Below are 144179 nucleotides of genomic sequence, written 5' to 3'. Positions count from 1 at the left end.
TTTATGCCACTGAAGGAATACAATTATATAAATACTTCCCACAAAATTACTGGAAATATCACAAAGGAAATGGCAATTTCCATGTGAATCAGCAAATCCACAATAAAACCCAATTTGAAGCTCCTTCACTTGGCCACCGCTTGGCATGGTTTTATGTGTCTGCTGATCCAATTTGAATTGCTTTTTCGGGATACATTTTTCGGGATACATTCTTCTTCACCTAATAGAGTACTTTCACTTTTCTGAAATAAGCGTATCCTTATTTAAGAGGCAAGAAGACCTGTCATTTATAAAAAAGTTAAAAGTACCTTTGCTTCTCCTTCACCCCCTATTCCCACTCCTCTCCCAGCAGCTCTACTGCATTAAACTGTGAGCTGCCAAGAGGTGTTACAAAGATAATTTGGGACCCAGTGTATTGGGTTGAACAACAGGCATCAGAAAAAGTTCATTTTTAATAAGCATAGATTTGACTGCATGAGAAAATAAATTCAAGCTTACTCTACCACACATACAAAAAAGAGCTTGACAAAAATTAAACATGACATTTTATTTAGGCAGAGAGAAGATATTTAAACTCTGAAGTAAATATTAGACTCTCAAAACTGGGATAAGTATTTATATTATATCTGTAACAGTTGGCGTTTATAGACGGTTTACAGTCCTTTTGGGGGTTAGTCACTGTTGTCTTTACTGCAAAGACAAGCAGCCAAGGCACAAAGAGATTAATTAGTTTGCCTCTAGTTGTAGGGTCAGCTCCGCCAAGATCAGACAGTGGAAAAGTCAGATCCCAGAGCGGAACTCTCCCTGCCTCCCACCAGTACACTCGCTGCTAATCAACAGCTTAACTTTCTGAACTGATCTCTCTTTCTAGCATTTATTTCAGTATATTTTATTTTTTGTAACAACCAGGATGATAGGTAGTTTTTCAAAGGACTGGAGTGGAAGCCATAACTAACATTTTTCAGGACACATTCTTCTTCACCTAACAGAGTACTTTCACTTTTCTGAAGTATGAAAATGCAGACATTTCAGTTACCCGGAAAATGGATCATATCTTAAACACACGAAACTCCTGGACATGGCTTGTCTGTTACCGCAGAGCGCAGTTCCTTCCCCTTCTTCCTATGTCTCTGCTCCAGTCACACCAGTCCCATTTCAGACTCTTGGACTCATGAACTGATTATTCTCTGGAATGTTCGATTATTCATTTTGCAATATGGGCTTCCTAGGTGACTTAGACAGTAAACAATTTACCTGCAATGCCGAAGACCTGGGTTCAATCCCTGGGTCAGGAAGATGCCCTGGAGAAGGGAAGGGCAACCCACTCCAGTCTTCTCGCCTGAAGAATCCCATGGGCAGAGGACCCTGGCGGGCTACATTCCACAGGGTCACAAGGAGTCAGACACGACTGAGTGACTAACACTTTCACTTTGCAATATAAGCAGCAAAATCTCTTGAGAATTACTGACAGACTGAGTAGACCCATGTTAGTTTAAAGCTCTGGCTTTATAGCCAACCACACTTTTCCTCAGGATGGAGGGAGAGCCAGTTACATTGAAGGAGCAGCTTAAAAGGATGACTGGAAATTCCAGCGTCACTTTTGACTAATATGACTAGAAATCCTAATTTTAAATCCCGTGGAGGACTTACCAAAGCCTTCCTCTTTTGATTTCACAGGCATCAAGGGTACCACATCTTGAGTCCTAGAGAGCAGAGGTTTTGTACATAACTAGAAAATATCAATGGTAAAATAAATTTCTATTAAAAGTATTATTTCACAACACTCTCAATGAATAGTAATGATTTTGATATCTTCAGTTAGTAAAAATCAGCAACTTTAAACCTGGGCAAAACCAGGTTTTAAAACTAGGTTTTAAAAAGCTCCTTCTCCTTGAAAAACATTAAGGATTTGATTGATTGCAGGTGCTAAATATAGAAGCTGTGTGAATGACATTCTCACCTTAACTTTTTGAACTTAAAAAAGTTAGATTATTAATAAATAAAACTTAAAGTCAGGTTTTTTATTGTAAGTGCATATATTTTATCCTCTGACCTAAGCCGTGGGTTGAATAGGAATTATGTGTCCAAGCTGATCGATTAGTATTGGGGAGAATGCTTGTTGTAGATATTTTCTGTCTTTGTGTGTAAAGTGCACTGTGATATTATTGATTATGCCTTTAGTTTCTGTCACACTTAGCAAAAGATGTGCCAGAAGTAGATAACAAGAGAATCAACAGGATATAGATATAAATATATTTTTAACAACAAGATTGTTGTTGTTCAGTCACTCAGTCATGCCCATCTCTTTGTGACCCCATGGACTGCAGCATGCCAGGCTTCCCTGTCCTTCGTCATCTCCTGGAGCTTGCTCAAACTCATGTCCATTGAGTTGGGGATGCCATCCAGCCATCTCGTTCTCTGTCATCCCCTTCTCCTCCTGCCTTCAATCTTTCCCAGCATCAGGGGCTTTTCCAGTCAGTCAGTTCTTCGCATCAGGAGGCCAAAGTATTGGAGCTTCAGCTTCAGTATCAGTCCTTCCAATGTATGTTTAGGACTGATTTCCTTTAGGATGGACTGGTTGGATCTCCTTGCAGTCCAAGGGACTCTCAAGAGTCTTCTCCAACACCACAGTTCAAAAGCATCAGTTCTTCAATGCTCAGCCTTCTTTATAGTCCAACTCTCACATCCATACATGACTACTGGAAAAACCATAACTTTGATTAGACGGATCTTTGTTGGCAAAATAATGTCTCTGCTTTTTAATATGCCATCCAGTTTTGTCATAGCTTTTCTTCCAAGGAGCAAGTGTCTTTTAATCTCATGACTGCAGTCACCATCTGCAGCGATTTTGGAGTCAAAGAAAAGAAAGTCAGTCACTGTTTCCCCATCTATTTGTCATGAAGTGACGGGCCCTGATGTCATGATGTTCGTTTTCTGAATGTTGAGTTTTAAACCAACTTTTTCACTCTCCTCTTTTACCTTCATCAAAAAGCTCTTTAGTTCCTCTTTGCTTTCTGCCATAAGGGTGATGTCATCTGCATATCTGAGGTTATTGCTATTTCTCCCAGCAATCTTGATTCCAGTTTGTGCTTCATCCAGCCCAGCACTTCGCATGATGTACTCTGCATATAAGTTAAATAAGCAGGGTGACAATATACAGCCTTGACGTATTCCTTTCCCAATTTGGAATCAGTCTGTTGTTCCATGTCTAATTCTAACTGTTGCTTCTTAACCTGCATTCAGGTTTCACAGGAAGCAGTTAAGGTGGTCTGATATTACCGTCTCTTTAAGAATTGTCCAGTTTGTTGTGATCCACACAGTCAAAGGCTTTAGCATAGTCAATGAAGCAGAAGTAGATGTTTTCTGGAATTCTCTTGCTTTGTCTATGATCCAATGGACACTGGCGATTTGATCTCTGGTTCCTCTGCCCTTTCTAAATTCAGCTTATATATCTGGAAGTTCATGTTCACATACTGTTGAAGCCTGACATGGAGAATTTTCAACATTACTTTGCTAGCATGTGAAATGAGTGCAATAGTGTGGTAGTTTGAACATTCTTTAGCACTGCCCTTCTTTGGGATTAGAATGAAAACAGACCTTTTACAGTCCTGTGTATAAACAAGACTTTATGTATATAAAGAGATTTATTATAAGGAATTGTCTCTGATGATAATGGAGGCTGGGAAGTCCCAACATTGCCAGTCAGTGAGCTAGAGACCCAGGAGAGCCAATGACATAGTTAGGTCTAAATCTGAAAGTCTCAGGATTGATGGTACAATTCCAGTTCGAACGCTAGCAAGCTCAAGACCCCAGAAAGCACAAAGAGTCTGAGTGCAGGAAGAGCTCTTGTCCCTGCCAGGAGGAGTCCCTCTCACTCATAGGAGGGTCCGCCTGTTTGTTCTGCTCATGCAGGCCCTCAGCTGATCGGACACACAGCTGTGTACTCTGGCTGTGGCTGTCAGGGTGCTTTGAATGACTTTAACATTTGAATGTGTAGACTAAGTAAAGCAGAGTGCCCTCTCTAATGTAAGTGGCCCTCATCAGATCAGTTGAGGGCCTGCATGAGTAGAACAAAACGGCTGACCCTCCTGTGAATGAGAGACTCTTCCTGGCAGGGACAGGAGCTCTTCTTGCCTTCAGACTCTGTGCCTCCTGGGGTCTTGAGCTTGCCAGCTTTCAAACTGGAATTATGCCATCAATCCTGAGACTTTCAGATTTAGACCTGAACTATGTCATTGGCTCTCCTGGGTCTCTAGGTGGTTCTGGTGGTACAGAACCCACCTCCCAATGCAGGAGACATAAGAGGTGCGGATTCGATCCCTGAGACGATCCTCTGGAGGAGGACTTAGCAATCCACTCCAGTATTCTTGCCTGGAGAATCTTATGGACAGAGGAGCCTGGCAGGACATGGTCCATAGAATTGCAAAGAGTTGGCCTTGACTGTCGTGACCTGGCTTGCTTGCACAAATACCTGGGACCCTGTGGCTCAGGGTAGGTGACACATACTATTAATTATCACACCATCTCCATTACTCACATAAAGCAGTTGACACTATACAAGTCCTTGTTTTTCTGATGCTAAAATATGGTCTTTTCTCACCATTTCACAGCCCTCTCCTCTTACCTGCAATGGACTGAATGTTTGTGCTCCTTCAAAATTCATGTGCTTAAACTCTAACCCCCAATGTGATAGGGTTAGAAGATTGGGTCTTTAGGAGGTGGACTCCATCATAAATGAAATTCTTGCCCTTATAAAGAGGCCCTTGAGAGCCCTCTTGTCCTCTTTCCACCATGAGAGAATACAAGAATCCTATAAAACAGAAGAGAGCTCTCACCAGGACCCAACTATGCTGGCACAGTGATAGACTTCCAACCTCCAGAATTGTGAGAAATGAATTTCGGTTGTTTATATGCTACCAGTCCATTGTATTTGTTATAGCAACCTAAACTGAGCAAGACATCACCCAACTCCTTAACTTACAGCCTCAGTATGCTTAGACACACACAACAGTGACCTTCTTCATTATGCCACAGAAGAGAAACTCTAATGTTAACTATTTACAAAGTTACACCACATGTTTAAAAAATATTCTCTTTTCTCAAATACAGTTTTGTGAGGATAGAGGAGTATGAATATATGCCAAAGTGAAACTGACATATTATTTACGTCTATTAGCTCTTTATACAAACACAAAAAGGTGAGTAAAGTTTATATTATTATTATAAAGATGTGAATTCATAAAATAAAATCACTACTGTGATCCTGTGGTTTTTTTCCATCCAACTCCCAAGAAGTTTCTAAATACAGTCTAAAATTAATTTTCTAGCCATAATAATAATAATTATCTCAGATACATGTCAGCCCAGGAGGAGATTTCTTTTCAAGATATCCAAGTATTACATGTCTACCTTTCTGACTCCATTCTGAATCCGTTTGTGGTAAACTAGTTTATTTCTTTTTATATTTATTATTTTTTATATCACTTCAGAATTTTTGTAAGCTGTTTAGCCAAGGGGAGAATGTTCTTTGCAAATATTCCCAGAAAAAAAGCAACCAACTCATTATCTTGTCAGATGAATCATTTAGCTTCTAAAAGACATGGGGTTCACCCCTGGAAAGTCCCAGTGATGCTGTTTGTCCATTACTAAGAAAAACAGCTTGTTTCTGGCATTCCATCTCAGGACAGTCTTATTTTTTAATATAAAAAAGTGTATTTTGATGGACGCTAATGAATAGCAAGCAAAAGAAGATGTGTTTTGCCTGGAAATGTCAAATAGCTATGTCTGAAAAGGAGACAAAGTTGAATGCCTGATAGGTTAAGTGGTTAAATGATGAACAAGCAAGTGAGTGAAAAGTTCAATGCCGTGACTAGAGTGCACTGCAAGACTGACTTTTACCGTCTAGTGTATGGCTTTTCATCACCACCGCTACCCATCATGCCAGGAAGGAAGGTTATTTCTTTGAATAGTCTTCTGTGTTCATAATAGCAATCAGTCTCTATTTGGGTGGTTTTCAAATAGGCAGTACTTCACAGCAGGAACAATGAATACAGAATAGAATTCAGAGTCTTATCAGCACTCATAAACACTGATGTTTATTGTCTTGTAGCTGGAAAAGGCAAGAATCACTGCCAGAAAGATACTTAAAAATCCATATGTGGCTTTATAATTGCAGTAGAAAAGGAATGTCAGCTATCAAGTTTATAAAATAAAATACAATTTATACTGTAAAAATTTATAAAATTGTAGAAACCATAAAATCAGCTACCCATTTGCTGATTTTATGAGATGAATAATAAAGAATGATGCACTATTACACTTAGCCCCAATTAAAATTTGCCTCTATGGTAAGCAATACTTTTATAATTAGGCATTGCAAACACTTTTAACAACAGATTGGCAACTCATATTAATAATGATTGCTAACTGTATTTCTAGCAATATGGCAGACTAAATATTTATATTAATAAAAAACTCTTTGAGGAGAATTTAATCAAATCTACTAGGTAAAATGCAAAACCTACATTTGAAAGCATTCCCCAGCTAGTGAAAAATAAATTCTTCTGATAGAAAGTTTTAGAAACTGGGTGTTTGCCTTGAGGATTTTTCGAAACTCTACAACCTAGATCTGAGTTGAAATATATCACTAGTGAAATAAAACCTGGGATTAAACTGGATGCAAAAACAGATTGGAAATTCTTTCATAAAACTAGAATTCCACCAGGTAGCCCACCAAAGGGTAAACTATTTCTCAGAGAGAAAAAGCTTGAGAAATAGTTGGTCTTTGTCCTGATTTTGAGTGGGAAAAACGGAAGAAATTTAAAACTGGGGAGGGAGGCAGGGAAAGGGGAAGAAAAGAGGAAAGAACATGGGAGGAGATGAAAGGGAAAGGAAGAAAAGGAAAAGGGAGAAAATAAAATATTAGCTACAAGTCAGTATTCATATAGGCCTGGAACCAAGATTCTTATACGATCTGTATCCTAAAAAAAATTGAAGCTAAAAAATATTTAAAATAATTAAGTTTAAAAGCCCAGATATCTTCAAAAATCCAACAAAATTTGGAAGATAGTAAACCTTAAAACCACATCTCAAAATATCCTTATTGATAAAAGTCCAATTTTAGTCCAATTTAGTCAAAAATTACTAAACATATGAGGAAATAAATAACTATGAACAACACTGCAGAAGCAACAAACTGCAGAATCAGACTCTTAAAACCTACAGAGGATGAAATTATCCAAAATAGTATTTTGCATAAAATAAGTATGCTATATATATATATATATATAAAGAAAGAAAAGATTGAAAATAAGACAAGAAACATCAAACAAGAATTTGTCAGAACTGACAAGGTATTTTTGCAAATTAACTGAGAAAAACATCTAGAAAAAATATATATAACCTCTAAAATTAGAAAGTTTGTGAGCTAGACCACAGATTAGAGAGTTGAAGAGCTAGCAAAGTGGATGATAAATCAGAAGAAATCACCCAAACTTCCACCAGAAAGAAAAAGGATAAAAGCTATGAGAGCCAGATTAAAATTAACTGTGGAGGCAAGCATGAAAAGATAAAAAATGCATATAATCAGAATTCCAAAAAAAAAAGATAATAAATAGAATGGTAGAGAATAAATATTCAAAGAGTTTTTATTCCAATCCCAAAGAAAGTGAAAGAAAGTGAAGTCACTCAGTCGTGTCCAACTCTTTGTGATCCCATGGACTGTAGTCTACCAGGCTTCTCTGTCCATGGGATTTTCCAGGCAAGAGTACTGGAGTGGGTTGCCATTTCCTTGAAAGGCAATGCCAAAGAATGTTCAAATTACCATACAATTCCACTCATTTCACATTCTAACAATATGATGCTCAAAATCCTTCAAGCTAGGCTTCAGTATACATGAACCAAGAACTTCCAGATGTACAAGCTGGATTTAGAAAAGGCAGAGGAACCAGAGATCAAATTGCCAACATCCACTGGATCACAGAAAAAAACAAGGGAATTCCAAAATAAATCTACCTCTGCTTCATTGACTATGCTAGCCTTTGACTGTATGAATCACAACAAATGTGGAAAATTCTTAAAGATATGGAAATACCAGACCACCTTACCTGTCGTCTGAGAAACCTATATGTGGGTCAAGAAACGACAGTTAGAACTGGATATGGAAGTGACTAGTTCCCAGTTGGTAATGGAGTACAACAAAGCTGTATATTGTCACCCTCCTTTGTCCATGGGATTCTCCAAGTAAGAGTACTGGAACGGGTTGCCATTCCCTTCTCCAGGGGATCTTCCAGACCCAGAGATCAAATTCCAGTCTCCTGCATTGGAGACAGATTCTTTACTGTCTGAGCCACCAGGGAAGTCAGAATGTACATGCAGAGTACATCATGTGAAATGCCATGCTTGATGACTCACGAGCTAGAATCAAGATTCCCGGAAGTAATATCAACAACCTCAGATATGCAGATGATACCACTTTAATGGTAGAAAGTTAGGAGGAACTAAAGAGCCTCTTGATGAAGGTGAAAGAGGAGAGTGGAAAAGCTGGCTTAAAACTTAACATTCAAAAAGCAAAGATTATGGCGTCTGGTCCCATCACTTCATGGCAAATAGATGCAGAAAAAGTGGAAGCAGTTACAGATTTTATCTTTTTGGCCTCCAAAGTCATTGTGGATGGCGACTGCAGTTATGGAATTAAAAGACACTTGCTCCCTTGGAAGAAAAGCTATAACAAACCTAGACAACATATTAAAAAGCAGAGACATCACTTTGCCAACAAAGATCCATGTAAGCTATCATTTTTCCAGTGGTCAGGTACAGATGTGAGAGTTGGACTTTAAAGAAGGTTGAGCACTGAAGAATTGATGCTTTTGAACTGTGGTTCTGGAGAAGCCTGTTGAGAGTCCCTTGTACTGCAAGGAGATCAAACCAGTCCATCCTAAAGGAAATCAGCCCTGAATATTCACTGGAAGGACTGATGCTGAAGCTGAAGCTCCAATGCTCTGGCCACCTGATGCCAACAGCTGACTCACTGGAAAAGACCCTGATGCTGGGAAAGTTTGAGGGCAGGAGGAGAAGGGGACGACAGAGGATGAGATGGTTGGATGGCATCACTGACTCAAAGAACATGAGACTGAGCAAATTCAGGGTATAGTGAAGGACAGGGATGCCTGGCGTGCTGCAGTTCATGGGGTCACAAAGAGTCAGACACGACTTAGATACTGAACAGCAACAAACCCTAAATATATTCTAGTAAAACTTAAAAGTACAAAAGACCAAAAAAAAAAAGGTGTTTTAATTAAAAAATACAGGGCACATAAAATAGGAAAAATAAACTAATATCTGACTTAACTGTAACAGTGGAAACTAGTAGACAGGAGAATAACATTATCATGATTCTAAAAGTAATAGTCTAGGGTTGTCTACATGGTGAAATTATTGTTCAAAAATTAGCATAAAACTGAGATACTTTCAGTGAAGCAAAAAGAAGAGAGCTTAGAAATGTTTTAATGTATACTTTAGAAAAAAAAAAACTATCTGAGGAGGAAATATTCACACTGGCGTAGTCAGGGATCAGACAAGAAAAAGAATTTATTGTAAATATTGCAATAAAAATACCAATTATTCATTTAATTAATAAATAGTTAATTTAAAATTAATTTATTATACTTAATTCTACATTATTATTCTAAATATTATACAAAGAATTCTGCAGTTTGAGAATTGTTGTAAGAGGTAGGAGAGCTGCCTGTAAGTTCAAGGGTGGAAATTGCAATCCAGAAATTAGCTGCCAAAGCCACAGCTGCCCCTTAATTTCAAAGCTGGATACTGGCAGTAGAATATAGATTCTGAAGAAGGCTTAAGAAGATCTGCTGATTCTGAGGAAATATGCTCTGGTCTTCTGCCAGATGACAACTTCCTTTTAACTTTCAAATTGCCTACAAAAAGTCTCTCATTGGCGGAATGTAAATCAGAACCCTTCCGGCAGAGGAGTCTTAAAAATAAGGTTCCCAGGCCTTCAGACACTGCAATAACAAGGAAGAGTCAGAAATGCTGCTGACTGCAAACAGACAATTCAGCACAGAGATTCGATAACACATGAATGAAGGAAAACATGTGGACAAACAGAGACCAACACTGACACCATGAAATAATTACGGAAGTGAAAGTGTTAGTTGCTCAGCCGTGTCCAACGCTTTGCGACCCCATGGACGGTAGCCCGCCAGGCTCCTCCATCCATGGGGTCGCAAAGCGTTGGAATTCTCCAGGCAAGAATACTGGAGTGGGTTGCCATGCCCTTCTCCAGGGGATCTTCCCAACCCAGGGATCGAACCTGGGTATCCTGCCCTGCAGGCGCATTCTTTACCATCTGAAGCACCAGCAAAATAATTATAATAATGCCTAAACTGAAGGTAAAAAATGAGATAGAACTGAACTATTGCCTCTATAGTAAGGTGATTACATACAAAGAATTAAGAATTCAATCAATTTTAGAACTTCCTAATGAAACACACATGTTAAAATATATTTGAAAAACACTAATTTAATTAAAACATACACTAAATCTATATGATTTTAATATTATAAGATGATAGACAAGAGACAGAGGGAACACTGAGTAATTACATCAATTACAAATGAAATTAATGATTCAGCTCCTTGATGGCTGAGTTTAAAATATAAATTTTTGTTTATTAATAGTTTTTAAAAATTCATTAAGTATATAGTATAGTTGAACAACACAACTGACAAACATAAAAGAAATTTAGAGAACCCTTATATCCAGTAACTGAAGGATAAACGGTTAATTCAAGCTTAAATAGAACATTACAAAAATTCACAATATACTGCCGAGGTACACCATCCTTAAAAATACAAATATCTGTGTGCTACTCCCAATGATACTGATTTTACTGGTCTGGAGTGGGTCTTTAACATGTCTAAAAACCTCCTCAGGTAATTCCACCATCCATCCAGAGCAAAGAACCATTTCACTAGGAGTGACCACTTCTCAAGTCTAGACTTAACATGAGTCTTAAATTTTAAAGATTTCACATTGAATATATTCCTAACTACTATGCAGTAAAGTTAGAAGTTAATTTTTAAGAAACTAAAATTTTGAAAAAATGTCATAAAAAAGAAATTTAAAACAAACTTTTAAGTGACCCTTGGGTCAACAAATACATCATGAGTGAAACTAGAAAACATGTAGAAAGGAACAACAATGAAAATATCCCACACCAAACTTACGGAATAATAAAGACGCTGTCCCCAATGGATCAGATCGTAAAGAATCAACCTGCAGTGCAGGAGACACCGGAGACACAAGTTTCATCCCTGAGTCAGGAAGATCTCCTGGAGAAGGAAATGGAAACCCACTCCAGTATTCTTGCCTGAAAAATCCCATGGACAGAGAAGCCTGGAGGACTATAGTCCAAAGGATCACAAAGAGTTGAATACAACTGAGCAACAAACACACACAGACACACACTCCACAAGTTGTTATTTAGTTGCTAAATCATGTCCAACTATTTTATGACCACCAGGCTTCCCTGTCTGTGAGATTATCCTGGCAAGACGAGTAGAGTGGGTTGCCGTTTCCTTCTCCAGTGGATCTTCCTGACTCAGGGATCCAACCAACATCTGCTTGGCAGGTGAATTCGTTACCACAGAGCCACCAGGTAATTAGCATAGAGTAAAACCATTATGTCATGTAATCCCAGAAGTAAAACAATAATTCTGACACTCAATATGGTGCAATTTAAAACTCCATCTTGACCTCAAATAAAGTAATTATTAGTGTGTGTGTATATATATATATGTAATATAATATACATATATTATGTATACATTATTCATATGAACATTCAGAAAACCAAGATCATGGCATACGGTCCCATCACTTCATGGCAAATAGATGGGGAAACAGTGGTTGACTTTACTTTTCTGGGCCCCAAAATCACTACAGATGGTGACTGCAGCCATGAAATTAAAAGACACTTACTCCTTGGAAGGAAAGTTATGACCAACCTAGACAGCATATTCAAAAGCAGAGACATTACTTTGCCAACAAAGGTCCATTTAGTCAAGGCTATGGTTTTTCCAGTAGTCATGTATGGATGTGAGCGTTGGAATATAAAGAAAGCTGAGCGCCGAAGAATTGATGCTTTTGAACTGTGGTATTGGAGAAGACTCTTGAGAGTCCCTTGGACTGCAAGGAGATCCAACCAGTCCATCCTAAAAGAAATCAGTCCTGAATATTCATTGGAAGGACTGATGCTGAAGCTGAAACTCCAATACTTTGGCCATCTGATGTGAAGAGCTAACTCACTTGAAAAGACCCTGATGCTGTGAAAGACTGAAGGCAGGAAGAGAAGGGGATGACAGAGGGTGAGATGGTTGGATGGCATCACCGACTTGATGAACAGGAGTGTGGGTAAACTCCAGGAGTTGGTGATGGACGGGAGGCCTGGCGTGCTGCAGTCCATGGGGTTGCAAAGAGTCAGACACGACTGAGCGACTGAACTGAACTGATTCATATACATATAATAAATGTGTATGTGTGTACTAAGTCGCTTCAGTCATGTCCAACTCTTTGCAGCCCTATGGACTGTAGCCCACTAGGCTTCTCTGTCCATGGGATTCTCAGGCAAGAATACTGAAGTGGGTTGCCATTTCCTTCTCCAAACAAATGTGTGTATTTGGTGACATATTACCTGCTAGAGTCTACATCTGTGCTTTCTACTCTTAAAAGACATTAATACTGCTGCCAGAAATTAGATGCGGCATGTGAAGATGGAACAGACCAGTGTCAGAAACAGCAAGAGCGAGGTACTGGTAGGCAGTCAGACATGAGTTAGCACACGAAAGACAAATTTAAGAACATTCATAGTTGTCTTGAGAGAGGTACAAGCCTACAGACATGGTTTGTGGTCCTATTTAAATCACTTCAGTCTTTATCGTGGATTAATATCACTCATTATCAGGCAAATCAGCTGCCTGTTGCCATAGAAAACCAGAGCAGACAGAACTTGTGTCTACCTTCTTTTTTTTAATTTGCCTTAAAACTAAGGAAATTAGACAAATTTTGTAATAATTTTTTCACCAAAATTATGATTTAAAAAAAAAATGAGTCTTCTTACTTACTTGGTACAGTGAAGGAAAACATAGGATAATTAATGGATTGATTGAAAGCTTTTTAAAAATTATGCAAGTGGACAAATTCAGATTACTACGAGGCAGGAGAATAGTACCCATGAATGAAGCAGAGAATATGGAAACAAAGGCGTGAGCAGGGTGGTAAGAGACAAGAGGAGGGCACACTGAAGTGAACTTGAGTGTACCCAAGGGCTCTTCCTTTCCACAAAGAGACAATCAAGCTGAGTGCTGCCATATGGAAAAGTGAGGCCAGTGTTGTGAATATCATCTGACTTTTTCAAAAAGAGCCCAGAATGAATACTACCAAAATAAATTGAAATTATGTTCAACTACCGGCCAAACAGAACACAGCTACCATCTCTGCTTTAAAAGGGTAGGCAAGTTCTAAACAAGTTCACTGTTAAAAAATATAATTCCACTGTAAAGTTAGAGATGTGGTCCACAGGGAAAACATTCATTAAGGCTGTTCCCAGTGTGAAGCCCATAGAGAAGACAGAATCAAAGTGGTAAGAACATTTTGTGGATTATAATTAATAAATTTGTGTGTTTCCTTTCAGTATTCTTTTGCTATTTTTAGGATTTGGACTTATATAGTAGTATTTTTAGATACTGTATTTCAGATATTTTGGATATCTTTTGTTTGACATTATTTAATAAGCAGTCTTCCATGTGAATAGCATGTTTTTGTAGCCAAACACATTCTCTTAAATGCATTTGTAATAGTCCAAATGTGCATCAATAGCAATAGTCTAGAAAAAAGGTTTTGTTGATTTATTTGAAAGTTCATTGACTGATGGAAGTTGGAAGACCTGGTAAAAACAGGTAAAATGGAAGCTCCCTAATGTGAGAGAGTAACTAGATGGCTCATCGAGTTTTTTTAAATCTTTATGTCCTTGGGAAGAAGAAAAGGATGGATCTGCCAAGGACTGGCATTAGTAGGAGACAAGAAAATGCTGAGACCAAGGACTAGAGATGGGAAGGGAGTGCCTCCCTACCTGGTCACAGCAGCAGACAAAAGAGAGGAATGAACTGAGAAAGAGAAAACAGAGATTTCAGTTACGGGGAGCAGAAAAATGGGCAGTGACTTGCAGCATCCAAAAAGCAGCAAAAATGCCATACAGATAAGCCGAGGGAGCAACCCCATAAGCAACCTAAAAGATAAGTAAGTTAGCCTGTGGGGGTCAGGATGGGAAATAGAGGCTATCAGAGACTCCTATACTTTTTTCCTACCTTTTTGAGCAAGGAAGGGACTTGAATGTTTCAGCAAGTCAGCAAAGGTGAGCAGAATTACTTAGCTGTTAGAGTGGGGCAGTTATCAGAAGGGCTGATGATTTTATCTCAGATATTTAGCCCAGGATCTGGCACCTAACTATATGCAGAGGAGCTTGACGGGCTACAGTCCAGGAGATCGCAAAGAGTTGGACATGACTGAGCGACTAACACTTTCATAGGCACTTAGAGATAATTGCTTTTTGAATAAGACATCAAGTATTTAGTCTACTTCAAGTAGATTTCCAGAAATTTAAATCTAAAAAAAGAAAGAAAAGAAAGTGCAAGTGTTAGTTGCTCAGTCGTATCTGACTCTTTGTAACCCTTGAACCGCACCTTTGTCCATGGTGTTCTCCAGGCCTAGAGAGGGTAGCCATTCCCTTCTCCAGCAGATCTTCCCAGCCTAGGGATCAAACCTGGGTCTCCTGCAATACAGGCAGATAGATTCCTTACCGTCTGAGCCACCAGGGAAGCCCAGAAATCACAAAGTGAACCATGTGCATGGTGTGCGAAGTTGTTTCAGTCGTGTCCCACTCTTGGTGACCCCGTGGACCATAACCCGCGAGACTGCACTGTCCATGGGATTCTCCAGGCAAGAATACTGGAGTGGGTTGCCATGCTCTCCTCCAGTGGATCTTCCCAACCCAGGGATTAAACCTGTGTCTCTTACCCGCCTGCATTGGCAGGTGGGCTCTTTACCACTAGTGCCACCTGGGAAACCCGAAATGAACCATAAAACATGTATTTTTAAAGTTTCTGATGGAAATTTTATGAATACATATCATGTGAAACAGTGTCAGACTTTATTTTGGGGGGCTCCAAAATCACTGCAGATGGTGACTGCAGCCATGAAATTAAAAGACACTTACTCCTTGGAAGAAAAGTTATGACCAACCTAGATAGCATATTCAAAAGCAGAGACATTACTTTGCCAACAAAGGTCCATCTAGTCAAGGCTATGGGTTTTCCAGTGGTCATGTATGGATGTGAGAGTTGGACTGTGAAGAAAGCTGAGCACCGAAGAATTGATGCTTTTGAACTGTGGTGTTGGAGAAGACTCTTGAGATTCCCTTGCACTGCAAGGAGGTCCAGCCAGTCCATTCTGAAGGAGATCAGCCCTGGGTGTTCTTTGGAAGGAATGATGCTAAAGCTGAAACTCCAATACTTTGGCCACCTCATATGAAGAGTTGACTCACTGGAAAAGACTCTGATGCTGGGAGGGATTGGGGGCAGGAGGAGAAGGGGACGACAGAGGATGAGACGGCTGGATGGCATCACCGACTCGATGGACATGAGATTGGGTGATCTCCAGGAGTTGGTGATGGACAGGGAGGCCTGGCGTGCTGGGATTCATGCGGTCACAGAGAGTCGGACACGACTGAGTGACTGAACTGAACTGAACTGAAGGCTTAAATACTGTTGTCATTTTAAGTATAGGAATCTTTCCAACTATGGCTATTTTCACCAGTCATGATATGTCTCAACAGTTTTTCTTTTATGCAGCAGGTAATGTTTTCATTTATTGTTACTGTCTTCCAGCATCCCATTGTATCTGGTCAATTTATTATGTAATGTGGTGAGACAAATCTGAAAGCTTAAATCTCTAATAATCTTACACCAATAAAAGTGTGCCAGGGTTAGTAGTTCAGTCACGTCTAGCTCTTTGCAACCCCATGGACTGTAGCCTGCCAGACTCCTCTGTCCATGGAGTTCTTCAGGCCAGAATACTGAAGTGGGTAGCCATTCCCTTCTCCAGGGATCTTCCCAACCCAGGGATCGAACCCAGGTCTCCTGCACTGCAGGCAGATTCTTTACCAGCTGAGCCACAAGGGAAGCCCATACCAATAAACGTTCACCTATTTCTGTCGAGGTAAGAGATCGTCTCTCAACCAGTTTATGTGCCAACCACCAGCTAGGTAATTCACTTCCACCTAGCCTGCTGGTTTATTTCATTCTAAGTGTCCACAAGCAGTTGTTCACCAGAGGTCTTATCTAGCTCACAGGAAGCATGTCTGAGCCCAGCCAAGCCCTGGGCATGCAAGACATTGATAGACAGTAGAGAAACAGCTACACGAAAAGGAAAAGCAGCACAGGGACAAGTGAACAGCACAGGAGCAATCAGGAGAGACGTTGCACACGCATCCATCATCCAGGGTAACACATGTCTGGGTCTGGACCCTTTTAATCAGTCTTTGCTCCTATTACAGTGGATGGGCTGAGCACACCATGTCTCAAGGTGACTCCCTCAGGAGTGCTCCCCCCCCCCCCACCTACTCAGGACATCATGCTGGCAGTGTTCCCTTTCTCTCCTGCAACATCTAATCTCTCCTTTCCCTGCTGGATTACTTCTGTACATTTCTATAAGCATGTAATCATGTTGCAGCATTTCTCACATTTAAACAACAGCAACGGAATGCCTCCTTTAATTCCAAATGACCATCAGCTATTGTCCTATTTGTCTGCTCCTCCTTAAAGTCAGTCTCCTCAAACCAATGACCTATATTCACGTTTTCTACTTCTCATCCTCTCCTGTCTTCCTGAATCTGTTTCAACCAGGATTTTATTCATTCATTCCACTAGGGTTTTTTTCTACTTTTAGGGATGTTTTTACTGGTTTTGTCCATTTTTATCAAAGTCAAAAATGCCCCCTGCATTCCCGGAGCCAATGGGCAGGCTCACTTTTGTTCCTTTCTGCTCATCAACAGCAGCCCAGGGTTGACCTCTCTCTTTTCCTTGAAACACTCTCTTCATCCCAGATGCCTCGCTCTGACTGATGCCCGACCTCCTTGGACATTCGCACCACTGTCCATTGGTGATTAGGGTCTCCCTAAACTTGGAAGTCCCCAAGCATGATCTGCAGACCCCTCCTCTGCCCTTACTAAATTCTTTGAGTGTATTATTTTATCTGGTTCTATGGTTTTAACCAACACTGATACCCTGATGAGTCCTGAATTTGTATCTCCAATCTGTCTCTCTCCCTGAGACCTCGATTTCACATACCAATTACCTACTTAATATCTCCACTATGGTGTCTATTAGACATGTCCAAAACCAACTCTTAATTTCCCTGTCTTCCTGCAAATCTTTTCCTCTTACAGTCTTCCCCTTCTCGGTACAAGGCACCTTCATTCTTCCCTTTTCTCAAGCCAAAAAATCACCCTATTTTTTCTCTCATAAAGTCCAGCTGAGGCAATAACAACTTCTGTTGCCTATTCCTTTGGGACCTGGTCAGAATCTTGCCACATCTCAGCATCCCACCTATAGCTGTTGCAATATCATCCTAACCATCACCTGACTTGCACTATTCGTCTCTGTAATCTATGTTCAACAGAAAGCCTGACCGATCGAGTTGAAATGCAAATCACCCCTTTCTCCTCCAGACTCTCAAGCGGCTTCTCGTTTCATTCAGAGTGAAAGCCGTCCTCACGACGGGCCAGAGGGCCCTCCATTCCCTGTCCCCCAACCTCACCCCTGCTTCTCTGCCCTTAGCCCCCAGCATGTTCACTGCCTCACTCTGACCCAGCCATGCTGGAACAGGCTTCCCTCACGTCTCTATAATTCCTCCCTCACTGTTTTCCAAGTCTCAGCTCAAATGTCACCTCATTCCTTGAAGGGACCTTCCCTGGCCACCTGATGGGACACGGCAGTCCCTTTCACTCCTCCCGTGCCCTTACCCTGACTTGCTTTGCTCTGTAGCATTTACCATCACCTCACATAGTCTGTATTTTTTAAATGTCTATATTGTCAGTCTCTCCCTTCTAGAAAGTAGGATACCTGACAGAAGGATTTCATTAAGCTTATTTCCAAATTCCTGTATTCTCAATGTCCAGAAGACTCCTGGCATATAGTAGGCCTACAATAAACCAATGAATGACTAATTGAATGATTGAATGAGATCCCCAAATTATATGATTCTGGAGGGATAATAATGTTTTCCCCATAAATATTTACTTCATTCTGAAATCTAAACCATTGCCAAGTTAATTTCTCTTAAGCGACTGAACATTTTCCTCCATTAATATATTTGATCAAGCTCCGTGTCTGATTTCACAACATTTTTATCACAAAATACCACCAAGTCTTTTCCAATGGCTCAGAGCAAATTCACAGTTTAATGTGCTTTTAAGCTATTTGGGGTCAAAAACAAAATTGGACTCATGCTTTAACTGCTTCCACAAGTATAAGCAGGAGCTATGCATTTGATTTCCTCTCTACAATTGCTGGTTTCAACTACAATCGTTATAATGACTCATGTGACTCAGATTTGGAGAGAGCACTGTAATCAGGAGGTGACTGCTTTCGATATTCACCTCCAGAGTCTAGGATATGAGTTAAGACTCCAGTGAAAGGAAAACAGTGATTACAGTCTGGACTTTAGTAGGCATCTGCCCACGTAACAAAGTACCAAGCTATCGGACAGAGGAGGTTTCCTGCTCAGGGCAAAGCTAATTAGAGAAAGGCAAAGCGAACCGGAGAGAAGCATGGTGGCCACTTGCTTGAAGAGCTCTCAAGGCTGTTGCACTTTTCCCCACTTGGAGCTCAACATGGTGTTTTCCCCCACTAATGAGCAATGCATTTACTTGCATGTTTTTAAAATTAGATTCAGAGGGTTTTTTTTTTTTAAGTAATGAATGTTTTGCTTAAACCGTACCAACATGTGTTTTGAAAGGAACTGGAAATGTAACATATGGTTCACATAGACGGAAACAGGCCTTGTTGGGACATTAATCTGAGGGGAAGAGGGGCTGTTTGCCTAGCCGTCCCCCCTGGCACAGCAATCTCTACTCAATCATCAACGATTCTCCTTAGATCAGATATTTGGTTTTAATGGAACCTGACAAAATACTTCACCCTCAACTTTTAAAGACAATTTTGAAAAGACTTACTGAGGAATGTAAACTACAATATGGAAGAAACTGTGTTCTGATTAACAGGCAATTTATACAAGCAACTACCATTAAATTACCATACTTAGCTCACTCCTGGTAGAGGAGTTCAGTAAAGAAAGTTCTGAAATCAACAACTCTTGCTCATCAATAACCCGGTGTAAAATTTAACCAGGTGTAATAAGTTTCTGTCTTGGTCTCTTCAGATCAGCATCCGGTTCTGCTCATCCCTGTTCCTATTCTACACCTCCCTACGTCTACAGCGTCTGGGCCAACACCACTGTTATTATTGTTCAGTTGCTCAGATGTGTCTAACTCTTTGCGACTCCATGGACTGTAGCATGCCAGGCCTCCCTGTCCTTCACCAGTTTCCGGAGCTTACTCAAACTCATGTCCATCCAGTCAGTGATGCCATCCAGCCATCTCATCCTCTGTTGTCCCCTTCTCCTCTCGCCTTCAACCCTTCCCAACATCAGGGTCTTTTTCAATGAGTCAGCTCTTCACATCAGGTGGTCAAAGTATTGGAGTTTCAGCTTCAGCATCAGTCCTTCCAATGAATATTCAGGACTGATTTCCTTTAGGATGGACTGGTTGGATCTCCTTGCAGTCCAAGGGACTCTCAAGAGTCTTCTCCAACACCACAATTCAAAAGCATCAATTCTTCAGTGCTCAGCTTTCTTTATAGTCCAACTATCACATCCATACATGACCACTGGAAAAACCATAGCCTTGACTAGACAGACGTTTGTTGACCAAGTAATGTCTCTGCTTTTGAATATGCTGTCTAGATTTGTCATAGCTTTTCTTCCAAGGACCAAGCGTCTTTTAATTTCATGGCTACAGTCACCATCTGCAGTGACTTTGGAGCCCAAGAAAAGAAAGTCTCTCACTGCTTCCATTGTTTCCCCATCTATTTGCCATAAAGTGATGGGACTGGACGTCATGATCTTAGTTTTTTGAATGTTGAGTTTTAAGCCAGCTTTTTCCCTCTCCTCTTTCACCTTCATCAAGAGGCCCTTTAGTTTCTTGGGATCAGCTCCCTGAACTGGGGCAAACATTAATCCAGCAGGCCTAGTAACGAAGCATCTCACTGTCCACTGCAGGCTAAGCCTCTGGTGCCATTTATAAACCAGCAGCAGCAGCATCCCAGAAACTCAGGTTGTAGGTTTTCTCTGGATCCACATATGCTCATGTCAGGTATGCCCTTGTATTTGGATTTGATGCTCTCTTCTGCTTGCAACCAGAGGAGGTTTTCCACTTTTAAGGGCTCATGTGATTAGACTGGGCCCACCCAAATAATCCCCCATTTTAAAGTCTATAAACTGCAAAGTTCCTTTTGCCACTAACATAAGAATTTCCCAGGTTCCAGAGATGAGAGTGTGGACATCTTTGGAAGGGTCACCTTTTCTTTTATTCAAGTTTACAGGCCCAAGCATAATTTTGACAGGTAAATACAGTAAAAGACTGAGCAAAAATTAAACAATGACAATGAAAAGTTTCCAAGACTTGAGTTTTAATTGGCCAAAGAAAAAAGCTGCCTACTCACTGACAGAAATACATATGAGAATTCCACTCAAAGTGAAATACTGGCAAACAGCTTCAGAAGATAATTAGAATTCCTAGGCAATTTCCTTCTTCCAAGATGCTTTTTGAGAGGTGTGGGGAGGGGTTTATCATCTCTGGATAGCTTTAAATACTTAGACATGGGCTAATTTAAATTACAGATCTAATTTTAACTCTATTCTGTCCTTAAATGTAGCTGCTGATACATTTCCAGTCCCTGGTATGCTAGTGACCCCTGAATGAAGGAGATCAACTACCCTCTGTCATTTGCTCATATAGATGATCCCCCAGGTTTAAAAAAAAAAATAGATGGTGCTTTGGAAGTCCTAATGCATTTTTTCATTGTAACAATGTTAAAAGCAACAGATGCCAAGGTAGATCTATAGAATTCAATTTAGATTATAATTTCCTTAAGACCAGTGCTATTTGAAAGGACTATAGAGCTAATTGTGAGAAACTGTATTCCAAGTTTCAGCTTGGAACCCATCACTGCTACAGTGCCCTTCACACAGAGCTCCTGTCTCAACTCCCGAGGTGGATCAAGCCACTGAGAGCAGAGGTCCCCAGCCCCCAGGCCTCAGACTGGTACCGGTCCATGGTCCGTTAGGCAAGGGGCTGCACAGCAGGAGGTGAGCAAAGCTTCCTTCGTCTGTATTGACAGCCGCTCCCTGTCGCTCGCATTATGGCCTGAGCTCTCTGCCTCTTATCAGAGCAGCGGTTGCATTAGATTCTTGCAGGAGCAAGAACCCTGACTCTAAAGATGTAATATCTGAGATGGCCACAAAATAATGTGCACAATAAATATAATCCACTTGAATCACCCCCAAACCATCCTCCCCCCTGGTCCATGGAAAAACTCTCCTCCATGAAACCGATCCCTGGCGCCAGAAAGACTGGGGACCTCTGACCTAGAAAGTAGCCTCTGATGTGGTTCCAAAGCCCAGGCAGAAAGTCCTTCAGAGCACCGTCTGCAAGAAAATGGCAAAAGCAGCAAGGGTTTTGGCTTTTGGGAGTGAGGCAGAACTTCCCACCCAGGCAGCCTCAAGAGTGAGGCAGAACTTCCCCCAGGCAGCCGCGAATGTCTAATTCTAGGGACTCACACGTTCCTTGTTCCATCAGTGCTTGATGGCGACGTTTTCAGCATCCCTGGTTTACAATATAGGAAAATGTAACTCGACGGGTCTCTCTTCCCCTCTATCTCCATCATTAAAGCACAGTCTTTTAGTAAATTTACAGTCAGTTTTGACTGCTAGGAACAGTGGCTGTGTGACTCTGGGCGACCCCATGGACTGTAACCCACCAGGCTCTTCTGTCCATGGGCTTTTCCAGGCAAGAGTACTAGAGTGGGTCACCATACCCTCCTCCAGAGGATCTTCCTGACCCAGGGATCAAAACAGGGTCTCTGGCATTGCAGGCAGATTCTTTACCCTCTGATCCACCAGGGAAGTCCCTGGGGACAATAAGAAGTATTAGTTTGTACGGCATATATTCTTTTATATAATAATTTTACACATTGCCACTAGGAAATCTGATAAATAGCACATATTGAAAGTAAAAACCATTCATGATCTCAATAGTTGTATATAATACCCGTTATAATAGTCCTTGTTGAAAAGTGCAAACGAAAGAATGATTGGATGAACAAGTTCACAGTGTAAGACCAAAAGGAGGTTTGACTCGCTTGTACAAGCTCCGTGGCAGTCTGCAATAGTCTGCCTAGCCCTGGCTCCTACTGTGCGGTGGACTGCTGAACCAAATCATGGATTAAGTTAAGAAAAAGAGGCGCAGCGCCAATCAGTCACAACAAAGCTTGAACTTTCCTCGGAACTGCCTTTGAGCAGCGTCAGGGCTTGCGCCCGTAACGTGCGTCTACACTGCCCCCTAGAGCTCACCCATCGGATGCGACGCAGCGACCGGCGTTATCGTTCTAACCACGAAGCTGAACGCAGATCAAAGGAAAGCAGTGGCTACCGGGTAGAAGGAAATGATTAGAAAAGAAATCAGATCGCGTGCACTCAGCGAACTTCTATTATGGAAAAGTAAATTATCAAAAAGCTCTGCTTTTCTCCTCCTCCCCACCCCAGCCCCACCCCCCTCTCTCTTTACCAATGCAATACACGTGTTGTTTTTCATTCTGGCCATGTCTGTGGGTGGAATGAAAAGGATCCTGTGATAAAGCTGTGAATTAAAACTTAAATATTATTTATTAATATTTGGATGTATCTGAAGGATTAAGTAGCCTTGTTTAAAACAGAAATCTGATTGATAGAAAAAGAACAGTGTATTAATGGAGAATGAAGATGACATCATAAATCACAAAAAAAAATGAAAGACTATTCAAAGAATAATGTTGGGTGGTGAGCTAGTTTTAAGAAAGGGGGTTGTAGTTAGGTCTTCACATAAGTCCAAAGAGCCAAGTAGATTTCAGATGCTTAAAATTTAAACCAAAAAGTGATTTTCAAAAAAAATAAGAATATTGAAGTGAACATTTGGTACATATATAGAGAACTTTCTAAGCTGGAAGAAATGACAAAGGGAAATGTGGATAATTTATATCAAAATAAAAACTTCATTATTTAAAAAACTGAGCAGGAACACAATAAGCTGAGAAAATGTCTACGCTTATATAGCCTATGAAAAACTGATACAAATAAATAAGAAACAATACAATTTCTAAACCAGCAGTTAACAAGTAAAAAATGGCTTAAAAGAAAATGTGAAAGCATTTACCTTGAGAGTAACAAAAAAATGCTAATGAAAATTATAAGCTAATTATAAGCTAATGAAAATTTTTCAACCTAACATTAACAGAAATGCTTTTATAAGAACATCCAGTGCTGAAGAAGAGGAGGTAAAAGAAACATTCTCAAATACTGGTTGCATACCTTTAGAAAAATAATTTGCATGTATCAGAAATATTCATGCTCAAAAAATATTCAACCCTACTATTTTGGATAATTTATTTTAAGGAAATATTTAAGATTCTTAAATGTGTAAGAAGCTTTATGGTCAAAGATGATATTGCAACATTATCTATAATGATTCAAACTTACAGGCATATTACATGTCCAGCGATAGAACAATAGAGAAGAGCCTTAAGAATTGCTCACTGGTGGCTCCTGTCACACTGCAAAATGGATCACACAATCACTTACCCTCTGTGTTCTCAAAGATGATCACAGGGTCTGTCTCTGACCCTCCAGCCACCTTCATCTATTCACCTTACAGGGTCGTAAAAATAGTCATTTTCTAGGTGTGCCATGATATGAAAAAGATTAGGAAGCATTTTATAGTGTAAACATTAAATGTGGTTATTACTAACCATTAAAAAGTTTACAAATTGTAATGTAAAAACTCAGATTACTAATAACAAAAAAGAGAGCACAAAGTCATACATATCATATAACCTCAAATACATTTTTCAAATCTATACAGAATATACACCAAAATGTTAATAATAATTTTCCTTGACTACTAAACCTAAAATTCATATTATTTTTCTTCCTTCATGTTTTTGTATTTTCCAAGTTCTCAAAGATGATTACTCATTTTTAAGCATTGAAAAAAATGTTTAAGTCTTAAATTGTAAAATCCATAACAAGATTACAAGAGTACAAATATACTACAGCGGAAGTAGCCATTTCCAAGGGTTACCTATTGAATTTTTTTTTTTTTTTTTTTGGTTATATCATGAGATGGCATGGTAGAGTTTGTCCATAAGAGAGTTGTTTTAGATAACACACTACTACAGTGTAATTGTCCTGTTTTTCTAATCTTTTAAATTACTTCCTCAAGTTAGCTGTGGACACACCTAGAAAGAGTGGGTAATTAACTCTCTAGATATAATGTGGAAAGGATTCTTGCTTCAGAAGAATCAGATCAAAGGTCTTCTGATGTCCTTCAATTTAAGTCTGAATTTGGCAATAAGGAGTTCATGATCTGAGCCACAGTCAGCTCCCAGTCTTGTTGAAGAAAGTAGGGAAAACCACTAGACTATTTAGGTATGACCTAAATCAAATCCCCTATGATTATACAGTGAAAGTAAGAAATAGATTTAAGGACCTAGATCTGATAGATAGAGTGCCTGATGAACTATGGAATGAGGTTTGTGACATTGTACAGGAGACAGGGATCAAGACCATCCCCATGGAAAAGAAATGCAAAAAAGCAAAACGGCTGTCTGGGGAGGCTTTACAAACAGCTGTGAAAAGAAGAGAAGCAAAAAGCAAAGGAGAAAAGGAAAGATATAAGCATCTGAATGCAGAGTTCCAAAGAATAGCAAGAAGAGATAAGAAAACATTCTTCAGCAATCAATGCAAAGAAATAGAGGAAAACAACAGAATAGGAAAGACTAGGGATCTCTTCAAGAAAATTGGAGATACCAAGGGAACATTTCATGCAAAGATGGGCTCGATAAAGGACAGAAATGGTATGGACCTAACAGAAGCAGAAGATATTAAGAAGAGGTGGCAAGAATACACAGAAGAACTGTACAAAAAAGATCTTCATAACCCAGATAATCACGATGGTGTGATCACTGACCTATAGCCAGACATCCTGGAATGTGAAGTCAAGTGGGCCTTAGAAAGCATCACTATGAACAAAGCTAGTGGAGGTGATGGCATTCCAGTGGAGCTATTCCAAATCCCGAAAGATGATGCTGTGAAAGTGCTGCACTCAATCTGCCAGCAAATTTGGAAAACTCAGCAATGGCCACAGGACTGGAAAAGGTCAGTTTTCATTCCAATCCCAAAGAAAGGCAATGCCAAAGAATGCTCAAACTACCACACAATTGCACTCATCTCACACGTTAGTAAAGTAATGCTCAAAATTCTCCAAGCCAGGCTTCAGTAATACGTGAACCGTGAACTTGCTGATATTCAAGCTGGTTTTAGAAAAGGCAGAGGAACCAGAGATCAAATTGCCAACATCCACTGGATCATCGAAAAAGCAAGAGAGTTCCGGAAAAACATCTATTTCTGCTTTATTGACTATGCCAAAGCCTTTGACTGTGTGGATCACAAGAAACTGTGGAAATTCTGAAAGAGATGGGAATACCAGACCACCTGACCTGCCTCTTGAGAAATCTGTATGCAGGTCAGGAAGCAACAGTTAGAACTGGACATGGAACAACAGACTGGTTCCAAATAGTTTTAAAAGGAGTATGTCAAGGCTGTATATTGTCCCCCTGCTTATTTAACTTATATGCAGAGTACATCATGAAAAATGCTGAGCTGGAAGAAGCACAAGCTGGAATCAAGATTGCCAGGAGAAATATCAATAACCTCAGATATGCAGATGACACCACCCTTATGCCAGACAGTGAAGAGGAAGTAAAAAGCCTCTTGGTAAAAGAGGAGTGTGAAAAAGTTGGCTTAAAGCTCAACATTCAGAAAACTAAGATCATGGCATCTGGTCCCATCACTTCATGGGAAATAGATGGGGAAACAGTGTCAGACTTTATTTTGGGGGGCTCCAAAATCACTGCAGATGGTGACTGCAGCCATGAAATTAAAAGACACTTACTCCTTGGAGGGAAAGTTATGACCAACCTAGATAGCATAATCAAAGGCAGAGACATTACTTTGCCAACAAAGGTCTGTCTAGTCAAGGCTATGGTTTATCCAGTGGTCATGTATGGATGTGACAGTTGGACTGTGAAGAAAGCTGAACGCCAAAGAATTGATGCTTTTGAACTGTGATATTGGAGAAGACTCTTGAGCATCCCATGGACTGCAAGGAGATCCAGCCAGTCCATTCTAAAGGAGATCAGTCCTGGGATTTCTTTGGAAGGAATGATGCTAAAGCTGAAACTCCAGTACTTTGGCCACCTCATGCGAAGAGCTAACTCATTGGAAAAGACCCTGATGCTGGGAGGGATTGGGGGCAGGAGGAAAAGGGGACGACGGAGGGTGAGATGGCTGGATGGCATAACCAACTCGATGGACATGAGTTTGAGTGAACTCTGGGAGTTGGTGATGGACAGGGAGGCCTGGCGTGCTGCAATTCAAGAGTCAGACACGACTGAGCGACTGAACTGAGATGTCCTTCAAAGCTTGCCTTCTGCACCCCAGTCCACCAATAGTATGGATCATTAGTGGGTGCTAGAGGCCCACATTTCAGGGAACGTGGGCCTCTTTCAATACTGAAAGAAACTAAATCCCAAGAAATCTGTAATATTACTAATGTTAACATATTTTACCATCTTAGACTTGAAAATTTGAAGTTCCAGCTCATAATATGTTTTCTTTTGCTTGCCAAAGAGATTTTTTACAACTAAGGAACATCTGAACCTAAAAGAAAAGAGCAATGAATGCTATGTGCATAAATTGTGATTTGGAAAATTATCAAAGTGTTGACGGTGTTAGTCACTTAATCATGTCCAACCCTTTGTGACCCCATGGACTGTAACCCACCAGGCTCCTCTGTCCGTGGGATTCTCCAGGCTTTCTCCAGTGGTCGAACCCAGGGGTCGAACCTAGGTCTCCACATTGCAGGCAAATTCTTTGCTGTCTGAGCCACCAGGGAAGTCTATGAGCTCATAGCTATTAAAATATAAAAATAATTTATTTTCATAGACTATCAAAGTGTATAAAAATAAGGCATTCTTTTCAGGCTAAGGAGGTAAAGGTTTTAGTAGAGTTAGGATTCAATATTGGTAATATTGTTTATATTTTAAATTATATTGAAATGATAATTACCCAGAAGCTAGAAAACATGATTTAGAAATATCTAAAACATTCTTTCCCTTTGCTCTACCAGTTCATCTGCTTTGGGGCTGTTCTGTTTTTGATTCATATTATAACCAGAAGGCATTGGAGGTAAGGAGTTAGAATTTAAACAGTTTAATCTTATTCACTGTAACTGGAAGACATTTTGCAAATAGAAAATAACATTAAAGAGATGTATATTCTTTATCAAGAAAATTTTCCAGAATGTTTACCATAGGTCCCATTTTTAATCATTTCTTTGTTTATCTGGCTGCCTCAGGACTTCCCTGCGCCACGTGGCTCTTTCACTGAGGCGTGTGGACTCTGGTTGTGGGGCACAGGCTCAGCAGTTGTGGGTTTGGACTTAGCTGCCTTCTGGCCTGTGGGATCCCAGTTTCCCAACCAGGAGTTGAACCTGTATCCCTTCATTGCAAGATGGATTCTTAACCATTGGACCATTAGAAAAGTCTCTTTAGCTACCTTTTAAATACAACTAGGTGAAAATATCTACTCATGGAAATTTCCTGGTGGTAAATTTCCATGTGATCAACTAAATGATGCTGAGTATACAAGTGCTTGGAAATGGTAGGCAAGATATTGCAATAATCTCTAAGATGTATGCAAAAGCCCTTGTCAGAGCTGAGTTAATCACTGACTAGGTGTTTTTTTTTTTTTTTTAATATCACAAGAAGTTTCAGATATTTATGTTAAAGTGAAATATCCCTATTAAAATATTGCTTCTCATAGTATGTGGCTCTTACTCTATAGTAATTCGTTTGGAAATTCTTAAGCGTCCTTTTGTCGAAATAAAAATCTACAGCAATGAAGCGCTTTTGTAAACACAAAAAAGAAATTGAGCATGTTAAAATTTTGTGGGGGTCTTGCTATTTTATTTGACTTGATTTGGATTGAAAGAGAAACAGAGAAGGAAGGAAGGAAAGAGGGTAGGAACAAAGAAAGGAGGGAGGGAGGGAAGGAGGCAGGGAAAAGGGGGAGAGGAAGTGGGGGAAAGATGGGGTGGTGAGGAAGGGGGAAAAAAGGAGAAACTATATCTCGATTCTAATTGAGTCTCCTCTCAGAGAGCCTGAGAGGAAAGATTAAAGGATTTACCACCTGCTAAGGTTGGAAGATTATGAGCATTGTGCAAAAAAAAAATATTCTGACAACCCTATAAATTTAGCAAAAAGGATCTAACACAATGAGATTGATATAGGGGAAATTTAACTATCCAAACTGCAATTTTTCAAGGATAGAAGACTTGAAAGCTTCAGGAGTTTTTTTTTCTTTTTATTAGTTATTGTAGATGTCAGGACATTATTTTTCTTAGGCCAGAATCATACACAGTATTTAACAAGGAACCACGAGTGCTAAAAAATGGTCTATTGGAAATGGTACACGTATGCTATATTTTGACATGCAATAGTCTGAATTCTGTTATTTTTTAAATAAGAGCCAATTAATTTATAATTGAGCTATTAACACAATAACATCTTAATGAAGAGGATTTTTAAGTTCTGTTGTATTTTCTAACATGACACTAATGTGCAATATTTGGAATAGGAAAAGAGGTTCAACTTGAGAGGACTTTTAAATATATGTTGTCAGTTGAAAAATAAATTATGGGAGTATTCTACTTCACTAACTTTCAAAATGCAAAGCTATAACTAGATGATTACTTGCCTTGTCATTGATCACTAATTTGAAGAAGATAATATTAGCTGAGAAAACTGAGGAAATAAACCCAGCACCCAGGACAGTAGATTGCACGCTGAAGTAGAAGAGGGGACAATAAATAAGAACTGTGTGGCAGGGTCAGAGAACAGAGAAGAGTCCAGAATGAGAAAGGTGAGCGAAGAGAGAAATACTTTCAATGACAGACTATCTTCATCCTGTTACTTGTAAACTTGCCGTGGTCCAGTGTGATCCAGCTTTAAATCGCGAAGCAGCTACAATGCATCACTGTGACCCAGGGAGCCCTGACTTCATCCTAGCAGCGCTTTTCAACTTACGCTTGCCCTCTACACCGCAGTGAGGATCCCTGACTCTTCATAGAACTCTTTCCACCTAACACCCGACCCTTGGCACCGCCACTACCACTCACCTCATCATCTACACCCCACTCCTAAGGCTCCTTCTGAAATAAAACAATCTTGGTCATTTGTATCTTAACATAAATTATGCCTCTCTCAAAAGCAAGTTGAGCCTAATTCTAATTACGGAATGGAAAGCTTTTCCCCTATTAAGAAATCTTACATATCATCAAAAATGTGGGACAGTTCTAGGAAGGGAGCAGAGCAAAGGAATCAAACACTAGGCAACTTTTTCCTCTCTTTCTATAAAGGTGTTCTTGACTCAGTCAAAGCCTCCACCCAGTACAAGCTTGAAATACCATTTCTATTCCATTCATTAAAGATAATTACTTCTCCTTGACTATAAGGTCATAATAATGCTCACACACAGGTAGATTCAGAAGCATTATTTTGTCCTGATGAAAATTTTATTTAATTTCCAAGGGACATCTAAATAACAAATAACATTTAGAAGAATCTTCAACTACAACTGATTTGAATATACTATATAAAAATATTCCCATGTATTAATTTTCAAAGAATAGCATGATATAAAATCTAGGAACTATAGACCACACAGTTCTATGCTTGATCCCATGCAGAACTCTAAAATGGATTGTTAAATATGACTTTTGAACACTTAGAAAACAAAATGGTATTCCTTAAATAGCAAGTGGGAGTTGCTAGAATTCGTCCCATTAACCTCATTTTAGGAAAGAATTTCACAGTTTTTTATCGTATATTCTCAAACAAGATGGGGAAATGTGTTCAGTAAATCCACAGTTCTCTGAAAACATAGACCTACTAAATTTTAATAAATGAACCAGTGTAAACCTGATCATCTGTAATATTATATTGTGCAGCTCAACATATTTTTCAATGACTAGGAGAAAGTCACAGATGATACAAGTCCCAAGTCTAAAATTAAAACAAAATAAGATAAGATAGCAAATATATTTGTGGTGGATAAAAAAATAACAGATTGAAATAATAGATTAAAATAAATGAAACTAAAGAACTTGATTCTTCTCTTCAAACTTTCACTTACTGTTCTTACAGACTGGGACAAACCTTTTAATTTGGTAGAACCTCATTTCCTCATTTAAAAAGGAGACTAATCTCAAGTAGTTTTATTCATGGGGCTGTTGAGAGAGTCAAATAAGGCAAGAATGGTAAAAACCCTTTTAAAATCATGAGTGCCATTAAAAAAAATTTTTTTTTAATGTGCAAGAAACAAATGTAGAGTTCCTAGTAGAAGTTTTAAATATTCAACCACTTGAATACAGACTGAGGGAGAGCCACTTAGGGTGAGAGGAGAGGCAAGACAGGTAAAGAAGATTAAGAATCTGCAGGCTATTAGGCAGAAAAAAAATAAGATACAAGGATGTAATGTTTAGCACAGAAAATATAGTCAACAGTTTATAATATTTTTATATGGAGTATAATCTATAAAAATATTATATCACTATTAAGTACACCTGAAGCTAATATTATATTGTGAATCAAATATGCTTTAATTGAAAAAGAAAATAACAGAACAAACAACCCAATTATCCAAAAAAAAAAAAAATGAGCAAAAGGTCTGAACAGACATCTCATCAAAGATAGACAAATGGAAAGTAATATGTGAAAATACACTCAACATCATTTGTCTTTAGGAAATTGCAAATTAAAGCAAGGAGGTATCACAACACACCTGTGAGAATGTCTAGAATTCAAAATATTGAAACCCCAAATGCTGATAATGTCATGGAGCAACTGGAACTCTCATCCACTGCAAGCAGGAAAGAAAAGCAGTGGGGTCACCCTGGAAGCCAGCGCAGTAGTTTCTAACAAAGATAATCTTGGTCTGAATACATAACCCAGCAAGCGCACTTCTTACCCAAATCTACCCAAGTGAGCTAAAGACTTTTGTCCACACAAAACCTGCATATGGGGCTAATGGCAATTTTACTCATAATTGCCAAAACTGAGAAGCAAACAAGATGCCTTTCAGTAGGTTAATGGATAAAAAAAAACAAAAACTCTTTATTCCACACAGTAGAATATCACTCAGTGATAAAAACAAATAAGTATCAAGCCACTAAAATTTATAGAGGACTCTTTAATGCATAATGCTAAGTAAAAGAAGCCAATCTGAAAAGCTATGTACTATGTAATTCCAACTATACAACATTCTGCAAGGCAAACTGTAGAAACATAAGACCGGTGCTTTCCAAGGATTTGGGGGAGGGAGGGATTTTATATGGATAAATAGGTGGAATACAGGGAAGTTTTAGGACATTGAAGCTATCCTGTATGATACTGTAATGGATTCATATCATTATGCACTTGTCAAAATCCACATAACTGTGTAGCACAAAGAGTAAATCCCAATGCAAACTATAGGCTTTAGTTCATAACCATATTTTTCATGATTGCAACAAAGTAGTCGTGTTAGTCACTCAGTCATGTTCCACTCTTTGCTATCCCATAGACTGTAGCCCACCAGGCTCCTCTGTCCATGGGATTCTCCAGGCAAGAATACTGGAGTGGGTTGCCATGCCCTCCTCTAGGGGATCTTCCCAAACCAGGGATCTAAACCTGGTCTTCTGCATTGCAGGCAAATTCTTTACTGTCTGAGCCACCAGAGAAGTCCCATAAACCACATGAATGCAAGAGGTTAATAATAGGGGAAATGGAGGTTGAGGAGAGGCATATGAGGCAGGAGCTCTCTATGCTTCCTGCTCAAATGTAAACCTACAACTTCTCTAAAATATAAAGTCTTTGTTTAAAAAGTAATGATAACAAAGTCTATTAATTAAAAAAATCTTGCCAGTAATGACGGCTATTTACACATGGAATGCACAACTTTCAGAGACAGGCAGTTGCTATCATCAAGAAAGTTCACAGAGAGATCAAACGGCCATCTGTCCCAAGTAGGGGAGAGAGGATTCTCCCTTTGAAAGGAAGGTTAAACTGCTTGATCCCAAAGAGCCCTATCACTCCCCCTTTAATCCATTAGAAATGATCAAGGTGCTGCTGCTGCTAAGTCGCTTCAATCGTGTCTGACTCTGTGGGACCCCACGGACTGCAGCCCACCAGGCTCCCCCGTCCCTGGGATTCTCCAAGCAAGAACACTGGAGTGGGTTGCCATTTCCTTCTCCAATGCATGAGAGTGAAAAGTGAAAGTGAAGTCGCTCAGTCATGTCCGACTCTTCTCGACCCCATGGACTGCAGCCTAGCAGGCTCCTCTGTCCATGGGAGTTTCCAGGCAAGAGTACTGGAGTGGGGTGCCATTGCCTTCTCCGGATCAAGGTGTAGCTCTCGTCAAATACTCCCTTTGCTTCTCGCTGCTTCTGAGGCCACCAGGAATGCCTGTATTTCGACCACAATCTAACCGTAGTGGGAGGGAGATGTGGCAGTGTGTCTATAATGTCAAAACTAAGCTCCCTTCCAGGCATACTGCAAACTGCCATTGTCAGCTGCCACAAGTGTGAGACCGGTCATATTCCACTGAGATTGATCAATTTCATTAGGATACCACGCCTCTTTACTGCAGGGAAAGACTACTTTAAGAGTTGACTCCTAAATTAGACATTTCTTTGCTATTTCAGACCCAAGGTTAACGTTCTGGCTCTGTGAACAACAAGAGTTCCTAAAACGTGAAAAGAAGAATAGTGTTTGCTAGCAATTTTTAGCAATATGTGAGCTTTGCTAAATCCTAACAGTTGAGGTGCTACCCTTTCAAATCTACTGAAAATATATAGATTTTTTCCGCAGAGAAAAAATATGCATGAACAGTTTTAAAGGGTATGCAATTTCAGGATTTCAAAGAATTTCTGAAACCAAAAGAACCTTTAAATAATCAATGAAGCCTAAGTTAAGAACTCCTGCAGCAGCAAACTGAGTACTTGGTGGTTCCCACGCGTATATTCTGCTCATGTTATTTCTTGCACTAACATGCCCTCCCACCCACCTCCTGCTGGGTCATTAATTCTGTTATCTAGCCTCACAATAACTAACCCGTTTTACCCAAAACATATCTCTGCTGGTCCTCTCTAGCTCCCAGGAGTTCTGTGCTCATTCATATCTCCACACTTCTGCTCACTCTCTTACCCCCTCAGTTTCCTCCATTACTTGAACTCACATGAGATGATTTACACAATCATCTCAAAGCTATCTACTTTTTGAAGATTTGTCTGATAATTCCTTGCTGTGCTGTGCTTAGTCACTCAGTCGTGTCCGACTCTGTGACACCATGGACTGCACCCCACCAGGCTCCTCACCATGGGGATTCTCCAGGCAAGAGTGTTGGAATGGGTTGCCAGCCCTCCTCCAGGGGGATCTTCCTGACCCAGGGATTGAACCCAGGTCTCCCTCATTGCAGGCGGATTCTTTCCCTTTATCAAGGATGGTGGAAATCACACAATTCTGGAAATATATTGACAATTACAGGGTTTTTTTTTTTCATTTTTATACTAAATTATTTAAGAACAAGTCATGTGACTTACCTTTTTAGCATATCAAGATACCTATGAGTCCTCTGTAAACACTTGATTACTTCTCCTTGAAGCTTAGCACACTGTAATATAAGGTGACGTTATAATGTTACAACACTAGTAGCAATTAGCTTCTGAGTGAATGACTGGATTGTGGATTTAAAAAAAAAAATGACTGTGGTGAGATTCATACAACATAAAATTAACCATCTTAAAATGAGCTACTGAGTAGTGGTTAGTACATTCAGTGCTGTTCGACCACATCTAGTTTCAAAACATTTCCATTATGTTAAAGTAAATCTTCTATCCGTTAAACAGTTTCTCTCCATATTTTTCCCCCTCCAATGCCTAACATCCGCCAATCTGTGTTCTGCCTCCATGTATCTATCCATTCTGGATATTTTGTCTAAATGCAGTCAGGTAATACGTGACATCGTGTTCCTGGCTTCTCTCACCTAGTGTAATGGTCTCAAGGTTCATCCTTGCCGTGGCATGCATCCCTACTTCATTCTTTCTCGTGGCCAAATTCCATTCCATTATACGTGGATACCAGGATTTGTTTATCCACTCGCGCACTGGTGGCCGTTCGGGCTGCTTCCGTCTCTTGGCTGTTGTGAATAAGCCTGTTATACAGGCTTGTATCCGTGTTTGTCTACCTGCCTGTTTTCCACTATTTGGAGCATAAACCCAAGAGTGGAGGTGTGAGCTCATGTAATAATCATGTGGTTAACTTTTTGAGGAACTGTCAAATTATTTTCCACAGCAGCTGAACCATTTATTTTCCCAATGATATACGAGGTACAAGGGTTCCAATTTCTCTAAAACCTTGTCAACACTAATTTTTCGTTTTTCATTTTGCTGGGTTTGAGGTGGTACTTCTGGATGATGACTTTAAAACAGTGCACTGTTTTGAATACATCTCTAACATCTGTAGGGGTGAATTTACTGTAAAGCTAATAAGTTTTATGTTTTAGAGCCCCTCACTAAAGATTCGGCATTGAAATTAGGACTCAATTTTCTATTCTTTTTAATTAAAAGAGCCCTATAAATTATATAGTTTCCAGCTCCCAAAATTTGAAGTTTCCCTGCACACAACCAAATGAAAATATCTAGTGTTCAAGAATATAACAAAAATATCCCTATCTCCAGCTGTGGTGGTGCATTCTTTCGCTTGCAGAGTCACCATATTTGACTCAAAGCCTTTATGACAAATAATCTTACCTCCTGAGTAAGATGTTTAAGAACCTAGTATTACAGATGGCATGACAGGAATCTTAATAATCCCAGTCACTTATCAATTGCAGGACAACCTGAATCCAGCTTATGGTTAGAAAGCCAAGCATAAATTTTTGTTTCCAAAAGGATACATACGCAGTTCTGCTGACAATTACCTCTTCTTCTCCAATATCAAATTAAAAAGAACAGAGCCATAGGGTGTCTACAATATTTTAAAGCTGCAATCTCTTTTACATTATTTCTGCATTTTGCTTGTAGCCAATAAGATGATTCTGTCACATTCACTGAGAGGAATCAAGTTGCAGATGCAAATTTATATGACTATTGATGTCCCTGATTTACATAAAAATCTGTGGTGCGCATCCAAGATCTGTACTGCCTACAAATAGATCAAATGGCAAGCTCCCTCAACCATGCTTATATGATTTATGGCTAAGCTTTACTCTACGTACTGTTATGCCCTTCAGAAACTGGGTTATTTGAACCGAATGTTCAGTGTAATACAGTATGTGACAGACAATGCAAATTACTTGCACAAGACACGGTAAGCAATTTTGACTGTAAAGCTTGATTACAGTGTTCATCAGGAGGGTGCCCTGCCGTTCCAAAAAGCCCTGGCGATTTATGTTATCATCCCATATGCTGTTCTTTGCTTTCCACATTTTCCTCTTAAAGATTCAAGCGCATTCCCATAGTTCGTCATGTTATTCTCCCCTGTAAAATATTCACTTTACCTTACATATGAGCAAACTAAGTTTAAGTTAGTGTCATTCAATTTTAACAAGTTCACCTTCCAGTTCATATTGCTAAAATGGGACTAAATGACTAGATTCTTGCTCAGTTGTGTTCCGTGTACTCAGAATATTCTCCATTTTTTAAGAGAAGTAACTCACTATAAACCTAGCTTGGCCTCTTAAAATCAAAATACTCACCTTTCACAGATCTCAAAATATTGAGTTCTAAGTATTTGCATTTTCCCTTCTATAGTTCCGTCATAATCTGTTAATAACCTTCCATCACCAATTTTCATACATACATGGTTTTTCATCATGTAGGCTGTCTCAGTCCATCAGAAAAGGGATACAGTGAAGCCCATCTCATTGAGCTTTGTGGGAAACGTGTGCTATTGACACAGCCAGCATTCAATAAAAGTTATAGCGTTCCCCCTGCCCCCTTACTTAATGGGTGCTTAAGTCAATGAAAAAGTATGAATTCTGCCAACATTTACAGACTTAAGCTTGTAAAACCACTCTTACAGAACAATATTTCTCAAACTACTGTGCAAACTATCTGAGGAGCTAGTCGAAATGCAGATTCTGTTTCAATAGGTCTGGGGTGGAACCTGATATTCTGGGTTTCTGAAAAGTTCTCAGGCGATGCCAATATGGGTCCACAGACCACTCTTTGAGTGGCAAGGTTACAGATCCATGCTTCTAACCTGACTATGCTAAAGGTAACTAAGCAGGTAGCTCACTGTTTTTTTGTTTAATGAAACTTTCAATTTGGGTAACAGTAAATTTATATACTGTTATAAGAAATAATATAGAAATTTCCCATATACCTTTCATCCAATGATAACACCTTGCAAACTACAGAACAATAGCACAACTGGTATATTAAGATAGATAATCGACTGATCTTACGCAGATTTTCCCTGTACGCGTGTGTGTGTTTGTGTTTTATGTAATTTTATCCCATGTAAGTTCATGTATCCATCACCAGTCAAAATACAAAACAGTTCCATCAAAGGTCTCTCCTGTTGCTTTTTATAGCCGCATGCATTTTCTCCCTACCCAACACCCTGTCCCTTCCCTGGCCCTGACAATCACTAATCTGTTGTCCAACTCTAAAAATTTCCCATGTTTAAAAAGGTTATACAAATGGAGAAGGCTTCTAACCTTTGGAGATTGGTTTTAATCATTATAATTCCCTGGAGATTCATGCAAAGTATAATGTGCATCAATAATGCATTCCTTTTATTCCCCATGATATGGCTGTACCATAGTCTAATCATTCAATCACTGAAGAGCATCTAAGTTGTTTCCTGTTTGGGTTTATGAAGAAAAAAAATCTGCTTTTGCACATCTGTGTACAGGCTTTTGTGTGAACACAAGTTTTTAGTTCTTGGGGATAAATGTGCAAATGTGAAATTGTTGGGTCATACAGTAATCACTTTTAGATTTATAAGAAATGATGCAATTTCTCCACATTCTTGCCAGCATTTGGTAATGTCACTTTTTTTATTTTAGCCATTCTGATAGATGTGTAGTGACACATCACTGCAGCTTTCATTTGTAATGGTCACTGATATTCTAAGCCTTTTCATATGCTTATTTGCCACTTTTATATCTTATTTTTTGAAATGTCTGTTCAAGTCTTTTGTTCAATTTATATTCACTTCAGTTAAGTCGCTGAGTCATGTCCGACTCCACGACCCCATGAATCGCAGCACACCAGGCCTCCCTGTCCATCACCAACTCCCGGCGTTCACCCAGACTCACGTCCATTGAGTCAGTGATGCCATCCAGCCATCTCATCCTCTGTTGTCCCCTTCTCTTCTTGCCCCCAATCGCTCCCAGCAGCAGAGTCTTTTCCAATGAGTCAACTCTTCGCATGAGGTGGCCAAAGTACTGGAGTTTCAGCTTTAGCATCATTCCTTCCAAAGAAATCCCAGGGCTGATCTCCTTCTGAATGGACTGGTTGGATCTCCTTGCAGTCCAAGGGACTCTCAAGAGTCTTCTCCAACACCACAGTTCAAAAGCATCAGTTCTCCGGCACTCAGCCTTCTTCACAGTGAACTCTCACATCCACACATGACCACAGAAAAAACAATAGCCTTGACTAGATGAACCTTTGTTGGCAAGGTAATGTCTTTGCTTTTGAATATGCAAACGCTACTAAAGTAATGCTCAAAATTCTCCAAGCCAGGCTTCAGCAATATGTGAAATGTGAATTTCCTGATGTTCAAGCTGGTTTTAGAAAAGGCAGAGGAACCAGAGATCAAATTGCCAATATCCACTGGATCATGGAAAAAGCAAGAGAGTTCCAGAAAAACATCTATTTCTGCTTTATTGACTATGCCAAAGCCTTTGACTGTGTGGATCACAATAAACTGTGGAAAATTCTGAAAGAGATGGGAATACCAGACCACCTGATCTGCCTCTTGAGAAATGTGTATGCAGGTCAGGAAGCAACAGTTAGAACTGGACATGGAACAACAGACTGGTTTAAATAGGAAAAGGAGTTCGTCAAGGCTGTATATTGTCACCCTGTTTATTTAACTTATATGCAGAGTACATCATGAGAAACGCTGGACTGGAAGAAACACAAACTGGAATCAAGATTGCCAGGAGAAATATCAATAACCTCAGATATGCAGATGACACCACCCTTATGGCAGAAAGTGAAGAGGAACTCAAAAGCTTCTTGATGAAAGTGAAAGTGGAGAGTGAAAAAGTTGGCTTAAAGCTCAACATTCAGAAAACGAAGATCATGGCATCCGGTCCCATCACTTCATGGGAAATAGATGGGGAAACAGTGGAAACAGTGTCAGACTTTATTTTTCTGGGCTCCAAAATTACTACAGATGGTGACTGTAGCCATGAAATTAAAAGACGCTTACTCCTTGGAAGGAAAGTTATGACCAACCTAGTAGCATATTCAAAAGCAGAGACATTACTTTGCCAACAAAGGTCCATCTAGTCAAGGCTATGGTTTTTCCTGTGGTCATGTATGGATGTGAGAGTTGGACTATGAAGAAGGCTGAGCGCCAAAGAATTGATGCTTTTGAAGTGTGGTGTTGGAGAAGACTCTTGAGAGTCCCTTGGACTGCAAGGAGATCCAACCAGTCCATTCTGAAGGAGATCAGCCCTGGGATTTCTTTGGAAGGAATGATGCTAAAGCTGAAACTCCAGTACTTTGGCCACCTGATGCGAAGAGTTGACTCATTGGAAAAGACTCTGACGCTGGGAGGGATTGGGGGCAGGAGGAGAAGGGGACGACAGAGGATGAGATGGCTGGATGGCATCACTGACTCAATGGACGTGAGTCTCAGTGAACTCCAGGAGTTGGTGATGGACAGGGAGGCCTGGGATGCTGCAATTCATGGGGTCGAAAAGAATCAGACACGACTTGAGCGACTGATCTGATCTAGGTTGGACATAACTTTCCTTCCAAGGAGTAAGCGTCTTTTAATTTGATGGCTGCAGTCACCATCTGCAGTGATTTTGGAGCCCCCCAAAATAAAGTCTGACACTGTTTCCACTGTTTCCCATCTATTTCCCATGAAGTGATGGGACCAGATGACATGACATCTTCGTTTTCTGAATGTTGAGCTTTAAGCCAACTTTTTCACTCTCCCCTTTCACTTTCATCAAGAGGCTCTTGAGTTCCTCTTCACTTTCTGACATAAGGGTGGTATCATCTGCATATCTGAGGTTATTGATATTTTTCCCGGCAATCTTGATTCCAGCTTGTGCTTCTTCCAGCCCAGCGTTTCTCATAATGTACTTTGCATATAAGTTAAATAATCAGGGTGACAATATACAGCCTTAACATACTTCTTTTCCTATTTAAACCAGTCTGTTGTTCCATGTCCAGTTCTAACTGTTGCTTCCTGACCTGCATACAGATTTTTCAAGAGGCAGGTCAGGTGTTCTGGTATTCCCATCTCTTTCAGAATTTTCCACAGTTCATTGTGATCCACACAGTCAAAGGCTTTGGCATAGTCAATAAAGCAGAAATAGATGTTTTTCTGGAACTCTCTTGCTTTTTCCATGATCCAGTGGATGTTGGCAATTTGATCTCTGGTTCCTCTGCCTTTTCTAAAACCAGCTTGAACATCAGGAAATTCACAGTTCACATATTGCTGAAGCCTGGCTTGGAGAATTTTGAGCATTACTTTACTAGGGTGAAAGATGAGTGCCATTGTGTGGTAGTTTGAGCATTCTTTGGCATTGCCTTTCTTTGGGATTGGAATGAAAACTGACCTTTTCCAGTCCTGTGGCCACTGCTGAGTTTTCCAAATTTGCTGGCAGATTGAGTGCAGCACTTTCACAGCATCATCTTTCAGGATTTGGAATAGCTCCACTGGAATGCCATCACTTCCACTAGCTTTGTTCATAGTGATGCTTTCTAAGGCCCACTTGACTTCACATTCTAGGATGTCTGGCTCTAGGTCAGTGATCACATCATCATGATTGTCTGGGTCATGAAGATCTTTTTTGTACAGTTCTTCTGTGTATTCTTGCCACCTCTTCTTAGTATCTTCTGCTTCGTTTAGGTCCATACCATTTCTGTCCTTTATCGAGCCCATCTTTGCATGAAATGTCCCCTTGGTATCTCTAATTTTCTTGAAGAGATCTCTAGTCTTTCCCATTCTGTTGTTTTCCTCTATTTCTTTGCATTGATCGCTGAAGAAGGCTTTCTTATCTCTTCTTGCTATTCTTTGGAACTCTGCATTCAGATACTTATCTTTCCTTTTCTCCTTTGCTTTTCACTGCTCTTCTTTTCACAGCTATTTGTAAGGCCTCCCCAGACAGCCATTTTGCTTTTTTGCATTTCTTTTCCATGGGGATGGTCTTGATCCCTGTCTCCTGTACAATGTCACGAACCTCATTCCATAGTTCATCAGGCACTCTATCTATCAGATCTAGGCCCTTAAATCTATTTCTCACTTTTACTGTATAATCATAAGGGATTTGATTTAGGTCACACCTGAATGGTCTAGTGGTTTTCTCTACTTTCTTCAATTTAAGTCTGAATTTGGCAATAAGGAGTTCATGATCTGAGCCACAGTCAGCTCTTGGTCTTGTTTTTGTTGACTGTATAGAGCTTCTCCATCTTTGGCTGCAAAGAATATAATCAATCTGATTTCGGTGTTGACCATCTGGTGATGTCCATGTATAGAGTCTTCTCTTATGTTGTTGGAAGAGGGTGTTTGTTATGACCAGTGCATTTTCTTGGAAAAACTCTATTAGTCTTTGCCCTGCTTCATTCCGTATTCCAAGGCCAAATTTGCCTGTTACTCCAGGTGTTTCTTGACTTCCTACTTTTGCATTCCAGTCCCCTATAATGAAAAGGACATCTTTTTTGGGTGTTAGTTCTAAAAGGTCTTGTAGGTCTTCATAGAACCGTTCAACTTCAGCTTCTTCAGCATTACTGGTTGGGGCATAGACTTGGATTACTGTGATATTGAATGGTTTGCCTTGGAAATGAACAGAGATCATTCTGTCGTTTTTGAGATTGCATCCAAGTACTGCATTTCGGACTCTTTTGTTGACCATGATGGCTACTCCATTTCTTCTGAGGGATTCCTGCCCGCAGTAGTAGGTATAATGATCATCTGAGTTAAATTCACCCATTCCAGTCCATTTTAGTTCATTGATTCCTAGAATGTCTACATTCACTCTTGCCATCTCTTGTTTAACCACTTCCAATTTGCCTTGATTCATGGACCTGACATTCCAGGTTCCTATGCAATATTGCTCTTTACAGCATCGGACCTTGCTTCTATCACCAGTCACATCCACAGCTGGGTATTGGTTTGCTTTGGCTCCATCCCTTCATTCTTTCTGGAGTTATTTCTCCACTGATCTCCAGTAGCCTATTGGGCCCCTACTGACCTGGGGAGTTCCTCTTTCAGTATCCTGTGATTTTGACTTTTCATACTGTTCATGGGGTTCTCAAGGGAAGAATACTGAAGTAGTTTGCCATTCCCTTCTCCAGTGGACCACATTCTGTCAGATCTCTCCACCATGACCCGCCCATCTTGGGTTGCCCCATGGGCATGGCTTAGTTTCATTGAGTTAGACAAGGCTGTAGCCTTAGTGTGATTAGATTGACTAGTTTTCTGTGAGTATGGTTTCAGTGTGTCTGCCCTCTAATGCCCTCTTGCAACACCTACCGTCTTACTTGGGTTTATGCTTGGAGTCTTTTAATTTTTACTAATAAGTTTTGAGAGTTTTCTATATACTCTAGATGTTAGACTTTGGTCAGATATGTAGCTTGCAAATATTTTCTCCCGTTCTGTTGCCTGTTTTCATCCTTCTAACAGAATCTTTCACAGAACAAAAGTATTTGGTTTTAACCTGGCACAATTTATCCATTTGTTTCTTTTATGGACTATGCTTTTGGTGTCAAAGTTAAGAATTCTTTGCCTATTCCTAGGCATAGAGGAGTTTTCCCTTTTTTTCTAAGAGTTTTATAGTTTTATACTCAACACATAAGTTTATGATCCATTTTGAGTTAGTTTTCTATGAAGCATGAGGTTTAGGATTGAGTTCATATCTTTGCCTCGAATGTCCCGTTGTGCCAGCGTGATTTGTTAAAACGGCTTCTTCCTCCTCTGAATTGCTTTTGTACCTTTGTCAAAAGTCAAGTGGTGCCTTTTTAATGGTGGTGTTAATGTTTTGTCCTCAGACATGAAGGTCTGTCCCCTGCAATCACTGACTATAGCAGTGAGAATTCCCTGGAGGTCCAGTGGTTAGGACTCAAAGTTTTCACTGCCATGAGATCAGATTCTATCGCTGGTGAGGAAATTAAGTTGCCACAAGCCATGCGGTGCAAGCAAACAAAGAGAGAGAGACTGTGTTAGTGAAGCAGTCAGTACAAAGCTCCTCATGAAAATACAATTACTAGAAGAGAAAGAAAATTATTATAGTCTGCTTTCATCCTAAGGAAAGCTTCAATACAGAGCCAGACTACTAGCACAATTCACTCGCTAACTTTCAGCAGTTATCAGAAACTTGTTTAGTTTCATCTTGCTCTTTATTTATCTAATTCTAATAGTTTATCTTTTCATTTAGTGGTTTAAAGGTCAGAAATTATTCAAACTTTATCTACACGCCCAGATGCCTGCTTTAACATGTTTAGTTTGGCTCCTTAGTGCTTCATTTCAACTTGATGTCTGTTGAACTGAAGCATTTAGAAGAAGTGGGGGAGAAAAACATGAATTGGGCATTCAGAGGATCTCTTAAATATATGCCCTGTTTTCTCATTTATTTCAACATTAAGCTGAATATTATTTTCTTATACTATTATTTATATGCCTGAGATATGATTGATATATCTGTACTTTCAGAGAAAAGAAGTTGGGCAAATATTTTCAAATCAAATATATGTATCTCTGATAACCATTCACTGCTCACTCACTCTTAAGGCAAACTCTACCTGAGCACTTTGCCCAATCAGACACTGAACTGCCAAATTTCTAAATGGGCAGGGAAGGGCATCCTGGTGCTCCTGGGCTTTAAAAGCTGACTACCAGACAAGGATCAAGATACTGGAGTAAAAAGATCCTTCATTCCCCTCCATAAATGGACACACCAAAACTACAATTAGATGTAGAAATACTATCCTACGAGAAGGACCTTAACACTAGCAGAACAGCTCTTCTACAACTATGGATATAAAGAAAAAAACACACAGAGATAGGTAGGAGCAGGACCCACAAGAAGGAGAGGAATCACAAATGCAAAGGCTTTCCTTCAGAAGAAGGGGTTTGAGCCCCACAGTGGGCACGCCAGCTCTGGGGACCCTCACCAGGGAGACAAGCTTCCATAGAATCTGGCTTTGAAAACCAGCAGGGCTTTCATCTAGAAGAGCCAGACGGCCATGGAAAATGAAAACTTTACTCTAAAAGGGCTCACATGAAAACTCACTCCAAGTCCAAGCAGAGAGGCAGCAGTTTGAGAAGCACCTGAACCCTAAGTGAAGGAGGTGCACTGACTAACTTTAAGAGAAGTACCAAAAAGGCACTGAAACTTTCTCTGGGGTTCAAAGTGCTGGTGGATGCCATTTTTTTTCTCCTGGTTGGCCGGACACCGGCATGCTCCATTTGTGACATTCACTGTCTGTATTGCTAACACCCTCTGCCCATGTGGCAATCCTCTCTAGCACTTCCTTGCACAATCAGCCTGCCCTAGTAAGCACCCCTCAATACAGCTCCCACCTTGCCACATCTTTTTGGTGGCCTAGGACCAGACTTCCCTGTAGCTCAGAAAGTAAAGAACCTGCCTGCAATGCAGGAGACCTGGGTTCAGCCCCTGGATTGGGAAGATCTCCTGAAGAAAGGAATGGCAACCCACTCCTTGCTGGGAGAATGCCATGGACAGAGGGAGGAGCTTGGCAGGCTGTAGTCCGTGGGGTCACAGAGAGTTGGATACAATTGACCAACTAACACTACTCCTAGGGCCAGACTAGCACCCCACAAATTAGCTACTGCTGCTCTACAGTGAGTGGGTGGCCTGCACCAGGACAGGTATCCCCCACCCGCAGAGTGGCTCCCTACTTACCACACCCAGTTGGCAGCCCTGGACCAGACAGGCACCTCTCCAAAGTGGCTTCCACACCAGGAGCATACTCCACCCACCAGTGCACCAACTGCAGCACCACAAAATAAAGGGCACACAGCCCACATGGGGGACACATCTGGAGCACCAGGAGCTAGTAACCAGGAGGGACTGCTTTTCCAGGCCCCAACTTTTTACATAAGGCCACTCCTTCAAGACCAGGAGACATAGCTGGTCTACCCGACACCTAGAAACAAACACATAACCTTAGGATAAACAAGGAGATAGGGGAATATGGTCAAAACAAAAAGACAAGACAAAACTTCAGAAAAAGGATGAGACCAAATATGCATAAGTTATCCACTAAAGAATTAAAAGTTATGGTTATAAAGATGCTCACAAAAACCAGGAGAAACTAGATGAATATAATGAGAACCTTGACACTGAGACAGAAAATATAAAAACCACTCAGAGCTGAAGAATACAATAACCGGAATGAAAAATACACCAGATGGGATCAGCAGCAGGTGAACTTCCAGATCAATGAACTGGAAGACCGAGTAGTGGATATCCCCTAATCAGAACTGAAAATTGATTAATTAATTTAAAAAGTATAGTTTAAGACATATCTGGGACACCTTAAAGCATACTATCATCCACATTATATGGGTCCCAAAAGGCGTAAAGAGACAGAAAGGGACAAAAAACTTATATGAAGAAATAATGGCTGAAAACTTTCCTAATCTGAAGAAAGAAACAGATGTCCAGATACAGGAAGCACAGAGAGTCCCAAATAAGATGAACCAAAGAGATACGCTCCAAGACACACTATAACGACAAAGTCACAAATTAAAGACAGAATCTTAAAGGTGGAAAGAGAAAAACAACGAGTAATGTGTAAGGAAATTTTCTCCAGAAACATTACAGGCCACTAAGAACTGGAACAATATGTGTAACGCATTAAAAGGAAAAAACAAGAATACCCTGACAGCAATGTTATTATTCAGATTTGGAGATATAAAGAGTTTTCCAGAGAGACAACAGCTAAAGAAGTTCATCACCTCTAACTTGCATGTAGACAAAAGGTTAAAAGAACTTATTTAAGTGGAAAAAAAAAAAAAGGCCATAGCTGCAGATAAGAAAATACATGAAATAATCTCACTTACAAACATGAAAATAAAGAAAAGGTACTGGATCAATACTTACAAATCTAGTATGAATGTTAAAAACCAAGGTAGTAAAATAAACTATCAGATCAGATCAGTCGCTCAGTCGTGTCCGACTCTTTGTGACCCCATGAATCACAGCACACCAGGCCTCCCTGTCCATCACCAACTCCCGGAGTTCACTGAGACTCACATCCATCGAGTCAGTGATGCCATCCTGCCATCTCATCCTGTGTCATCCCCTTCTCCTCCTGCCCCCAATCACTCCCAGCAGCAGAGTCTTTTCCAATGAGTCAACTCTTCGCATGAGGTGGCCAAAGTACTGGAGTTTCAGCTTTAGCATCATTCCTTCCAAAGAAATCCCAGGGCTGATCTCCTTCAGAATGGACTGGTTGGATCTCCTTGCAGTCCAAGGGACTCTCAAGAGTCTTCTCCAACACCACACTTCAAAAGCATCAATTCTTTGGCGCTCAGCCTTCTTCACAGTCCAACTCTCACACCCATACATGACCACAGGAAAAACCATAGCCTTGACGAGACGAACCTTTGTTGGCAAAGTAATGTCTCTGCTTTTGAATATGCTAGCTAGGTTGGTCATAACTTTCCTTCCAAGGAGTAAGTGTCTTTTAATTTCATGGCTACAGTCACCATCTGTAGTGATTTTGGAGCCCAGAAAAATAAAGTCTGACACTGTTTCCACTGTTTCCCCATCTATTTCCCATGAAGTGATGGGACCGGATGCCATGATCTTTGTTTTCTGAATGTTGAGCTTTAAGCCAACTTTTTCACTCTCCACTTTCACTTTCATCAAGAAGCTTTTGAGTTCCTCTTCACTGTCTGCCATAAGGGTGGTGTCATCTGCATATCTGAGGTTATTGATATTTCTCCCGGCAATCTTGATTCCAGCTTGTGTTTCTTCCAGTCCAGCGTTTCTCATGATGTACTCTGCATATAAGTTAAATAAACAGGGTGACAATATACAGCCGTGACGAACTCCTTTTCCTATTTGGAACCAGTCTGTTGTTCCATGTCCAGTTCTAACTGTTGCTTCCTGACCTGCATACAAATTTCTCAAGAGGCAGATCAGGTGGTCTGGTATTCCCATCTCTTTCAGAATTTTCCACAGTTTATTGTGATCCACACAGTCAAAGGCTTTGGCATAGTCAATAAAGCAGAAATATAGCTACAATAATTAGCAAAGGATGCACAAATTAAAAAGATGCAAAATATGCCATGAAATCTCAAAAACTTATGAGATACACAAAATTAAAGGAAAACGAATCCAAGCATAACACTAAAGACAGTCATCAAATCACAGAAGGACAGAACAAGATAAGAAGAAAGGAACAGAGAATTACAAAAACCAGCAGAAAACGATCAACAAAATGACAATAAGTATATACCTGTCATTGCTTTAAGTGTAAATCAACTAACTGCTGCAATCAAAAGACATAGAGTGGCTGAATGAATAAAAAACAAGACCATCTATATAATGTCTACAGGAGACACACTTCATATCTAAAGATACACAAAGACTGAAATGAAGAGATACAAAAAAAGTATTACACATAAACGGAAACAAAAAGAAAGCTAGGGTGGCAGTACTTATATCCACAAAATAGACATAAAAACAAAGGTTTTAAAAGAGATTTTTAAAGTATCTTTTAATACTTTAAATATCTTGTATAATGATACAGGGATCAATCCAACAAGAGGAAATACTAATGAATTCAAAATAGAAGCACCTAAATATATAAAAAATACTAACAGACATAAAAAGAGAAATTGACATTAATACTATATAGTAAGGGACTCTAATACACCACTTACAGCAAAGGATAAATCATTCAGACAGAAAATCAACAAAGAAGCACTGGTCTTAAAAGATATATTAGACAAATAGATTTAATAGATGTATATAGAACACTCCATCAAAATAATAAAGTATGCATTCTTTTCAAGTGCATATGGAACTTTCTCCAGAATAGAACACACGTTAGGCTGCAAAACAAGTTTGAAGAAGACTGGACTCGTGTGCAGCCAAAGATGGAGAAGCTCGATACAGTCAGCAAAAACAAGACCGGGAGCTGACTGTGGCTCAGACCATGAACTCCTTATTGCCAAATTCAGATTGAAATTGAAGAAAGTAGGGAAAACCACTAGACCGTTCAGGTATGACCTAAATCAAATCCCTTATGATTATACAGTAGAAGTGACAAATAGATTTAAGGGCCTAGATCTGATAGATAGAGTGCCTGATGAACTATGGAATGAGGTTTGTGACATTGTACAGGAGACAGGGATCAAGACCATCCCCATGGAAAAGAAATGCAAAAAAGCAAAATGGCTGTCTGGGGAGGCCTTACGAATAGCTGTGAAAAGAAGAGAAGTGAAAAGCAAAAGAGAAAAGGAAAGATATAAGCATCTGAATGCAGAGTTCCAAAGAATAGCAAGAAGAGATAAGAAAGCCTTCTTCAGTGATCAATGCAAAGAAATAGAGGAAAACAACAGAATGGGAAAGACTAGGGATCTCTTCAAGAAAATCAGAGATACCAAAGGAACATTTCATGCAAAGATGAGCTCAATAAAGGACAGAAATGGTATGGACCTAACAGAAGCAGATGATGGCAAGAATACACAGAAGAACTGTACAAAAAAGATCTTCATGACCCAGATAATCACGATGGTGTGATCACTGACCTAGATCCAGACATCCTGGAATGTGAAGTCAAGTGGGCCTTAGAAAGCATCACTACAAACAAAGCAAGTGGAGGTGATGGCATTCCAGTGGAGCTATTCCAAATCCTGAAAGGTGATGCTGTGAAAGTGCTGCACTCAATATGCCAGCAAATTTGGAAAACTCAGCAGTGGCCACAGGACTGGAAAAGGTCAGTTTTCATTCCAATCCCAAAGAAAGGCAATGCCAAAGAATGCTCAAACTTCTGCACAATTGCACTCATCTCACACGCTAGTGAAGTAATGCTCAAAATTCTCCAAGCCAGGCTTCAGCAATACGTGAACCGTGAACTTCCTGATGTTCAAGCTGATTTTAGAAAAGGCAGAGGAACCAGAGATCAAATTGCCAACATCCACTGGATCATCGAAAAAGCAAGAGAGTTGCAGGAAAACATCTATTTCTGCTTTATTGACTATGCCAAAGCCTTTGACTGTGTGGATCACAATAAACTGTAGAAAATTCTGAAAAAGATGGGAATACCAGACCACCTGACCTGCCTCTTGAGAAATGTGTATGCAGGTCAGGAAGCAACAGTTAGAACTGAACATGGAACAACAGACTGGTTCCAAATAGGAAAAGGAGTTCATCAAGGCTGTATATTGTCACCCTGTTTATTTAACTTATATGCAGAGTACATCATGAGAAACGCTGGACTGGAAGAAACACAAGCTGGAATCAAGATTGCCGGGAGAAATATCAATAACCTCAGATATGCAGATGACACCACCCTTATGGCAGACAGTGAAGAGGAACTCAAAAGCTTCTTGATGAAAGTGAAAGTGGAGAGTGAAAAAGTTGGCTTAAAGCTCAACATTCAGAAAACGAAGATCATGGCATCTGGTCCCATCACTTCATGGGAAATAGATGAGGAAACAGTGGAAACAGTGTCAGACTTTATTTTTCTGGGCTCCAAAATCACTACAGATGGTGACTGTAGCCATGAAATTAAAAGACGCTTACTCCTTGAAAGGAAAGTTATGACCAACCTAGATAGCATATTCAGAAGCAGAGACATTACTTTGCCAACAAAGGTTCGTCTCGTCAAGGCTATGGTTTTTCCTGTGGTCATGTATGGATGTGAGAGTTGGACTGTGAAGAAGGCTGAGCGCCAAAGAATTGATGCTTTTGAAGTGTGGTGTTGGAGAAGACTCTTGAGAGTCCCTTGGACTGCAAGGAGATCCAACCAGTCCATTCTGAAGGAGATCAGCCCTGGGATTTCTTTGGAAGGAATGATGCTAAAGCTGAAACTCCAGTACTTTGGCCACCTTATGTGAAGAGTTGACTCATTGGAAAAGACTCTGCTGCTGGGAGTGATTGGGGGCAGGAGGAGAAGGGGACGACAGAGGATGAGATGGCTGGATGGCATCACTGACTCGATGGATGTGAGTCTCAGTGAACTCCGGGAGTTGGTGATGGACAGGGAGGCCTGGTGTGCTGCGATTCATGGGGTCAAAAAGAGTCGGACACGACTGAGCGACTGACCTGATCTGATCTGATCTGGACTCGTGTGAAACATAATTTCTGACCACATAGTGTGAGACTAGAAATCAACTACAATTTTTAAAAGCTGTAAAAAAAAAAAAAAAAAAACACATGCAGTATAAACAGTGTGCTCTAAAATGACCAATGAGTTACCTAAATATCAAAAAGGAAATAAAAAACTATCTGGGGAAAAATGAAAATTGAAACACCACATTCCAAAATCAGTGGGAGGCAGCAAAAGCAATTCTAAGAGGTAAGTTAATTGTGGTACACACCTACTTTAAGAAGCAAGAAAAATCTCATTCTATTCTTAACCTAGTGTGAAAGTCACTCATTCGTGTCCAACTCTTTGGGACCCCATGAACTATACAGTCCATGGAATTCTCTAGGCCAGAATACTGGAGAAGGTAGCCTATCCCTTCTCCAGCAGTTCTTCCCTACCCAGGAATCGAACCTGGGTCTCCTGCATTGCAGGTGGATTCTTTACCATCTGAGCTATCAGGGAGGCCCCAATTAAACCTGAAGGAATTACAAAAAAGAACAAACAAAGCTCAAAGTTAAAAGAAAGGAAATAAAAAAGATAAAAGCAGAAATAAATGAAACAGAGACCAAAAAAGAAAAAAAGAAATCAATGAAACTAAGAGCTAGTCCTTTGAAAAGATAAACAAAATTGATTAAAGAACCCAAATAAATAAAATCAGAAATGACATAGGAGAAGTTGCCTCTGTCACCAAGGAAATGCAAAGTATCATAAGAAACTACCAAAATGGACAATCTAGATGAAATGAATAAATTCCTAGGGATTTATTATATTATTTAATTTATTCTATTAATTTATTTCTATTAATTCCTGCAATCCCCCAGGACTGAATCAAGAAGTAGATAAGATAAACTAATTATCAATAGCGAATTGAATCAGTACTAAAAGGGAAAAAAAAAGCTCAACAAATAATAGTCCAGAACAAGACAGCTGCACAAATGAATTTTACCAATTATTCAAAGAAAAGTGAACACCTGAACTTCTCAAACTATTACCAAAAAGCTGAAGAAGAAGGAACACTTCCAAACTCTTTCAGGAAGATCAGCATCATCCTTATACCAAAACTAGATAAAAATATCACACAAAAAAGAAAATTACAGCTAGTATTCTTGATGAAGATAGATGCAAAAGTCCTCAATGAAATATTAGCAAACCAAAGTCAATACGTTAAAAGAATCATACACTGTAATCAGGTGAGATTTACTGCAGGGAAGCAATGATGGTTCAGAAAGGCTTTCATCAAAAAGACAAAATATAACAAGTGTTGATGAGGATGTGGAGAAAGAGAACCCCTTACTCACTCTTGCTGGGAGTGTAAATTGGTTCAGTTGCTATGTAAAACAATATAGAGGTTTCTCAAAACATTAAAAAAAATAGAACTACCAGATGATCCAGCAACTCCACTTGTGGATATTTACCCAATGAAAACAAAACCTCTAATTGAAAAAGATAGATGCACCCCGGTGTGTATTGAAGCAGCATTTACAGTAGCCAAGATGTGGCAGAAACCTCAGTGTCTATTGATATTAGTAGATGACTAGTAAAGAAGATGTAGTATATATGGTGGAATATTGTTCAACCATAAAAAAGAAAGAAGTCTTGGCATTTGGGGCAAACCGGAGAAGGTGATGGCACCCCACTCCAGTACTCTTGCCTGGAAAATCCCATGGATGGAGGAGCCTGGTAGGCTGCAGTCCATGGGGTCGCTAAGAGTCGGACACGACTGAGCGACTTCACTTTCACTTTTCACTTTCATGCATTGGAGAAGGAAATGGCAACCCACTCCAGTGTTCTTGCCTGGAGAATCCCAGGGATGGGGGAGCCTGGTGGGCTGCTGTCTATGGGGTCGCACAGAGTCGGACATGACTGAAGCGACTTAGCAGCAGCAGCAGCAGCAGGTGAACCTAGAGGGTAATATGCTTAAGTGAAGTAAGTCAGATAGAGAAAGACAACTATCTTATGATTGCAATTATATATGAAATTTAAAAACTGAACTAAAGCAGACTCATAGATATAAAGAACAAAGATGGTTTACAGGCTAGAGGCAGGTAAGCAGATGGCAAAATAAGTGAAGGAGATCACGAGGTAGAAACTTTCAGTTATAAAATAAGTCGTGGAGATGCAATACACAGAGCAAGGAACATATTGTATTAATAATATGCAGTAAAGTGAAAGTGAAGTCGCTCAGTCATGTCCGACTCTTTGCGACCCCATGGACTGTAGCCTACCAGGCTCCTCCATCCATGGGATTCTCCAGGCAAGAGTACTAGAATGAGTTGCCATTACCTTCTCCAGGGGATCTTCCTGTCCCAGGGATCAAACCCAGGTCTCTAGCATTGTAGGCAGAAGCTTTACCATCTGAGCCACCATCCTTAATTATAATAAACAATAATATGGTATTAATTTTAAATGGTCACATCTGGTTACTAGACTTATCATGATGATCATCTAAAAATATATATAAATGTTGAATCACTGTGCTGTATGACCGAAACTAATATAATACTGTATGTCAGTTGCACTTCAATTTTTAAAAAGCTGATCACAACTACACACAAACCACCTGAGTTTAGACTTCTGTTCAGCAGTCCCGTACACAGGGTGCAGAATCATGACATAAATTCACTTGTCTGATTACAAGCACCCTGAATCCTCCTCCATTCCCTAGTCTGATTTATTTCTGTGCTATTTCCAGTTTCTCTGAGGCTTTCTTATGATTTTGCCTCATTGATTCAGACAGTATTGGTTTCTGTTTTTCTACAAATTGCCTTTCTTTGCATTTAAATTACTAAATTGCTTCAAGAGGAATCTCTTCCTGGCAGGAACTCTCCATTGGCATTCTTATGAGGGAAGTCGATCTCTGCTTTATGAGCTTCTGCTCCATCCTCAGGCCCCAGCAACACATACTGCTGCTAAGACAATTACAAATCTGCCTCGGGGTAATTGACATTCGGTCGTGGGGGGAGCGGAGCTGAAATATTTCTACTCTACCTTTGTCACATCAGCCTTTTGCTCTCCACCGTCTCATTCCCAATTTCTCCTGGTAGGAGAAGTTGGAACCCAAAACATTCTTCTTCCATGGTTTAGCAATGAATGGGATTACTGTGCCTTAAAGAAAGGAGATCAAGTCTTGTCCTTTTTCTTGACTTTTTCCTTTATGATGCAGTAAAACTACCTAGGTACAGACTTCTACTTAGAGAAGATTTTCACTTAAGGTTAGTAGGTGGGTAAGTAGACCCACCTATGCCAAAGCCTTTGACTGTATGGATCACAATAAACTGTAGAAAATTCTGAAAGAGATGGGAATACCAGACCACCTGACCTGCATCTTGAGAAACCTGTATGCAGGTCAGGAAGCAAGAGTTAGAACTGGACATGGAACAACAGACTGGTTCCAAATAGGAAAAGGAGTACATCAAGGCTGTATATCGTCACCCTGCTTGTTTAACTTACACACAGAGTACATCATGAGAAACGCTGGGCTGGAAGAAGCACAAGCTGGAATCAAGATTGCCAGGAGAAATATCAATAACCTCAGATATGCAGATGACACCACCCTTATGGCAGAAAGTGAAAAAGAACTAAAAAGCCTCTTGATGAAAGTGAAAGAGGAGAGTGAAAAAGTTAGCTTAAAGCTCAAGATTCAGAAAACTAAGATCATGGCATCCAGTCCCATCACTTCATGGCAAATAGATGGAGAAACGGTGGAAACAGTGGCAGACTTTATTTTGGGGGGCTCCAAAATCACTGCAGATGGTGACTGCAGCCATGAAATAAGAAAAAACACTTGCACCTTTAAGAAAAGTTATGACCAACCTAGACAGCATATTAAAAAGCAGAGACATTACCTTGCCAACAAAGGTCCGTCTAGTCAAGGCTATGGTTTTTCCAGTAGTCAGATATGGATGTGAGAGTTGGACTATAAAGAAAGCTGAGCACTGAAGAATTGATGCTTTTGAACTGTGATGTTGGAGAAGACTCTTGAGAGTCCCTTGGACTACAAGGAGATCCAACCAGTCCATCCTAAAGGAGATCATTCCTGGGTGTTCATTGGAAGGACTGATGTTGAAGCGGAAACTCCAATACTTTGGCCACCTGATGCGAAGAGCTAACTCATTGGAAAAGACCCTGATGCTGGGAAAGATTGAAGGCAGGAGGAGAAGGGGACGACAGAGGATGAGATGGTTGGATGACATCACTGACTTGATGGACATGGGTTTGAGCAAGCTCTGGGAGTTGGTGATGGACAGGGAGGCCTGGCGTGCTGCAGTCTATGGGGTCTCAAAGAGTCGGACACGACCGAGTGATTGAACTGAACTGTACTAGTAGACCCAACAGTCAGGCCTGCAGAACTAGCATATTTCTCTTCAGTAAGATGTTTCAAAATTTAGATTCAGAGAGAAGTTGGAGAATCTACTTTGGCCTCAAGGTTTAGACTGAATTTCTCAACACAGGTTTTATCAGAGCCCTTCATTCTCCACTCACAGAAATCCCAAACCCTTCATCTGCTTCCTTTTTCAAAACTGTTTTACCTTTTAAATTGTGTTCCTAGTGTCGAAGGAAGAGGCCACCATACAATAGTTGATATGAATATTGAATTACTGCTTTGTAATCAAGTCAGAGCTTGCTTAGAAAGTTGTCTTCCTGAGCAAAGCCAAGAGGTGGTCTTACAGAAGATTTGACACCAGGGAGTTCAAGAAAAATATTATTTTCCCTTAGAAATGTCTAAGGGCTTCCCTGGTGGCTCAGATGGTAAAGAATCCACATGTAATTCAGGAGAGCCAAGTTCAGTTTCTAGGTTGAGAAGATTCACTGGAGAAGGCAATGTCTATCCCCTCTGGTATTTTCGCCTGGAGAATCCCATGGACAGAGGAACCTGCGAGCTACAGTCCATGGGGTCACAGAGAGTTGGACTGAGTGACTAAGCAGCAGCAGACTAAGGAGAAGGCAGTGGCACCCCACTCCAGTACTCTTGCTTGGAAAATCCCATGGACGGAGGAGCCTGGTAGGCTGCAATCCATGAGGTTGTGAAGAGTCGGACACAACTGAGTGACTTCACTTTCACTTTTCAAGCAGCAGCAGCAGCAGAAATGTCTAAGTCTTCTAGTAATTTCTAGAAATTTCCAGCATCCAGCAGTATCAGTGAGAAATCTCATGCCAATCTTATGTTTATTTATAGACATTTTTTCCATCTCTGGAAACTTTTAGGACTTTTATCTTAATGTTTTGAGATTTAAAACAGTTTGCTATGTTTGAATTTTACTCCTCACTCACATTTGGTGACCTTTTTAAATCTAAAGATTTGTGCATTTCTTCTGTTCTCTCTAAAAAAAGTTTCTCTATAGTTTATTAATTTTTCTCTATATCCTCTCCTTCAGGGACTTACCTAACTTATGTCAGAACTTCTAGTTGTATCTTTCATGTCTATTTCACCTCTCTTGCCATCAGTTCTCTCTTACCTTGTCTTGCATGTTTTTACATCTCCTGTGTTATAACATCTTTCTGTGTTATATTCTGGGAGAATTATTCAACTTATTGAATCTCTCTTCAGTTGTGTCCATTCTGAAATTTAATCAATCTCATATCTGTTTTTGTTTTTATTGTTATTGCTTTTTTGCTTTCTGGATGGTTAAAATTTCTTATCCCCAAGTCTCTAATTGATTCTTTCACAATAAAGATTCTGATTAACATAAAATAGATACCCTCTCTTATTTCCATGAGGACATTAATCTTTTACAAAAATTGTTGTCTGTTTTGTTCATTTTAGTTCCTCAGGTGTTTGTTTTCTTTAATGCTTCTCATAGTGTTCATTTTGCGCAATTGTTTGACAGTCTTTGTCTTGTATGATTATCTTTGTACTGAAATTCTTTGTAATTTAGGTAGATTTGTAGTATACAAAGAGGGATAATACGCATGGTCTACCTTAGCGGTGGAAGTATTTTATCATCAGAATAATTTGTTATCAGCACACAGTGACAATATAAGGACTGACTTTGAGTTATTTATAGTTTTTTTTTTTTTAATTTCCCTGCAGACATTACTCTCCTTTATTGCCATCACCTGGGAAAGATTGGTCCCACTACACCCTCACTTAATCCACCTTCTCAATTCATCCCACCACATGATAAGCCATTGCTATAGATTCTGTTCCATTAAATGTCTTCTTTCTACAGTGATTGTGGAGAAAACATTGCTAAGAAAAAATAAGTAAGCAACAGGGCTTTATGGTAAAGCACAGCTAATTACACCTAATATATTATAATGACCTATAATGGAATATCTGAAATTTTATCAGCCAGAAAGCTGAATCACTATTCTGTATACCTGAAACTAACACAATATTATAAATAAGCTATACTGAATTGTTGTTGTTGAGTCACTAAGTCTATCTGGCTCTTTGTGATCCCAAGGACTGTAACCCACCAGGCTCCTCTGTCCATGAGATTTCCCAGCCAAGAATATTGGGGTGGGTTGCCATTTCCTACTCCAAGTGATCTACATTAATTTGAAAAATTCCTAAGAAGGGTATAACACTAACTCATTGTCTGGCCATAGAGTCCCCAACTCCCTCTGATTTTTGCCATCCACCTGGGATACAGCTCTGCTTCTCCAGCTCAAATTCCCAATCTTACCCGATCTTACTCCCCACCCTGGAGACAATTGCTTCTGCTTTCATCCATTCCATGAAGATTTGGTGAGAAAGAAGTCACTTTACTTCACTTACTAACCCCATGTAATCACCTTAATGGTTGACCATGGCACTTGAATCTACCCTCTTCAAGGATAGAGCATTTCCAGAATCCTTCTCACTTTGCAAGAAATGTTTCCTATGAGTGTTTTGGATATTGGTTTTCTTCATTAATAGTAACAACAGTAGCCTATTCTAAGCACTTCACAATTTGTGCAAATTAAATGATATGAACCCATGTGACTTCTCATTAAGAAACTTCTCAAATTTCCTATTTTCCAGCTAGAAATTTCCTGTTTTTCAGCCTTGTAGATTTTCTTAACCATCATTTTTGTCATTTCTAGAGATTTATGGCATTCAGTCTATTATCTTGATCTAATTTTTTTATCTGCTTCTTAAAATAGCTCTGCCCTTTTTTTTTCTAGACATTCATTCATTCTGGAGTAGTCTGCTCAGAGTGTCATAGCAAAATACCACAGACTGGGCAGCTTAAACTTTTCTCATGGTTCTGGAAGATAGGAGTCCAGATCAGAGGGCTGTCATGGTTGATTTGTTAAGACCATTTTCCTGGCATGTAGGCAGCTACCTTCTCATAATCTCCTCCCATGTTCTTTCTTCTGTAAACAATCAGAGAGTTCTCCAGTGTCTCTTCCTCTTCTTAGAAGAACACAAATCCTGTTGGATTAGGATCTCACTCTTATGACTATTTAACTTCAGCTACCTTTCTAAAATCTTATCTCCCAAATAGTCACATTAAGGATGATCATATCAACATATGAATTTGGAGGAACAGCATTCAATCAATAGCAATTTTAATAGACTGATTCTTAAAGAAAACAGCAATTTACTCAGAAGAAGCTGATAAGCAAGAACAAATGTGAGGGCACATGTAAAGTGAAAGAGGGATATTAACTAAAGAATCTTCGAAGTGAATATAGAACATGCTGTCTTTCCTGATGAAAAGTAGGATGCAAAAATATCTGTAGAATAAATGAATGAGACACTCAAAATGCACTTCAGCTTCCCCAAGACACCAATTTTCAGGAACATTTGTGAATGTATACTTTGATTCATTTAGGTTGGATTTGTATAAAACAAATAATAAAAACATGACTGTTCCTTACTTTACTCTCAAACATGAAATTCACTAGGGAATTTAATATGTTTATTCAATGGAATATATTAGTATTAAAGACTAATAAATTTTGATATTGATATGCTATTAAAAAATTCTCTTTCCAACTGGGCTAAGATTTGGAAAGGGTTGCTGTTCTTATGTCTAGTGATGTGTTTGTGGATATCTGCGCATATTAGTATACATATGGGATTTACAAATTTTAAATCTCTGTGGCAATATTTCTGTAACACTTTTGTGACTTTAGTCTTAACTAGTCACTTAAGTTCTAACAAAGTTAGGCACCACCATATTTATAGACTATTAGAACATGATTCACTAAAAATAAAAGTAAGTGCTATGTACACAGTCTCTAGCACTTACAGGTAAACAGAAGAATAGATCTAGAGAGCAGACTGTTGGAATAGGTTTGCAAACAAGATTTGGAGCCACAAATGCATCATAGGCTGTTCTACACAGATCAAAAATAATTTAGGTTAGGAAGTTGTGGATCATAATATCCATATGTACACTACCATATGTACAAATTAATGTGTACAAACAATACCATATGTAGACGTGAAATGTGACAAGCAACTCAAACTTTTCTCAGTATGTAGAGGTAAATGTGAGAAGACAGCAAAGTGAGAATTGGTTAAGCTTTATTTTAATGACCCAACTTTGCTTACAACTTGTTTTTAGGATAGAGCAAAAGATACATTGCTTAAAATCAGAATTGTGTGTAAATTTCAAATATTTTTATTTAGAAATTTAATCCTACAAAAATGTTCACTTATTCAAATCAGATTTCTTTTCTGCAGATGTAAAATTCACAGAGGACAGCTCTATGAATTTATCATTAATTAATATCTTTCAGTTGCTAAGTCATGTCCAACTCCTTGAGACCCCATGGACTGCAGCATGCTAGGCTTCCCTATCTTTCACTATGTCCAAAAGTTGGCTCAAATTCATATCCATTGAGTCGGTGATGCCATCCAACCATCTCATCCTCTGTCACCCTCTTCCCCTTTTTCTTTCACTCTTTCCCAGCATCAGGGTCTTTTCCATTGAGTCGCCTCTTCATATCAGTTGGCCAGAGTGTTGGAGCTTCAGCTTCAGCATCAATCCTTCCAATAAATATTCGAGGTTGATTTCTTTTATGATTGACTGGTTTGATGTAGGATGTAGTGCAAGTGCTCTCAAGAGTCTTCTCCAGCACCACAATACAGAAGCATCAATTATTCCGCATTCAGCCTTTTTTACTATCCAATTCTCACATCTGCACGTGACTACTGGAAAAACTATAGTTCTGACTATATGAAACTTCGTCAGCAAAATGATGTCTTTTCTTTTTATCACACTGTCTAGGTTTACCATAGCTTTCCTTCCAAGCAGCAAGCATCTTTTAATTGTGTGGCTGCATGTCATGGTCCACGGCGATTTTGGAGACCAAGAACATAAAATCTGTCACTGTTTTCACATTTTCCCCTTCTATTTGCCATGAAGTGATGGGGCTGGATGCCATGATGTTAGCTTTCTTGAATGTTGAATTTTAAGCCTGTTTTTTTGCTCTCAAGACTAGAAAAATGACCTGCTACTCTCTCCCTCCCAAACCTCCCAAATTAGAATATAAAATTCTTTGTATTGAAATATAGTTGATATACGATATTATGTTATTTTCAAGTATACTACACAGAGATTTGACATTTTCAAAAGATATGAAATGATAACCACTAAATCTGGTAACCATCTGTTCCCAAATAAAGTTATTAAATATTACTGATATTTATTAAGACGTATGTTATATCTTGTGTGTTATTTATTTTATAACTAGAATTTTATACCTCTTAATCCCTTTTATCAGTGTTACTCACCTCCACCTTCTCTCCTCTGGCAACCACCCGTTTGTTATCTCTATGGGCCAGTTACACTTTTGTTTTGTTTGTTTTCAGACTCCACATATAATTGAGATCATACATTATTTGTCTTTTACTAGCTGATTTATCTCACTAAAGCTTAGCTTTCTAGATCCATCAATGTTGTAAAAATGTTAATATTTACTTATTTTTATGGCTGAATAATATTATACCCCCCCACACACACACAATATCTCCTTTATCCATTTGTCTGCCGTGTACACTTCGGTTGCTTCAATATCTTGGCTACTGTAAATAGTGCTACAGTGTACACTGGGGTGCATATACATTTTCCAATTAGTGTTTTATATTTGGGGACAAATACCCAGAAGTGGAATTGCTGGATCATACCTTAGTTCTATTTTTAATTTTTTGAGAAAATTCCATGCTGTTTCCCATAAAGACTGCGCCAATCTACACTTTTTCCAACAGTCTCAAGGGTTCCCTTTCTCCACATCCTTACCAACACTTGTGACTTTTTAATAGCCATTCTGATGTGTGTGAGGTGAGATCTCATTGTGGTTTTGATAGGAGTTCACTGATGATTACTAACCTTGGGCAGATTTTCAAGTCTTTTGGCCGTCTCCATGGCTTCTTTTTGCCTTTCATACTGTTCATGGGGTTCTCAAGGCAATAATACTGAAGTGGTTTGCCATTTCCCTTCTCCCGTGGACCACGTTTTGTCAGAACTCTTCACTGTGATCCGTCTGTCTTGGGGGGCCCTACACAGCTTGGCTCATAGTTTCATTGAGTTAGACAAGGCTGTGATCCATGTGATCAGTTTGGTTAGTTTTCTGTGTTTGTGGTTTTCAGTCTGTCTGCCCTCTGATGGATAAGGATAAGAGGCTTGTGGAAGCTTCCTGATGGAAGAGACTGACTGTGGGGGAATCTGGGTCTTGTTCTGATGGGTGGGGCCATGCTCAGTAAACCTTTAATCCAATTTTCTGTTGATGGGGGGAGTCGTGTTCCCTCCCTGGTGTTTGGCTTGAGGCCAAATTACGGTAGGGGTAATGGGATAATGGAGACCTCCTTCAAAAGGACTTATGCCCACACTGCTGGATTCAGTGCCCCTGACCCCAGTGGCAGGCCACTGTCAATCCACACCTCTGCCAGAGACTCCCAGACACTCACAGGCCAGTCTGGGTCAGTCTCTAGTGGGGACACTGCTCCTTTCTCCTGGCTCCTGGTGCACACAAGGTTTTCTTTGTGCCCTCCAAGAGTCTGTTTCCCCAGTCCTGCAGAAGTTCTATAACAAATCCTACTGGTCTCCAAAGTCAAATTCCCTGGAGGTTCTCAGTCCCTTTGCCGAATCCCCAGGTTGGGAAATCTGTTGTGGGTCCTAGAACTTTCTTAACAGTGTGAGAATTTCTTTGGTAGTATAATTGTTCTGCAGTTTGTGGGTATCTGCTCAGCAAATCTATGTTGGGGCTAATGGCACCCTCTTCAAAGAGGGCCTATGCCACATGCTGGCGTGTCCCAGGTCTGCTGCAGCCAGAGCCCCTGTCCCCGCAGCCGTCCACTGCTGACCTGTGCCTCTGCAGGAGACACTCAAAAGCAGGTCTGGCTCAGTCTATGTGGAGCCTCTGGGTCCTGGTGTGCACAAAGTTTTGTCTGAGCCCTCTGTGTGTCTCTGGTGTGTATGGGGTTTGATTCTAAATGCAATTTCACCCCTCCTACCATCTTCTTGGGGCTTCTTCTTTGCTCTTGGATGTGGGGTATCTTTTTTGGTGGCATCCAACATTCTCCTGTTGATGGTTGTTCAGTATCAAGTTGCAATTTTAAAGTTCTCTCAGAAGAAGATGAGCACATCCTTCTATTCTGCCATCGCAAGCTCTGGGAGTTGATGATGGACAGGGAAGCCCAGCATTCTGCAGACTATTTGTATGGAGTTGCAAATAGTCGGATACAAGTGAGCGACTGAGCTGAACTGACTGATATCTTCTTTGGAAAAATCTCTATTCAGATCCTATATCTAATTTTAAGCAGGTTTTTTTTTTTAATGTTGAGTTCTCTAATTTCATTTTACAGTTTGGATATTAATCTCTTATTGGATACATTGTTTGCAAATATATTCTCTCATTCAGTAAGCCGAATTTGTATTTCATTGCTAGTTTCCTTTGCCATGCAAAAGCTTTATAGTTTAATGTAGTTGCATCTACTTATTTTTGCTTTTGTTTTCCTTGCCTGAGGAGACAGATCCAAAAATATTGCTAATACCAACATCAAAGGACATGACATGTATGGAGTTTTGTGGTTTCAGGCCTTACATTTAATTCTTTAATACATTATGAGTTTATTTGTGTATATGGTGTGAGAAAATAATCCAGGTTGATACTTTTGCATGTAGCTACCCAGTTTTCCCAATAGCATTTACTGAAGAGGCTGTCTCCCTCCATTGTATATTCTTGTTTCTGTCATCATACTTAATTGACCATATAAATGAGGGTTTATTTCTGTGGTCTTTATTTTGTTCCATTGATCTATGTGTATGTTTTTGGCCAGTACCATATGTTTTTTATTGTTTTTAACATTATTTTAAAAGAATAAAATTTTTATTACATTAGCTTTGCAATAAAGTTTGAAATCAAGGAACATGATAAACTCACATTTTTCTTTTCCAGGATTATTTTAACTTTTCAACATCATTTGTGTTTCCATACAAACTTTAAAATTATTTCTTCTAGTTCTATGAAAAATGACATTGATATTTTGAGAACAAAATTTTTGCCTCCATTAGATTTTTTTCATGGCTTTTTTCTGGATGCGATTGTAAATGAATTTTTTTTTAATTTTTATTTCTGATAGTTCATTATTAGCATATAGAAATGCAACAGATTTTTGTATTAATTATGTATCCTTCACCTTTACTGAATTTATTAGTTCTAACACTTTTTTGCTAGTGTCAAAGATTTTCTACATATACTAACATGTCATTTTCAAACAGCAACAGGTTTACTTCTTCCTTTCAAATTTGAAGACTTTTTTTTTAATTCGAAGACTTTTAATTTATTTCTTTCTCATTGCTGTGGCTAGGACTTCCAAAACTACGTTGAATGAGAGTGGCAAGGGCACACTTCTCTTGTTCCTGAACTTATAGTAAAGGTTTTCAGCTGTCACAATTGAGTATGATGCTGACAGTGGGCTTGTCACATATAGCTCTTATCATGTTGAGATATTCCTTCTTTACCCACTTTGTTGAGAGTTTTGCCATAAATGAATATTGAATTTTGTCAAAAGCTTTTTCTGCATATATCCAAATGATCATGCTATTTGTTCTTCAATTTGTTAACATGGTCAATTTGCAGATATTGAATCACTCTTGCATCCCTGGAATAAATTCCTTTTGATCGCGGTGCATGATCCTTTTAATGTATTATTGAATTCAGTTTGCTGATACTTAGTTGAGAATCTTTGCATTTATGTTTATTAAGGATATAAGCCTGTAATCTTTTTTGATGTTTTTGTCTGGTCTTTGTAACAGAATAATGCTGATCTCATTGAACGAGTTTGGAAGCATTCCTTCTTGTTCAATTTTTTGAATAGCTGGAAAGCATAAGTGGTAGTTTTCTTCAAACAATTGGTAAAATTCACCTGTGAAGCCATCTTGTCCTGGACTTTTGTTTGTTGGGAGTTTTTTTTAAATTATTATTGGTAGTAGTATTTATTCACTTTCATTATTGATAATTGGTCTGTTCATAGTACCTATTTCTTCTTGATTCAGTATTAGGAAACTACATTTCTAGGAATTTATCCATTTCATCCATATAGTCCATTTTATTGGTGTATAATTTTTCATGGTAGACTCATAATTCTTTGTATTTCTGTAGTGCCAGAGACAACTTCTTTCATTTCTAATTTTATTTATTTGGGTTCTTTCTCTTTATGTCTTGATGAGTCTGGTTAAAGGTTTGTCAATTTTGTGTATCTTTTCAAAGAAATAGCTCTCAGCTTCATTGATCTCTTGTATCGGTTTTTCCTGGTGGGTGGGGAGAGAGACTCCCCTATTTCATTCATTTCTGCTCTGATCTTTATTATTTCCTTCCTTCTAACTTTGAGATGTGTTTGCTTGTTTGTTTGTTTCCTAGTTTTCAGGTTCGGGGATAGAGCACTTGAGATTTTTCTTGCTGTTTGAGGTAGGTCTGTATCATTACCCACTTGTCTCTTAGAACTGTTTCTCCTGTCTCTCGTTGATTTTGAAATGTTGTGTTTCCACTTCCATTTGTCTTCAGGTTTTTTTTCCCCCCTTTGATATTTTTAGTGTTTTGTAGCATATTGTTTTGGCTACACATGTTTGTGTGTTTTGTATTTTTAAAAAACTGTAGTTGAAAAAAAATTATAGTTGATTTCTAGGACCATACTGCTGTGGCCACCAGATGTATGCTCTCGGGGTACCCCTGTATAATCTGGGAACCCTCCTCTGTTACGGTAGGCCTGACTTCTGTGGGCATGCTGGTAAGCAAGGCTTTTCCCAGCCCACCTGACTGCAAGGGCCTGCCTCATGCAGTGACTGTGGCCCAGTGGTGGGTGAGGCTGGGTCCCAAATGCCTGGCCCCCAAGACTGAGGTTCAAGGGGCCACAACACTGATACCAGTCTGCCAATGGTCACAGCCCTTCATGGCTGGCTGTACAGGATAGAGGACAGTGGATGTGGTGTCAGTCCACTGGTAGATAGGCAGGTAAGCCTGAAGTTCTAATAGGCTAAAGAGAGGGTTCCTAAATGGCACTGTCCAGCACCAGTGTCCACACAGTGAAACAAGCTGCCCAAAACAGCTGCAGCCAGCATCTCCAACCCTAGAGGGAGTCCCCGTTGCCTCCTGCCTCTTCAGGAGGCTTTTCAAGATGAGCAAGGGGATCCGATCCAGGCTTCTCTAAAACCATTGCCTTTGTGCTAAGACTTACAGAGTGTGAGATTTTACATACACCCTTTTGGAACAGACACTGTTTCCACAGTCTTCTGGCTCTCCCACACAGAAGCCCCACTGATTTTCAAAGCTGGACGCTCTAGGGCTCATCTCCCCAATGCAAGACCCCCAGTCTAAGGAGCCCAATTTGGGGCTGAGATCCCTCAGTTCTCAGGAAGCACCTCTGTGATTGTGGGTCACAGATGGAGGGATGTGGGTCCTGACTGTTTCACCCGCGCATCTTCTTGTGGTTCCTTCTTTATATCTTTAGCTGTAAAATTACTTTCTGCTAGTCTTCCTGTTTTTCTCATAGGGAGTTTCTCTGTTAGATAGTTGCTCATAAATAGTTGTAATTTAGGTGAATTCAGGGACTCTTACTCCTCCATTTTGACCACACCTTTCCTGGAATTTATTAGCTAATTCCTGTCTGTTACTCAAGACAGAAATCATGGGTTTTAAAGACTTTAACCAACTGGAATTTCTTAAATGAGTTGTCATTTAATTAAGCATTAAGAAGAATCTAGCAAAGTTTGCAAAAGAAAGCCAAAAATCATTCAAGAAGATTTTATTATAGGAAATAAACACTACATTTAAATGAATTTAGGAACTAATGAATGGAAATCTAAAGTATTATTTAGAGAACAAAGGTCGATTCTAAGTACTGATTTTACAAAATACTTGAGACAATAGAGGATAAAAATGACAAAATTTGATCACATTACATTTTTTTCCCCAATCAATTTTCTTAAAAATCACCTATGAAATCTTACTTGCTAAATATATAGAGTCCTCCTTAGTCTAGTCCCCATCTTGCTTTGGGTATAGCACTGACTTCCTTTTTCAAACTCTTGGCTTCCCCAACTTTTGTGACATTTTCCTTTCAGTTCCCCCTAATTGTTGCTTCTCAGTTCCTTTACTTATGCTACTCCTTAAACATCAGCAAATTCCAAGATTGTGACCTCCCAGTCTTATGTTGTTCTATATAATTTGCACCATTTCCTCTAGAGAGGTGATTCTCCGTTCAGCCCCCAACTGACTTCCAGATCCAAATTTTCAACTGCCTGAAATATTGACTGTATTTTAAAAGATCTTGATTATTCATTCACACCTCAAGTTTACCATATGCTAAATTTAATATATTTCAATTTATCTTGCAACATTTTATATCTCCCTCTGAGTTGTCCATGTGGTATCACAATTACCTACTTTGCTAATTCTATTAGTTTCCTAAGGCTGCCATAACGAATTTCCACAAACTGAGTGGGTTCAAGCAACAGGAATTCACTCTCTCAGTGCTGAAGACTAAAAGTCTGAAATCAAGCTATTGGCAAGGTTGGCCCTTCGGGAAATTCTGAGGGAGAATCTGTTGCATGGTTTTCTCCTGGCCTCTGGTCATTGCCAGCAATCCTTGGTGCTTCTTGGACTGTAGACACATCACCCCAGCCTCTGCCGCTATGGTCACATGTCTTTCTCCATGTGTTTCTTCCATGTTTTCACTTGGCATTCTTATAGGGAGGACTCCCGTCATTAGATTAAGAGCCCACTCTACTCCAGTGTGACCTCATCGTAAACAGTTACATCTGCAAAGACTCTGTTTCCAAGTACAGTCACATTCTGAGGCTCTGGACAGACATGAATTTTGGCAGAACACTATCCATGTCTTATGTTCACCAAATTTGACATTTCCTACTGTTACACTAATCCACAGATTTTAACTCAACTCTCTTCCCTCTTCAAATCATACTTTTTCCTCATCACAATTAATTACTATCTTTCTTTTTACAATAACTTTCTAAAACATAACTAATAATGTCACTCTTCTGTTTATAATTCTGTTATGGTTCTTCAGTGGTCTCAATTGAGCTTTCAAGCTAAATTACAGGTGATTGGAGATCCTATATTAAAATGTTTGAGGCTTTATTGTCCTCAACAAGGCAACAACTAATACATCTTTCCTCAGGCTTTTGAGTATCTTCCCTTTACGTCATTAAAGTATCATTCCTCCTCCTCTGTAGACTCATCCCTGATTACTACTATCTATTCATTTTGCCCCATCAAAATTTGCCATCCGTTTGTGTTATGTTAAAGCTACAATCTTGAACTAGAGTATATGTATCACAGAGTGCACATGAAAACTTTCCTAGAGCCCTATAAACACCAATGGTTTATAAATAATCAAGTTCAAAATCTATAATTTACATACATACTCTTTCGTGAAACTGGTATTCCTAAGTCACTTGCAGATGAGTTTTTCTTTCCTACCTTTCCTCTCACATTGGCTTTTCTCTCAGTTGCCAAAAAAAAGCCTGTTTCTAACCCATCCCAATACTACTATGATACATTGTCCTGGAGTGTAAAAATTTTTGCAATCCCAAACACAGGGACAATTGTTAATTATGTAATTTTTTTGCCTCTATCTGACTGAATTTAGGAAGAAAGGAATACTGTTATAATTCTCTTATTTGCTATCAATTGATTTTAGAAATGAGTTTCCTCTGAACCCTTATCAAAAAGAGAAATAAATTGTATTTTAACAATAACTAATTCTTTAGTCCTCCATAAGTACATATTCAGTTCAGTTCAGTGCAGTTGCTCAGTCATGTCTGACTTGTTTCAACCCCATGGACTGCACCACTCCAGGCTTCCCTGTTCATCACCAATTCCCGGAGCTTGCTCAAACTCTTGTCCATCAAGCCGCTGATGCCATCCAACCATCTCATCCTCTGTCATCCCCTTCTCCTCCTACCTTCAATATTTCCCACCATCAGGATATTTTCCAATGCATCAGTTCTTCGTATCAGGTGGCCAATGGATTGGAGTTTCAGCTTCAGCCTCAGTCCTTCCAATGAACACCCAGGACTAATTTCCTTTAGGATTGACTGGTTGGATCTCCTTACAGTCCAAGGGACTCTCAAGAGTCTTCTCCAAAACCACAGTTCAAAAGCATCAATTCTTTGTGACTCAGCTTTCTTTATAGTCCAATTCTCACACAAAATCTAAAATGCTTAACCATGTCAATCAGAGATGACTATCAATAAAACTTTACTCTCATGTTTGTTTATCAAAATTTATAAAATATATTTACTGTTTCCTAAATTCTTCACCAAGGAGTTATGAGGAATAATTCTTTTAAAAATATACAATATGAACTAGAATTATCAAGTATAACTCAAAAGAACCTTTGTTATAAAAGCATATTTCATTGGTTCCCTCATACTTCCATACAATTTTTTGTTTATTTTATGGAATATTGTTTCTTCATCTCCATTTTTTCATTCATTCACCAAATTATCTAAGGAGAAATACATTTATAACTTCTGTATATACATTGGTGGAGAAGAAGATAGGCAAGGATTACTGTGGAAAAAAGCTGGAAAAAAACAGAAAAGGTGGAATAGATTAGCATATTGATGTTCAGCTAACACAAAAAGAAAAATACAGAGTATGTGAAATATAGCTATGGATTAGAAATAGTGACATGCTTTATAATACAATTTTAAACATGTAACTGGGAGATATGTTTGCACAGTACAAACTGGTGCGATTAAGGGCCAATTATACAATCAAATAAGACATAGATAATTCAGGAAAAGAAAAGCATTCTCTTTAAGTCTTAGTGCTTGAATTAGACATTTTGACAGTTTGAACACCTGACTTTACAGTCAGTAATCCACCAAGCCTCAACCTTACTTTTTATGGATTTTTTTTAATGCATTGAAGTACATCAAATAAGGTCAAAGAAAAAGGTTGAAAGTAGTGGGTTTATTTATTCAACAAACATGTATTTAAAATACACCTTGCCTTAGATCTTGCAAAATATAAAGAAGACATACAGTTCCTGATCTTGAAACTGTCAGTTTATGATACTATCAAAAACAAACATAGCTTCAAAAATCCCAGATACACTAGATCATCAAGATCTTGTTGTAAGAGTTATATTCCTGAATGCTTCCTGAGTGTCCCAAGCAAGGTCCTATCACACAAAGTCCTACAAACACCATGAATTGAACACACACACATATACTTATAGACACAATTCATCTTTTCATATACCCACTACAAACAAGCATCTCTTTCTGAATTCAAATTTTTATTAATGTTTTCATAAATCTAGTCTCCTGTAATAGTAATCTTTGTGAATTTAGCCTCTTGCAATAAAAACTGAGAAATTAGTCTTGATTCTTTATTTGGGTTTATCCAAAAGATCCAGAAAGTTCAAATTCTTTGATTTCTGCCACTACAATACTTCTTTAGTCCATTTTCCCTTCATCAATTCTAACCTAACCTATTAGCTTCCTTCCTTGCCTGTATGCATTTACACTGCTCCTCTTCAATCCTCCCGTTATTGCTACCTTTCCAAAACGTCTATCAGCTCATACACCTCATTTGTGTAATATTCTCCATTGGTTCCCATTAACCTAGAGGTCAGTGTTTAAACCCGTAAGCAGATTAAACAGGAACCATCATAACCTGACCCCACTCACCTTTTCAGACCTAACCACTACCTCTCCTGCCACCCCACCACCTGGCCCCTTACATGTACACATTGCCTTCCAGTCACACCAAAACACTTGTTCAACGTATCATATTTATTTCACATTTTTTAACATGTTGTTCTCAAGGCCAGGAGGGGCCTCATTTCATTTTTCTGTCAAAGACATTCTAACCCTTCCAGACTTGTGATGCTCTCCCTATGGGGCCACTCTGATCCCCAGGCCAAGTTCAGTGTGAGCATAGCATTCTCTATGTATGTTTATTACTTCTAATTAGCTACTTATTTACATCCTTGCTTCCCCCATTAAACTGTGAACATCCAAAGGGCTAGTGTCTGTTCAACATATCTTTCTATTTCCAGTACGAAAAGTAGAAACTCAATAACTGTTTGATGAATGAATAAGCTTCTAGGCATACTAAGATTTTAAGCAGAAATTTATGACATGATATAAATGGCAACAAGTTTTCATCAGAAAATAAAAATTTTTTCTTGGTTTTGTGGACTGAATGCCCTCCTATTTCTATATCGTATATCAGATTTTCTTCCACTGCTTCTCCATCCTTGAACGGTTTATAAAGGTCTTAATGGGACACAGACACACCTGAAGAATCTTGATGCTGAAGCAGGACTTTAGACATTTGAAAGAGGTGCAAATTATACTATGATAATTGTAAGGGGAGAAAGACATCAATGGTTAGGGAATTTGTAAACAGTTAGATATGATTTATTTGTGGACCTGGTGGAAAATGGATATTAGTGGAGAGGGGTTCATGTTAGAGTCCTCTTTAAATAGAATGCACAGGTTACCCAGTTCCACTGTGAACCCCATGGGTTCCCATTTGGAAGGGAGACAGAAAAGGCAGATATGGATGTGAGAAGGTGAGAATGGCTGGAACTTATGTGGGTCTATGTAGACCCAGTGTTAGACTCAGGAGGGTCAAGAGTGAGTTAGAGCTTTGAGGATAAACTATGAGGGAATTCAGATCATTATAAAATATACTAGTTTATAAAGTAAGTCCACTCCATACAAGCCTTCAAGCCGCACACTTTCAAAGATGCATATATGTGTTCACATGCCCAGTAGTGTAAGCTATTCACACGTCTGACGTACATTGTCACGTGCATGCATCCTCCAGGGGCAGTTGTACTTTTGTGCGATTTGTTGTGCAGCACTGTGTACTGCACAGTGTACAGTGTCTTTATTTCAAGCCCAAGGTGTCCAGAAGCAAGTGTAAGAGCAGCGGTGATTTAGCTGGTACTGCTAAGAAGTGCCGAGCGGGAACAATGGAAACAAAAAGAAAATAACTGAGAGAGTAGAGTGAGGCGAAAAGATGGCAGACGCCACTTGTTCTTACAACATGAATTGTTCACCCATCAACATGGTTCTAAAGAAGAAGGATGAACTCATGGAACATGTGAAGTCTGCTGTGCTGATGGCGTCAACAATAAAATCAAAGAAGCAAGGAAGAGTGATGGAGGAGGTGGAGAAACTTCTCGGCGTGTAGATGCAGGATCAGGATCAGTGTCGAGCCCCACTCAGCTTAATGCTGCCTCAAGAGAGAGCTGAAAGCCTTTATGAAGACTTGAAGAAGAAACGTGATGAAGAATCAGATGGCACACATTTTAATGCCAGCCGTGTATGATTTCATCAGTTCAAGGCTAGAGCCAACCTTTACAATGTTAAAGTAAGTGGCAAGGCAACAAATGCAGATACGGTAGCTGGAAATTTCCTGAAATGTTTTGAGAAATTATTTATGAAGGCACATATTTGTCCCATCGGGATGTTAATGTGAATGAGACAGGACTGTACTAAAGAGGGTGCCAGACCGAAGTTGCATCAGTAAGGAGGAAAAGTGATGTCGGGCTATGAAGCAGCAAAGGACAGGCTAACTCTTGTTTGGTGGCAATGCTTCTGGTGATATGAAGCTGAAATCTCTCTTAATCATTCTAAGAATTCAAGAGTGTTGGTGTCCTTTAATGGACCAGGACCCGGCGGTCCGGAGGTGACCATAACAAAAATGAAAGAGAGAAAGAGGCTGATACTCCCTGGTTTACGCAGAGAACCAATAAAGTCCTTGACATAAGACTCGAGTCTCTCACGAAGGCACCGGGTGCCCTCTCGAGGTGGGGGAGAAGGCACAGGGCACCTTCTCAAGAGAGTCTTAGAAGCCTGGGCAGGAGAGTGAGCTAGACGGGTTTCTGCCTTCCAGAGAATTAGCCGAGGAGAGAGAAAGACAGAAAGAAAGAAAGAAAGACACGGGGACCCAAGCTCTGATGGCGCAAAGGTGCCTTATTAGCAGAAATGCAGGCTTATATATCTTTAGTAAGATGATTACTCAGCTATTACACAGGATGAAATTTTATCAATAGCCACAGTGTGGATAGTCTAATACATACAAGGTCACTGACGCTGAAAAGAGTCACTGCATGTCTCATCCCATGACCTCAGTCCTGAGAACTGCATGCAGCTTTACTCATTCTTGGAATAGGAACTGATAAGGAACAGAGAATCCTTGAGAAACAGACAGCAGCACGCAGGACTCCTCCTGTTAAATGTCCCTGACAATCCCCCTTATTTATTATATTTGTGAAAAGGGTCTTGATTAATTGAGTTTGTCGTAAAGAGAATGTTTACTAAAGGAGATTCAGGCCTGTCTCACACAATGACCTCAGTTCCTGGGAGCAGCCTGCTGTTCCGCTTAAAAAGAAACAAAGGACTTGTGAGAAACAGCACGTAGGAATCCTGTTAAACACTCCCTAACACAAGAGCCTTTATAAACATAGCCATGGACTCTTCCTATTGTGTGGGAGAGTACTGTAACCCCAAAGCTTGAGTCTCACAGGCAATTTTCCAGAACTGGTTTTTTCCACCACTTTATCCTGGACGTGGAGAAATATTGCTCAGAGAAGGACATCCCATTCAACATGCTTTTGCTGCTTGACAATGCTTGGGTCACCACCACCAACCCCCAATTCATGGACAACTTTCATCCTAGGATCAACGTAGTACCTAGGTCATTCATCCAACCTATGGGCCAGGGAATTATAGTGACTTTCAAAAAATATTATTTACATCACACTTTGTCAGGCAGTGAAGACAAGGAATGAATCGGGAAAACCTTGTGACAACATTGGAAGGACCATAAAACTACAGGGCTTCTCTGGTGGCTCAGACAGTAAAGAATCCACATGCAATGCAGGAGACCTGGGTTTCATCCCCAGGTTGGGAAGACTCCCTAGAGGAGGGCATGGCAACCCACTCCAGTATTCTGGTCTACAAGACCATGAAAACACTGATTATGCTTGGCACGAGGTTACAGCTGTCACCAAGAATGGTATTTGGGAGAACCTTTGTCTACAGTTTGTTCACAACTATCGTGGATTTAAGAAGGTGGATGAGGAGTCCAAAGAGGTCTTCAGCAACTTAATGACCTTCACTGAGAAGCTGGAGCGAGGTCTGCAAGAGGACGACTTCACTGAACACCTTGCTGTGCAATACAAGAAGCTTACTAATGAAGGCCTGATGAAATTGGAGGCTCAGAGAAAGAACAAAAAGAAATAAGAGTAGAACTCGTTTTTATGCAGGGGACTTACTGTATGCTTTATTTTGTATGTCTTCTTAGAAGGGAAGTTTATTAAAGCATGCTAGATCTATTAGTTTTCTACTATAGCTTAACACATTATGGCAATTCTGGAGACTTAAAACAGCAACCAGTTACTAGCTCACATTTCCACAGCTCAGAAGGTCGGGTGGGCTTGGCTGGGTTCTCTGCTTTAGGCACAACACAGTTGAAATTAAGGTACCAGCCAGGCCTGGCTGGGGTCTTATCTGGAGGCACCAAAGAAGAATCCACTTCTAAGCTTATTCAATTATTGGTAGGATGCAGTTTCTTACAGTTGTAGGACTGAAGTCCTTGCTTCCTTTTTATCTGCTAGCCAGGGATCACTCTCAGCTCCCAGAGGCTTCATGCAATTCTTATCAGGGGACTCCTTTCTCCTTCAAAGCCAAAAATGGAGAAATTCCCCGTGTGCTTCAAATCTCTGACTTTCTGTTCTGTCACCAGTTGGAGAAACTGTCTGCTTTTAAAGGACTCATTTGATTACATCAGACACATCGCTATAATTTCCTTATCTTAAAGTCAGCTGAGCCACATAACACAACCAATTATGGAAGTAAACTCCACCATATTCATTGTCCCTGGGATTACCTAGGACATGCAAGCCATGGAGACATCTTAGAACTCTGCCTACCCACTCCATTACTCTTGCCTGGAAAACCCCATGAGCAGAGGAGCCTGGTGGGCTGCAGTCCGTGGGGTCGCGAAGAGTCGGACACAACTGAACGACTTCACTTTCACTTTTCACCTTCATGCATTGGAGAAGGAAATGGCAACCCACTACAGTGTTCTTGCCTGGAGAATCCCAGGGACAGGGGAGCCTGGTGGGCTGCCGTCTATGGGGTCGCACAGAGTCGGACACGACTGAAGCGACTTAGCCGCAGCAGCAGCAACCATATCAACTATAGCATTTTTTCTTCTCATGATACCATCTAATGACGGAATCACAGAATCCGTTCAGTTCAGTCACTCAGTCGTGTCTGACTCTTTATGACCCTCTGGACTGCATCACAGAATAGTCATTTGCTATTTTTGGATTCTGGTTTTTCAGTGGGAAATCTGTATTGCACAGAGCACCCTATCCATTAAATTTTATTCTTGAGTTGTTCTACTCAGTTGTAGAAGGAGAAGCTAGTACATTATCTTGGGTTTTGGGGAAGAGGAAGAAACTTAATGCCTCCCCTGTAGTATCTCCTTAGGTTTATGGGGAAGAGGAAGAAACTTAATCCCTCCCCTGTATGTATCTCCTTGGGTTTTGGGGAAGAGGAAGAAACTTAATGCCTCCCCTGTGGTATCTCCTTAGGTTTATGGGGAAGAGGAAGAAACTTAATCCCTCCCCGTATGTATCTCCTTAGGTTTATGGGGAAGAGGAAGAAACTTAATCCCTCCCCTGTATGTATCTCCTTGGGTTTATGGGGAAGAGGAAGAAACTTAATCCCTCCCCGTATGTATCTTCTTAGGTTTATGGGGAAGAGGAAGAAACTTAATCCCTCCCCGTATGTATCTCCTTGGGTTTATGGGGAAGAGGAAGAAACTTAATCCCTCCCCGTATGTATCTCCTTAGGTTTATGGGGAAGAGGAAGAAACTTAATCCCTCCCCGTATGTATCTCCTTATAGATCTGACTCTGTCACCTTTTTTTCCCATTTCATCCAAAAAGCAAACCACCTGTAGCCCCTGTTATTAACGAGTACGCGGATGCCCAGCTGCACAGCCTGGTGAGAAGACTGCGCCAAAGAACAGATTTCTACAAAAGGAAGTTAGTGCAAGGTGATATGTCCTCACCTGAGAGCAGTCCCCAAACTGGTGAGTGGTGTTACCTCAAAGTTCTGGGACGAAGGGGATGAGTGGGTATGTATCAGTATTTTGCAAATGGTTTCACTTGGGCTTCCCCAAAAGCAGTTTCCCCAAGACAATGACTTAGCTAGGAATATTTTATATTGAGGGTGGTGCAGGAGGTGAGACAGCAAGAGAGACGGGGAAGGGAGTTAAGACAATGAAGGTGTGCTAATGGCAGGGCCACTGGGGTCTGATTCAGCTGAACATCTGTGTGGACGACACATAAGAATCATCCTGGAGGAACACGAAGCCGGGAGATCAGTCCACCAACTCCTGCCCTTCGTCGGCTGAGGTCTGCTGCTGGGGTAAGCTGCTAAAGCGTTGTGCTGTGCCTAGTCACTCAGCCTGCCTGGCTCTTTGTGACCCTCTGGACTCTAGCCCACCAGGCTCCTCTGTCCGTGGGATTTCCAGGCAAGAACACTGGAGAGGGTTGCTGTTTCCTAATACTCCAGCACTTTAAGCAAGCCAGCTGGGAGACAATGCCCTGGCAGGGAGATGAACTATTATATAATAGTTTCTTTTTAAAGGGAAAGGTCTAAAATATAGTCATCATAGCTTTATAAAGATATACCAAAAAGAATGTTTTGAGCTTTACTTACCCATACTGGAAGGACATGAATAAAGCTAAAGAAGCCCAAAACTAGAACCCGTGGAATGGTGTATATTTGTAAAGTTTCTGTTCAATGTCAATCCAAAGTACTAACTACTTATGCTCCAAAATATGTGGAAATGAGGCTTGTATTTAAAATATCCTATTTGCAACACCTTTAGGTCATTTAAGTTAAACTTTAAATCTGCTACTTCTTTCCAAATTTCAATGTTTTCGTTACTTAGGTATTTTCACACACAACAATATTGTAAATGTCATAAAACGCCTCATCTGCCTGCGTGAAGGAAGATTACAAAATGTTTTCATTCCAATCTAAACTTTTTCCTCCCTAAGCTAACTTAACCTCTTAAAAAGCTTCTCATCTTTTTTCTCCTATAAAGCAAAGCCCACAGCTGTGTCATCAACCCAAGAAAGTAGTGCTAAGCTAAAAGAAGAGCATTCCCAGAAGGCACCCCTGACCGAGTACCTAAAGCGACTCAGACTTCCAAAAAGCATAGATTCCTACACAGGTACCGTCAAGGAGTGGACTGTCTCAGTGGGAGGGCTGGCTATTCCCAAGAACCCCTGAAACGCAAGCTCACAGATAGCTTCCATGTTCTCTAGCCAGTATTCTGAGCCTGTCTAGAAACCAGTATTTAAACTTATGGTCTGCAGTGGATCATTTGCCGCTTTCTAGTGAAAAGAAGATATAAAAATATTCCTGTCTGTTTTTAAACAGTCCAAAGCGGGTCCAGTCCCTAATAATCTTTGAAAAGAAGCATTCAGCAATATGTTCATTGAACATTCTCCCCACCAAAAAAAAAAAAAAAATCCTTATAAAATATGTCTTCTTCCATGGGTTCACATTGTGCATTTAATTGGACAAGTCCCATCCCCAGCCTCCCCCCTGGTGAGCAAGATGTAGGCCCTGGTTCACAAGCCCTGACCCTGCAGCTTCCTTAAGGACCCGCTGGAGGGTCCTGCTGCAGTTCCAGACACAGTGAGGCCTTCGACTTTTCCTCGGGTTCTCCTCCCCTGATGCTAATCATGCAGTTACTCCGGCAGAGAGACACAGTGGCTACTACTCTAGGAAACAGGAAGGACGCCCTCCAAAGTTAGGAAAGCTGCTAAGATCATCTAACATCCCTCTTAAAGCCCGGCGCCTCGGCTCTAGTGGCAGAACCTCGTGATTGTTGTAAATAGAGCCTTGTACACAAATCCCTTATCTCCAGAGGGGAGTGCCCCAACTTGACCAAACTAAGCAACAGAATTATTTTAATGTTCTGTACCTGCCATGTGGGTTGCTCCTGTCACTTTTTTCCCAGATCGATTCTATCTCCTGTGGCTCTCACTTGTCACCATCGCCTTTAACTGGAACTGCTGGTTTATACCCCTGCGAGTGGTCTTCCCGTACCAGACACCACACAACACACACTACTGGCTTATTACAGACCTCATATGCGATACCATCTACCTCTTCGATCTGCTATTAATCCAGCCCAGGCTCCAGTTTATGAGAGGAGGAGATATAATAGTAAGTAGGGGCTCGGGAGAAGCAGAAACTGACAAAGGAATATCAAAGACTGAACTACAAAAAAACAATTAATGTTTGCTTGTTGTTAATTTAACGTCTGAGGGACTGCATGAGTGGGTCTTTAACCACTGGAACCATCAGTTTAGTAACGACCATAACAAAACAACCGCTGAGCTCTCCCCTGTGTGCTGGGGACCATGCATCTCCCTGTGCTCTAGTTTCCTCATTTTAAAAATAGCAACAGTAGTACCTTCATAATATTGATGGGGAGACTGGATGAATTGATGCCCGTAGGGCGCCTGCAACTGTGTCTGCTGCCTGTCTTCTTTCCGCACTTCACTTTCCAGACTCATCACACCTCATTCCTCAGCATCAAGCGCCCTGTTTGATCCACCTGAGAAAGAGCATTCTCACCCTCATCTTCAACTGGATTTATTCTTACTGTTGAGGGAATTTCACAGTTAATCCAATCAATCTAAGGCAGAAAGAAAAGAATAAGTTTTCACAAGTACACACCCAAATCTCTTACACTCCCCTGCCCCCCAGGGCCCTCCCCAGCTCACTAAAAGGATGCTTCCTTTCCAACGCACGTGCCCTGTGATATCTTCGTCACAGTTCTGGGGAGCGCTGCACAGAAACAGACCCTCCAGGGCCACCCTGGGGTGAGCACAGCAACCGAGTGCATGGCACCCTAGGCTCGTACATGTTTTTGAAGATAAGAGGTAGGTTCCTTGATTTCCTGAATATTTTCTTTTAAATCCTTAGATGATTTTAAGTTATCAAAAAGCTGAAAGGAGTAGTTTTGCTTTTGTTTTGTCTTTTTTTTTCCTTTAAAAATACCATTTGATAGGGAGTGCCTTCTAATCAAAACCACAATGAGGTACCATTTCACGCCAGTCAGAATGGCTGCGATCCAAAAGTCTACAAGCAATAAATGCTGGAGAAAGTGTGGAGAAAAGGGAACCCTCTTACACTGTTGGTGGGAATGCAAACTAGTACAGCCATTATGGAGAACAGTGTGGAGATTCCTTAAAAAACTGGAAATAGAACTGCCTTATGATCCAGCAATCCCACTGCTGGGCATACACACTGAGGAAACCAGAAGGGAAAGAGACACGTGTACCCCAATGTTCATCGCAGCACTGTTTATAATAGCCAGGACATGGAAGCAACCTAGATGTCCATCAGCAGACGAATGGATAAGAAAGCTGTGATACATATACACAATGGAGTATTACTCAGCCATTAAAAAGAATACATTTGAATCAGTTCTAATGAGGTGGATGAAACTGGAGCCTATTATACAGAGTGAAGTAAGCCAGAAAGAAAAACACCAATACAGTATACTAACGCATATATATGGAATTTAGAAAGATGGTAATGATAACCCTGTATGTGAGACAGCAAAAGAGACCCAGATGTATAGAACAGTCTTTTGGACTCTGTGGGAGAGGGAGAGGGTGAGGGTGGGATGATTTGGGAGAATGGCATTGAAACATGCATAATATCATATAACAAACAAATCGCCAGTCCAGGTTTGATGCAGGATACAGGATGCTCGGGGCTGGTGCACTGGGATGTCCCAGAGGGATGGTATGGGGAGGGAGGTGAGAGTGGGGATCAGTATGGGGAGCACGTGTACACCTGTGGTGGATTCATGTTGATGTATGGCAAAACCAATACAGTATTGTAAAGTAATTAATCTCCAATTAAAGTAAATACATTTAATTTTTAAAAAAGAAATCTTTCCTAGGAAGAATTCTAAAGGCCAGAGCTAAAGTTATTGCAACAATCTATTCAAACCATTCCTTGTGCAGACTTCAGAGCACCAGTTAAGTCGGCACTCCTCTAAGCACACTGGCAGGTTGACGAACGGTGATGACGGCACACAAATAAGAAGGAAACACCACGCAAGAAAATGAGCGCTAATTTCAACCTCCATTAGATGCACAAGAAGGGGAGAAAAATCAATGTTTGACAAATGGAAAATGACAAAATCAGCAAGGAGAAACTTTATTTTCAATTTTCGAAGACATCTTTGCACATAATGGAGTGTTAAAACCAAGAAAAATAACCAATAAAAATACACTCAATGGGCTCCATTTAAAACTCATTATCACAAGCCACAAATATAGAGCAGGATCTAATTGCTTAGTTTGTTCAAATGAAGTTTAATGGTTTCTTTAACTCAGAGTAGGTAGTTTTAGACTTTAAAACTTTGATTACATGTCGCTAAGAGGACGATCCGGAGAAGGCGCTGGCGACCCACTCCAGTACTCTTGCCTGGAAACTCCCATGGACGGAGGAACCTGGTGGGCTGCAGTCCATGGGGTCGCTGAAAGTCGGACACGACTGAGCAACGTCACTTTCACTTTTCACTTTCATGCATTGGAGAAGGAAATGGCAACCCACTCCAGTATTCTTGCCTGGAGAATCCCAGGGATGGGGAAGCCTGGTGGGCTGCCGTCTATTGGGTCACATAGAGTCGGACACGACTGACATGACTTAGCAGTAGCTGCAACAAGAGGACGATCCAAGTCGAGTAGCCAACCTGAGAGTCTCACTGCAGTTGAGCTATTCATGTGACCTTTATGTTACACCTCCAAGTTATTCATTCATTCAACAAACATTTATTACATACCTACAGTTACCAGATATTCCAGGCAGAGTACAGAAATATTAATTCCTGAAAGGCTTGAGGGAAAATAGATACCAGATTGAGTGCTGGAGGCCACAATAGAGGGAATGGTGAGTGTTTACAAGTTTTCCATAGTATTTATGTGCAATATCTTTCTTCTGAAAATGGTGCTCCATAGAGAGCAGAATTTTGATTCAAGGACCAGAAAAAAAAAATCTCTTTTAAAAATTTAGGAAAAAAAAAAAAAAAAGATGACAGCCCACCCCGACTGGGCAACCTAACCAACAAGCAACCAACTTGTTGGCATAGAAAAAAAAAAAAAAATCTCATTTAAAATGTCCTTCATTGACAGCAGGAGTAGAGCTGGCAATGACCGTCTGGGTTATTTAGATGAGATTTGCACTCACAACACTTTGCTGAGCCTGCCAATCACAAGGATCCATGGAAACCCTCAGCACCTTCTGTGAAAGAGGTGAAAGCGTTAGTCTCTCAGTCATGCCTGACTCTGTGACCCACGGACCATAGTCCACCAGCCTCCTCTGTCCGTGGAATTCTCCAGGCAAGAATAGCCATTTCTTTCTCCAGGGCATCTTCCCAACCCAGGGATCGAACCCAGGTCTCCTGAATTGCAGACAGATTCTTTACTTCCGAGCCACCAAGGAAGCCCTTCTAGTGACCACGTCTATCAGGCCTGCCCTTAGAGTCAACTGCCTTTGGTGATTTAGTTCCTATTTATAAACTGATCTGAAGAAAATTAACCACTCTCTTCTCTTTGCTCTGCAGATTTTGCTCATACTTCTGTTATTTACTTGGTATATAACCATTAAGCTCACTATGATGTAGTAGAAATAAATAGTAATAGACTAGGATCAAGTTTCACCTCTGAAATTAACTTAGAATAATACTTGAAGAAAATAAATTCACCCTTTCATTGTGTACTATCTTTGTCATCCATAAAACAGAACTATTACACCCACCTCATAAACTTATTGTGAAGATTAAATAAGACAACGTGAATACCTAGCCATGGTCTGGCTTCTAGAAGGTGTGCAGTAAAGTGCTGACTGAATCAAATGATGAATGTCCACACACTAACTTCCTTTCATCTCCTGTTTGTATATGTGGTCTCCTTTCTTACCTGATAAGTCTCCTGAGAGTAGGGACAGCATTCAATTAATTTCCCTATTTACCTTAGGAAATCAGAGGATATATTCCAGATATATTTGAAGGAGTGCGTGAATGGCAGTCTTAGCTCAAGGATCTTTTTTTTCTCTTGAATAACTATTTAATCTACATTGTAGTTATTTTGTGGGCTTCCCTAATAGCTCAGATCGTAAAGAATCCATCTACAACACAGGAGAACTGGGTTTGATTCCTGGGTTGGTAAGATTCCCTGGAGGAGGGCATGGCAACTCACCCCAGTGTTCTTGCCTGGAGAATCCCATGGACAGAGGAGCCTGGTGGGTTACAGTCCATGGGGTTGCAAAGAGTCAGACACGACTAAGTGACTAGCACTTTCACTTTTCACATTTTAAAAAATAAGTGCTTAATTGTCCTCAGTTAGCAAACTGATCTTCAGAAGGCTAACGACGCCAAATATATTTAATGTGCCAAGAAGAGAGGTTTTAGAAACCCCAGACGGCATTTTCATATAATCTAGCAAGTTTTCAGAGAAGGCAATGGCACCCCACTCCAGTACTCCTGCCTGGAAAATCCCATGGATAGAGGAGCCTGGAAGGCTGCAGTCCATGGGGTCGCTGAGGGTCGGACACGACTGAGCAACTTCACTTTGACTTTTCACTTTCATGCATTGGAGAAGGAAATGGCAACCCACTCCAGTGTTCTTGCCTGGAAAATCCCAGGGACGGGGAAGCCTGGTGGGCTGCCGTCTATGGGGTCGCACAGAGTCGGACATGACTGAAGTGACTTAGCGGTAGCAGCAGTAGCAGCAAGTTTTAGCACACTTCCATTTATTCCATCATAGGATCAGAGACAACTCTGAAAGCAAAGGTATGAATATGCTAAGAAAATTCTTCCAGAGTTGAAGGATATGGTTACACTTTAACATAACTTCTTAGCACTTGAAATGTCTGCTTGTTCCATATAAGCTTTAAAGCAACTGACTCATCTTACTCAAGCTTGGTACTTGATTCAACATAAACTTATATATACATATCTGTGTCTACCTGTGGCTCAGGATGCCATTTTGTTTCAGAGAAAACAATTGTTAAATAAGTTTGTCGTTTATTTTCTAATACACTTCTGTAAAATTTGATAAGTAAAATGAGGTGGTGGGACAGGAATTGGAAAGTTAGCTAACCGATTTTCAACACTGTTCAAGAGCAGCTTAAAACTTCTGAACATGGACAGCCTGGATAATAATGTTAGAGGATGCTGCTTCCATGTGTCCAAGTTATAATACTTTGGTTGAATAATTAATAATACACAGTTTCTTCCTACCTATAGCTAAAATCGACAAATATAAACTCAATAGTAGTAGTAATAGTAGTCACTCAGTCATGTCCGACTCTTTGCAACCCATGGACTGTAGCCCGCCAGGCTCCTCTGTCTGTGGGATTTCCCAGGCAAGAATACTGGAGTGGGCTGCCATGCCCTTCTGCAGGGGATCTTCTCAACCCAGGGATCAAACCCACGTTTCTTGAGTCTCTTGCAATGACAGGCAGATTCTCTACCACTAAGACCATCTGGGAGCCCCATCAGTCCAACATTAGCATTAACTCCTTTAGGTCTGAATATGAATGAATGTCTTTCTATTACTCTACCTCTTATCACACATTCAGTGCTCATCCATTATGTGTTAGACATTGTGTTAGGAGCTGAGAAATGGAGGACAAAGATATGGTCCTTATCTTTTTAAGTAGCTCAGAGGATGAAAGAGAAATAAACAAAAGAAAAACGGTGGCGTTTTGTGATGTGAGTCATGACATAGGTGAGCCCTGGGTGCTATTTGATACAGAGAAAACCATACAAAGGAGGGAACACTTGGTCCACATTCTGAAGAATGAGTTGAAATTGTCTGCACACCTTTGTTCCCCTAAGAAAAAGGAAAAAATATGTCCCAAGCTCTGGGAACAGCAAAGTCAAGGCATCACAGTAGGAAATTTGGTGATGCACTTCTAAACAGAGTGAGTATGACATGCTGCAGGAGGCGAGTGGACAGAGAGAGTAGAGCTTTGTGTACATGAAAGGGAGCAGATTTTTTTTTCCTTTAGGTCGTGTGATATCATGAATCAATAGAATTGTTAGTGATCTAGAGTGATCATCTCACTGCCACTGTAGAATTGATCAAAGAGAGCATGACTCAAGGCAAGGAAACCAAAGCCAGAGGAGAAAATAGGCTTGAGAACAGGGCTGCCCAGGTGGCATGAGTGGTAAAGAACCCACCTGCCATTGCTGGAGACCTAGGAGATGTGGGTCTGATCCCTGGGCATGAGAAAATTGTAGGAAGGAGAACCAGTAGAACTTGGTTGCTGGTTGGATGAGAGCTGAGCGAGAGGGTGTGGTGTGGGCTCATTGACTAGGGAGATGAAAACGCGAGTAGGATACTCAGCGGGAGAAGGAGTGTGGTCAGGCTTCAGGGGAAATGGAGATGATGCTGCATTCATGTTTGTTGTAGGCTAACTTTGTGATTAGCAAAACTGATAAGTGAGAAGCCAATTGCTGGACAGGTTAACAGCTCCAGAAAGTGGTATTAAATGGAGGTAGAGGTTTGGTAGCATCAACATACCTAGTGACTTTGAAACTCTGCAAGTGGATGAAATTTCCCAGGAAGTATAATTAATATGAAGAGAAAAGAGAAGAAGGCTGAAACCTGGGAAATATTGACTTTTAAATGGTTAGTCAAAGAATGCAAGTGGGACACTGAAAATTTGAAACTGAAGAAGTAAATTCTGTATGGACAAGACAAAATACGCTCCATATTCCTTTACTGACATTTAATAGGATTTAAATATGGCCACTCTTATTTTGTTTTGCTTAATAAAGACCCATATTTTGAATTACACACTTGCACATACATGGAAGTATATTGTATAATTATTGAGAAGGAGAAACTCAGCCTAATACAACTTCATCTGTATAAACTTTGTTAAACAGGCTGCAGTTTTGAAATGAAGCAGTTTTTTTCAACTTCTTCAGTTGAAACTGAGGAAGTAAAGAATGGCATTACAGATTCTTGGGAAAAAGAAAGTTTAAAATTGTCCCCAAAAAGTCAACTGCTTCAAAAGTTTTCTTCATCTCTTTGTTCCTTTACCTGTTCATCCACTCAAATATTTATTGAGCTTTTAATATTTATAGTCACTAGTTATACACAGTTGCTAAACAAAATCAACCCTGTCCAGAAATACATTATCATTCACAGAGTAGACCGATTTTAAATAAATGGGAACGAAAGGTATGTGTGATTTCAAAACACAGTGAATGCCATAAAAGAAAAGTGAAAGTGAAAGTCGCTAAGTCCTGTCCGACTCTTTGTGACCCCAGGGACTGTGTCCATGGAATTCTCCAGGCCAGAATACTGGAGTGCGTAGCCTTTCCCTTCTCCATCCGCAGGGAAGCCCCACCATAAAAGAATGATAGTGTTATAAAGGACCCCCTGGGTGTGCTCATTAGGAGCTCATTGGTGGCTTTCAAAACTGTAGCCTTGGTGAAATTGAAGAAGTAAGCAAAAGTCAAATCACCATCAAATTACCGTTTATTGAGGAATAAATATGAGGGAAGGGCATAGAACAAAACAAGGTAGGCAACTCTCTAAGAAGCTTGAGTGTGACAAATAATTAGAAAAAATACAAAAAGAAAACAAAGCCAAGGAAGGTTTATTGATTTAAGGTATGTAAAGAGGAAGCATATTTATAGGCTGAAATTGGAAGGGCCTAATAGAAAGAGTTATAAATATTTTTAAGTGAGAATATATTTAATGAAATTGCATAAAATTAATATGAATTATAATGTATTTCAGGTGGATTCAAATGAACTAAAAAGACACTACAGGAATTCTACAAAATTTCAGGTAGGTGACTTACAATTCCAAAATCCAATATCATTTTGAGTTTAAGTCCATCCACAAATTTCTACCAAAAAAAACTGCCTCCTTTCAAAACTGCAGCCTGTTTAACAAAGTTTATACAGATGAAGTTGTATTAGGCTGAGTTTCTTCTTCTCAATAATTATACAATATACTTCCATGTGTGTGCAAGTGTGTAATTCAAAATACGGGTCTTTATTAAGCAAAACAAAGCAGAGTGGCCATATTTAAATCCTATTAAATGTCAGTAAAGGAATGTGGAGTGTATTTTTGTCCTGTCCATACAGAATTTTAGCCTCCAATTCATGTAGCAAGATGATGTAAAAGTCAACAAAACTGTTTCTACTCCTATTTCATTCTTGTTCATATAACATAAAATACAGTATGAAATAACTCAGGGAACTCTGCTCAATATTCTGCAATAACTTAAATGGGAAAAAGAATTTGAAAAAGAATGTACATATACATGGGCTTCTCTGGTGGCTCAGACAGTAAAGAATCTGCCTGCAATGCAGGAAGATCCTCTGAAGGAAGGAAGGAAATGGCAACCACTCCAGTATTCTTGCCTGAAGAATTCCATCGACAGAGGCTACGGTCCATGGGGTCCCAAAGAGTCAGACACAACTACACAACTAACACGTGTACATATACAAACATATACGCTGCTGCTGTTGTTCAGTCGCACAGTCATGTCCTACTCTTTGTGACCCCATGGATTGCAGCATGCCAGGCTGCGTCTCTCGAAGTTTGCCCAAGTTCATGTCCATTGTATCAGTCATGCCATCCAGCCTCTCATCTTCTGATGCCCTCTTCTCCTTCTGCCCTCAATCTTTCCCAGCATCAGGACTTTTCCAATGAGTCAGCTGCTTGCATCAGGTGACCAAAAAAACTGAAGCTTCAGTTTCAGCATCAGTCCTTCCAATGAATATTCAGGGTTAATTTCCCTTAAGATTGAGTGGTTGGATCTCCTTGCAGTTCAAGGGACTCTCAAGAGTCTTCTCCAGCACCACAGTTCAAAGGCATCAATTCTTTGGCACTCAACCTTCTCTACAGTCCAGCTCTCACAACTGCACGTGACCACTAGGAAGACCATAGCTTTGACCATATGACCTTTGTCAGCAGAGTAACGTCTTTGCTTTTCAGTATACAATATACATGTATACATCCAACACCAGGGTCTCCCTGGTGACTCAGCAGTAAACAATCTGCCAGCCAGTGCAGGAGACACAGGTTTGATCACTGGGTCAGAAAATCCCATGGAGAAGGAAATGGCAACCCATTCCAGGATTCTCACCTGGAAAATCTCATGGACAGAGCAAAATGGCAGGTCACAATCCATGGGGTCACAAAAGAGTCAGACATGACCCAGTGACTAAACAACAGCAGACATGAATATGTATAATTGAATCATTTTGCTGTACACCTGAAATTCACACAACACTGTTAATCACCTATACTCCAATACAAAATAAAAAACTTTTAAATAAGATAAAATCTCTAGAAATTGTTCAAATGGCATACAGCAAATAAAAAAGAAGCAATTATATAGATAACATGGCACCTTCTTTTTTTCAAATAATTGTATAATATTATTTTTTCACCCATATGTAGTTTTTCACCAATAATTATCTGTTGTTGTTGCTGTTCAGTCACTGTTATGTCTGACTCTGCAACCACATGGACTGCAGCACACCATGCTTATTCACTGTCTCCAGGAATTTGCTCAAATTCATGTCCATTGAGTGAGTGATGCCATCCAACCATCTCATCCTCTGCCTTCCCCTTCTCCACCTGCCTGCAATCTTTCCCAGAATCAGGGTCTTTTCCAATGAGCTGGCTCTTCGCATCATGTGGCCAAAATGCTGAAGCTTCAGATTAAGCAACAATCCTTCCAATGAATATTCAGTGCTGGTTTTCCTTTAGAATGGACTGTTTGATCTCCTTGAAGTCTAAGGGACTCTCAGGAGTCTTCTCCAGCACCACAGGTAAAAAGTATCAGCTCTTTGGCACTCAGCCTTCACGGTCCAACTCTCACATCAGTACGTGACTACTAGAAAAATCATAGCTCTGACTATATGGACTTTCTTTGGCAAAGTAATGTCTCTGCTTTTTGATACACTGTCTAGGTTCGTCTTCGCTTTCCTTCCAAGAAGCAAGCGTCTTGGAGTGTCATGGCTTCAGTCACTGCAGTGATTTTGGAGCCCAAGGAAATAAAACCTGTCACTCTTTCATTCTTTCCCTTTCTACTCACCATGAAGTGATGGAGTTGGACACCATGATTTTCATTTTTTCAGTGTTGAGTTTCAAGCCAGCTTTTTCGCTCTCTTTCATCCTCATCAAGAGGCTCTTTTGTTCCTCTTCACTTTCTGCCATTAGAGTAGCATCATCTGCATATCTGAAGTCGTTGATATTTCTCCCTGCAATCTTGATTCTAACTTGTGATTCATCCACCCTGGAATTTCACATGATGGGCTTCCCTGGTGGTTCAGTGGTAAAGAATCTGCCTGTAATGCAGGAGACGCAGGTTTAATCCCTGGGACAGGAAGATCCCCTGGAGAAGAAAATGGCAACCCACTCAAGTATTCTTGCCTGGGAAATCCCATGGGCAGAGGAGCAGGCTACAGTCCATGGGGTCACAAAAGAGTCAGTCACGACTTAGCAACCAAACAAAAACACTGCATGTAAGTTAAATAAGCAGGGTGACAATATACACCTTGTTGTACTCCTTTCCCAATTTGAACTAGTCGTTTGTTCCATGCCCAGTTCTAACCATTGTTTCTTGACCCATATACACGTTTTTCAGCAGACTGTAAGGTGGTCTGATACTCCTATCACTTTAAGAATTTTCTAGTTTGCTGTGATCCACACAGCCAAAGGTTTTAACATAGTCAATGAGGCAGAAATAGATGTTTTTCTGAAACTCCCTTGCTTTCTCCATGATCCAACAAGTGCTGGCAATATGACTTCCGATTCCTCTGCCTCTTTGAATAATTATTTACAAGGTAGTTTATTATCTTTTATTGTTTATCTAACTCTGAGAATTAGGCAGAGAGTTGAGGGTGATCCAAGCTTACCCAATCTGTATGACTGAACTCCAACTTCCCATTTCAAGGACACTACAGTGGCCTCAAACTTTGTAAAATACACAGATCTAAGTTTAGGTGCCAGATTGTCCCTGTTGGCGATCTATGGTGATTGTAATTTCTTTCGATCTGTTTTCATCTCCAACTAATTTTCTATGTAAAAATTTCCCACAGACTTAGACATAGTCATAAAAGATCTAAACTGCTTTGATGAACTCTACAAAGAGAACTAACATTCTTTGTAAGTGCTACAAAGCTTATTTCAAACTCTTAATCACTTTCTTGAATTTGAATAAATGCAAATAAACTCACATATTTAATTTGGGTTTCTAAGTGTAAACTTTCACGTTTAATTGAGATCACTTCTTTTGAATTTCCTTAGCACATCCCACAGGTCATGTGTGAAGTGAAAGCCAATCAGTCGTGTCCAACTCTTTGTGACCCCATGGACTATACAGTCCATGGAATTCTCCAGGCCAGAATACTGGAGTGGGTAGCCTTTCCCTTCTCCAGGGGATCTTCCCAACCCAGGGATCAACCCAGGTCTCCGACATTGCAGCCAGATTCTTTACCAGCTGAGCTACCAGGGAAGCCCAAGAATACTGGAGTGGGTAGCCTATCCCTTCTCCAGCTGATCTCCCTGACAGAGGAATCAAACCGGGGTCTCCTGCATTGCAGGTGGACATATAATACATGTCTTATGGCATTGTGTTATACCTATTTTTGTGCTTGGTTATGCTATCATTGACTGTTAATTTCTTGTGGACAGAAACAGTATCTTAACTCCAATGTGCTTTGCAAAGTTCCTTGTACAGAGTAGAGTGTTGGTCATTAATTCGATTTTCTACAATTCAGTGAGAAATAAATCATCTCTATCTACACAAATCCATGACAATATGTTAATATCAAGCACAACTTATTGACTGTCTGCATGGAAAAGTCAAATGGGCCTTCAAGCAATTGGATGTTGAAATAGCACTAGACAAATCAGCGATTCCATGCTCCTGCTTCCTCATTTATAAGACATTATTATAGTAACTCTATGTACACCTCTCAACTTGTCAGGAGGCCCAGTATCTGTAGGATAAAATCAATAAGGTTTGATGACATTATGCATTTTTAAGCCAATACTTCTAGTAAATCATTTGTTTATGGTAACCAATCTGGTTGATTCAAACTGACAGTCCCATTTCTTTCCAATATCACTAGGCTTTGAAATTCTAGTACACAATTAATTACTTTAACTTTTCATTTCATATGTATGGCCTTACAGAAAATTCTTAACTGCTCTTAATTATCTTAAATAAATTAAATGTTTCTTTAATGTACCCTATTTTTCAAGATAACATAAAGATGAATGAAAATGAATCATTATCTTACATAAAAATTTTTATTGTTATCATTGAAATCAAGAAAGTATGCAAATATGATGCTGTCATTTCACAATTACCAAGGTAATATAAAGCCAGAATAATTTAAATACATCACATATTTAAAATATGTTTTTAGCTATAATGGTACTTTCAATACCTTCTCCCATCAGAACTGATAATTAATTGCAAATGGAACTGATTTCTTTCCTCTCATCTCTGTTAGCCTGTACAGTCTGTGACAGATATGCTCCCTGCTGTTTGTTGTTAACAATATGATCCAAAGTAGAGAGCAGTAGAAAGAACTGAAGCATCTGGATGTACCACCAACAATATAATCAGCCTGACCACTGGAGAACTGGTTGAAATATAAAAATCTATCACTACAATGAATGTCCAGTTGTTTCAAATAAAATCAATAATGAGCTTGAGCTTCAGTCCAAAAACCCCAAGTTCAAAATACTATTAAAATATATTCTAACAGTAGCAACCATGCCATCTCTGAAATACATGTGACAGCTCAACAAAATTCCAGACAAATGCAACACCTAAGCTTAGCAAGATCAGATGCATGAAGCTGACAATGAAATTCATTGGCCAGAAGCTATGAAACAGTGCTCTTGTTTTCGTGGTGTTGATCTACATTTCAGTGACACCATGCATATCTAACTGAAAACAATTTTATATTAAACAGCAAATAATTCGCAGTGACTAGTTAACTTTCACATACACTGTTATGTCCATTTATGTCCAAAACCTTATGTAATCACATCATAATTATGAGTATGTTCTTCCAACAGCTGGATATGGCATCAATAATGCCCTTTGATGTTTTCTACCTCGTCTTTGGGTTTAATCCAATATTTAGGACAAATAGGATGCTAAAGGTAAGATTACTATATTTAATTGTCTTCTTCTTCTAATAATGGAAATCTTCAAGTAATTTAAAATATCCCAATTGTTTCCAAAAAACTGTCCTCCCTTTTTCTGCCCTCATCAATGCTATAAATTTTAAAAACTGAATGAAGGGAAAACATCATTATTTCTACTGATAGAAGTCGCTTGCTCTTGGTTGTTTTGAGTCTGTACCTCATAACAGGTATTTTTAAAATAGGAATGCTTTTGTGTTTCTAAATACAGCTATAATTATGAATGAATATTTTATAAATCTATTCTTTTCCACTTGTCACTTTTTATTACATAGTCACTGAATGCTTGGAACACTGGGTTTAAAATGAGGGTGTCAGATGAGATGACCGCTAAGCTATCTTACTCATGTAAAATTCTACAATTATAGAAAAATGCAAACACTTTTGCATAACAAAAGTATTTATATAGTTAGAGCTCAAATGTTCATTGAGAGGGAACTAGTTAAATCGCAGTACCTCTATACAGTAGAAGACTTTGTAATGTAAAAATAAAGAGGGAGTTTTCTGTGAACTGGTAGAGAACAACCTCCAAGATAAAACAACAAAGTTAAGGAAAAAATGTTAGTTACAAAACAGTTTATAGAACAATGTTAAGTCTTGCAACAGAAAGAGAATATATTCTATGTTTCTGTATTATGTAAACAGTGGACAACTACCAAAAAAAAATCCAATAAAAATGGTTAACTGAGGCTGGAGAGGAAATCAGGATGCATAGGGGCAGGAATGGGGCTTCCTTTCCTAGCGGTAAAGAATCCACCTGCCAGTGCAGGAGACATAAGAGACTCGGGTTCAATCCCTGGGTCAGGAAGATCTCCTGGAAGAGGGCACAGAAGCCCACTCCAGTGTTCCTGCCTGGAGAATCTCACAGACAGAGGAGCCTGGTGGGCTGCAGTCCACAGGGCCACAAAGAGTTGAACAATACTGAAATGACTTAGCAGGCAGGCACGGGGGCAGAATAGAAGAAAAGACTTTGAAGGTATTCGTTTCTTACTGTTCTTGAACTGTATTAATAAATTACCTATTGATAAAGATTCTAAGATATAAATATTTTATAACTCATAGCTTTATCAGGCACCTAAAATGAGGAGAGTCAGCATGTGGAATTTTGTAGAAATCTTTAATAGTAGCAATAGTAGCTTGCATTCCCAAAGACAGCCTTCTTAAAAGGAATACCACAGATTCTTTCAGTTTTATGCGATTATCTCTTTGACACTTTGGGAAGACAAGATGGCATAACCTGGAGACTCGAGTGGATCCTGACGCAGCAGTAACTGCTGCTTGCTGGATCCATGCTCGGTGCTACACACTTTGTTGAACTTTTATTCATTGTCTCATTTATTCCTCCAAACAAGCTCTTTCTGGAGATGAAAATGAGAATAAGCAGGGTTAAAAAAATCTGTCCAGACACGCAGCTGGTGAGTGGCAGTATCTGGAGTCTATCACACATTTTTTGACTCCAAAGTCTTTACTATCATCAGATGAGCAAGTGAACTTCAGGCTGAAAGGCTCTCTTTCCACATTCATGACTTTTCCACATCAAGAGGGATGTTACTCTATAGTCTCACACACTCAAGACTACTCTAGGGACTTCTGTTTTGACCACAGGGTGTGGGTCTAGACTGAGTAGAATTTAACATTCCTGGCAGCTTGGTGGGCTGGCCATCCATCATCAATTTTCTAGTGTCAAATGGACATTTCAGGAGCCCACTTCTCAGATGAGCAACTTTTAGAGAGTCTCTGGTTCCTATGGATTGGGGAGTTTTGTATCATAATAAAATCTTATAAAATGCTAGCTCTTCACACCCCATCTTTGCATCCCTATGGTGTCCAAAAGCTCACTATCTGTAGTAGGTTTTTAAAATCTAGGAAGTCCTGAAAGTCAGCATTAATCTTCTTATCATAGCCCCACAGTCCAGCCATTTCCACAGAAGCGTGTCATTTTAGTGTGCAGTTCTCTAGAGAAAATATCATTTGTCTACCCCCAAAGTATATATGAAAAAACAAATTAAGAATATGAATTTTCTCTACAGTGAACACTTAAGCAAAACTTTAAAATGTGTCTTTGTGCAAGCTTCTATCAAGAGCACAGTAAACAAGTTACCACAAATGGAAATTATCTTAATCTGAGTGCTGAATGGATGTTTCCTACTCAGGAATTCTAGAAAAACAAATCGTTTGTGCATATTCCGAGATTAGTAGTCATTGCTATTACACCTGTTTTCTAGTTCCCAAATGTTCTGTTACAGTCATACCTGCATTGGATGAAATTTTGAACCAAATACTCTTTGAACTTAATAACCTCTCATAGCCCTTCCAATCTGTAAGGTCCTATGAGTCTAAGCATATTATATGATTAAATGCATGAAGTCATGTAAGCATGCAGCCTCTTTTGGAGTCATGTTCTCTGATGTCCTCATTTTACAGATGAGGAAAGTGAAATACAGAAATATTAAGTGACTTTTCCAAGGTCACACAGTTAATAAATGGAAGAGAAGAGATTGGTGTTCAGCTCTGGATTTCATGCTCTTGCATTTTACAGCCTATAAATTAAAAGAGAAAGTAGGGGATGCATGTAGGGAGTATCTGCTGAGATGGAAGTGGGTGTAAGCACAAGAAAACCTTGAGGCAAATTGCAACTGTTCAGACGCATCTAAACCCACTGTATCTTTGAACAGCGTCAAGGATAGAAAACAATGCTAACAGTTACTGGACTTTAAATTTTGTTGAAATAAATACACATTTAATGCAGCTTGCTTATATGTAATGCCAGTGTTGAGCACCAGGACTTAACACCTGTTTGTGACTTGAATGTATTTTATTATTCTTCTCCTATTTTACCTATATTTTGAAGGGAGGTGTGATTTTTAATTATTGTGAAACAAAGTTCCACTATATGCTTTAAAAAGAAAAAAGGAAAGAAATGTTTTTAAGCTTGATTTTCTAAAAGCATTACAAATAAGACATAACTAGAGAGTAGAAATGAAAAAAAAGCGAGAAGCTCTATAAGTTTGGCACCTTGCTAAAATGCACTGCCCAGAGGAAAACACCACTAAACAGATCTCAGTTTTTGTTTAAGACATGAATATAATTATTTTCAGTAGCAAATAAAGTCTATTTCATATTGTTTTATTTAAATGTAAGAGATGTATTTAAGACTAACACACTTTTGGATTCCTTTGCTTGTTTCCTACACAGTACTCTTCATTTTTTGAGTTTAACCATCACCTCGAGTCTATAATGAACAAGGCGTACATTTACAGGTAAAGTATAACTCAGTGTACTTTGGGGCTGGGAGAGAGCGCAGTGCTATGACATTTTAGACAGAATTGGGGACGAATATGGCCTCCCTGCAAGAGAGTAAGGAATAATCTCAGATTTGGGGCTATGTAGAATATTGGGTTATGTTCTAAAACAGATCTGAACACTTCAAAGTGAGATGAAAGTATGAAACTTAGATTTAGAAGAATACCTGACAAAAAAAAAAGAGGGCATATTACCTGCTTCCCTCAGAACAAGGTCAGAGAAATGTGTTTTTCCAAGCTGACTTTGCATCTCTCTCCTGACAATTCATTCCAATCTGAATTTTCATTCATTCGCTGTTCTGAACTTAACTTGCCCAGGGACCTCTAGTCAGTCAACTGTAGCATGAAGTCCCATGAGCTTTTCTGAGATACCCAGTGAAATCAGCATGGTGTATTTTATGGAACTCAGACTGGAGAGGTGACCCTGGAGACATGTCTTTCAGGGAACTGACTCATGCCATCTGTGAGAAGAGAAGAGGTTTTTTTTCCACTCTGTCAGTCCCAGTCAAGAGACTGAAGCCTGAAAACCTGTGATGGCAGCATCATTTTATACTGTACTAATGAGAGCTAACAGTTCACAAATTTAAAGCAAGGAGATTCAGCAGAGACTTTAAGAAAAAGAAAATGTTAAAATAGGCTGTATTCCAGAAACAACACGAGCCTCACTTTGCACTTCTTCTCGTTGACAGAGTAATTCGAACAACTGGATACTTGCTGTTTACGCTGCACATTAATGCTTGTATGTATTACTGGGCTTCAAACTATGAAGGAATTGGAAGTACCAGATGGGTGTATGATGGTGAGGGAAACAAGTGAGTTTTATTTATTTTTATTTTTTTATTTATTTTTGATTGGAGGATGATTGCTTTACAATGTTGGGTCGGCTCTGCTGTACAGCAGTGTGGATCAGCCACGAGTGTACATCTAACCCCTCCCTCTTGAACCTCCCCCGTCCAGCCTCACCCCACCCCCAGGTCATCACAGAGCACCAGGCTGAGCGCCTCTGTGCCACAGCCGCCTCCCAGGAGCTAGGAGCGTCTACTGCGTGCACCCCCAGGTCATCACAGAGCACCAGGCTAAGCGCCTCTGTGCCACAGCCGCCTCCCAGGAGCTAGGAGCGTCTATTGCGCGCATAGTAACGTGTATATCTCACTCCTGCGCTCAGTTCACCCCGCCCTCTCCTTCCCTCCCGTGTTCACAAGTCTGTTCTCTACGTCTGCGTGCAGGGTAAGCGTTCCTTTTGAAGGAAACTTTTACTGACTCTTCTTAACTTCTGTTCCAGTGGGAGTTTTCGTAAGCCAGTTTTTGAAACTGTAAAGCACGGTCCATTAGTGGACAGTAAAAACTCTGTAGGAAGTCAGTATGCTTTTGAGTGAGAGAGGGTAGAATGAATAGAGGATGACAGAGTAGAAAACAGGCTGTCATTCCTAGTAGGGGTGTGTTGTGTGTGCGCGTGCATGTGTGCATCTGTGTGTGTGTGCGTGTGCTTGTGTGTGTGTGTGCATGTGTGTGTGTGCATCTGTGTGCGTGTGTGTGTGCATTCACGTCCGTGTTTGTGTATGTGTGGGGGTGTGTGTGTGTGTGTCCTGAGTTGACCTGTAAAATTCATTTCTTACTCTGGATCAAGATCAGAGAAGTTGGGAAGCCTCTGCTATAGATAACGGAGTGGTAAAGTAACTTTTAATAACTCCAACGCCAGTGTTAGTAATGAACAATGTTAATTATTTGGAAGGCAGGTGCAATGACTAATTAGTTTACCACTGAAGGGTTTTATGGGTTATGAGTCAGCTATAACCACTAACTCAATTAAACGCTTACAGATCATAAACTAAACTTAGGATAAAGTTTAAACAAGGATCATAAACTAAACTTGATAATTAGACGTGCAAGTACTCCGAGATTAAAAGAGATTATCTGAAAATTTTGGTGCAGTAGAATCACAACTCAATAATGGCAGCTGAGTTATTTAATAGTGAAATTTTTGGTAGATATAAAGGCCTGGCATAAAGTGGCCGCCACTGACTTTCTGCTCCAGTGAAATGAGTTTGAGCATACTGTAAGGCAATGTCCTTACTGGAAAATAGCGGGTCCCAGCATGATTTTGAAGGGCAACTCACAGCAGCCTTGGGAAGGAAAGCAATTACAGGAGGGAGGAAAGATAACTCACGGAATTACACACCAGCTAGAGTGAGCAGGATCTGAATGAGGGATGGTAACAACATTTTTTGAACTTTTAGCCAGAACTAATTTTAAAAATTTAAAGTCATAGGGCCCACTGACTGGGGAACTACACACACACACACAGCAACAGAAGAAAGTTTATAACCAAATCTATAAGTAATTTCCTTTAGAAACTACATATGTATTCAGCTTAATATAACTATATAGAAAACTGATTAAGATACCAACTATATTAAATATTGTCTGCTGCTGCTGCTGCTAAGTCGCTGTAGTCGTGTCCAACTCTGTGCAACCCCATAGAAGGCAGCCCACCAGGCTCCCCCATCCCTGAGATTCTCCAGGCAAGAACACTGGAGTGGGTTGCCATTTCCTTCTCCAATGCATGAAAGTGAAAAGTGAAAGTGAAGTCGCTCAGTCATGTCTGAACCTTAGCATGGACTGCAGCCTACCAGGCTCCTCCATCCATGGGATTTTCCAGGCAAGAGTACTGGAGTGGGGTGCCATTGCCTTCTCCAAAATATTGTCTAGAAGTATATAATTCAATATCATCAGATGCATGAGTCTGATTACTGTTTTACTCAAATTAGAAAATTTTCTGCCGTCTAGAAAGAGGAGAGCTATTTCTCTCTTCATCCCTGGATGCCTCTCTGCAGCATTTTTAGAGAATATGTCTTGCTCTCAGTGCTTAGAATATTAAGTATACAGCACACGCTTAGTATATGCAGGTCTTAGAGAAGACAAGAAGGGAGTTTCTTCAGTCTTTCTCTTCCTTCTCGCCTTCTTTAAATACCTAACATATACTGAGTGTATGAAAGAGAGAGAAAGGAAAGAAAAAAGAAAGGAGCAATTAAATTTATATTATTATAGTAAGAAGAAAGAAACCTCAGCTTTGACCCATAAGAAGCTAAAGCTAAAGTGTGCTAATATTTTAGACATCTAATTCCAGCTATAGTGTAGACCAGATATTCAAAATGCCCTCTCACTAAAATACAAGAAGATAACCTACTTGAAATGTTTGTTGTATTAGGTATTGTAATTACTTGTTATAAGACACATTTCTATATAACATATTACAACAGTTCCCAACGATTGCTAAATTCTTTAGAAAGTAAAAGGAATCTCTGAAATCTAAAAAAAAATTATGTGTCCTGAAGCTGGAGTTGAGTGGTAAGATTATCAGTAAAGAATAGAAATAGAGAGGATAAATTCTTAATCATTAGAAGAAAAAAAATGGTGAGATGCTAAAACAATTTAAAATATATTAGTTCAGTTCAGTTCAGTCGCTCAGTCATGTCCGACTCTTTGCAACTCCATGAACTGCAGCATGCCAGGCCTCCCTGTCCATCACCAACTCCCAGAGTCTACTCAGACTCATGTCCATCGAGTCGGTGATGCCACCCAGCCATCTCATCCTCTGTCGTCCCCTTCTCCTCCTGCCCCCAATCCCTCCCAGCATCAGAGTCTTTTCCAATGAGTCAACTCTTCGCATGAGGTGGCCAAAGTACTGGAGTTTCAGCTTTAGCATCATTCCTTCCAAAGAACACCCAGGACTGATCTCCTTTAGGATGGACTGGTTGGATCTCCTTGCAGTCCAGGGACTCTCTCAAGAGTCTTCTCCAACACCACAGTTCAAAAGCATCAATTCTTACTGATAAAATATATCAGTAAGCAGAATAAGTTAGTATGGACTAAATTCACCAGCTGAAAGAGATTATCAAACTATATCAGTCAAAATAGACTTCGAAACAAAAATTATTTTAGGGAAAAATTAAGTCACCATATAATGGTAATAGTTTCGATTCACCATCAGTATTTCCCAGTTCTAAATGTGTAATGCACCTAATGCAAAATAGTTACAGTGAGTCAAAGAAACTTGCAGAGCAAAAATTACTAGAAGGAAGAGAAACTGGCAAACACACCATCAAAGTCTGAGACATCAACACACAACTATTAACCGATCGAGCACCAAAGACAGTAAAGATAAAAGATTTGAGAACCTCATTAATAAGCTTGTATTAGGAGATGCAAATGGAACCTTGTACCAAAGAATTAGAAGCTACTCATCCTTTTACAAAAATTTTTATTGTTATAGTTGCTGTACAATATTATGTAAGTTATAGATGTACAATACAGTGAGTCATAATTTTTAAAGGTTGTGCTCCATTTATAGTTATTGTAAAATATTGACTATATTCCCCACATTGTACAATATATTCTTATGCTTATTTTATATGTAATAGCTTGTACTTCTCAATTCCCTGTCCCCACATTGCCCCTCCTTCCCTCCCTCACTCCACTGGAAACCCCTAGTTTGTCCTCTATGTCTGTGAGTCTGCTTCTTTTTTGTTATATTCACTAGTTGGTTGTATTTTTTTCAATTCCTCATAGAAATGATATCATACAGTATTTGCCTTTGATCCATTTCACTTAGTATAACACCCTCCAAGTGTATCCATGCTGCTGCAAATGGCAGGATTTCGTTCTTTGTCATAGCTGGGTGGTATTCCACTGTGTCTGTATGGAAAAGATGTGTCCGTCTTCTTTAACCAATCATCTATCAACGGACACTTAGGTTGCTTCCATATCTTGACAATTGTAAACAACACTGCTATGAACATTGGGGTGCATCTCAGATTAGTGGGTTTTTTGGATATATACCCAGGAATGGAATTTCTGGGTCATATGATAGTTCTATTTTTAGTTTTTTTGAGAAACCTCTGTACTATTTTCCATAGCAGCTATACCAATTTACATTACTAACAATAGTGTACAAAGGTTTCCTTTTCTCCACATCCTTGCCAACATTTGTTATTTTTGTTCTTTTTGATGATAGAAATTCTAAGATGTATGAGGTGATATCTCCTTGTGATTTTGATTTACATTTCCCTGATGGTTAGCAATGTTGAGCATCTTTTCATGTGTCTATAGGCCATCCTCAAAAGCAGAGACATTACTTTGCCAACAAAGGTCCGGCTAGTCAAGGCTATGGTTTTTCCTGTGGTCATGTATGGATGTGAGAGTTGGACTGTGAAGAAGGCTGAGCGCCAAAGAATTGATGCTTTTGAACTGTGGTGTTGGAGAAGACTCTTGAGAGTCCCTTGGACTGCAAGGAGATCCAACCAGTCCATTCTGAAGGAGATCAGCCCTAGGATTTCTTTGGAAGGAATGATGCTAAAGCTGAAACTCCAGTACTTTGGCCACCTCATGCGAAGAGTTGACTCACTGGAAAAGACTCTGATGCTGGGAGGGATTGGGGGCAGGAGGAGAAGGGGACGACAGAGGATGAGATGGCTGGATGGCATCACTGACTCGATGGACGTGAGTCTGAGTGAACTCCGGAAGTTGGTGAAGGACAGGGAGGCCTGGCGTGCTGCGATTCATGGGGTCGCAAAGAGTCGGACACGGCTGAGCGACTAATCTGATCTGATAGGCCATCTGCATTTTCTCTTTGGAAAAAGAAGCCACTCATTCTTCTTAATCATTCATGATAGATTACAAAAAAGTGGTCATTTTCTAGCCCAAGGAGCAAGTTTTGATAATTTTTCAGCATTACTACCAAACAGCCTGCATTCTCTGCTCCTTTAGACAGGAGGGTTCTCACCCAAAACCAAAGCTCTAATAATCCTCTTGAAAGTGAAAGTGAAAGCCGCTCAGTCATATCCAACTCTTTGCAACCCCATGGACTATACAGTCCATGGAATTCTCCAGGCCAGAATACTGGAGTGGGTAGCCTTTCCCTTCTCAGGGGATCTTCCCAATCCAGGGATCGAACCCAGGTCTCCCGCATTGTAGGCGGATTCTTTACCAGCTGAGCCACCAGGGAAGCCCAATAATCCTCTTACCAAGTGTCAGGGACACATCCTTACCAAGAAAATGCCTTTAAAAGTAGCAAATGTGTGTGTGCTGTTTTATTTTTATATATATATGTATATGTGTATATATATATTATGTATAAATAATTGTTCTTGTTATCGTTTAGTCGCCCAGTCGCGTCCAAGTCTTTACGACCCCATGGTCTGCAGCATGCCAGGCCTCCCTGTCCCTCGCCATCTCCCAGAGTTTACCTAGTGGCTAAGACTCTGCACTCCAATGCAGGGGGCCTGGGTTTGACCCCTAGTAGGGGAACTAGATCCCAAATGCCCCAACTGAGACTCGGCACAGGCAAATAAAATGATAATAAATAATTTGTAAAGGGAAGTTGTTAATACACCTGCATTTCCCACAGTTTTAAAGCAGCACCTGCCTCTTCTCTTACTTCATATTACTCTTTGACCTCAAAAGCGTGAAGTCTTTTTTTAGTTAACCCTTGTGATGGCTCCTGACGACATATAATTTGGAGGTTGCTTATGAGATCACTGGACTTGTGAACCTTGTCCTAGTTAGAATTATGCAGCAACTGTAGGGTGTAAGTGAAGCACTGTGAACATTTAAAATAAGAGGCATGTATTACTATTCTATTAATCTTCATCAAAATAACAATGTCTGTTCATTTCAGTAGAAGACAAGAGGTTATTTTCATTTATACTAAGTACATGGCAGCCTTCATCTGACTGTGAAATATGACAAAGCAGGAAAGGGCTTACTTAGCTCAAAATCAGAACATAAGCTGCTGCTGTTCCTAAATCATGCCCAACTCAGACCACATAGACTGCAGCACGCCAGGCTTCCCTATCCTTCACTGTCTCCTGGAGTTTGATTGGAGGGAGGTTATCCAAGTATCTCATCCTCTGTCTCCCGCTTCTTCTCCTGCCTTCAATCTTTCCCAGCATCGGGGTCTTTTCCAATGAATTGGCACTTCACATCAGGTGGTCGAAGTATTGGAACTTGAGCAAAATATTTAGGACTGATCTCCTTTAGGATGGACCGGTTGGATCTCCTTTCAGTCCAAGGGACTCTCAAGAGTCTTCTCCAGTGCCACAGTTCAGGGGCATTAATTCTTCGGTGCTCAGCCTTCTTTTGTGGTCCAACTCTCACATCTGTACATAACTACTGGAAAAAACCATAGCTTTAATTGTAAGGACCTTTGTCAGCAAAATGATGTCTCTGCTTTTTAACATGCTGTCAAGATTTGTCATAGCTTTCCTTCCAAGGAGCACGTATGTTTTAATTTCATGCTGCAGTCACCATCCACAGTGACATTGGTGCCCAAGAAGATAAAATTTGTCACCATTTCCACTTTTTTCCCTTTTATCTACCATTAAGTGATGGGACCAGACACCATGATCTTTAAGCCAGTTTTTTTCACTCTCCTTCATCCTCATCAAGAGATTCTTTAGTTCCTCTTCATTTTCTGCCATTAGAGCAGTATCATCTGCATATCTGAGGTTGTTGATATTTCTGCTGGCAATCTTGATTCCAGCTTGTGATTCCTCCAACCTGGTATTTCACGTGATGTACTCTGCATAGAAGTTAAACAAGCAGGGGGACAAAATACAGCCTTGACTTACTCCTTTCTCAATTTTGAACTACTCTGTCGTTCCATGTCCAATTCTAAGTGTTCTTATCTGCATGCACGTTCCTCAGCAAACCCGTAAGGTGATCTGATACTCCCATCTCTTTAAGAATTTTCCACAATTATTTGTGATCCACACAGTCAAAGGCTTTCATATCATCAATAAAGCAGAAGTAGATGTTTTTCTGGGATTCCCTTACTTTCTCTATGATCCAATGAATGTTGGCAATTTGATCTCTGGTTCCTCTGCTTTTTCTAAACTCAGCTTGTACACCTGGAAGTTCTCAGTTCATGTACTGTTGAAGTCCAGTTTGAAGGATTTTGAGCATTATCTTGCTAGCGTGTGGAATGAGCACAATTACACAGTAGTTTGAACATTCTTTGGCATTGCCCTTCTTTGGGATTAAAATGAAAACTGACCTTTTCCAGTCCTATGACCACTGCTGAGTTTTCCCAATTTGCTTGCATATTTGAATGCAGCACTTTAACAGCATCATCTTTTAGAATTTTAAATTGCTCAGCTGAAATTCCATCATCTCAACTAGCTTTGTTTGTAGTAATGCTTCCCAAGGCCCACTTGACTTCACACTCCAGGATGTCTGGCTCTAGGTAAGTGATCACACCATCATGGCTATCCAGGTCATTAAGACCTTTTTTATATAGTTCTGTGTATTTCTTGCCACCTCTTCTTAATCACTTCTGCTTCTGCTAGGGCCTTACTGTTTCTGCCTTTTATCATGCCCATTCTTGCATAGAATGTTCCCTAGATATCTCCAGTTTCCTTGAAGAAATTTCTAGTCCTTCCCATTCTACTGTTTTCCTCTATTTCTTTGCACTGTTAACTTCAGAAGGCTTTCTTATCTCTCCTTGCTATTCTCTGGAACCCTGCATTCAGTTGGGTGTATCTTGCCTTTCTCCCTTGCCTTTTGCTTCTCTTCTTTTCTCATCTATTTGTAAAGCCTCCTCAGACAACCACTCTGCCATCTTGCATTTCTTTTCCTCGGGGATGGTTTTGATCAATGCCTCCTGTACTATGATATTAACCTCTGTAGTTCTTCAGACATGCTGTCTACCAGATCTGATCCCTTAAATTTATTCATCACCTCCACTGTATAATCGTAAGGTATTTGATTTAGGTCATACCTAAATGGCCTAGTGGCTTTCCCTACTTTCTGCAATTTAAGCCTAAATTTTGCAATAAGGAGTTCATGATCTGAGCCACAGTCAGGTCCTGGTCTTATTTTTGCTGCCTGTATAGAGCTTCTCCACCTTTGGCTGCAAAGAATATAATCAATCTGATTTTGGTATTGACCACTTGGTGATGTCTCTGTGTAGAGTCATCTCTTGTGTTGTTGGAAGAGGGTATTTACTATAACCAATGTGTTCTTTTGGCAAAACTGTTAGCCTTTGCCCTGCTTCATTTTGTACTCCAAGGCCAAATTTGCCTGTTACTCCAGGTATTTCTAAACTTCCTAGTTTTGCATTTCAATCCTCTATGATGAAAAGGACATCTTTTTTAGTGTTAGGTCTTGTTGGTCTGCATAAATCAGTCAACTTCAGCTTTTTGGCATTTGTGGTTGGGGCATAGATTTGGATTACAGTGATGTTTAATTGTTTGCCTTGGAAATGAGCCAACATCTTTCTGTCGTTTCTGAGGTTGCACCCAAGTACTGCATTTTGGACTCTTTTGTTGACTATGAGGGCTATTCCATTTCTTCTAAGCGATTCTTGCCCACGGTAGTAGATATCTTGGTCATCTGAATTAACTTTGCCCACTCCTGTCCATTTTAGTTCACTGATTCCTAAGATGTCAGTGTTCACTCTTGTCATCTCTTGCTTGACCATGTCCAATTACAACATTTCAGGTTCTTATGCAATGCTCTTTACAGCATCGGACTTTACTTTCACCACAAGACACATCCACAACTGAACATCGTTTCAACCTTGGCTCAGCTGTTTCGTTTTTTCTGGAGCTATTAGTAATTTCCCCCCACTCTTCCTCCATAGCATATTGGACACCTTCCAATCTGGGGGCTCATCTTCTGGTGTCATATCTTTTTGCCTTTTCATACTGTCCATGGGGTTCTCCAGGCAAGAATAATGGAGTGGTTTGCCATTCCTTCCTCCAGTTATTTGGTATCCAGAAATGTTCCCAGTCTCCCTTTATCCATATATACCTCAATTTATTTATTTTCTGATACAAATTTCCCAATGTGCAAAAATTTCTTAACAAATCCCTAACCTCAATCCCCGACACATAAATCATCAAATGAATGAGTAAAAGAGCAAGCAAGTGTGTCATGGGAATCATAACTCTAGATGGGGTGAAGAAGGAGTCGGAATGTCCATACTTTAGTGCTCAGGAAATTTGGGATAACTTACTCCCTTCCCTTTGTACACGAGGAAGATGAGACAAGGGTAAATGAAGTTATTAAGTCAGGGTCCCCTAGATACTTCAGTTCAGACACTAGCAGGAAAAGAAAGAAAGAGTGGTCTTTACACTAGACATTTGGACTCCCTCAAATGCATCACAGCCACTCCAGAACAGCAGATCGGCAGACCAGAAGGGAGATGAAAGGCAGCTGGTGGCGTGACAGGGAGGAGTCCACATGGGGATTACTGGACATAATCACAGATGCAGCCTCGCGTGTTCTTCAGTCTTGGGTTTGCAAGACCTTCCACTTATTCTTTCACAGCGTTTAACAAATATTATTCAGCTCCTATTTGTCATGCCTGCTGTTGAGGAGTTTATCTTCTAATGAGACTAGACTCCTAATGTTCTCCTCCAGATTCAGTGTCTTCAGTGAGAAATTTACAGAAACCTGGAACTGGAACTAAGACAGGTGGAGGTAGTTACAAGGTCCACTCATAAAGCATGGAATTGGGTACTTTTAAAAGTTGCATGTCCCACTACACATCCACCACATTGGCTAAAATTTTTTAAAACTTCATATTCTTGGGTTAAACATATAAAGCAACGGAAATCTCATACACGTTTGGAGGGATAAAATCTGACAGTTTGTTTTACAACTAAATATAGCACCTACCTTAAAAACAAAACTTCCAACCCTAAATATTTGCCCAAGAGAACTTAAAAATATATGCCTATGAAAGAACATATATAAGTATATTCATAGAATGTCTATTCATGAGAACCAAAAGCTTGAAACAGTCTAGGTTTCATCCACAGAAAGATGGATAAACTTACTGTACTGTAGTCATGCAAGGGATATTGCTTAGCAGTAAAAATGAATAAACACACAAAAACCCAGCTAAATCTCAAAAACATTATTCTGAGTGAAAGACATCTTACACAACCATGTACACATGTGTGATTTCATTTGTGTGAAATTCTAAAGCAGGCAAAGCTCATCTGAAACAACAGCCACCCCTGGGGGCAGAAACTGACTGGGGAAAAGAAATGAGAGAAATTTCTGGAGTGATGGAAATGTCCTCTGTCTTGATGGGTTTCTGAATTACACAGATGTATGGATTTCTCAGAATTCATCAAATAGTGTCAGAAGGTATACTTAAGATTTGTGCTTTCAATGTATGTTCAAGTTTTTTCAAATATCAGTATAGACCTGTAGTAATACATACATATATATATACACACACATATATATTCTGAAGTACTGTATTTAGGAGGAAGTGTCTGTCTGCAAATTACTTTGAAATGCACCCAAAAATAAGATGGGTTGATGGATGGAAAGTGGAGAAACATATGACAAAGAAGATAAAGTAAAATGTTCATAATATTAATAACATCTATGCTGTGAATACAAGGGTGAAATTCTTTCAGTTTTTTCTGCTTGTTTGAAATATTTCAAAACAAAATGCTGGGGGGAAGTTTCATGTTGCATTTGTTTCACAGAGGAAGAAGTTCTGTTTTCATACAAAATGATTTTTTATGGTTTTATGTCAAATTCTGCCTTAGTGCTTTAACTTGAGGAGATATATATATAGCCTATAAGATAGCTCACGTATTAAATCAGCCAGACACAATCTCCTTGAAAAGATCTATCTGCCCAGGGTGTAAATATTAGAGGTGGACACACTTGACTAATTAAGCTAATCCTGGAAGATCAATATGGTGCCATCTAATTAAATTACAAATCTTACCTCTGGTTGTGCATGCCTGGATATAAGACATGACTGAGAAAAGAATTCCAAGGTAAACCACAAAGCATCAGGACAGAAAACTTCCAATTAACATTGCAGGCTTTTTCATCATGAAAAAAATGGTTCAAGGCTGACCCTTCAGATTTGGAAAATCAATGCCTAAATTTTACACTTGTTATTTTCTAACATCTATAAATAAGAAAGTAAGAGAAAGCAATTCCTGTGTTTGTTCCTCTCAATACTAGAGGGACTTTGTAGGGCATAGTAATCCCAACAGTTGGAATTGGCTACGTAGGGAGAGAATCTGGTCCGTGTCCCACTCGTGGGTTGCGCTGGGGTCAATAAATTTCCTTAATTCAGAGAGCCGCAGGCCCAGGACTTGTGATCATGCTAAGTCAGGTGATGAGAAATTATAAACTGGAGTTGAAAATTAAATGCAATCCATAAAATTAATTCCATACTTCTGCAAGGCAGTTCTCTCTGACATCCAGTTCACTATAGTATCTGTAAGTCCAAGGAAGCTTGTTAGAAAAAATTTTGCAGACTAGTGATACTCTATTCTCTTGGCACAGTGGTTTAAGATCCTACCAAAGAGTTAATTATTTGTCCGTTCTTGTATGTACCAAATAAAACAAACAACAAGACTCATGTCCTTCAAAAGGTATTGAATTTCAAAATAAGTGATTTCTCTCTAGATCTGTTTTTATTTGAATACTGACTTTAACTGCAGTTTGATTCTTTGTAAACCTCAACTTCTTACTGTTTGAAGATCTGAAAATTATAACCTATTCTCACACACACACACAAAAGGCCATCCTTGTTCAAAGACAAATGCACGTTTACTTAAAGTGCAAAGGTTTATGTGGCACACCCAGATAAGAAATAAAGGACTGACCAGGGCAGAATTCGGTTACAGTGCTGCTTTTCTGTGTACTCTGGAAACTAAGATAGCTGGCTGGAACCCACTGAATCTGAATGCCTCTCTGCAACAATATCTGAAAATGGCCTCTATATATAGGACATTTTTCTTCCAGGATTCAGTGGAAATATCTGATCCAGACCATGTTATCAGAGCTATATGGAATATACCAAATAGGCACCTAATTGTGTGGGCTTCCCAGGGGGCTCAGTGGTAAAGAATCCACCTGCCAGCAGGAGACATGGGTTTAATCCCTGGGTCAGGAAGATCCCCTGGAGAAGAAAATGGCAACCCACTCTAATATTCCTGCCAGGGAAACCCCATAGACAGAGGTGCCTGGCTGGCTACAGTCCACGGGGTTGCAGAGAATCGGACACAACTTAACGACTAAACAGCAATAAACAGTATCTAATTATGGACCAAAATTATAATATATATACAATGGGTTGTAATACTAATTTCTCTTCCCACCTCACTCAGGACTCCATGAAACCCTTAGCCACATATAGCCAAGTGAATCTCACATGTTCTGTCCTCATCTTTATCATATTTGTTTTTGTTGCCCTGGTCCCAGATTTTCTTCCCATCTGGGCTATAATGATCTGTCTCTCCATTTGCAATTGCTAAAGTTTAGTACAGAATCTTTATAAAGTATATTTCTGAGCATACTTGGTTTTCTTCAATACTAAATTTCTAGATAAATTAGCTATTACACTCAAGAGTAATTTCCCTTTTAAGATAGAACTCAGTTCTCTGTCTCTGTCATGGTTTATATATTCAATCATATAGTAAGATATGAGTAGAAGAGAGAGGAGGTATATACCCACCTGCTCTATCTTCCATCAGTAAAAAAACAGCTGGTTCTAAACTATAAAGGTCTTTTCAATCTCCATAAACCCCCTTGATATCTATGATATCCCTCACTAGTCACTACGAAGTAGTTTAAAGGTAGCCTCACACTTTTCGCTGCTCCTCTCATTGAAAGGTAGATTCAAATATCCCTTCCCTTGAATCTGGCTGGTCTTAGAGACTTGCTTGGCAAATATATGTGTCAAGAGATTAAGACATTATAGGGCTTCTGAGTTACAGGAAGCCTTACAAGCTACTGCCTGAGCTTCTACCACTCGGGGGGAAGCCAGCCAGGCAAGAAGTCCATCTACGCCAAGACTTCCATGCTGTAAGGAAGCTCAAGCTAGCCACACTCACAGGCTGAATGAAAATACACAGCCAGCCCCAGTGGGTGCAACCATCCCAGCTCAGACTGTGAGAGGAGACCACCTGGGTGTTCCAAACAGACATGCACGACAAAAGAACTCAGCCAACAGTTGGAACCACGGCCTCAGGACTCTGGCCTCAATCACGTCCCCCCAGCTGTCTCCTGGCATTCAAGTCTCCTGAGGGTTCACTCCTCATGGAGTAGATGAGCCATCTTGGGGGTCTTCCACAAACATCTGACCCACAGCGTCACAAGCCTAGTGAAATAGTTGCCGCTTCATACCACTAAACTCTAGGGTGACTTGTTCTGCAGGGAGAAATAAGTGGAATGACTAATAGGCACCTTCTTTGGCTTTGTTTAGTCATTTCACAGTATTTATCAAGAAGTTTACCTTAAAAGAGAAGTTTACATTAATACACATGGTAGTTGCTAATGCTGCTTAAAGATAGGAAATCTTAATTACGAGGGAATGTGTTAAAATCTATTATTATAGCAATATATTCCCAAGCATAATGGCATTTTACTGCTATAGTAAAAAGCAAAATGTATATCTTCTCTTTTCACAGGTATCTGAGATGTTATTATTGGGCAGTTCGAACTTTGATTACCATTGGGGGCCTTCCAGAACCACAAACTTCATTTGAAATTGTTTTTCAACTGTTGAACTTCTTTTCTGGAGTTTTTGTGTTCTCCAGCTTAATTGGTCAGGTAAATTGAGATGTGAATCCCTAGATACATGATGCTGTCATTTTTGAAAGCCTATCAATTTTTTATAAACTTTACATAGGAAAAATAAAAATCTATATGGTGCTTTTTAAATTTTACTAACTTTCATCTCTTTTAATGAATTGAAGGGGGCTGTAAATGGATCAACATTGCCTTTCCATTTTTAAACTATTAAATCTATCAGAAAACTTGTACACAATGAGTATCTGTTAGACTCTCAGAGAGTCACATTTCTAAGTTTTTCTGAAAACCTTTAGAAGCCCTCTTTTTTTTTTACTTAAACTTCAAATATTGTCATAGAATCCCTGGATTAAAGTCAACTTCAGAGGTCATTTAAATCAGAGGTTACCAAATGTCATCTAAATTAATTAAAATCATTGGCTCATAAATGTTTATTATGGCATCTTCTTGTCCTTATTCTTAAGGAATCACAGTCTTGTGAGAAAGTAAATCAAATACCCAAATAACTTTATTGCAAGATGATTGGCATTTGCCAAGGTTAGAGCCCAGCACCTTTGAGATTTCTCAGATCACAAGAAAAAAAAAGCTCAACAGCACAGCATCTTTAGAATTATACTTCCTTGTAAGGTGCTTTACACACTATATGTCTAAAAGCAAAAAGCCATCTTGAGATTGTAATCACAAAATGATTATTACCACCAGATAAGCGATTGATTCCCACTCACTACACTAAGAGTGTTATGAATATGCTTTAACAAAATTTAGCAATGAAAATTATTCCACTCCAGCATTCTTGCCTGGGAAATCTCATGGACAGAGGAGCCCGGCAGGCTATTGCCCATGGGGTCGCAGAGAGTCAGACACGACTGAAGTGACTAAATAACAACAAAAAGCTGATCACAAATAGTCAAAACTCAAATCCTACTTCCATGAATGTCAAGGAGCTGCTAACCATGATAAGTTCCAGAGGGGAGTTTGAAAGCTCTGTATTAGAGCAGAAAAAGGAAGCCTCCCAGGAGGTTTCATGGAGGAGAAAATGTCTTTGCAACATCTTAAAAAAGCAGATAGGATTCGGTAGTTACAGAGAGATAGTTCAATCAGAAACTATGTGTGAAAGATGGCAATAATAAAGCACCATACATGTTTAAGGAAATGGAAGAATACCAGAACAGCTGGAGTGAAAGACACCTGTAAATAAGGTTAGAGACGTAGTAAGGGCCAGATAGTTTAAGGGCTCTGAATGTTGCAGATGTTGAACTTCATCTTAAGGGCAATGGAAAGTCAGCCGGGGAAGAATTTTGAACAAAGAGATTTATGGAAGATCAATCAAAATATAAATTGGAAGGGTTATACTGTTTTAAGGGCTTACCAGGTGGCTCTAGTGGTTTTAAAAAAAAAAATTCTGCCTGCCAATGTAGGAGAAAGAGACACAGGTTTGATCCCTGGGTCAGGAAGATTCCCTGGAGGAGGGCATGGCAAGCCACTCCAGTGTTCTTGCCTGGAGAATCCCATGGACAGAGGAGCCTGGCGGGCTAGAGTCAATAGGGTTGCAAAGAGTCAGGCACAACTGAAGCCACTTAGCATGCATGCACGCATAGTGTTTTTAAATAGAGGTTTTATTATCATTTACAGATGGTGAGGGCAACAGATCAGGAGACTATTGACACTGAAAAGATAGTCTGTTATACAAACAGATCCAGGAGGAGATGGTCACTCCTTGCCTAGAGGCCTACTTAGGAGGGAACCAGGAAAGGAACTGATCAAGCAGGGTAACAGCATTTAAGATTGGCAAGTTTGTATCATTTCAACAGGCTCTGGATTGTAGGGACTCTCTCAGTGGCCTGGCACTTGGCCCTGAGGTAATTGCGGCAGGTGGAGAGTAGCCTGGAATATGAGAGCCAGTGAAGAAGGCTGCTGAAGTCAGGGCTCAGGATTGGCTGTTTTGCATATGAAAGGGGCTCTCCTAGTTGAGTTGGTTGCAATCTTCGTGTGCTCAGTTTTGTCCTACTCTTTGCAACCCCGTGGACAGTAGCCCACCAGGCTCCTCTGTCCATGGAATTTTCCAGGCACGAAATACTGGAGTGAGTTGTCATTTCCAGCTCCAGGGGATCTTCCCAATCCAGGGATGGAACCCACATCTCTTGCATCTCCTGCATTGGCAGGCAGTTTCTTTACCACTGTGCCACCTGGCTTAGCTAACTCTGGGAGGGATAATCCAAGAAATCGAAGCATCAAAATACAAAAAATAAAAAAATACGGTGAATACATGCCACTTCAACCTGAACGTGGTAATTGAGTAGAGAGAGAGATTGTAAAGGAAACTCTATTTAGAAAATATTTCAGTTTGGAAGATGAACACTATGCAGTTAAAACTATGAGTATAAATTATCATAATCTTAATGCTTGGTGAGACACATTAACAGTGATTGAAAATAGGAAGTTTGTTTATAGAGAAAGGCAATTAATTTGAATATAAATGCAACTAATTTGAATATAAATGGCAAAGATCATATTATTTTATAACTTCTAAAATCTATGTGAAGTAGCCAGATCTCCTTCAGTATTTTCTCAGTTTTGCAGTTGAGACAACTCTAGTTTGAGGAGATTAAAAAGTATCCCAAATTCATACATGTAATTCAGAAGTCATAAGATAAGACCATATGATATCAATAAAAATAGTAAAGTCTGGCATATTTAGCAGTTACTATGTTCAAGGCAATTCTTACAAGATTAAAAAACTATGTCCAGCTCCAGTTAAAATTCCATGCGAAGTGGTCTTTGGACTAAGAGTAGAAGCCTCACCTGAGAAATTCAGAATTCAGGTGTCACCGCAAACCTACTGGGTCAGAATTTGCATTTTAATAGTATCTTCAGAAGATTCACATGCACATGAAAGTTTGAAAACGCTGCTTTATTCCCCACACCACACCTGCCTGTACCTTGACTGTGACGTTCCAACTGGATCAGTGAGAACCACCAAGCCACGAAAAAATGGAGTAGAGCCCAAAAGAAAGGTTAAGGCAGGAGATAGAGGTTTGTGCCTTGACTCTCACAGTGAATAAAAGATGCTGAGAAAAACAGAAACAAAAGTCAGAAAGTCCTGAACAGAATCTCCACTGATTCAAAATTCCCACATATAACCATACCAAGAGCTACACCCTAGATAACCACATCCCATTTTAACTGCAATATTCTAGTCTTGAATACAGCTCATAGAGACTGACATTTTCCTCCTCCAATCTGGAACACACATCATAGAATATATGTCTTCTTCACCTATACCATCAAAATCCAGCCTTGCACATAAAGCATTCAGATTACTGTCACTACAAATCCTCTGCCCTCAACACCAATCCATAAGGCTTTTAATTGTCCTTGGGTCCCAATTTAAAACTCTATTAAATCTCCCAACCCAGCCTCTAATATCCCAATTCTCAAGGCCTTAGGTGAGTGGGTAGTGTCCATCATTTGTCTAAAATGGCTTGGAAAAAGGGGGTCTAGGAATTGAGGTTGATGATAAATAGCCCTCAAGGGGTAAGTTCAGAACTGGAAAAGGTGTGTACAGTTGACTCTCTGCATAGCTCCTCAGTAGATGCTCCCAACAAGTAGAAGAACCTGTTAACTCTAAAAATGGAAACTGAGGAGGGCATTGCAACAAAAGAGCCATTTTTGATCTATACCTCAAAGAATGAGTGGTTTTTCCATAAGCAGAAAAGGCTCAGCTACTAGAATGAATGAGCGAAGTCTTAAGAGTGTGAAAGCGAGGCCCAGGTTTTCCTCCCTATTATAAACCCACAGTCAAAGCAAATTTACAACCACTCGCTTCCCTCTATGTGAGAGGAAGAGTCGGGCTATATATCTTTTTTGTGCTGAGACCTTAAAGATCAGCTTTTAACCTAGAGTGGGTTTTTATGGCTGAGTTATAAACATCCAAGAGCTAAAACCTGACATTTCCTTAAGTATTGTCACATCTGTACATGATGTGTCAGTAATTTCAGCACATTTCAACTTCTGCTGAATACTGTGCCTTAAGCATGATGAGATTTGATTTTATCTGTCTAAACAACACAAAGAGAAGTACAGAGGTTGCAGTTTCATGATGAATTGAGTCCATATAGCCAGCCACACTGCAAAAATCTGTGAAGGATGCTTGCAAAACGAGATTCACCGAAATGGACTAGCCATTCTGCCACGTAATTAATTGCTTTAACTTTCTTTGCACATTTCTTGCATAAGCACAAGCTATATATTTTTAAAATATCAACTAACACCTTTGTAGTAATATGCAAGCTTGCAAAGAAGAACGTGTGCAGTCACATGCATTATGAGACTGAATCCTCACAAAAGCCTCACATGGTAGGTAAAATAGGTTCTACTGTCCTCGTTGGGTCAGAAAGGATATGATTTGTCCAATATCTAATCAGTGAATGGTTGAAAGTAAGAGCCAGTATCAGTGTGTTAAAAGATCAGGTGATCAGCATTAGAATGGACTGTGTCATGTGAGAACTCTTAATTCACCTGGGCTTACAGTAACTCTTCCACTTCCTCTGCTGGGTGTGGAGTGACCATATTTGTGGTTTTAGATGCAAGACGTAATTGGGGCGGCTACAGCCAATCAGAACAACTTCCGCATCTGCATGGATCATACCATTGCCTATATGAATACTTATTCCATTCCTAAGATTGTGCAGAATCGGGTCCGGACTTGGTATGAATATACGTGGGCCTCTCAAAGAATGCTAGGTAAGCATTGGGAATTACTGATTAAGTCCCTGTAAACCGTGTCCCATAATGAAAATCCTGTAAGGCAGCAGCAGAGACTAATTGGATTTGAACAAAAGATTGGGAAACAACTAAATAATCTTTAAAGCACTCACTTAATACCATGGGATTTTTCCTCAAATCAAACATAACTTACTGATTATGCAAATCCTGGAAGGCTTGCTAAATTTTCTTTAGTGTCCAACAGATGCTAGATATTACACACATTACCTCATCTAATCTTCACCCAGAAAAATGGGGGAAATTAGGCGTTACCAACCCCCTTTTAGGAGACAAGGAAATGGAGGCTCCTAACTGAAAAAAAATTGGCCAAGGGCACAGAGCCAGCAAATGGCCTATACTGAGCTCAGATGTGCACCTGTTCTCCAAACTCTTGCTGTCTCTGCAATATCATCCTCTTCCCAGAGCTCAGCGCTCAGAGCAGCGATCTTTCAGGCCACTCTCAGCTGCAGGTCTCTACCAGGAGACCCTTAATCATTCACAGTGTCTACTGTTAGTACCATAGCACTGGAGGTAAAAGTAACACTTACTAAAAGATATAAAGTAAGTTAAAGATAATGTGCTACTTAACAATAATCAGATTCAACTTCTAGTTTGCACCTCACCCTATAAAAATAAGAACTGCTGCTGCTGCTGCTGCTAAGTAGCTTCAGTCGTGTCCAACTCTGTGCGACCCCATAGATGGCAGCCCACCAGGCTCCCCCGTCCCTGGGATTCTCCAGGCAAGAACACTGGAGTGGGTTGCCATTTCCTTCTCCAAAGAACTGGTGCTACTGAGAAGTAAAAAAGGCTACTGCCTTCAGAATGCAAACTACAATGTGATTCCCAAATCATGAAAGTTCCCAAAAAGCAGGTAAGAACCACTGGTTGTTGATGGTTTTCTTCTCCTCTCTGCTGGTCTTAAGAGATGCCAACCACAGGTTTAGAACATCTTCCTGAATCTAAATGACAAAAATCAAACCTTTTCCTAAGCACCCACAAATATTCCTGAGGGTGTCTCCTGCAGGGGGAGGAGCAGGGAGAGAAAGGGTAGCAGACCCCTTCCTTCTTTCCCTGTGGACCCTGCTCCAAACCCTCAGCTTAGGAAGGACCTAAAGATAAGCAGCCCTTGGAAACAAAGAGCTGTGTTTTTATAGGAAGGATTTTCGTATTTAGAATATGAATCAATATTTGAATATTGATTTGAATATTTGAATATATTCAAATTTCAATATTTGAATCAAAATTAGACAGCATGGGTTTTTTTTATCTAAATGGATGTAAGAAAACATCACACATAATCAACTCTCAGAAACCCATACTATACTATAGACTAAGAATGGGTAGTCTTGTTCACGGACCATTTTATCAGCCTAAAGGCCCATCATTTAATTCACAGGTAGAAAAATCTTTAATGTATTCACATAGTTCATTGAGTTAATAAGCAAGGAAATAACAATCATTTGAATTTGCTCACTTAATACATTTTTTCTTTAGATTCCATTCCCAGCTCAGCCACTCACCACTTACACAAAAACAAGACACTTAACACTTTTTTGCTCTAAGTTTCATTTCCCCGTTCCTTTCTTCTTTCCAGAAAGCAGGAATGAACATACTTAGGGTTGCCCCAAGCATCCAATAAGATCATGACAGAACTCTGTAAGCCACTTGGTACTCATTATACTCATTTTTCTTTGCCATCCCTAGGATGTTAGGGCTGTGGAATCAGAAGATGGGAACCAGATCCTTTTCCCACCCCAGTTTGTTCACTAGCCTTGGCCCCATCCTCTCTAAATTTTATATCTAAAGTTTCAGCAAGCACAAAGTTCCGGAATTACTCAGAATTGTCGTGTCGTCAATAGTGAAAGTATGTTTCTTTTCCGTTGTGATGGGGTATGCCGGTCCAGTAAAAGTAAGGAAAATATAGACAGTGGTGCAGCTGTTTATTTACAAAACAGGACTTGGCATTTTGTTACTGTTATTGTTTTAATATTTAATGAGCTTCGGTATTGTTTATTAATGACTCTTCTTTGTGGGTCGATGTGTTTATCTCTATGAAGATGAGTCCGATCTGCTGGAGACGCTGCCGACCACCATGCAGCTCGCCCTCACTGTTGACGTCAACTTCGGCGTCATCAGCAAAGTCGACTTGTTCAAGGCAAGTGCTTCTCCAGTGCCTAGGAAGGAAACACATCAATTTCCCGATAAGTATCAAAGCTCTTCCCGAATACAGCATTTATGATTTTTTGCCCTATTTTTAATAAAATGAAAGTTATCTGGAGACTTTATGTGAAATTAGAGTCAAATAAACTACGGGTCTCTCTTCAGCAGATGACTTATTCTTTAGCAGCCTCTCTCCTAATTGGTGTCAAAGAAGAAGAGCTCTTCAGGCTCTTCTGGCATTAATTTAAATATAATTAAATTCTACAGCTCTATGTCTTTGCTACTAAGCACGTCATTTCCCATTTAAGAATATGCCTTGGCAATGCATGACAATCAGGCCCCAGATTAGCTCTGGATTGGCCTGACAGTCAGAGAATCAGCGCCTAATTATGTCTCTAATACAAATGATTTGGATCCAAACGTTTTACATGGCCAAATTCAAATTTAGAGGTCTTTTTTTGTAAATAAAAAATGTATAGCAAAGAAATTTTAATGTTTTGAATGTTTCTAATTTTCTAATTTTCCTCTTCTTAATGCATTACATTACATTTAAGTGTCTTTCACCTAACACTTATTCTGTGTGGGGCACTCACTGATTCATCTGTTTAATTAACTCATTCAACAAACATTTTATTCAGTTCTTACTTAAATGTTCCCGGCACCATTTTAGCTACTAGGAATTCAATGGTTTAAAAGAAAAAATACTTGCACACATGGAGCTTAAATTTCAGAAGAGAGGAATAAAAAAGCAATATAGAACATGTGTGGAGGTGATAATGCTAGGAACAGAATTAAGCAGGTTAAGGAGAGTAAGGGTGGTATTGGCTATGAAAGGTTTGCTCTAGGGAAGTGCAACTGAGTATTGGGGCAGAGGACTGCAGGCAGCAAGGGAATGAGCGTGCAGGTACCGGGAGCAGGAAAGGAGGGATAGACAGAGAGGGTGCCCTGCAGGAGGACGGACGAGATGAAGCTCTGGTCTGCAAGGCTAAAGGCAGAGTCGTGTGCAGCAAGAGGAGGCAGAGGAGAGGAAAAACTGGAATGATCAGTCAGGGCAAGTTAATGGAGGGCTTAATGGAGGGCTTTGGAGGCTGTGGCATAAACTTCGGGTTGTCCTCTGAGATGCAGAAACCACTGAAGATCTTGAGCAGAAGGTGACCTACTTGAGATCTTTTTGAAAGGGATTTTTTCCTGCTGTGTGGAGAATAGACCACAGAAGCAAATATGGAAGTCAGGGAAGCCAAGGAGGGATCACCATCTACAGAATTCTATAGGGATAATGGCCCTCAGACCCAGAGTAGTTGGAGCAGAGTTTGTGTGTCTGTGTGTGTGTTGTGTGATCAGTCGCTCAGTGGTCCAACTCTTTGTGACCCCATGCAGCAGAGTTAAGAAGTGGCCCAATATTGGATGCATTCAAAGAAAGAGCCTATAGTTTTTGCTATTTGATTGTGTGAAGAGAGAAAAAAATCAAGGATAATTTAGGATTTAAGCTGAGGAACAGTAAGAACAAAGATGCCATTTGCAAAATAGGAAATTTTAAAGCAAGCATAGAGTGAGAAAGATAGAAACAGATTGTTTGGAGATGTGTTAGTGTGAGGTGAGAACCAGAATTCAGATGGAATGTCATGTAGGCAGTTTGATAAATAAATCTGAGTTCAGAGGAGAGGTCCAAGCTGGAGCCATAAATTTGGGCAAATCAATATACTGATGGACTTTAAGCTAACGACTAGATACGATTCCCTATTATGTAATCCACACAGAAAGAGATGGCTTGAAAATAGGTGAAAGATACTTTTGCGTAAAAGATGAAGAAGCAGACACTATATGCTGAAATGGTTAGGCAGGGTCACTCTCGAGATTAGCTTAACCCCAGACTGCAGGAAACTAGAGATGTGTCGGTATCCCAGACCCTTTTCTTGGGTGATAGTTTCTGTTCTAAATTTCCATAAGGATTTGAATGAAGATATAAACCATGTGATTTTCAAATTGGCAGATGAAACAAAGTAAGAGGAATAGTTATAAATGTGTTAGATGACGAAACAAAATTAACTGAATACTTGGAAACAATGAGCAAAACCAAGATTAGCTTCCATAGGCATAAAAGAAAAATCCTGAGTTTAGTCCTAAAATTATAAAAGAGCAATAGTTTTATAACAATTTTTTTAATACCTGGGAGTTTTAGTTGACCTCAAGCTACATGTGAGTCAATAGAGTTATATACAATATTGCCCTAAAATTTAACCTAATATTAGTTTTCTTGATTATTGCAACTACATTTCTTTTAATATATATGGTAAATAACCAGTTTTAAGAAGTGAAGTGAAAGTCACTCAGTTGTGTCTGACTTTTTGCAACCCCATGGACTATATAGTCCATGGAATTCTCCAGGCCAGAATACTAGAATGGGTAGCCTTTCCCTTCTCCAAGGGATCTTCCCAACCCAGGGATCGAACCCAGGTCTCCTGTAGTGCAGACAGATTCTTTACCAGCTGAGCCAAAAGGGAAGCTCAGTTTTAAGAAGGACTTGGACAAATTAGACCATCTTTCAGGGGATAAGAAGTATGGATTGAGTAGAAGAGAACCAAGAAGATAGCAAAAGAATGATTTTAGAAACAAAATTATTCTATAATGGTACAAATCAGACCAATGACTGCTTATAATTGGGAGTGGGTAAGAAGACATGAGAGAATTTTATGGAGTGATAGAATTTTTTTTGTCTTACTAGGGAAGTGCCACAATGCATGCATTTGTCAAAATTGATCTGTCCTTTAAAATTTATATATTTCACAGCATATAAATTATTCTTCAGTTTAAAAAATAATGGCTTCAAAAGAAAATGTATATATGCTGAGCATATTTAGTTATTGGGAAAATTAATTCAAGAGCAGCAGTAGTTACATAGAGTAATGTTTGTTAAATGAACAAGGAATAACATTTACTCTCCCTATTTTGGCAAAATAACACTCAACTGTAAACCCCATTTCTAAGCTGCAGATACATCTACTGGAACAAAACATTCTTGGAGAAAAAGGCTTGGTCCTAATGGTCTTGATCCCCACAGGAGGGGTCTTAGGAGGAAAGAGAGAGGACGGGAGGGAAGGTGCCCTGGGTCAATTCCTGGAGATTTTAGAATGTGGTTTCCTAATTGGAAAGCGGTTTCCAATTTCTAGTGCAAGCGCCACAGTGGAAGCTCTGGTGAAGTAGAAGCATCATGGAACGCGTTCAGTTTTCTGATTTTCTATCAGGGAGACTAGGAAAGGGATTTGTACCTTGGTTAACAGGTGCCTCTAAATAAATCGTTTTCAAGCTGCAGCTTGCAGTTCATTCGGGAATCATGAATTCAATTAAATGGGTCATAACCAGCATATAAAATAGACAAGAAAATATCAGAGTGCTACACACATAAATAAGGGTAAGCATTATACTACAGAATTTTTGTTTCTGTTATTTACTCTTTTAAATATACATATGCATATCTATGGGCTTTCCAGATGGCACTAGTGGTAAAGAATCTGCCTGCCAAAGCAGGAGATGTAAGAGACGCGCGTTCAGTCCCTGGGTCAGGAAGATCCCATGGAGGAGGGCATGGCAACCCACTCCATATTCCTGCCTGGAGAATCCCATGGACAGAGGAGCCTGGCAGCTACAGTCCATGGGGTCGCAAAGAGTCAGACACCAATGAGTGACTTTCACATCAATGACTGGCTTAATTGAGACTAAGTGAGAACAACCAGAACTGTGTTTAAGAAAACAAAACCTTTAACTGATACACCGATGACTTTTATATAATTATCTCTGACTTAGGAAGTTATCAGTTTCCAGCTTTAAAAATATTTTTCTTTTGTTTTTGCATATATTTTTGGAAATCCATAAAATCAACAATATCTGATTGAGAAAAAAAGGTTAGATCATCACATGTTGCTACCATTATTCATAAACATAGATTCATTCCTCCCTGACATTTCCATTAAAGATGTAGTTCCTTCCGGAAAGAACCCATTTCCATCTATATTTCTGTTAAATGAAAAAAGTTATTTTTTTCCCCTAAAGCCAGTGAAGTAGAAAATAAGCAGGTATGGAAAAATTCCTAAATTTATTTCTTTTCTAAATCTATGAAGACAATCTTTGTAGTTGACACAAATTTGTTATTTTCTTAGGGAGGAAATTGACTAGGGAATCCTACACCCTTAGCTCATAAATTATACCCAATTGACGCGCCACTTCTCATTCAGTCAGAGTTCACTGAGAGTGACCTCTGCCCTCGAGGGTCTAAGGCACAAAGGAGAAAACTTTTGTGTTCACCCGGCAGCTTCGGAGTGAAAAGAGGGGGGCTCCCAGGCAGGGGCCTTGTTGTCACTCGTTAGGACCAGAGCATGTGGCAACAGCTACAGACAGTCTAGAAAGGTCAGCTGAAGCCAGGCCAAGGCACGCGGGCCCGATCCTGCAGGCCAAGAAAGCTGGAAAGGAGGAACCCAACAGCACGGATTTCAGTTTTACAAAGACAAGAAATGGGGATACTTCGAATAGAACAGAACATCCAGGGATAACAAAAAAAAAAAGTGACTGTCAACTGTTAACAACCTCCATATCTTGAATTCTCCCTGAAAATGGATCTTCCATATCTTTAAAAGGCCAGCAGGCAGGAGCAGAGAGAAAAAGAGACAGAGAGCGCACGCATAAACACATACACACACACACACACACAGAAGGATACCAGGACTGGGGGCTGGCGGGCATGCTCTGTGTCTTTCCAATCTTCAGGATTAGGGTAAATTAAAAGTACTTGAAAATCACTTAATTCACGAATACCTAGTGTAAGATGCCCGAAAGAATACTTTATGCAAAGAGTTGGACATGACTGAGCGACTGAACTGAAAGAATACTTTAAGTTTGTATCTTGAATCTTCAGTTAGAAATTTCACAAGGACTCTTTGCACTTTGTAAATGTGTGAAGGGATGCAGATGTAGTAGCATTTGTTTGCAATGTAGCACCAGAAAATAAGTCTATGCTAAATAAATTAGAATAAACTAACAAATTAGAATAAACTTGTTTCAGCTTTTCCAAAGATATATGTCTGTTGCTTTAACTGTGCATTGTATTCAATTTTTAAAAGGACAGTTCAGTTCAGTTCAGCCAGTCAGTCGTGTCCGACTCTGCAGCCTCACGGACTGCAGCACGCCAGGCCTCCCTGTCCATCACCAACTCCCGGAGTTTACTCAAACTCATGTCCACCGAGTTGTTGATGCCATCCAATCATCTCATCCTCTGTTGTCCCCTTTTCCTCCCGCCTTCAATCTTTCCCAGCATCAGGGTCTCTTCAAATGAGTCATTTCTTCGAATCAGGTGGCCAAAGGATTGGAGTTTCAGCTTCAACATCAGTCCTTCCAATGAATATTCAGGACCCATTTCCTTTAGGATGGACTGGTTGGATCTTCTTGCAGTCCAAGGGACTCTCAAGAGTCTTCTCCAACACCACAGTTCAAAAGCATCAATTCATCGGCACTCAGCTTTCTTTATATTCCAATGTTCACATCCATACATGACTCCTGGAAAAACCATAGCCTTGACTAGATGGACCTCTGTTGACAAAGTCATGTCTCTGCTTTTTATTATGCTGTCTAGGTTGATCCTAACTTTCCTTCCAAGAAGTAAGCGTCTTTTAATTTCATGGCTGCAATCACCATCTGCAGTGATTTGGGAGCCCAAAAAAATAAAGTCTGTCACTGTTTCCTCTGTTTCCCCATCTTTTTGCCATGAAGCTATGGGACCAGATGTCACGATCTTAGTTTTCTGAATGTTGAGTTTTAAGCCAACTTTTCACTCTCCTCTTTCACTTTCATCAAGAGGCTCTTTAGTTCTTCACTTTCTGCCATAAGGGTGCTGTCATCTACATATCTGAGGTTATTGATATTTCTCCTGGCAATCTTGATTCCAGCTTGTGCTTCATCCAGCCAGGCATTTCCCATGATGTACTCTGCATATAAGTTAAATAAACAGGGTGACATTATACAGCCTTGACATACTCCTTTCCCTATTTGGAACCAGTCTGTTGTTCCATGTCCAGTTCTAACTGTTGCTTCCTGACCTGCATACAGGTTTCTCAAGAGGCAGATCAGGTGGTCTGGTATGCCCATTGAAGAATTTTCCACAGTTTGTTGTGACCCACACAGTCAAAGGCTTTGGCATAGTCAATAAAGCAGATTAGATGTTTTTCTGGAACTCTCTTGCTTTTTTGATGATCCAACGGGTGTCGGCAATTTGATCTCTGGTTCCTCTGCCTTTTCTAAATCCAGCTTGAACATCTGGAAGTTCACAGTTCACGTATTATTGAAGGCTGGCTTGGAGAATTTTGAGCATTACTTTGCTAGCATGTGAGATGAGTGCAATTGTGCGGTAGTTTGAGCATTCTTTGGCATTGCCTTTCTTTGGGATTGGAATGAAAACTGACCTTTTCCAGTCCAAAGGACAACGTGCTTATATTTCTTTCCTTTTAACCTTGTGAAGTTTGTTTATTTACTAGGGAAACAGTGAGTGTCCTAATGCTTTAATGAAAGTAATGTAAGTCATGCTGGAGTATCACAGATTATAATACGGACAATGTTACATGAAGGTGGTCTGTGCTGCCCCTGATCTTTCATTCCCAGGGCTGTCACCTCATACCTTGCTGTAACCAATTGTCTCATGGCCCCTGTATTAGGGTACTCCAGAGAATCAGCCTGCCAATGGTGGAGATGCAGGAGATCAGCTTGTCCCTGGGATGGGAAGATCCCCTGGAGAAGGAAATGACAGCACACTCCAGTACTCTTGCCTGGAGAATCCCATGGTGGGCTGCGGTCCAGGGTGTCGCAGACTTGGACACGACTGGAGGAGGGGATTTATTTTAAAGAAGGGCTCGTGTAATCATGCAGACCGACAGATCTAAAACCTTCAGGACAGGTCAGCTTGTTGGAAACCCTGGAAAGTGTTACTGTTGCAGCTCAAATCCAAAGGCAGTCTGGAGGCAGATTCCCCTGCTCCTTGGGGAACTTTAGACTTTTTTCTCTGAAGGCCTTCAGTTATTGGATGAGGCCAACCCACATAACGGAGTGGACCTTGCTTCGTGTGTATGCGTGCTTCGTTGCTCAGTTGTGTCCAACTCTTTGTGACCCCATGAACTGTGGCCCGCCAGGCTCCTCTGCGCATGGGATTCTCCAGGCAAGAGTCCTGGAGTGGGTTGCCATGCCCTCCTCCAGGGGATCTTCCCAACCCAGGGATCAAACTCTTATCTCTTATGTCTCCTGCATTGTCAGATGGGTTCTTTACTTCTCAAAAATCATAGCTACTGTTTATTGGGTTCTGGTTGTACTGTATTATCTTCTTTGCTACCTTCTCTCAGTTAATTCTCACAGCAAGTCTCTTGAGAAAAGTTTTATGACCCCTCATTTTACAGAAAGTAGAAACTATTTACCTGACTGAGGCCAAAGAGAGCAGGAAGCAAATTTTTACTGCACAGGCTACAGTCTTAGCAGCTCGGTGATGAGACCTTTCAGCTCCCCACCAGCCCTGTCTAGATAGTGGTAAGATGCTGAGAAAGTGTCCCCAGAGTCAAAAAACAGCAACATAGCATCCTGCGGTGGATGTCACAGACTTAGACTCAGCACATCGATTAGTCTCACACCAGACACCTAAATTTACACACTCTTTGCTACTCTCCTACTAAGACCTTGTAGCTCAGGTGGTTTTTCCCCTCTTGTTCAAAGCAGGTAGAACTAAAGTCACAGAATTTCACTAAAACTTTGCTTCAATCAATTGTGGTGAATTAGTAAGATTTGCTCCTTCTACATGGGGTGATCAGAGTTTCCAAAGAGCTTCGAGATGAATAGTCATTTTTTGACTTTTTTTTTTTCCCCCACAAAAATGGGTCTCTTTTTCCAGCCCAAACTCAAGTATTAAGCTAATAAGGAGTGATTTATTCCCATGAGGTTGGACAATTTCCCTTCCTATCTGTTGATTTATTACTTTTGTATTGATTTTTAAATATGTTTTATCAAATTAAATGCTAGGGAAATCACATTTTGTGTCTACCATTAAACTACCAGAAATGGGAGAAAATTTAGTGAAAGTTCTGTTGCGCCACCTAGTGTGTGGAATTAAGATTGCATCCTTTAGAAACTGAAAAAGATCCCCTTGCTTATTGGTACGGAGAAGGCAATGGCGCCCCACTCCAGTACTCTTGCCTAGAAAATGCCATGGACGGAGGAGCCGGGTGGGCTGCAGTCCATGGGGTCGCTAAGAGTCGGGCACGACTGAGCGACTTCACTTTCACTTTTCAGTTTCATGCATTGGAAAAGGAAATGGCAACCCGCTCCGGTGTTCTTGCCTGGAGAATCCCAGGGACGGGGGAGCCTGGTGGGCTGCTGTCTATGGGGTCGCATGGAGTCGGACACGACTGAAGCGACTTAGCAGCAGCAGCAGCTTATTGGTAGGACTTCCCGGATCGGCTTCCCTGATAGCTCAGCTAGTAAAGAATCCACCTGCAATGCAAGAGACCCCGGTTGGATTCTTGGGTCGGGAAGATCCCCTGGAGAAGGGAAAGGCTGCCCACTCCAGTATTCTGGCCTGGAGAATTCCATGGACTGTATAGCCCATGGGGTCGCAGAGAGTCGGACACGATTGAGCGACTTTGACTTTCCCAGATGGAGCGGTGGTATCCATCTGCCAATGCAAGAGACACAGAGACATGAGTTCCATCCCTGGGTTGGGAAGCCCCCAGGAGTAGGAAATTTCAACGCACCCCAGAATTCTTGCCTAGAAAATTCCATAGGCGTCCAGGGGTTTGTAAAGAGTTGGACACGACTGAGCACACAGAGCCCCAGCTCCAAGGTAGGAAAGGAAAGACACCAAACTGAAAACGGAGGTACCACCGGCCTGTCAAGGAAAGCGCGAAGCGTCTCACCGTCTGCTGCTCCGGTAACAATGCAGACTGCTTCCCAAACAGGACCCCTCAGGGGCGGCTGGGACTCGTCCTTGTGTGGCAAGCAGAGCCTGGAAAGGCTGTGATGTCACAGACAGGAAGCACGCGGAGACGAGTTTCGTCTGTGAAGGCAGACTGCGCCAGGGGTGGGATGGGAAAGGCACTGTTATTACTTCCCATCACCCAGGGTCCACCTGTTCACATATTTCCTCCCAGGGGCCTGAAATCAGAGCATTACAGGAGGCTTACTACTTTTCATTTTTAACTATGTTTAACTACGGTGGTATCAGTAATACTGTTGCGGCTGGTGCTAAGACGCTTGAGTCGTGTCCGACTCTGTGCCACCCCATAGACGGCAGCCCACCAGGCTCCGCCTTCTCTGGGATTCTGCAGGCAAGAACACTGCAGTGGGTTGCCATTTCCTTCTGCAATGCATGAAAGTGAGAAGTGAAAGTGAAGTCGCTCTGTCGTGTCCGACTCTCATCGACCCCATGGACTGCAGCAGCCTACAGGCTCCTCCGTCCATGGGATTTTCCAGGCAAGAGTACTGGAGTGGGGTGCCATTGCCTTCTCCAAATACTGTTGCTAGACTTGTTGAAAGTATTCTGACGTTGAGCTTATAACCCAGATGAACTCCACTCAGCAAAACATGCTGAGCAGTCACTCTGTCTAAAGCACCAGTGGGGTGCCTCAGACCCTGTACCCCTGTGGTCACTGCTCTCCACTGCCTCCCAGAAGGTAGGCAAACTACACAAATAAGATGACATCCTTGGCTGTTGTGCGATAATTCAGTAACTCAAAACATACAGAGCACTTATATCAATACATCAGATATACGTACATTATTCATATATTGTGATTATTACTACTATCCCTGAGGAATAAAACTGATTCAGCCACAGAGGAGTTTTCACACAGGTAAAACCAGTGTGTGGTCATGCTTGATCCTAGGAAGATGGATTAGATTCATCCTCCGGGTTGCATCCAGCTTGTGACTTCCCATTTTGACTATGATACTGAAGCTCCTAGAAAAAGAGAATTATTGTTAGTTCTCAGGGAAAGCCTGATGGAAATGACTCTCCTCGTGTTTCCAGATATGAAGCATAGGGTTCGGTCTAAGATCACTTAGAACTCAATAAGTTGTGCCATCATAGTGCCTTGCAAATTATTTATCACATTTGACTTTGCTGCTCCCAAAGCTGCCAGTCAATAACGTGACTGGTATAGTCGATAGCATGGGCGACTGGGTTCAGAATTCCTTCCTAGACATATCACCCATCCCTGGCTTAGTGGGAGTGCAGTTTCAGATGGGACAGAGCAAGGCCTCTTTTAACAAACAGGGCTGAGTTGAGAAAAGCCTTGAAGACTCTTGCTTATACGTGAGGGTGACTGGAAGTCCCAGTAGTTATATATTACTGATAGTATCTTGAGTTCTTTTTCAAATAACTTAGGGAGAATGAGCTTAGAAATGAAAAAATCCTTCAAGACTGAGAAGGTTAGCGCCCAGAGATAAATTTTACCAACTTGACAATTGTGTTCAGAGTTTGCCGGTATTAAAAGGACTTCCTGGGTATGGGAACATTCATCTAACATATAGCTCATGTGTTGAATAAAAATAGAATTTCTCCCAACTCCATTCACATCTCCAGGAGCCTTATTCAAATATGAATCCAATTTTATACGGCACTGAACTTCCCATTGTTGAAAAGAGAATGCTTTCTAACAACTTCATGACGGACGTCAGGCCTTATTTATTTAGTGCCTGGCATGCCCCCAGCCCTGGCAAGACACCAGGGAGATGGAAGCACTGTCTTGTCCTGTTGCTCAGAGTGCGGATTAAGCAGCGCACTCCCCCGCACACGCCCTGGTGAGTCTTCCTCCGACACAGATTCCACACGTGACCTCAGCTGAAGAGTCAATAGACGTCCTGAGCCTGTGCTCCCTCATCTAAAATCCAAGAGTGTTGACAATGTGTTAATGAATGTCAGGCCTCACAGGGAGGTTGAGAGAATTAAACAGATACAAAAAAAAATTAAACAAAAAATATAAGAAATAAAATGTAATGCAAATGTACGATGAATACATACAAAAGTGAATATTGACATTCTCACAGGTATGCTCACTTTATAGAAAAAGGAACATTTATGAAACAATGGCTGTGTGCTGACTTTCTGAGAATCAGAAATTTTTCCTAATTACTTCTATAAAGGAAATGGAGCTGCATTATAAAGGAAAAAATGCCAACCCTGGGATGTGATTCTTTTAAATCATATGATAATGGAACAAACTGTATCTCAAGAAAATAATCATTTGGCAGGAGAGGGGGAGAAGATAATTATCCTCAAATACATCATAAGATATAACGGCTTCATAACACAAACTTTGTTTCACTAAGAGAGAAAGGAAGGACCTAGTCCTAAATCACAGTTGCCCCAAGGCCAGTGGCAACCTGTCCACAAAGCAATCATTAGGGTCCAGAATCAATTGATGAAGTTTAAGTTGTAGATTTTTTTTTCTAGCACACAATTGCTATGGCCTATTTACATGAATAATACATATTTTATGCAAGTATGTTGATAAAAATATATATTTGTAGTGGTTCATATGTTTTTCTCTGAAGAAATCCAAGACATAAGCTAAAATCTCTCCTTTTAAGTATTTGGGCATTTCTACTGAGGAAAGCACTAATCGTTTGTTAAGTTATTTTAAGGTTTATCTCCTAGTTTCATCCAATACTTTCCATTAATTAGGCTTCTTTATAGTGCTTTCTGCCTGAGTTAACCTGAAAGGTAGAAGAGAAAGATGAAACGTGGTCCTTCTCGAAGAGGATTTTTGTTCCTACAAGCAATCCTAGGATGTGTGTTTTGCTTTATTTTTACTATTATTAATAAAAGTTAAAGTTGAGGTCTAATCAGTTCTTCTCCCCAGTTCCATTCTCCTTTCTCCCTCCCCAGAGGTGGCCACTAAGATAATTTTAAGAATAGCCTTCCAACCCTCATTTTTATTTTACTTTTTATCTATAAACAGTATCAGGCAGTATGAAGTATCTATAATCAGTGACGGGCAGTATTATTTTGTTCAGGGTTTTTTTCATAGTTGGAGTCATAGTGAACATATTCTGTAGCTTTTTTTGTGCAGAACACATTATTTGTTGAATTCAACCATATCTGGAGAGAGAGAATCGGTGTATTGATTTTAACCACTGTATGCTATTGCAACCTACACACCGTCGGTACTTTTCTCTGCCCACAGATCGCGCTTTTGTTGTTTCCAGTCTTTTCAGTACTGAAAATGATACTGCCGCATACATCTTTACATTTACGGAATTACTGCCATAGGAAAACAACACTTAAAGTAATTAATAATTCCTATTAACATAACATAACACAATTGGGAACTTTCATCAAAGTTCATTCCAGCAGGAATTGTTTAAGGAATAAAAACTTTACTTTGGCCTCAGTTCAGTTCAGTCCAGTCACTCAGTTGTGTCCGACTCTTTGCGACCCCATGGACTGCAGCACGCCAGGCTTCCCTGTCCATCACCAACTCCCGGAGCTTACTCAAACTCATGTCCATCGAGTCGGTGATGCCATCCGATCATCTCATCCTCTGTCGTCCCCTTCTCCTCCCGCCTTCAATCTTCACCAGCATCAGGGTCTTTTCCAATGAGTCGGTTCTTCACATCAGGTGGCCAAAGTATTGGAGTTTCAGCTTCAGCATCAGTCCTTCCAATGAATATTCAGGACTGATTTCCTTTAAGGTGGGCTGGTTGAATCTCTTTGCAGTCCAGGAGACTGCAAGGCCTACACATTATATTGTATTTTGGCCTATACATTATAATTGTAAAAGTTAAGGCCAAAAACATCAAATTTCAAATTATGCACATTAAAATAAATGTAAGTAGATTTTTTAAAAGACCTTCTCTTTGTGATCATTTGCAATGCTATTATTCTCCATGCGTGGTAAGTTGCTTCAGTCGTGCCTGACTCTTTCTGACCCCATGGACTATAGCCTGCCAGGCTCCTCTGTCCATGGATTCTCCAGGCAAGAATACTGAAGTGTGTTGCCATGCCCTCCTCCAGAGGATCTTCCCAATCCAGGAACTGAACCCAGGTCTCCTGCATTACAGGCAGGTTCTTTACCATCTGAGCCACTAGGGAGACCCATTATTCTCCATCAGTTCAGTTCAGTTCAGTCGCTCAGTCATGTCCGACTCTTTGCGACCCCATGAATCGCAGCATGCCAGGCCTCCCTGTCCATCACCAACTCCCAGAGTTCACTCACACTCATGTCCATCGAGTCAGTGATGCCATCCAGCCATCTTATCCTCTGTCGTCCCCTTCTCCTCCTGCCCCCAATCCCTCCCAGCATCAGAGTCTTTTCCAATGAGTCAACTCTTCATGTGAGGTGGCCAAAGTACTAGAGTTTCAGCTTCAGCATCATTCCCTCCAAAGAAATCCCAGGGCTGATCTCCTTCAGAATGGACTGGTTGGATCTCCTTGCAGTCCAAGGGACTCTCAAGAGTCTTCTCCAACACCACAGTTCAAAAGCATCAATTCTTTGGCGCTCAGCCTTCTTCACAGTCCAACTCTCACATCCATACATGACCACAGGAAAAACCATAGCCTTGACTAGATGGACCTTTGTTGGCAAAGTAATATCTCTGCTTTTGAATATGCTATCTAGGTTGGTCATAACTTTCCTTCCACGGAGTAAGCGTCTTTTAATTTCATGGCTGCAGTCACCATCTGCAGTGATTTTGAAGCCCAAAAAAATAAAGTCTGACACTGTTTCCCCATCTATTTCCCATGAATTATTCTCCATAGGTATAAAAAATTGAGAGTTACCTTCATTGCAGTGATAGTCATTCCTGCTGGAATGAACTTTGATGAAAGTTCCCAACCGTGTTATGTTATGTTAATATGAATTATTAATTATTTTAAGTGTTGTTTTCTTATGGCAATAATTCCATAAATGTACTGAAAAGACTGGAAACAACAAAAGTGCAATCTGTGGGCAGAGAAGTCATGCTTAAGCTTTAAGAACTTCCAAATATATTTCTAATGAATTTTCTCTAAAATATCGAAAACATGAACTTTCTTTAGTGGGAGAGATCTTAAAATACTGTTTTTTCCCTAATAGAGTTCTGAGTGATCAGAACACCAATTTCTGAAATGAAATTTCTCTGAATCAGTGACAGGACTAAAAGAAATAGAACACTTGAGCCGTAGAGTTAGAGAAGCTTTACTAAAAGCAAAATAATAAATTTTAGAAAGAAATTAATGTTTGTCATTTGCCTTAACAAATATGATAATCTGAGACATAGTAGGAATAAAGTCAATATAAATAAAAATTATACATTTTGCACTAAGCAAATATATAACAAAGAAAGAAGCGGTACATTTCTCTCTTCCTCAAAGGACCTTTGCACGTCTTTTCAAATATAAATCACACTCATCAAATGACTTGGCTTTGTGGCCCACATGAGCACCTTCTTCCCATCTCCCCTGTCTCCTGTCTGCACTCCCAGGCAGAAGTAAGCGCCCCCGTCTCTGAAAAGTTTTATGGATATTTACATGACATAACTTACAGCATGATTAACTTTTACCACAAATTACTGTTTTTCTGTTTACTTAAAACATTATTCCCAACTAGACTCACTCTCTTTCACCTCTGATTGGGCCAAGGGCATGGTTCATAGCCGCTTCTCATCATTACGTGTTGGACTGTGTTAAGAAGGTATTCCTATTGGCTTCAGCCTCTCTCTATTCAAGAGAACCCAAAGCTATAGCTTCTCAAATAAATTGTTAAATCCCAGCTTCAAGTTCATCTGAATGCTTCTAACCCATGGCTATTTGAAAATATTTCAATCATAAATCATTAACTTTCCTTATCAGTCAAGCAAGCCTGAGGTGTAAATTTTATATGGATCTAGGTCAAGTGTTTGCTACTGAAATTATTATGGAAACCTATGATTGCTAATGGAGAAGGCAATGGCACCCCACTCCAGTACTCTTGCCTGGGAAATCCCATGGATGGAGGAGCCTGGTGGGCTGCAGTCCATGGGGTCGCTAAGAGTCGGACACAACTGAACGACTTCACTTTCACTTTTCACTTTCATGCATTGGAGAAGGAAATGGCAACCCACTCCAGCTGTTCCTGCCTGGAGAATCCCAGGTACAGGGAGCATGATGGGCTGCCGTCTATGGGGTCTCACAGAGTTGGACACGACTGACATGATTTAGCAGCAGCAGCAGCATGATCTCTAAAGAAATGATTATCCATCCATGAATTGGGGGTAGATCCTTTGCTTTCTACCTGGGATTAGTTATCTGAAAATAATAATGTCCCTAAAAAATGGACAAGCAAAAAAGAAAGCAGCTACATGCTAACAGTTCTGGGAGGAAAAACTAAAAATATTTGATGAAAGTCAGTTCAGTCATTCAGTTGTGTCCGACTCTTTGTGACCCCATGACCCCACTGACTGCAGCATGCCAGGCTTCCATGCCCATCACCAACCCCTGGAGCTTGCTCAAACTCATGTCCATCGAGTCAGTGATGCCATCCAACCATCTCATCCTCTTTCGTCCCCTTCTCCTCCTGCCTTCAATCTTTCCCAGCATCAGGGTCTTTTCAAATGAGTCAGTTCTTCGCATCAGGTGGCCAAAGGATTGGAGATTCAGCTTCAGCATCAGTCCTTCCAATGAACACCCAGGACTGATCTCCTTTAGGATGGACTGGTTGGATCTTCTGCAGTCCAAGGGACGCTCAAGAGTCTTCTCCAACACCACAGTTCAAAAGCATCAATTCTTCAGCACTCAGCTTTCTTTATGGTCCAACTCTCACATCCATACATGACCACTGGAAAAGTCATGTATGTAGCTTTGACTAGACAGACATTTTTTGGCAAAGTAATGTCTCTGCTTTTTAATATGCTGTCTAGGTTAGTCATAGCTTTTCTTCCAAGGAGCAAGCATCTTTTCATGGCTGAAGTCTCCATCTCAGTGATTTTGGAGCCTCAAAAAATAAACTCTCTCACTGTTTCCACTGTTACCCCATATATTTGACATGAAGTGATGGGACCTGATGCCATGATCTTAGTTTTCTGAATGTTGAGCTTTAAGCCAACTTTTTCACTCTCTTCTTTCACTTTCATCAAGAGGCTCTTAAGTTCACTTTCTGCCATAAGGGTGGTGTCATCTACATATCTGAGGTTATTAATATTTCCCCAGGCAATCTTGATTCCAGCTTGTGCTTTATCCAGCCCAGCATTTTGCATGATGTACTCTGCATATAAGTTAAATAAGACAATATACAGCCTGATGTACTCCTTTAACTATTTGGAATCAGTCTGTTGTTCCATGTCCAGTTCTAACTGTTGCTTCTTGACCTGCACACAGATTTCTCAGGAAGCAGGTCACGTGGTCTTGTATTCCCTTCTCTGGAAGAATTTCCCACAGTTTGTTGTGATCCACACAGTCAAAGGTTTTGGCATAGCAGAAGTGATGTTTTTCTGCAACTCTCTTGCTTTTTCGATGATCCAACAGATGTCGGCAATTTGATCTCTGGTTCCTCTCCCTTTTCTAAATCCAGCTTGAATATCTGGAAGTTCATAGTTCACAAACTGTTGAAGCCTGGCTTGGAGAATTTTGAGCATTACTTTGCTAGTGTGTGAGATGAGTACATTTGTGTGGTAGTTTGAGCATTCGTTGGCATTGCCTTTCTTTGGGATTGGAATGAAAACTGATCTTTTCCAGTCCTGTGGCCACTGCTGAGTTTTCCCAGTTTGTTGGCATATTGAGTGCAGCACTTTCACAGCATCATTTTTCAGGTTTTGAAATAGCTCAACTGGAATTCCATGACCTCCACTAGCTTTGTTCGTATGATGCTTCCTAAGGCCCACTTGACTTTGCATTCCAGGATGTCTGGCTCTAGGTCAGTGATCACACCATCGTTGTTATCTGGGTCATGAAGATCTTTTTTGTACAGTTCTTCTGTGTATTCTTGCCATCTCTTCTTAATATCTTAATAGCTTCTGTTAGGTCCATACCATTTCTGTCCTTTATTAAGCCCATCTTTACATGAAATGTTCTCTTGGTATCTCTAATTTTCTTGAAGAGATCTCTGGTCTTTCCCATTCTATTGTTTTCCTCTATCTCTTTGTGTTGATCACTGAGGAAGGCTTTCTTATCTCTTCTTGCTATCTTTGGAACTCTGCATTCAAATGGGTATATCTTTCCTTTTCACCTTTGCCTTTAAATCAAATCCCTTATGATTATACAGTGGAAGTGAGAAATAGATTTAAGGGCCTAGATCTGATAGATAGAGTGCCTGATGAACTATGGACTGAGGTCCGTGACATTGTACAGGAGACAGGGATCAAGATCATTCCCATAGAAAAGAAATGCAAAAAAGCAAAATGTCTGTCTGGGGAGGCCTTACAAATAGCTGTGAAAAGAAGAGAAGCGAAAAGCAGAGGAGAAAAGGAAAGATATAAACATCTGAATTCACAGTTCCAAAGAATAGCAAGAAGAGATAAGAAAACCTTCTTCAGCGATCAATGCAAAGAAATAGAGGAAAACAACAGAATGGGAAAGACTAGAGATCTCTTCAAGAAAATCAGAGATACCAAAGGAACATTTCATGCAAAGATGAGCTCGATAAAGGACAGAAATGGTATGGACCTAACAGAAGCAGATGATGGCAAGAATACACAGAAGAACTGTAAAAAAAGATCTTCACGACCCAGATAATCACGATGGTGTGATCACTGACCTAGAGCCAGACATCCTGGAATGTGAAGTCAAGTGGGCCTTAGAAAGCATCACTACGAACAAAGCTAGTGGAGGTGATGGAATTCCAGTGGAGCTATTCCAAATTCTTAAAGATGATGCTGTGAAAGTGCTGCACTCAATATGCCAACAAACTGGGAAAACTCAGCAGTGGCCACAGGACTGGAAAATGTCAGTTTTCATTCCACTCCCAAAGAAAGGCAATGCCAAAGAATGCTCAAACTACCACACAATTGCACTCATCTCACACGCTAGTAAAGTCATGCTCAAAATTCTCCAAGCCAGGCTTCAGCAATATGTGAACTTTGAACTTCCTGATGTTCAAGCTGGATTTAGAAAAGGCAGAGGAACCAGAGATCAAATTGCCAACATCCATTGGATCATAGAAAAAGCAAGAGAGTTCCAGAAAAACATCTATTTCTGATTTATTGACTATGCCAAAGCTTTTGACTGTGTGGATCACAATAAACTGTGGAAAATTCTTCCAGAGAAGGGAATACCAGACCACCTGACCTGCCTCTTGAGAAATTTGTATGCAGGTCAGGAAGCAACAGTTAGAACTGGACATAGAACAACGGACTGGTTCCAAATAGGAAAAGGAGTTCGTCAAGGCTGTATATTTCACTCTGTTTATTTAACTTATATGCAGAGTACATCATGAGAAACGCTGGACTGGAAGAAACACAAGCTGGAATCAAGATTGCCAGGAGAAATATCAATAACCTCAGATATGCAGATGACACTACCCTTATGGCAGAAAGTGAAGAGGAACTCAAAAGCCTCTTGATGAAAGTGAAAGTGGAGAGTGAAAAAGTTGGCTTAAAGCTCAACATTCAGAAAACTAAGATCATGGCATCTGGTCCCACCACTTCATGGGAAATAGATGGGGAAACAGTGTCAGACTTTATTTTGGGGGGTTCCAAAATCACTGCAGATGGTGACTGCAGCCATGAAATGCAGCAGAGACATTACTTTGCCAACAAAGGTTCGTTTAGTCAAGGCTATGGTTTTTCCTGTGGTCGTGTATGGATGTGAGAGTTGGACTGTGAAGAAGGCTGAGCACTGAAGAATTGATGCTTTTGAATTGTGGTGTTGGAGAAGACTCTTGAGGGTCCCTTGGACTGCAAGGAGATCCAACCAGTCCATTCTGAAGGAGATCAGCCCTGGGATTTCTTTGGAAGGAATGATACTAAAGCTGAAACTCCAGTACTTTGGCCACCTCATGCAAAGAGTTGACTCATTGGAAAAGACTCTGATGCTGGGAGGGATTGGGAGCAGGAGGAGAAGGGGACGCCAGAGGATGAGATGGCTGGATGGCATCACTGACTTGATGGACGTGAGTCTGAGTGAACTCCGGGAGTTGGTGATGGACAGGGAGGCCTGGTGTGCTGCAATTCATGGGGTCACAAAGAGTCGGACACGACTGAGTGACTGATCTGATCTGATCTCTTCTTTTCTCAGCTATTTGTAAGGCCTCATCAGACAATCATTTTGCTTTTTTTTTTCTTGGGGATCGTCTTGATCACTGCCTACTGTACAATGTCACAAACCTCCATCCATAGTTCTTCAGGCACTCTGCCTATCAGATCAAATCCCTTGAATCTATTTGTCACTTCCACTGAAATACAATGTAAGGGATTTGATTTAGGTCATACCTGAATGGCCTAGTGGTTTTCCCTACTTTCTTCAATTTCAGTCTGAATTTGGCAATAAGGAGTTCATGGTCTGTGCCACAGTCAGCTCCTGGTCTTGTTTTTGCTGACTGCATAGAACTTCTCCATCTTTGGCTGCAAAGAATATAATCAATCTGATTTCAGTGTTGACCATCTGGTGATGTCCATGTGGAGAGTCTTCTCTTGTGTTGTTGGAAGAAGGTGTTTGCTATGACCAGTGCGTTCTCTTGGCAAAACTCTGTTAGTCTTGTCCTACTTCATTCTGTACTCCAAGGCCAAATTTGCCTGTTACTCCAGGTATCTCTTGACTTCCTACTTTTGCATTCCAGTCCCTTCTAATGAAGAGGATTTCTTTTTTGAGTCTTAGTTCTATAAGGTCTTGTAGGTCTTCATAGAATGGTTTGACTTCAGTTTCTTCAGCATTACTGGTTGGGGCATAGACTTGGATTTCTATAATATTGAATGGTTTGCCTTGGAAATGAACAGAGATCATTTTGTCATTTTTGAGATTGCACCCAAGAAGTGCACTTTAGACTCTTTTGTTGACTATGAGGAGTAGAAAGTCTAATGAAAGTAGAAAATCCAAAATCACTATGTGAGGTGAGATTTTTGGAACATCTACAGATTTTTCTTTAACCTATGTTGTAGATAAATTATTGGCTTCCCTTGTGCCTCAGATGGTAAAGCATCTGCCTGCAATGTGGGAGACCTGGGTTCGTTCGCTGGGTCTGGAAGATCCCCTGGAGAAGGAAATGGCCACCCACTCCAGTATTGCAGCCTGGAGAATCCCCAGGGATGGAGGAGCCTGCAGGTCACAGTTCATGGGGTCGCCAAGAGTTGGACACGACTGAGTGACTAAGCACACACACATAGGTGAATTATAATTATTTAGACAGAGAACAAATATAAACATATTTTCAAATGAATCAAATTTGTTTCTTACACTACTGAAGTGAATATGAACAGTCATTTATTTAACATATATTGTTTTTATATCTCTTAAGTACAGTTAAAGAAGAGGACAAGTTGGGGAAGAAAAACATACAAGTTTGCAAATGTACTATCTCACAATAGTATGAAAGATGTTATTAAAAAGAAAAATATGTGGCAAATATTTTATATGTCAGTGTTAATATATTAATAATCAATTGTTATTACCATTACATTACCATAATCTTTAATACTTATCATTTATTAAGATTATGTTAAGTTTTACATGAGTAAAATTTTACTATTACAAAATTAGTACCACTTAACTCCCATTTAGCAGACTAGGAAAATGAGGCCATGAGATATGTAGATACATAGCAATAAGTAGTGGAAACAGGATTAAAACCCAAATATATCTGCAGGAGTGCGTGCTTAGTCACTCAGCTGTATCTAACTCTTTGTGACCCTATGGACTTTAGCCCGCCAGGCTCCTCTCTCCAGGAGATTTTCCAGGCAAGAATACTGGCGTGGGTAGCTAGTCCCTTCTCCAGAGGGATCTAATATATCTGACCAGCATTTAAGTTCTAACTATTATGCTGTAGGCATTTTTTTTCTATGTTTTGTTCTAAGACAAGTCCATATCTACTGGCAACTATTTTAGCATCAACACAGACAAAAATCTGTTAGTGTTTATTTTCACTGCCTTTTTAAGCCTCTCGGAATATTTGCCTCTTAGCTGTATCAGTAAAGATTACTTTTCTCTTTACTGTTTTTTCTTTAGGGCTGTGACACACAGATGATTTATGACATGCTGCTAAGATTGAAGTCCATTGTCTACTTACCTGGTGACTTTGTCTGCAAAAAGGTGAGTGCCTGCAATTTTTCAAGTGCATGACTCATAAATAAATATATCTGAAGAGTTCAGATATAAGTCAGGAGAACAGTTTAAACAAAATCTGCCTAGGGTGAGTTCCAAAGTATGAAAATAATCATGAGATACAATTCTGTAAAACAATAATGTGCTTTCAGAGTTCAAAACAGAATAAGACAATATGGATTTCATTACTTATAGCATATGAGTGGTGGGTGGTCTGAAAAGTCAGTTTGTGTATATGGAAGTCATCAACTGTCATACCCCATTAATTCCAAATACCTTCCCTTAATTCTACCTTTCTACCTTTTCCCTTAAGAAGTGAAAGGTGGTTCTGCCCCTTTTATGTCTTCAGCAAACTATCAGTTACCTCCATTTAGCTCACCCAGTTAGTGGATAATCAATGCCATATTTTTTAAATTGTACTGTAATTACAAAGTAATACATGGTCATTATTTTTAACATGGGAAACACATAAAAGCACAAAGCCAAAAACTCCAGCATCCATAAATAACCACTATTAATATATTTCAACCTATCTCTTTTATAAATAGATTGATGGATAGGTAGAGCTTGTTTCATAAAATTAGCATCATACCTCCCTTATGGGTGAAACTTGCTTTGTCACGTCACAATATATCATAGGAAGTAATCTACAACCTCCTTTTTAAAGCTGCATAGTATTCCAGTCTATGAATGTATCATAATCAATTTCCAAGTGTTTGCTATTATAAATAACTCCAAAATGAGTATTTTTGCACATCTCTGATTACTAACTTAAGGGAGAGAGAAGGAATGATGACCTTGGGTTTTTCATCTTGAGACATTAAATCAGTTGTGAAGGCAACAATCAAAATTAAACGTAGAGAAAGATAAGTAGTTCAAAGAAATGAAAGATGATACAAAACCCTAGGGAGTTTACAGACAAGTGGGGGTAAGAAGCACTTACATCCCAAAATAATGTGTTAAATGTGGTGGGAGAAGTAAGCACAAGCTGTAGTGGGACATAGGTCAAGAATGTTTCTCCCTGGGGTGCTGGTAAGAGCTCCTGGAGAAGATGCTGGTCAAGCAAAGTCCTGAACAATGAATCGGCATGAACCAGGAGAAAGAAGAAGCAGGCGTTCCAGATAAAGGGAAAAAGTTCACATGAGCTCAGGCAGAAAGGAAGGAGCTGTCTGCGGAGAGACTGTATGGAACCGCAAGTCAAAAGATGGAAAATTTGAGTGTCATTTATTCAGCAAAACTCAATAAATAATTTTGAAATGCTATGGGCCAGGCACTGTGCTAGATACTGGATATACTCAGTATATATCAGAAAAGGGTGGTTCTTGCCCTTCAGAGGCCTACTGTCTGATGCTGGGGTATTCAATTCACAGTCTACATCAGATTCACCAGAATTTAGAAGTCTGGGCTCCATCCCCAGAAATTCAATTGGTCTGGTAGAGCCCACATATCAATACTTTTAAGGCCTCCTGGGTGATTCTCACGTGCAGCCAAAGTTGAATATCACTGTCTTGATGGAAGAGATGAACAATGAATAAATTAAATAAATGCATAACTCCAAAACATGCTAACTTCTATGAAGGGAACGCAGAATTTGTGTGGTGGCAGAGGTACTTAAGATTGTCAGATTGTCAGACATAATCTTTGTGAAAGTCTAAACAGAAATAGTTCTCTAGTTTAAAAAAAAAAGAAAAAAACTAGAGAGGACAGTTTTTTAGATGAAGACTTGGGGACATGAGGCAGGACAGAACTTGACAAACTTAAGGAATTGAAGCACATAATCAACTAGCATAATGGCAAAGGACAAAGTCAGATAGAGGGAAGGTACTTCAAGGCACCCAGGTGCAGAGGTGGAAATAATGTACTCTGCGAGAGAGGATACGACTGGAGGTACATCTTTAGGAACCAGCATATAACAGAACTGATATCATAAGAAGCTCAACAAAGGTACGTGAAAAAGACCAAGGTTGTAACTTTGAAGAAAAACAGTATTTATGGAAGAGGTCAGTGGAGAAGAATCACGGAGGGCAACTGAGAAGGAGCTCTCAGTAGTAAGAGAGGAAAATGGGGATGAGACATTGTGATATTAATGAAACCAGGAATACAGTGTGAAAGCGTTAGTCGCTCAGTCATGTCCAACTCTTTGCGACCCCAGGGACTGTAGCCTGCCAGGCTTCTCTTGTCTGGATTTCTCCATGCAAGAATACTGAGTGGGTTGCCATTCCCTTCTCCAAGGAAGTCTTCCTGACCCCAGGATCAAATATGGGTCTCCTACATTGCAGGCAGATTCTTTACCATCCGAGGAATATATAAGCCCACACAAATAAGCCCAGATTAAAAGTGGGCATACTGATGATATGAAATCATTTTCATGAAAATGGGAAATGCACAGCTCGATTTAAGGACTCCTTTCAATCAATGATGCATTAGGATGGCATGGCCTTAATGCACCCAAATAGCCTTTCAATTTGTAGCAGCAGGGACTGAAAATTGAGACAACTCATAGAAACTTTAGCACTCATGCCCTTAAGCAGTGAAAACTTGCTTAACAAAGTGTGAAATGCAGAGTAGATGCAGCCTTTTCGCTTCTAATTTCTTCCTTGCATCACATCCATCACTTAGTAATAAAAATGGATCAATTGAACACGAAGGAAGGGAAAAAAGTAAGCAGGGGGAAGAGCAGAAATGAAAAGACATGAGACCCAAGCCACATCTCTCTGCTTCTGTTTCTGTTTTAAAGAAGGGATTTAATTAATAGTAAACGTAGAGATGAAAAGTTGTTACTTGACCAGACTTTAGACAGCTGAATTCAGCTTTGCTTTTGCTTTACCATTTCCACAAATCATTGTAGGAAAAGGGAAGAAAAACAAACAACAAACATGTTCATTAGAGGTCGTTTAAATAATTGAAGAAATGGCAGGGCTCAGGACTGAGTCTGCTGACCTACCTAATCCTCTAAACATCTCCTAACACTGGGTTCGCATTCCCAAATTTCCCCAGAGGAATTAGATACATATGCTTGAAAGTGTGAAAGTGTTAGTCACTCCGTCGTGTCTGACTCTTTGTGACCCCATGGACTGTAGCCATCCGGGCTCCTCTGTCAATGGAATTTTCCAGGCAAGAATCCTAGAGTGGGTAGCCATTCCCCTCTTCCCAACCCAGGGATCGAACCTGAGTCTCCTGCATTGCAAGCAGGTTCTTTACTGTCTGAGCCACCAGAGAAGCCCTAATCCTCTGGATGGCTCCTAAAGTTACTGAGTGGCTAGCTTGGACTGCTTCAAAGAGTGTTTGGGAGTTTTCCCAGGATTAATTTGCAAGAATTAATTTGAGGGTCATAATACCCCTGCCAGGCTTGGAATAGCCTTTCACAGGGGAACTCTGAAAATTTTAAATGCTCTCTCAGGAAGAGTTACCCTACTGTATATGAAGTGCTTGCATTTCTATGCTTTCTCCAAATTAGCAGGTAAACCAACCACCAAAGCTTGGTTTGGTCTTATTTTGCACATGCTGTCAGACCTTCTTCTCTAAGGAATGTCTACTTCATTTGAATGCTAATTAAACTTGCAGGAAAGTCTTAAATTAGCCTAGAAATATGCAAGAAATAGTGGAAGTTTTGGTTCGGTGATTATGCCAGATCTCCTTGAAAAATTATTGAAATGATCATTAAAAAATAATTAAAAGTGCTGAACTATATTTAAGTACCCATTATGTACTTCTACCTCCAGTCAGCTGTAAAAACTGCCCTTGAAAAATCATTCCAGTTCCTTGAGAATGACTTCATGCAAAAAATGAAGGAATATGACCATGTTCTAATCATTACTTCTTGGAGTATTTCTTGAAAAACTAATTTTCAGACACTTTCCCTCTTTTTAAAAATAACTCATAGCTATTTTGTTGGTTTTAAAGAGATCAGTCTTGATATTGGATTCATCATTAAATATGTTCTATATTTAATGATATAGATATACTATATCATATTTAATATACATATTATATAGTCAGGTGACTCAGGTGTTGCTGGTTCTAATGCTGTCATCTGCCAGCCTCACGAATTTGCCCAAGACATTTAACTTTTCAAGTCTCTACTGGTAGCTCAGATGGTAATGAATCTGATCTGCAAAGCAGGAGACCTGAGTTCAATCTCTGGGTCAGGAAGATCCCCTGGCGAAGGGAATGGCTACCACTCCAATATTCTTGCCAGGAGAATTCCATAGACAGAGGAACCTGGCAGGCTGTATAGTCCATGGGGTTGAAAACAGTCAGAGATGACTGAATGACTTACACACAACCAAATTTAAATACAACTAATGATATCTTTCCTATATGACCTCACTGAGATTTTTGCAAGAATTATATGTTAATATCTATGAAAATATTTTGCAGCTATAAAGTAGCATGTTCTGATCAAACAAACACAGGCATAAAATAAGGAGCAATGTAAAACCTGACACTGTGAGTTTAAAAATACTTTGCAAAATGCAAGATGTATTATTAGTATTGATATTATGGAAATAACTATAATTAGATCCATCTGTATTGGAATTTCTACTCAGATCTACATTTGGGAATAAATATATGCTTAGTATTCTCCACAATGCAGAATTTAAATATACTTTTTGCATTGCTTCATCCAGAGATGTGCATTCTAGGCTTCCTTTTGCTTCTAATTACTGTCATGGAGCGTTGGTTACTCAGCCAAATATTAGCCAGTAAGTCAATCTGTGCCTTTATTTTCTTTCTGTAAAATGGAAATAATAATATCTATGCTAACTTCCTCATAAAAGTCATAGGGAGATAAAATGAGAATGTCACAGATGTCAGCTAAGAGATAGAACCTAAAAACTTCAAACTTAACCTAACAGTTAGAATGTGACAGTAAGTAATGATCAGGAAAATAACCCTTGGTATTAAAGTACTTCCCAGAGAATGGTGAAATCATAAATTATTCATAAATGAGCTGTCTACGTCATAATTCCTATGCTCAGCACTGGAACAAAGTAGACATTGTCTCAGTCTTTGCAGAGCAGAAACTATAATCAACCTTGTTTAATCCTAAATTAATTTTAGTGTGTTCTAATCTTCTGAAAATATGATTAACAAGAATATTTGATGAACTCAAATAATCTAGTCCCCTCCTAAGCCAAGTATAAGAGAATTTATTGTATTCATGCTATTTTTAATAGCTCAGATTGATCAAGACTCAACTCATTAAGACATATAGGTACTATTATCCAGTTTGCCTAGTATTATGACAACTGTCTTATTTAAAGTTTAACAGCTTTTCTTGACCCAAGTGCCATTCAGGTCTCTTGTAAAGCATATTTATTCTTTTTGGATCCTGGAGTGAGATGTGTTCCAAGGGTTCCACAATCACCCACTAGTTTGGTGATTTGCATGACTCAATATAAAATGATATTTATCAACTAAGATTTATTATAGTAAAGCATACAGTGCAGGAAAAGCAAGAAAAAGACATTCATAGGCAAAGACTAGAAAAATACGGTGCAGATTTACTAGGTCCTGCTTCCACGAGGGTCACATGAAATTCATCTTTATCACCCACTGTGGACAAGGACAAAACATCTCTGCTAGGAAAACTCAACACAGTCTTGGAGTCTAGAATTTTTAAATGGGTCTGGCCACATAGCTACATGACCAGCCATGGTTCAGACTACAAACTAGACACCAAGTACACATCGTAAATCTTCGTGTTTACATTAAACAGTGTTGACAGCCGGGTACATCCCGCCACGCTGCCTGAGGCATACAGAGCAGCATCATTAACCAGGGGCTATGTGAACACTCCAGGAGTTTAGTTCTCGGGGCTTTGAACAAGGGTCATTGCCCTGGTTCCAGGGTCCCCAGAGATAAACAAGAACTGAATAAAAACAACCTGCTGCATTAACACTTTCAATGTGGAACAAGAATAATAGCTTAAGGGCCTCCTATGCCCCAATTACTAAAATGAGATCTCAATGCTATAGGCAGATGAGTAGAGTTCATCTTTGAATGACTGTAACCCATACTCTCTGCATAAATTAAGCAACTTCTTCAAAACAAAGCAGTGGTCACCAAAAAAGAAAAAAGAAAAGTTGCTATTCTTACAGTCTCTAATTTCCTCTCTCCAATCCCATTCCTGAAACAATGTGCTAGCTAAAATATCTTTGACTATCCAGTGACGGCACACAGTGCTCTCATTTTGAAGAGTATCACTTTCCTTATGGTTTCTTTTCACACGATATATCAAACTAATGTCCATAACCCCCTTAAGACTTCAAATAATTACTTTTACGCTTCTTTCCTTTATGTTTATTCATCTAGAGGAGTGTATATTTCTTTAATTTGGGGCATAATTGTCAAGAATAAAGTGACTATCATTTCCTCTTTTTATTTGGCATACAGGGAGAAATTGGCAAGGAAATGTATATCATTAAGCAAGGAGAAGTCCAAGTTCTTGGAGGTGCTGATGGAACTCAAGTTCTGGTCACTCTGAAAGCTGGGGCAGTGTTTGGAGAAATCAGGTATTCAAAAGACACCTTGTCATTTGTCATAAAAGAGAAGTCTTAAGTCGTAAAATTCCTGCTCAAATTCATCAGTGGTTTTATTGCGCTGACAACATGGATAAAATAAAGAGTTTCACGTTTCTATTTATCCTTTCCCTTCCTCCAAAGACCATTTAAGCCCAAGACTTAGGTCAGTGCCTGGCATAAGGTATTCACTCAGTATATGTTGAACAATGGATGTTCAATGCATGAACGGATGGATGAATGATGAAAGAAGAGATTGGGAGAGCTAGACATCAGATTGTTGGAAAGCTGGGATGCCAGGATAAGACAGTAGTTTGAGTAGGTGAGTGATAATGATTATCGCTGTGGGACCAAATTACCTGAGTCCAAATTCCCATCCCTCTACTTAGGAACAAAACCTTTGTTTCTTTGTTTCTTGAACCATCTGTCCCTCATCCTAATAAGTTGGATAATATTAACACATATCTTAGAGGATTGATAAGTGAGTTAATTCATTAAAGGCACTTAGAGAAATGTTCAGCATCTATTAGGAGCTCAATAGATATTAGCTATTGTTATTATTATTTGCTATTGGCCAGGAGAAGTTTGTCCTAAAGGTGAGTCCCCAAGAGTAAGAATCAGTTCAGTTCAGTCGCTCAGTCGTGTCCGACTCTTTGCGACCCCATGAATCGCAGCACGCCAGGCCTCCCTTCAGTATCCTATCATTTTGCCTTTTCATACTGTTCATGGGGTTCTCAAGGCAAGAATACTGAAGTGGTTTGCCATTCCCTTCTCCAGTGGACCACATTCTGTCAGATCTCTCCACCATGACCCGCCCATCTTGGGTTGCCCCACGGGCATGGCTTAGTTTCATTGAGTTAGACAAGGCTGTGGTCCTAGTGTGATTAGATTGACTAGTTTTCTGTGAGTATGGTTTCAGTGTGTCTGCCCTCTGATGCCCTCTTGCAACATCTACCGTCTTACTTGGTCTTCTCTTACCTTGGGCATGGAGTATCTCTTCACGGCTGCTCCAGCAAAGCGCAGCCGCCGCTCCTTACCTTGGACGAGGGGTATCTCCTCACCGCCGCCCTTCCTGACCTTCAACGTGGGATAGCTCCTCTAGGCCCTCCTGCGCCCTGCGCAGCCACGGCTCTTGGACGTGGGATTGGTCCTCCCGGCCACCGCCCTGGGCCTCGGGCTTGGGGGCGTGGGGTAGCTCCTCTCCGCCGTTCCTGCACCGTCACAGTCTGGCACTCTCGGCCACTGCCCCTGACCACGGACGTGGGGTAACTCCTCTTGGCCGCCGCCCTTCAGGCATGGGGTCCTCTCGGCTTCTAGTTGACCCTTAATATCTACCAGGATATTGGTTCCAGGACCCCCACAGATACCAAATTTCACCAGTGCTCAAGTTCCTTATGTAAAATAACATAGTAGAATCAGCCATTTGTGTCTGTGGGTCCCTCGTGTGAGGGTTCCACACCCCAGGATTCAACAGACCAGCCTGCACAACCTGTGTGCAAATGCACAACCTGTGGATACAAAGGTCTGATGCTACCGACAGCAAATTTAAGCATTTTATGGGCTAAACATTTCATATATATTATTACACTCATGTATTCATCTGATAAACCCTTATTTTGAGTGCCTAGTAAATGCTAGACTGTCAGGTATTGCTCTAAACTCTGGGAATGTACTGTGTAAGTGAACAAGAGCTTACAGTCTTGTGGGATAAACCTCACCATAAATAAACAACTAACTAGATAAGATAGACTCCCGTGGTGATAACTGCTATGGAGGTAAAAACTGTTGG

General features: G+C 40.1%; 1 protein-coding gene across 1 annotated transcript; it reads left to right on the top strand.

Annotated features, from left to right (window-relative positions):
* The first annotated feature begins 72840 nt into the window (after positions 1-72840).
* On the top strand, positions 72841-142430 carry CNGB3 (cyclic nucleotide gated channel subunit beta 3). The gene is made up of 10 exons (XM_086338140.1): positions 72841-72998; positions 74475-74620; positions 75644-75772; positions 76568-76776; positions 84393-84443; positions 89712-89798; positions 112303-112462; positions 114541-114638; positions 135771-135854; positions 142266-142430. Exons 1-10 carry the CDS (start codon positions 72841-72843, stop codon positions 142428-142430), a joined length of 1287 nt encoding a protein of 428 aa, XP_086194266.1.
* Positions 142431-144179: the final 1749 nt, after the last annotated feature.

Source organism: Bos grunniens, chromosome 14, assembly GCF_055505025.1.
Source record: "Bos grunniens cultivar Pamir isolate PY7600 chromosome 14, Bosgru_T2T1.0, whole genome shotgun sequence".
NCBI lineage: Eukaryota > Metazoa > Chordata > Mammalia > Artiodactyla > Bovidae > Bos > Bos grunniens.
The sequence above is the reverse complement of the archived record's forward strand: the minus strand, read 5'-3'. Positions and strand labels throughout refer to the sequence as shown.

Bases quoted from the DNA above. Each gene is read 5' to 3' on its own strand.
- CNGB3 (XM_086338140.1), top strand. From the start codon at position 72,841: ATGCTAGATCTATTAGTTTTCTACTATAGCTTAACACATTATGGCAAT. The intron at 72,999-74,474 runs GTACCAGCCAGG...TCATCCAAAAAG, and splicing joins ACAACACAGTTGAAATTAAG to CAAACCACCTGTAGCCCCTG. The intron at 114,639-135,770 runs GCAAGTGCTTCT...TTTTTTCTTTAG, and splicing joins GCAAAGTCGACTTGTTCAAG to GGCTGTGACACACAGATGAT.